The 144,179-nt window shown below is 39.2% G+C and overlaps 2 protein-coding genes across 4 annotated transcripts; one reads left to right on the top strand and one right to left on the bottom strand.

The window, feature by feature from the left end:
- Positions 1–21,587: 21,587 nt before the first annotated feature.
- TPBG (trophoblast glycoprotein) lies at positions 21,588–23,391 on the bottom strand. The gene has a single exon (XM_062608123.1). The coding sequence runs from the start codon at positions 23,192–23,194 to the stop codon at positions 22,070–22,072; it is 1,125 nt and encodes a 374-aa protein (XP_062464107.1). The 5' UTR covers positions 23,195–23,391; the 3' UTR covers positions 21,588–22,069.
- A 25,450-nt stretch (positions 23,392–48,841) lies between these two features.
- IBTK (inhibitor of Bruton tyrosine kinase) lies at positions 48,842–106,767 on the top strand. 3 transcript variants are annotated; one of them, XM_062608266.1, is made up of 29 exons: positions 48,842–49,062; positions 57,874–58,526; positions 61,523–61,619; positions 63,371–63,495; positions 64,012–64,122; positions 65,302–65,472; positions 66,379–66,496; positions 68,290–68,470; positions 69,731–69,854; positions 72,055–72,232; positions 73,764–73,938; positions 74,768–75,364; positions 76,208–76,294; positions 77,178–77,260; positions 77,363–77,400; positions 79,424–79,520; positions 79,893–79,994; positions 80,902–81,019; positions 82,882–82,942; positions 83,695–83,822; positions 84,713–84,825; positions 85,470–85,618; positions 86,270–86,433; positions 88,200–88,292; positions 89,417–89,575; positions 95,117–95,269; positions 103,317–103,385; positions 103,484–103,616; positions 105,409–106,767. In XM_062608266.1, the coding sequence occupies exons 2-29, from the start codon at positions 58,203–58,205 to the stop codon at positions 105,532–105,534; spliced, it is 4,074 nt and encodes a 1,357-aa protein (XP_062464250.1). In that variant the 5' UTR covers positions 48,842–49,062; positions 57,874–58,202; the 3' UTR covers positions 105,535–106,767. The 3 variants fall into 3 exon arrangements, with proteins under 3 accessions (XP_062464250.1, XP_062464251.1, XP_062464249.1); XM_062608267.1 differs by having other exon boundaries at positions 73,761–73,938; positions 89,420–89,575; XM_062608265.1 differs by having other exon boundaries at positions 73,761–73,938.
- Positions 106,768–144,179: the final 37,412 nt, after the last annotated feature.

The following is a 144,179-nucleotide window of genomic DNA, read 5'->3' as shown; positions in this document are numbered from 1 at the left end:
TCTCTTGGACAAAAGCTTTTAGCATTGGACATGTAGCCACAGAGAGCAACAGTTCAGGTGCTCAGAGGTACTCTCTGAAAGGGTCCATCCGTGTTGATACAATGGGAAGTCTAGAATAGCCAGCAGGTAACAAAGATGCTACAGGTGGCTGAAGAAATATTAGCTCCCACCTCCCTTCTTGGTGCACTGACTGCATAGAAAGGCAGGCAAAATCACTGCAAAAAGACTAATAGAAATGGAGTAGAAATTGTCTCTTTATTTTTCTTTACTGCCAATGGGCAATTTGTAGGCAGTTGTGCTGAATTCTCAGAATGTTCTACCTAAGGTTGTGCATTATTAAAATAATTAATCAGACAACTAAACAGCTCTTCACCATGACAGCCTGTAATACATTTCCAGTATTATAGGCACTTACCTTCTAGAAAGACAATAATATGAGCCATGGTGCCTCCAGTCACCTCTTTCCCATTTACTTGTTGTAAGAGATTAGTTATGCACATCTCCAGCAATACGTACAGTTCCTCATATGGATATTGTAGTTTCTTTGGCATGTCTGCTCTGGCCTCTCCCCTCTGTTTCTTTAGATGTTAGAAACAAGAAGACCTTATCCTTCCTCACAGTCTCAAGGCAAGCAAAAATAACTGCTGCCCTACCTTCTGGGGACTGATCTGGATACCATTATCCTAAATTTCTTCCCTTTTCTTACTTATCAGTACAAATCCCAGTACTGCTATTCCCATCTTTGAAACACAGGTAAAACACAGAAATGTTTTTCAGGACCACAAGACTGATTTTAGGCATTTCTCAATACCTGCAGAAAGAGGCACTGCGTTCAGGATTTGACATTTTCCTTAACACAGCCAGGCCTCCCGCTCTCTAGGTAGCAGTTCTCAGAGCTAGAGAGTGCTTGAAGAAGGGTACAAAGAAGAAAGGAACCAGATTCAAGGCTGAAGCTGTTGATTTCCTTTGAGTAACATCCTGACTATTAACAGGTCTGGGTAAAGCAGAGGGTCCCAGCTCTCACTGCCATTTTGCAGGAGCTCTGGCAAGACACCATGGGTCAGCCAACTGGCAGGAGCTCACCTCACTGGGCTGATGGCTCACATACAAGTCACCTGCAGTGGGGCTGGAAGAACCTGCTGAGCATTGCCCTGCTCAGCATGGTCCATTAGTGCAAAGCCTCTTAGCATTGTGGAGAAGGATGCTTGTTCCAATGCCACTCCAGCTAAAAAAATGAAACAGGATGGTATTTGCTACACGTCACCCATCTCTGAGCATGAGAGATAGAGGATATAGCCCATGTGAGTGCAGGAAAGCACTTGAAATTGAGCATGTTGTCCTAAGGCTGCTGAATCCAAACTGCTACATCCATCTCAGGCAGTTCAAACAATGAAATTCTGGGGATGACTCTGCAGGTTTCCTAGAAAATAGTCTTCCGGTCACTTCCTCAGCTGTTGTTTATCATTTACAAGAGCATATGCTCTTTTGACGAATAATTCAGCAATTACATTCATTACAGAGCATTAGGCTCCCAGGAGTTCAGATTTCCCTGCCATTCCCAGAGCAACCTGAAGAATTTCCTCAGGTTTACCCTCCTTTATCATCTTTACCCTAAAATTTAATACATGACTGACTTAAAGATTGTAGAATATTATGGCAGATGCAATAATATCTTTGAGCTTAGAAGGATCAAGTTTTTTATCCATATTATTGAATTCCGAGCAAAGTACTCTTTTTTTACTCTTGCAAGTACTCTTTTACTCTTTTACCCTATACTGCTTTATCTTTTTTTATTTGAAACAGTTATCTTTGAATCAATAGCCTGTTCATAAGACCAAAGGAAAAAGGTAGCAAGACTGTGATCCTCAGACTAAGTGAGGAGATGATGGTAAATCTGAGTTTGTGATTTTTTTCTCCTGGGTATCAAAGAAGACTAGCTTTGCTACTCTTCTTGGCTCTTCCAAGAAATACAGTACTTTGCCTCATATAAAACAATTAATATTGAAATACATTCAAAATAACCAGTTGAAGGGAACTCATCACCCAACAAACATAAAATAGTATAGTAAGTGAAGACCAGGGCTGCTCTTAAGTTCTTCTACTGCCATGACACTTTTTATTGAAGGGGATTGCAGTACCAAATCCAAGTTCGGAAACTCTGGAGAAGAGATGTACAGTTTCCAAACTCCATTTTTTTTCAGTTAGAAGCACAAGCAGGGTAAAATCCTGCTTGTTACATCTCTGCTAGATTTATTTAGTCTGAGACAGAGCAGAAGCACCACCTAATATTAAGGTGTCCTGTACCACAACCTGCTCCAGCCACCACAGCAAATCTTTCCCCAGGCTTTTCTGTCACTGGTGGGAAATGAGCAATGTCATCAGGAAGGGATGTATACCCTGTTTTTGAAGACTACTGCAATGGCCTAATTGTAGGAGATGATAATAAAACATACATTGCTTCACAGGAAAGATAAATTCCTTTTTTTCCCCTAATTTTTTTCCTGAGAAACACAATGGCCTTATGCTCTAGCAGCAGGCTCCCTTCATTCCTGCAATGAGTATAGAAGAGTGTTGGAGGGAGTAAAAGGAAAATCTATGCTACAGGGCTAATTGGCTCCATATGGTACCAAAACAGTGAGACTAATATTGTATAGACGGTCTCCCACTGTTTCACCAGCACCAGTCAGTCTCTGCTATGACAGTGGCGCTAGTGTTCCTCTGGACTAGGACCTGGTATTCTCATTGTTATCCCATCTGAGCCAAACCTGTGCTGGGATCTGCAAACTTTGGCAGCAAATTTAAGGTGGATTTCTGAGTAGAGAAGGACCCAGAATTAAAGGCTGGATGGGAAACTGTGGGTCTTCAGCCTCCAATATAGTGAGAGCAGAACTAAATCTTTCTAAATTTTTGTTGAGCTTTTTCTACCTTAAATTTCCAGCAGTATCATAGTTTGTGTGTATGAGAAGTACCCTCTATGCTATTTTTTTAAGCTGAAGCAGTTGACTGTGCAGTGCATTGGCCAATGCCACTGTCTTGTCGGGAATGTGCAGGGGGACAGTGACAGGTCACACTAAATAAATCTCTGTGGGTTTTTACCTGCTTTTTTTTTTTGTACTTGTAGTACTACATGCTCTTAGTTTCCACCACCATCTGCATCAGCAAACACATGAACTTGCTTCTTTGTACACAAACTGGACATAAATTTCTACGGCAGAGTTTACTGAACTTTCTATACAAACACTGAAAAGGAAAATGAAGCATACGAGTTCATATTTCAAAGGTGACTCACACCAGATAATGATTTATCATGGGATCTTTTGCAGGCCTCTTTTTGGTCTGCTCGCAACGCACACAACATTACTGAAGACTCCCATGTGTTCTGGCTCAGTGATGTGATATGGTGGGGATTGACCTGAAACAAGTGATTGTGCTCATTAAAAATGATTTCTGGTATGAAACAGAGACAAGAGGCAGTTAGAACATCTTGTTGTGACCCTTCTCCTCCCTGCGGAGGTAGGATGCACAAATGTGGCTCATAATAATGACAACTTGTTCTTAAAAGGAATGAGTGCAGGCCGGAGGCAGAGGAAGGATTTTTGGTTTCTGTGCTGATCAATGCCTGTGTCTACACATTTGACTTGCACAACTGAAATTGCCTGATGATACTTAAGGATTTGCATTTGAGGAACAAATACACAAGAGAAACAGCTATCAGCTAATCAGTTAAATGCAGCATTTCTGTGGGTGGAATAAAACGTAATTAAAATGAGATTTCTCTTTAAAACTATTACTTTTAAATACGTGTCTTCATATGGTAAAACTCAGCCCAAATTTAGATGGGATATGAAATTTGCTCCTCAGGATGCCAGATTAAGAGGTGGAACTAAATGAAAACAATTCAGTTTTCTATTAGTTTTTTATTATTATTTTACATTTACACTCTTATTAGATTTGATTAACTTTTCCTAGCAAAATTAAATAAAGTGGACATCCTGTCCTATGTCACAACTTTACATACCAAGTGAGAAAATTTATGCACTGTATATGTTATTTAACTGTTTAAATACAGATTTTACTGGAAAATAAATGAAAACAGATCTCATGACTACAAATTTCTAGTAGATGTTCTAACTGCTGGTTTGTATGTCACTGGGCTCTATACTTAAAATACAAGGTTTTTTCTGGTGGTTGGACTACTCAGTTTGAAACCCAGAGACAGCTGCGTATGACGAAGTTTTTAAAAATATTTTTAAACCACATATCTTCTATTCCTATTTAAACAGGAATGACTCTTTCTACATATTTCATTGTTTTGAAATATTTTAGTTTGTGGAAATGACCAAGAAAGTTGTTAACAAAAAGCCCTAAAGCTTGACAATTACTGCTAACTTTCTCTGCTTGCCCCTTTCTTCACAATGTATTTCTTTCAGCAAAGCATTCTGCACAAAATGGAAACGCTGAAACTTCCCTCTGGAATCCTTTTAAAAGGGAGGTTATAAATGTTTTATATTGCATCTCAGGGTATTATGCTGTTTCCCCAGGAGGCCGAGCCTTCCATATGCAACTTTAAAAGTGCTGTAGGTTAGTTACCTGCTTCCTCATTTACTGTCTGCATGAACATAATGTCCCTTACACTAACCATGCAGTAATGAGTGGCAAGGAGAGTAATTTCTTTGGCTGTACAAACACCTCTCTTAAAGACTATTATATTTGCAAATGAAGTGATCTTTCTGTCACTGGTATGTTTTTTACAATTTGCCACTGCTGATCAGCATGAAGAGTCTTTACAGAGAACTCCCATTTCCATCCTAAGGGTTTTTTTCTATGGCTATTGTATTTTAAATAGAAACAATTTCATAAACTAGAGAACCTCTTCTTCTCCCTGAAGGTCTGCCTTTCACCCTCTCTCTTTACAGACGCAAAAATCCTAGTAGTTTTACACCACAGTGGCCAAACACACTATGCACTGGTCACGTATTTGAAGAAAATTTTTCTTTTTTCTTATTTTTTTTTATTTTTAACATTCTACCTCTGGCTACACTGAGACTGACACCACAACTCTTTCTCCAGCAAAACCAGAACTCCAAGTGAGCATATTGAGTTTAGGAGTGATGCCCATCATGCAAGTGGAGATGCACGTGGCAGAGGACTCATGTCCTGTGTCTGCGTAATTATTCCCTCTGGAAAACCCACAGCTGCCCTTGCCTGGCTCCATGTGATCCCAATAGGCAGCTCTCCATCTCATGTGAGTCGTAACTGTGCTGCAGAGCCTCTAGAATCCATTCCGTTTCATTTTTCTGAGCAAGGCTCTGTACTATTTTTATTATAAAAAACCCCAAACCAATTACATTGTAGAGAGCAGGCAGATTTTAGCCATGATATTTACAACCTGTGGCAGTCAATAAGGAACTGAATAGTTTTAAATACATTCCAGATACAGCTGTGATCATGGTAGGGAGAAATTTCACTGCTGGGAAAGTGACAGGTAAAAAATATTTTGATATTACTGCTCAAATTTGAATAGTCTTTGTTAAACTTCAGAGTTAACATCTACAGCTTTTAATGGGACAGTTCCCGTCTCTTAGAATTACTGCTTGGAAACTCCTCTGACTGCATTTGAAGGTGACCTCTGTAACTGTAGAGGTGAGGTATTAATGAAAGCTAATTCATTAACTAATTCATGGAAACTAATTATGCAGGATCCTAAAAGGAGTTGTGGAACTACACATTGTGGTTGTATTACTCCATTAAACATTGAGCTCTGACTTGTGTAAACAGGCTTAAGTCACCAGACTACAGGCAACTCTTGTTGATGAAAAGGGATGGAGAAAGTTATTGCATTTCACAATATAATCTCTTTGCAAATGTTTGCTTTAATGAACAAACCTTGTACAAAAAAAAAATGCAGATGAGTAATAACATTCATACTTATATACATAAAAATATAGTTTTTACAGTTTCATTTAGTAAGTACTTTGCAAATGCTACCAGTGAAAAACTCAATGAGAATATACTCTAACGAAACAAGAACTGTATTTTACAGCATGAAGCTGTTTCATGTAGCTTTGTGTCATGGTTTAAGCCCAGCTGGTAACTCAGAACCATGCAGTCATTTGCTCACTCCCCCTCTTCCCTCCGCTCCCCCCACTTTGGGTGGGATGGGGAGAAGAATCAAAAGAATGTAAACCCCATAGGTTGAGATAAGAACAGTCCAATAACTGAAGTATAATATAAAACTACTGCTGCTACCACCACCAATAATAATGATAAGGAGAATAACAAGAGGGGAAAAGAAAAAAAAACAAACAAACCAATAAACCCAAGTGGTGCACAATACAACTGCTCACCACTCGCCGACCGATACCCAGCTCGACCCGAGCAGCAGCTGGGCCTTCCAGGTAACTGCCCCCAGTGTGTATACTGGGCATGACGTATGGAACACCCCTTTGGCTAGTTTGGGTCAGGTGTCCTGTCTCTGCTTCCCCTCGCTTCTTGTGCCCCTCCTTAATGGCAGAGCATGAGAAACTGCAGTCCTTGATTGGAGTAAGCATTACTTAGCAACAACTAAAACACGGGTGTGTTATCAACATTGTTCTCAGACCAAAGCCAAAACACAGCACTGCACCAGCTGATAGGAAGGAGAAAAATAACTGTTACAGCTGAAACCAGGACACTTTGTAAAAACATCTTTTCCTTAGATAAAAGAAAGAACTTAGAACTGGTGTGATCATTTCCATGAAGAAGGACAATTCTGGTGTTACCAGATAACTATACTGCAAACCATGCTTATTACCTATGTAGTCATTGGCTTCTTAACAGCATCTGTACCACTACTAATGAAATTTTTCCATACAGGTGGTAGGTACTGAAGAAGGTGAACTGATAGCTTCTGCCCATCACTTACTTCATTGCTTAAGAAAGGTTTTCACATAGTATGTTGTAACTGAAGTTGCTATTTGTTCTAGACTTCTACTCTGGGAATGCCCTGAGAGGCTGCTCTGACAGTGCAGGGTAATAAAGTACACAGATGGGCTACAGGAATGCTGGGACAGTCTTCAGTGAAGGCTTCCTATTACTGATATCCACATACTGCCATGTGTATGATCTCACTGGAACTATTGGACTGACCCAAATGCTTCCCTCTGCACAAAGAAGAGAAATTCTTACCTGAAGATACTTAGCAGAAGGGACAAGCCATGTCTTTCCAAGCCACAGGGGGCATATGGATCCACTCTGGTGATTGAGCACCATCACACTCCAACCACTACCTCACTTCATGGTTTTAACTGGCAGATCTGCAGATGGACTAGGCAAAGTCATTTGGATTCAAGCATTTAGGAAGCTGATGCCCTCACAACCTTAAAAAACTGTGAGTATTCTCTAACTGTTCCTCCCTTCACGTCTGCTCTACGAGACCCCATGGCACAGCCCTCCCATTTAAGTGTTCAGCCTCTTCCTCCAACAGACAGCAAAAAGATGTGCCTGTAGGAGTAAAATTGGGGTAAGACTTGAGTAACAGGGATGAATTTTCCAAGAGAAGAACTTGGCAAGCAGAGAGTGTAGTTACTTGAGTTTCAATTTGCCTGTTTCTTGAGCCAACAGGTAAAATTGCATTAGCTGTCCTCTAAGTCACATTGTCCTGGAATTCTTGCAGTGTAGAATTATTTCAGTCTAAAGTGGTGTGTGTGTATAATTATCTATACCTGACACACAAATTCAAAACACATACGGAAAGCAAAATTGTGTCATAATTTGAGCAAATCATATTCACCTTGGCAATGCACTTTTTAAAGATGTTTCGCTGCAGTGCAAGATGAGCCTTACGAGTTACTGGGGCCTTTGAATGATACAGAGGTGTAAAAATCTGACATAAATCACACCATTAGAGGAGTATGCTAATCTTATTTTACTAAGAAAGTACTAACAATAGGGTTTAGCAGCTCATCGTATTAAATATCTTTTCTAGTGATGAGTCGCAAGAATTATGAGACAAATTACAATATGGTCTCACAGAACAGAAAGTAATTTAAGTGAATCACCTGCTCTCTCCAAGCTTTCCTCCTTCCTCACGAATTAAGAAGTATCACTGATGCAACATGATCATGAGCAGAATGTACTTGAGCTATTTCAGGATAAATGAGCTACAGTGTCTAAAGAAAGCATGTCTAGTTGTTTTCCTTTGGAGTGGGTTCAAAATTCACAAGGCACAACACAAAAGTCTTGAGAAAACCTCCTGCTGCTCTGTGTTAAGGTTCTTTAACTTGTAAAACTAACACATTACTTTGTGCTTGTATTGCTCCAAAGTTGAGGACAAGCTTATTTTGCTGGTGTGAATATTAATAGTTTGCTCAGAGAAATCGCCTGCTTTAAGTACTGGCTATAACTTCCTGAGCTCTCAGCTACCTTCAGTTGCCTCCTGTGCAGCTCCTGCTGAAGCCTATTACAGTCCCATAAACAGAACGAGACCTTGGGAAGTTCAGCTCTTCTGAGAAGGGTAATGTAAGGTGGCCAGCTGGAAAAAAGCCCAGGAGGAATGGAGCAGCTGCACACCTGCCTCTTTCAAACGCCTGCTTGCAAGTGCTGCTGTGTACTCAAAAGTAGTTCAGCTCCTGTAGAGGATAAATATTTGTTACAGCTAACAGACATCTGTGCATAAAATTAGCACATTTGGAAGCATGTGAAAGAAAATAAATGAAAGAGTGGTGTTTACGTTACTTTGATACAAATACTTCAAAGCAAACTAGCCACAGCCCTTAAGACTTACAGGGCCAGAGCGCACCACAGAAGTTTCTGCAAAGTCTCTTGCACAGATCTTTTATCAATTTATTTATTAAAAGAAAGTTCACAACCCACTTCCCTGCTGTCTTCCTCCCTGCGGAGTTCGCTATGAGCACAGGAGCTGTGATGGCTGAAGGAAGGGCACACCTCGCTGTCCCTGGGAAAGGCGGCATGGCTGGGCTGGACTTTTGAAAGGAGCATTGGGCTGAGGCCAGGGATGTTCAAAGGACATGGACTCCAGCACAAAGCCTATTTCTGGTAGGACCTAAAGCATTTGGGATGCTTTCATCCTCTTTCACCAAAGTCTTTTCACAGCCTCATTCTTGGTTACTAAAAAGGATTTTTCTTAAAAAGGATTTTTGTACCAGAATTCTGTCCTGCATTATTTTTTCAGTATTTTCTTGAAGAACTGTTATGGCAAAAAAAACAAACCCCAAAAACAACCGCACCTTTTTGTTGTCACTCTTGAAAGAGGCATCTCCCTGACAAGTAAATTCTCCTGCAAAGAGTTTTCTATTGCCACAGCCAGGCTTCTTGTACACAAAGCAATGTATTTAAAGATATCTCTGCATTAAACTTGAGGCCTTCCCCTGGGTTTAGCATGCAGTATTTAGCTGTCTGAAGAAGAATCCTAGGCTTGTCTCAACTATCTCTGTTAAAAATCTCTTTGCTGGCAGAGCCTTATTATAGGATTGAATACTTTGTGCCTAGAAGGTGCTATTTACTTGACGCTAAGTCTTGAAGGAGGAGGTTCAGCTGTTTGGGGGATTTGTTATATGATTCCAAAAGCATTGGTGCTGTTAAAGCAATAAGTGTTACTGGGGAGCTAACAAAATGCAGCGTATTCATCTGCACAGTATTTATTTTGCAGTAGCATTTGGATGCACCTGACAGAGAACAGCAACCCAACGTGCCACGCAATGTGGAAATACATAGAATTGTAGAATGGTTTGGGTTGGAAAGGACCTTAAAGATCACCTAGTTCCAACCTCCCTGCCACAAGCAGGGACACCTCCTACACGACCAGGTTGCTCAAAGCCCCGTCCAACCCAGGGATGGGGCAGCCACAGTTTCTCTGGGAAACCACTCTTACAGGGAAGATTTTTTTTCCTAGAATCTAATCTAAATCAACCCTCTGTCAGTTTAAATACAGAAGTAGCTTTCACTACTCCCTACTCCAAAAAGTTCATAATAAAACATGATGGTATGCTTCTAAAAACATTGTTCTTAATATAACATCTACCTTTTTTCCTACTTCACTGTACTTTATTGTTGACTCATAAAAGTTATCACCTAACCTCTAAAAACTCATTTGTGCAGTATTCATAAGTTGTACCTTGTAGTACCCACTAGTTAAAACGAAGTTACAAACAAAATCCATGTGAGTATTCTATCTTTTCCCAGCCCTACCTATTACTACTTTGTGCTACAAGAAACTGGCAACTGATGGACTAAAGAGAGCTCTCATGAGTCCCTCATAAAAATGATGCCCTAGAACATTTTCCCTGTCACCACTAGAACTCTGCCTCCCTGAGCAAATCTAAATTACCTCTGCCAAGAATAAGTTATCCCCAGAGCTTGGGAAAATACCTCTCAAGCTCCTGTTCTCCTTGCAGAAGTGCCCCAGGTCACACCATGGGTCAGTCATCTTTGTATTTTGGAATGAGGATAGAGCTCTAATCCTCCTATCATCAGTCTGGGTTTGTCACTTTATCTGTATGAAACAGCCACAAAGCCAGGACAACTGCTCACAAAAGGATCCCTGTGTAGGGAGATCCTACACCATCCAAAATTGTTCTTTGGCCAACCGACAGACTGCCATGTCTCCAGATGTAGGAGGGCTAAAGAGCCATGACACGATGTCTGACTCTCTGGTGCCTCTTGAAAGTTGCAAGGTATTGGCACAATGCAGAGGCCGCTCTCCTCTACAACCCAGCAAATGGACAATCCTGGATAAAAGCAACACTGGGTCTTAAGTCCCCTTTCACAGAGGTGCCCTCACTCCCCAATTGCATTTGAAGATGGAGACCCTTTCACATTTCAGAATCAGGATGCAACACCTGAACAATGCACTAACCATACTGATACTCTCTCATAGAGCATAAACACCCACTCTCCCTTTGCCAAATTGTATTGTCTCTTGATATTTATCCTGTTGGTGTTTAGACAGGAAAATTCAAGAATATCCCAGTCCCTTGCTCTTTTTCTCTGAAGGCATGTATTCAGAGACAGAGCTACACAGATTTTAGGGAGAAAAAAAGTGTCAAAATATTGGCAGCATACTCGTGCTGAAGAAGTAATAAAAACAAAGTGAAGGCAAGGGAGTATTTTGTACTAAACTATTCACCCAAATAGGCTTCTCTGTTTTACAAGTTATGAATTTTAAAGCTACTCACAAGACTTAATAGATGCTAAAAACTTCCATGCTAACTTGCGCTATCATTCCTGTTATCAAAAGTGTTTACTGCAAAACCTACTGCAATAATTAGTTCTAATACATTAGACTCTATTTCCTTTATCTTTTAAAAAAAACAGTAACTAAAATATAAATAGCTTTTCATTAGCATTATTTGCAAAAGCCCACACGAGGTAAAACTGAAATGTTTTCAGCAAGAACTGTTTTCATACATAAATCAAATCTCTAAGAATTTTAAAATGTATTCTATAAATGTGCTTGTGTACATATATATGCATGTACATATACAAATTGAAAATGAATTCTATTTATTTGTGTCATTGAGATGAAGAACAAAAGTGTATGGGGATATTTCCCCTCGTAAAGGTAGTCAGAGCAGTTCACAAGATGACTGAGTTGTGTGCTCCTCTCCAGTTAACCTCGTAGTCCTCACAAACTTAAATCGCAAAGTTCAGATCAGCATGTGCTAAATTTTGGCTAATGCAGAAAAGACATTAAAAACAACCCTGAGGTGTAAATACTGTGTGTCCAGGAAGGTAGGAGGATGAAATTCACATTCTTTTAGCTGGATGGCGAGACACCGCAGTCAGGATAACACATTACTGCCTGCCCAGATAAACTGAAATTACAGTCAAGAATAAACCCTCTGCGTGCAATACAACTACCTGCAATGAAATGAAGCGAAGATGTAGCTGACTGGCAGTTTCAGGTTAGAGAGTTCTTGTCATCTGCACTCGGAGATAAGGATTTGGCAGGTAGGACAGGAAAGGAAGGGAGAAGAGAGAGAGGAGAAGGAGAGAGAGGAGGGAGAGGGAAAGGGAAATGGAGAGGGAAAAGGGGAAGAAGGGAGGGAGAGAGAGAGAGGGAGACAGGGAGAGGGAGGGAGAGAGAGAGAGGGAGAGAGAGGGAGCGAGGGAGAGGGAGAAGGAGAGGGAGAAGGAGAGGGAGAGGGAAAGGGAAAAGGAGAGGGAAAAGGGGAAGAGGGAGAGCTCACAGGCTATCAGGGCACTCACATTTGAGAGCTTTGCATATGGTCTGGCCTCTTGCAAATATAAATACTATAGCAGACTCACAGAACGGACCTAATACAGAATTTCAAACCTCATTTTGCTGCTGAAACACTTCGCCTGGAGAGCTGGCTATATCAATAACACCGGGGTTTCCGCTTGGGGCGTTGCTCCTGTTACTAGGAGCAGCAGGGATGTCTGCAATGGTGTAAGCTTAAGTAGGATGCTTATGGAGGGAGTTTATTCCCTGTGATGTAGTTGAAAAACTTGTTTAAAAAGTTGTAAAAACTTAATTGGTAGGATCTTTACTCCTTATTTTTCACTGCTTCTAAACAATAATTTTCCTATAGGTTTCATTACGCTACCAAATTTATGCACATCTTATGTTCAACTTCCTGAAGCAAAAGTCACTTTTGAGACTATTATATTCCTTTGGAAAGATGAACACTTAAAACTAAATTAAAGAGAAGACACCAATATTTTCTCACAAAGAAGACAAAAGGCTTTTTGCACAGGAAACAGAACTTTCTCAAAGCAGCACACTTTACAAAGGAACTTATTTGTCCTGGAATTAAGGAATATCACAAAGCTAATCAGCCTTCTCCTTTAAGTACAAGGTATTTTGCTTATGACTTCTTTCAGAATCACAAGGCAAGACAGTGCATACACTATCCCTTAGCCAGTGTACACACTTCCCTTGGGAGGGAAGGAGAGAACAAAAAGAGCTTCATGCGTTACTGGAAGTTACAGAACGCAGTGTAGAAATTATGGGAACAAAATATATAGCACATTCTGGCACTGTTATTTTCTGGTGACCTACATTAAATGTTGATGCATGAATTAGCTATGCCTCCAACAATGCAAAACCCTCAATAAACCTAAATAATCTGAAACTTCTGTATGAAATCTTACCTTCTTCTACTTCAGCATCATTAATATTGCCACATCATTCTCCAGCGATTGCAAAAAGAACTGTCATTACAGGAGATTTTTGGCTCTGTCATCTTTCTTTCTGAAACAGTTTGTTTGATCAAAGATCTTTCCTTTTCTACTTCTCCCCTGGCATGGCAGAATAATGGAAAATAAGACTGGCAGGGTCCTCAGTAGCATTTCTATACCATCTACTGGTCTCCTTGTACCTGAACGTTGCCCCTGCAAATTTCTGCTTTCGGTGTTGAATGTATAATAATGAAAAAATATGTGAGGCCAATATATTTCTGTAACCAAAATTTCTTGAATTCTCCTTGTGAGATCAACCACTATTATTATTTTCAGATGAGATTTTTGCCTATTAATTTGACTCACATTAACCAGTTGTTGTTTGCTTCAATTTTCCTTCTAAACCACAGAGCAGACATACAGTTTTCTGTGAACAATTATGCAACTCATAAACGAAAAACCTAAAATTGATGTGGTGGAGGTGGTGCTTCACACCTATATTCAAAGCCTTTTGGGTATCTTATAGTCTATATCAACTGCTAAATGATAAGGAGAGTTTATATAGCTCCCTACAGTGACTAATACTTAGTTCTTCTCCTGCCAGTTAAAAACAATGATTCTAGCAGTGTCATTTATCAAATCCTATCTGCTATCTCTGTGATTTTGATCAGAAAAAAAAAAAAATTGCTAAAACTACAAAATCTGGAGAGCTTTATTAAGAACAACAGTAACCCCTACTGGATTGTGGCTGTCTCCCTGGAAACACAGAAGATAAAACACCTTGTACTGCTATGTGAAAAAGGCATACCCGCATAACTACAATGAAGAACGAGTAATTTCTCTGCTTGCAATAAATTTCAGTGTCATCATTTCTGGATTAAATTGGAAATCCTGATGAGTTTACACTCCAGCTTGCTGAAAGACATCTGTTCCTTGCAAATTCAAATTCAGAGCTTTTTTTTTTTTGTATTTACAGATAAGTTATGAAACCAGCCATACGCCAGCTAGTTTGTTTCTGTGTTAAAAATTACAAATACTAGAACATATTTATTTATGTGCCTGAAAATAAAGGCCTTCACATACAAATAATAATGTAAACAAATTACCACAGCCTGCTGAATGCATGTCCTGAACTCAGATGAGTCCTCTTCAAGTATGTTAGGATGTGTACTGAGCTGCAGGGAGGAGAAATCGGAGCAGAGGTACTGTAAGCTATTATAACAGAAATCTCCCAGTCTTGTTACACAGCATATATATCGATATTACAAACTCAGCATTCCAGTTCTTTCCGCATATTTCTGACAAATGAAGAATATGTTAGCAGAGCTATTTTCAGTTACATTTTACTCTGCTGTCAGAAAAGTTTGAGCACTGTTTCTGCAAGCTTTTTCTAGCCTATCATTTCAAAGTAAGACCTCTTTTTACTGGGACTGGAAACTGGAATCAGAGAGTTCCTTTGGGCTACCACAGAAGCTTTCTGGTAACCTGGAAAACTAAATAGAAAGGGACAAACAGGAAAAGGGAAAACCTGAATGAAAGTCTAACATCAGATATAACCTTATTAATTAATCTGCTTAGTATTAAACATTCAAGATTTGATTTTATGCATGGCTTGCTTCATAGAAATTCTACCTTTGCTTACCAATGTGAAGTAATCAAGCTTGGTTACAATACAAAGGTGACAGAAAAAAGGCATCTGCATTAGGGATGATTAAATAAGTGAGCTGAAGGGAAATGATATTCTGAATAGATGGTGCTACAGAGATCTCAATGAATCTGAGAAATGACAGAGCAAAGATTGGGGAATTTCAAAAGCTCTTACAAGTATTTCTACTGTCTTTCAAGTATATACCACACATATGCCTTTTCACGCTGATTTTTTTTTTCACATTTAGTTCAATTCACCTTAAAACAACTTTTGAAAATCAAACCCCTTTATTTTGAAAGCAGAACCCCAAATTGTGACCACTCAGCATCAATTTGTGTTAACTTGCTGCTAATCGACACACTAGGCATGCAGCAACATGAAACATGTCTTAAGTGCTTCTCAGAGGCATACCTACTCCATTTAGCCACTCAGGTCCCCTTTGCAATGTGTGAGAAAAAACAGGCCCCTAAATTAGCCAACAGTGTACTGGAGACAAAGGTGTGCCCTGTACTCTACTCCTCTTCAGTCTCCTAGTTTTACATTATATATGTGTATATTTATATATACACACATATACACGTGTCTCTGTGTGTACAAAATGCATATAGGTACATACAAAATACAAATTCTTTTGTGTGTGTAAAATTCATATATGCACATGCAAAATATGAATTCTTTTTTTCTGATGTATAAGAGCCATCTCTTAGTCCCCTCCAGAAATACAATAGGCAAAATAAAAGCACTGGGGTAAAGCCACTGTCTTAAATGGATTCTAATTTATAACTATAGATTAAATACTGCAGAATTTGGTTACTGTTCATAAACTGTTATGGAGAATGAATGAAGACACCTGCCTGAAGAAAACTGTCAATATAGTAACTACATCTTTTTCCTTCTTCAAAACAAGCTTACATTACTCAAAGGCCCCAAAGTGGTGTCAGTTCACAACTACTTACAGTGTTCTTGCAACAAACGATATTCTTTCTTATTTGGTATTTTGCTGCTGCTTTGATGCTTACAGATTGTCAACAAAATATATATAGTATATAGTGGATTCTGTTGAAATGTCTATTTGACATTTGATAATGTCAATGTCACAAATGAGTTCTTTATTGCATAAATGCCCACAATTTCACGTAAAGCTATCCTGGGCTATGCCACAGCTAAAATTTCTACTAGAATGAATGGAATATCCAAAATAGACTGTGGACAGACGTTAAAACAAGTCAGTCTTAAGATAAAATTGATCTGCCATGTATAAAGCCAAACATCCTTCCATATAAAGCCAAACATCCTGCTGTGTTATGTATCCTAAGAATGTGAAAAAAAAAAAACCAGTAATAGGAAACAGCTTAAGACACACAACTAAGTTATCAGTTATGCTTCTAGGGCAGACCCAAAACATCACTCCTTCCTATTAAAATTTCAGACATCTGCACTACCCATTTGTGAGAAGATGAAACGTCATTCCCTTTGAATTTTTATGTGGTCACAATCTAAATAATTGCTTTTAAAAGGCTGTAGGAATAAAAGAGTTGTAGGAATAAAAGAGAATAAAAGCGTCAGAATGCTTTTTTTCTGGCTTTCACCCTTCATTCTCTGTTTCAGCAGTACTTTTCCTTAATAGTTCCATCAGTAATAACTGTGCCTCTGTATTTCACTAAATAAATACATATTTTAAGATTTCAAAACACACAGTTTGATCCAGTCATTAAAAACCTGAAAATACATTACTGTTAAATTTAGAATTTGGCACCCAACTTGAAAATCAAAACCGCACATATTAAAACCCGAAAAAGCTATCAAATTACATCCAAAATAACAAAAATTATTAAAACACAATCCCTTATATTCACTGACAAAATTTGTTTCTAAAGAAATTAATCAGGCTACCTAGAGGGAAGACGCTTTTTACCATTCTATCATGCAAATTCACAGAATAATCACCAATGTGAGCTAAAAAGAATACAATTACACCTTTAGCAAAGCTCTCAGTATCTCTAAGGATATACAGTAACAAAATCAAGGGTGAACAAATAAAATTTCTATGCGATCTGATAAATATTTTATTGTGGTTTTCTTCAAGAATAATTTTTAATTAAGAAACAAAACTTTAATCTGAAAAAGTTACAGCTGTTTCTTGCACATCTAGAACTCTACAATCGTGAAACATTCTAAAACACAAGATTTCTAACATTTTCAGCTCTGTATGTATTCGAACAACATTTCTAATTTATTCAGATGCTTTCATGCACAATTACTAGAAAACACAAATTTGTTATTCTGTTATTCTTTTCTATAAGAAAGGAAAAACTATCTAGTGAACACTGAAAAATATAAATAATTGCAAGTATTAAATTATTAACTGTAACATAATACACCATCTAAAGTACCATTTTAATTTTCTTAATAGTTGCCTTCTTCCCTCAGGCTAACACTGGGAATGCAAGGCCTGATTTCAAGCTTTGCCTACGCGACAGATGACTTCTGGCACAGCAAGGTTTTCCAAGGATATGACAACACGTAAATTGTAACACAGCTGAGAAAGCAAAAGCCCTTTTTAAGGACATACTTATACTGCAAACCTGTACTCCTAAAAGCTTGGTGTTTTTTTTCAAGCTGGGAGAAGAGAGCTATTAGGTTTATTGTGCTGGTACAAAGCACCACTTTTCTGCTTCTGCTGTATTGACTCTTGAAGCTGAGTATTTACTCCCATATCAGCAAAGGACCCTCAGCTCCCACATGGTTTATGTCTCTTTTCTAAGCACATCTGAAATATCTAATAAATGTTACACCCCCCAGACAGAATGCTGTCTTCCTTGGTGGGCCTTTGTTTGATTTCAAGACAGGGTCTTTGCAACTGGTAAGCAGCATGTCAGCAAAAAGAGAGCATTAAGTTATGGGCCTGATCTAGTCATTATTAATTCAGCAGATGCTGAATTAAATTTGATCTTCTATTATAGCCCACAAGAACCTCAGAGTGGAAACACCTGCATTACAAATAGTATAGGACGTGACACCACTTGTTAGCAAAATCTTTCTATTTATAGCAACAGGAAGAAATTAGAGCTGTATCTGTGAAAAATGACCAGATTGCAACAGACAGAATCAATCAGCAATTGCTACTGAGCAAGCAATAGTGTTGTGATTTCCAGTGCTGACCCATTACGGTTATCTCTGTTTCATTTATAAGACTTTCCCTTTCACTTTCTCTCAGAGAATATAAATGCCATTTGGAAGCTTGAAACCAAAATGTTTTTCTTACCAAATCCTATTTTCCTTCATCATATGCTGAGAATGAATGGTTCTTCTTGAACATTCAGCTGCTAAAGAGAAAAAAAAAAGTTCATATCAAATTTTCATTCTGTCCACTTTGACAAAGGCTCTTTTTCACATTAAGGCTTAGGGGGAAATGAAGATGCTGAACCTCAAAATACAGGTGCAGTCAGACCGATTTCTCCACCTGTGCAGGTTCAGGATACTCCTTTTAACAGATTTCTTAAGAAAATGAAGCAAAAAAAGGAATTATACAGATGCATAAAGAGCAGAGCATACCACAGGGAAAATGCTGGGAGAATAATGAGAGCTGGGATTATAGTGCAGTCATATTTTGAATATTTTGCCATGCCTGTCTTCAGTGACATCTCAGTCAACAACTGAATACAGGTCTGAACAGACTGTTTCGCTAGCTGGCATGTCATTGGGGGCTGTCACCAGTGCTCACAAGGTAAATTACCCTGAATGAAAAGATTCAAAGCAGTTGTGCAAAACTTTGAATCCCTTTCTGGATGTCAAAATCATTGGTAATATTATGGCTTGCTGAAATAAAAAAAAAAAAGTGTCGGATGATCTAATATAAAGCAACCTTGGATAAAGAAAGATTTAGGGAATTTTCTATTTCTCACCTGGCAACAGCTTTGCTGTACCTAAAGTATTTTAGGAAAATATATTAAAACTATGGCAATTTCTTGTGCTATTCTTCTAAGAAAATTTTAAGATTATAACTAAAACTAGTTTTAAGAAAACAGTTGAAAGTTGGGCAAACTATCCTTTCTGCTTCTTACCTGTGCAGCCTTCACTGAAGATTTGCCCACTACTTTAGGCTAGATGTTTTCTTAGAATCATCCATAACAACTGTCATGCAGAACTTCATGGGTTTATGTATACAAAACACAGTTTAGAGGCATTTAGTACTGCATGTGTTTTATTGAAGAATGAATGAATAAAACAGCCTTGCTAATAAAGCTGCTCTGGAAATAATAATCTGTTAGAACTCAGGTGTCAAAGCAGCGTAACATTATAAAATGTGCTTCAGAAGATCCCTTCAACTAATGCTATTCTAAAGGTATAGTTTTTAACCAAGATCTGAAGCACTGTGGGAGCTACTTTCTAAATTCCTGCCAAGTTCTACTGTTAACTATATTGTAAAAGGAAAGGAAATAAATTGCAAGCATTGTTTATGGAAGGGGATTTAAGATCAAATAATGCATTATACAAAACACCAAAGCATTCACTGTTGCTTAAACACTGTAGGAAAACATTATCCAACACAATACTGACACATGCTAACTGTTACATCCTAATAAATATACATATAAGCAAATGGCAAAAAAATATTTTAAAGTAGCCACCACCAGGGCTCTAATAAAATTCTATTACATTGACTTTCTACGATACAAAAATAATAACAGTCTTTATAATAATAGGTGAAGTACAACAGTTACACTTGCTCACTATACAAATACTCAGTCAATTGGTGAGACACCTCAATAAAAGTCATTGCCTGCCCTTGCACAGCTCTGTAAATGCATGGCCGTTACATTAATACATCACGAATAATTGCTTTTACTGTAGTTACTTTAAAGTACCTGTTAACAAAACCCATGAAATTGCTCAAGAAATGTCTTGCTTTGTACATATTTTATCTATTATATTACAGGAGCATCTTAAGCAAGGATGACGCTCTACTCCTCTTGGCACTGCACAAATAAGTGTAAATTGATAATCTCCAAAATGACTGAAAGCACACTGCATAGCTATTTTAAATTCTAGCTTCTTATATAAACTATCTGCCATATATGCATACAAAGTATGAACAGTTTGCATAGTTCCACAGTAATAGTTATTCACACTGGGGGGTTTACACTGTGCATAAAATACGAGCAGCCAACATTCAGACCAGCAGCCTGCTTTTTAAGAATTCACAAACTTAATTTGTATGCTGTTAACCAGATATTGCTCATACATTTAAATTACAGCAAGAGAAATAGGCTAGCACTTAACTTACATTAACTGTAGAATACACTGATTTATCAAAACAGTAATTGTAGTTCTTTTTTTTTACTTTTGAGGGCATATGTACAAAACCACTTAAAAAAAACCCAAAACCAAAACCCACTGCTACTAAATAAAGCCAATTTAAAGCAATTGAAAATTAGCCTGAACCAACTTGTGCTACTTGCTTTGTCTGAAGCTGCAAGGAGAGAAAAATGCTTTTGAGTAATACGGATGCCCAAAATGGATTACATTTCTTCTGATACTTTAAGGACTATTTTATATTTATGAGCTCTTACCAAAGGCGTGTATCTATGAAAAAAACATCACTTTGGAAAGCAAAGGAATTAACCAGTAATTCATAAAATTTCAGAGATGCTCAAGAGCTTCAAGTAACAGTGACCATGGAAAACGCTCCACAGATTTACTGATAGTTACCAACTCACATCACACTTTTACAGTTGGTGTATTTTCTTTTCATTAAGAATCTATAAATGGATTAGAAAAAGTGCATTTATTACTGGTGGCCATTGCTAACCTTTTCATATGCCATCAGAGTTGCATATTAAATGACAGGTTTTTTTTAAGTTTTTCTTTGCATGCTCTATCTGTTTACAAGGAAATGCATTCCCAAGCAAGTAATGAGTAACATACAATACTAAAATGCACCTGTTAAAATATTTAAGATAAAGTCCCACCCAAATCCTCGATGTAGATCACTACAGGACGTCAAGAGGACCCAGAGCTTAAAATGAATCAGTAAGCACTTGGATAAGTGCTGCATTGATTTATAAGCCCAAAGCTCACTGACCACATGACTGAGCTGCATTTAATTTAGTTCAAGACATGTAAGTATGGGGTTATGGGGTTTTACAATAAACAATTCCATTCAGGAAAAATTTTCTTTAGCTTACAAACTCTACAATTTAATTTGGAATTTAATTTGGTTGTTTTTTTTTTCCTTTGGTAGAAAAGATATTATAAAAATTCTATCAGCTTGTACCTTCCCAATAAGGTGGACCCTAGCATCTGTCTCCATGTTTTGCAGCTGCTTTGAGAGCAAACGAGAGGGGAGGGAGGGGTTGCGCCAAGTGAAACAGATCTCCTCATTGATCAGTGTTAATTCTCCTAGTATATTTCACAAAACTGTCAAACATGTTTCTAAGATACACATTTATATAAAACTTTATTCAGATTACTACTGCAGGGCTATTAATTCAGCGACTAGAAAGCTATCTACATTCTTAAGATGTCTATACATTTCTTATCGAACAGCAAACTTCCACACAACAGTTCTTGTAAGACTGTTTATTGAATAGTTCAGATGGAGTTTAGGTGCAGTCTGTATAAAAAAAACCCTCTCTTTTCATGTAAACTGCAATCAAAAATAACTTTACAAAATAGTAAGAGACTTACTGAGATTGTAAGTTTCCTAACATGTAAAACTACAAAGTATTTGTGCATGCTCACTATTCAATTTCCTTCTTTGTAACAAGAGTTCTCGTTAAAAGGAGCTTCTTTGTTGTTGTTTTTTTTTTTTTAAATCTTAATGTAGCCTATGAAATGAAACCATTGTCATCACAATTTGGATATACAACATCAAAATTGGCACAGAGAAACGTAACATTTTTTTTCCCCAAAAAGTTGAGACAGCTTTTGTTGAATGGTGTCTGCATCAGTGATGTTTTAATAAAACTCTGGCGGCTTTGAAGCACCAGAGAGAATCCTTTTTTCTTTGACATCTTGAAAAAGAATTTCCCACAAATATAATGGCTAAGGGGGAAAAAGAAGTAGCAGCTTCTTTTCTACGGACAGTCCAATGCCATGTGCAGCTGCCCAGCATCGCAAAACAAAAATGAACTCGACAGCACAGGAAGGCATGTCCCCCTCAGGTTACAAGCACGTCTTGAGATTTCTCTGTGGAGAGGGAACCAAGCATGAGGGTAAAGCGTAGGTCTACTTTTCATGCATAGCTACTGTGCGCTGCCCCGTGCCCTCGGCGCTTTGTCAGACATCTGAGTTGGTGCTGAGGTTTGTTAACCTGGGGTCTGCATTGATCTCGTATCTGTAGTGGTAGCCCTCCATGTGATCCCTACAGGCATCCCTGATGTTATGCATCCACTTTTTGATTCCTTTTCGGTTCAAATACAAAACCAGGAGGAAAATGGCCCCGATGAGAGCCAAGACTATCCCTAGGAAGACATACGAAGTCTGTAGCTGGGAAGGCAGGTCTATGGGCACAGAGCAGTTCAGGTCCAAGCTGCTGATCTTCAGCAGGGCTTTGCCCAGCATCTTGTCGGGATAGGCACAGGTCAGGGCTTCTTTGCCCTCCACCTGATCACTCTCCTTGAGCCAGGCCACCAGGTCCTCGATGGTGCAGTCGCAGACCCAGGCATTGCGGCCCAGGCTGATGCGCCGAAGGGCGGGCAGGCCACGGAACTGGGCCAGGGTGTCGTTCCTCAGAACGCCCAGGGAGTTGTCGCTGAGGTTGAGGCTCTGCAGCTGGCTCAGCCCCTGGAAGGAGACGTTTCCCAGGCCCACCAGGGAGTTGTTGCTGAGGTCCAGCTGCTGCAGGGCGGGCAGGGCCGTGAACATGCCGGGGGGCAGCAGAAGCAACCCGTTGTCCGCCAGCTCCAGGCGGCTGAGGTTGCGTAGGGTCCCGGACTGCAGCATGGTGGCCAGGCTGAGGAGGACGCCGTGGTCACGCAGGGCCCCACGGAGGGACAGCTCCTCCAGAGGGCTCCCGCCCTCCCCAAAGGCGTGCGGGCTGAGGGACAGCAAGGGGTTGCCGCTGAGATCCAGCTGCCGCAGGGCGGGCAGGGCAAGGGCGCCTGCCTCCACGGTCCGCAGGTGGTTGCCGCTGAGGTTGAGGGCGCTGAGGTCGGGCAGGCGCTGGGCGGGGAAGGCGCCGGGCGGCAGGCGGGCTAGGCGGTTGCCGGTGAGGAAGAGGTTGCGCACGTAGGGTGGCAGGTCGGGCGGTACCGCCGCAAGGTTCCTGTTCACGCACTTCACTGTCTTAGCCGGCTCCGAGCACTTGCAGAGGTCCGGGCAGCTGCCGGGCTGCTGCGCCGAGCCGCAGCCCAGCAGGACGTGCAGCAGCAGCCCCAGGCAGAGCGCGCCGCGCCCCGGCATCGCGCCGGCCCCGCACACAACTTTGCCCTCCGGGCGCCTTCGGCTCCGGGCGGCGCGGCGAGGCGAGACGAGGAGAGGCGGGAATCGGCTCCCGCTGGGGCGCTGCCTGCTCCTGGCAGCCCCTTGTCCGGGGACAGGCGCTTCCCCTCCGGGGCTGGCTCGGCTCCGCTCTCTCAGCGAGACCTGGCGGTAGGGGAAGAAAGGAAGAGGGCAGCGGTGGGGCGGAGTGGCTCTGCTCGTTCACCCGCCTTCCCCAGCCCCGCGCCTCAGCCCCCGGCAAGTGGCTCACCACAGCGGTCCCGGCCCCGAGGAGGAGCGGGGGATCCCGCCAAGGAATAAGTTTTCCCCCACTTCCAACGCGCGCCGCCGCCTTCCCACCTGGCCGGTGTCTCCACTGGCGAAGCACGGAGGGGAAGGAAGGGTTTAACTCGCCGCGTCCCACCACTCCTGTCCCAGGGCTCTCCCCGAGCTCCGCGCCACGACCGATGCAAACTCCCGCCCGCAAAACCCGCCAGAACACTGTGCCCCGTGCTCACCTTCCGCCCCGCGCCCGGAGCAAACTCCCCCGGAGGAAAACAACCGCCACTGACTGCCCCCAACTCCACCACCCACCCCCGCCGCGCCTGGCCCTGCCTACACTGACAGGAGAAACCAACCGCGGCCCGGCCGGGGGGAGCCGCCGGCCACGCCCCGCCAGGAGGGTCCGCTCGGCGCCCCGCTGCCTTCGCCCCCCAGTTCAGGCGGTGCTGCCAGAAGCTCACCTTGCAGCCGAGCGGAGCCGCCCCACGTGGAGAGCCCCTCGGCGCTGCGGGTGGCGCGGCGAGGCTTGCTCGAAGCGGAGCTCTGTGGAGGGAGAGCCGGCTGCGGGGACAGCCGGAGAGCCCCGCGCCCCCCTACCCGTCTTGGCAGCGCCGTACCTGTGCCCGCTCCGACTCCGTGGCAGGGGGACCGCGCCAGAGCCTGGCTGCTCGGTGCTGTGCTCTGTAGTGTCCCCACTCAGCGCGCTCCGGCCGTGCAGGACTGGGAAATCCCAAGGGATTCCCAGGGCGGGGGGCCGGGACGGCCCTGCGCGGCCCCGCCCGAAGCCCACCCTGGGCCCGGGTGCGGCGAGGGGGCTCGCCCGCCTTTCCACGGAAAGGGGGGAGTAACACCAGCAACAAAATACACGGAACGAGCTCCAAAAGTACAGGAAAAAACCCACCCACCTAATCAAACCTCCCACAAACAAACAAAACCCGAACAGCTACAGCAAAGAAATGCAAACCAACAAATAAGCACACCATCAAAACTCCCCAAAACAAACCCACCAGAATCTGTAGAGCTCTTAAATACTAATAATCATTAAAAAAAAGGGGCCACAAATTGACAGCTTAAGTCTGAGATTTAAACTTTATTGTGGTGAGGAAAAGCAGCCTAAATATCTATCTGTATGTAAAGTATTTACCTGTTCCGGTCACTATGGCTGACCCAAAACTGCCCTGGCATGCCTGAACACTATGGGTAGTACAAATGCTGTTTTGTAGATGGGTGACTTGCTTGGGTACTCCATGGACAGAGATTTGAGGAAGAGGTGAATGGTGGGAGCTGTTATGGGGGCTGTATTTGGCCGCTGGTCCTTAGGAAGTGATTGAGATAGTCAAATAATGTCGAATTAACTGGGAGACAGATCAGTATATTCAAATAAGCAGTTTTAGCAATGTGAAGCTTAGCACTTTGTGACTCATTTGGGCTTTCCTTACCCTTCTCATAACTGCTTACACAAGACTTCCTTCTCCCTGTATATCAGTTATGCTCCTTCTCTCCTGCTTTCCTAATCAACTAGCTTCCTTTTTTTTTGGTAAAGTCAGCAGAAATCTTACAGCTGTCAAAACCCACCGGGGAAATGAACAGATGAATCCAGTATGAAGTGTTAAGAAGATCAGCCTAGGAATCTGGGGATTAATAAGCTAAAATAATGATTTCTGAAGGATTGTTCTCCTCTCCCTGTCTGGGGCTGTGGTGGCAGGCAGGGGCATGAAGATTATGGAGAAAAGGAAATACGGAGTGGCTGAAGTAACAGTGATACAAGTGAGATCTTAAGACTCACAAGTTGTTCCAGAAGTTTGGGAAGTTAATGCTTTGATGTTGAGTTAGAAAAACAGTGGCGCTACACTGGAGGAGTTTTTAGTGTGTTAAAAAGTATGTGCATTCCAGATACACATGCCTTAGTATAGTGCTTAGGAAAGTGGATAGGTAAAGATATACTGCATTTTGTAAAGTCATGTTCTCCTAATCTATTAAAATTCCTTGAAAAAGGCAAAGAAAGAAGACCAACCACAAATTGGCCTACTGGACAAGTGAAATGCTGTGATCAGTAAGAGGCAGTTTCCAAAAGGAGATAGCTTTTTAAAACAGGTAACTGAAAATACTAGCAAAAAATCTGAGATAAATCATAGAAAAAATATTTATTGAACATTTGCTGAGCATCCCTATAACCATTTAACGTAATCCTGCAATTAAGAGCAATTGCACTGTTCTGCTTGTCATGCTGACCAGAGTTGTCCTGGCAGCTCCTGGCTGTCTGTGATTCTCCCATAGCTGGGTCTGTGCCTCTTGCTCTGCACACCAGGTTACCACTTGGGGCAGGGAACATGGTTTTGTTCTGTTTATGGAGTGCTCCCTGACAGGTGCTTAAATATGCCAGTAACACAAATAATAAATAACAAATATTTTCCTATTGCTTCCTATTATTCCCATAGTAAATTGCACTGGGTAAGCCTGCTTAAGCTTGCAAGAGGAAGAAAAATACTTGCAAATCTGCTCTCTTCTCGTTTAAATAAAACAATTTTCCTCAGAGGCATACTGCAAAAAGGAAATCATACTTTCTGGTGAATACACTTACACTGAATGGATCTCCTGGATGCGTTTGCAATCTGTACTAGCAAAATGGAGAAAAACACCCCTGATGTATTTTCAGGTCAGTTTTGGCTATTACAGTTGATTAATTTCTGAATTTGCATTGCACAGCTCATACAATTTCACCTTACTGGACTTTTTGCACAAAGTTGATGCAAAACTTCTGAGTTAAAACAGTATTTGAAAATCTATCATCTTGGCTAAAGGGCTCAAACTGGTACATAACTTACCATAAGGAAGCTATTCCTGTGGCTGATATTCGTATGAGTTGACTGAGAGGCTCATGTTAATTTGCGAGGATTGAGCGATGCTTCAGTCTCTCCATGGTTCTACTGGGGTCTCCAGACTGGGGCGGGGTGACATGCCGATCATGTGGAATCAGGAAGGAAACTTCTTCCCATCCTCCTCCAGGAGGTTAAAGCTTGCTTCATATGACAGTGAAGAGAACTGCTTGCTTTTGAAAATCAGTACACCAGTAATTCAGCTCCCCCAGACTGAAAATGTGACACCTGAAAGGAATGCAGAGTCATAGGGACAACCTGAGGTAACTGTACTGCTTGACAGCTTTTGAGTCTCTATAACCCTAAGGCTCTCACCTTAGCAAGAAATAAAGTGGCATTTTTAGATGCTCGTGTCACCCCACCGTCCTTTGGAAAACCCAGACGATTATTTCAGACACTGAAATTTAAGGTTATTAATGAAGTCAGTTGAGATGGGTCCCATCCTAAATAATCTTCACAAAGCCCCTTGGCCAGATACACTGGATGCCTTTTACAAGATTCTGAGTGGCCTGACTCCAGTTGATGTCCAAGAAGTTGGAATAACATGGAGTAAGACTCCATGCAGTAGCTATAATCTTTCTTTCCTTTTTTTTTTTTTTTTTTTAATATTTTATGTCTTTACTGAGAGGGAAATTTATGTTTCATCTGTGAAATATTGCTATGTTGTCTCAATATTGCATGAAGATACCCAGCACTTCATAGGAAGCAGCCTTGGAAGGGTATTTATGATGTGCTAAAGATTATACACCAAGTGAGCAATAGCACAGATACCAGAATTCTTTTCTATTACCAAAAATATCTTCCCACAAAGTGAAAGAACAAGCTGCAAGTTCCATCTGCTTCCTCATATGGCGAGATTGAGCAGGTCCCCCAAAGGACACCTTCTGCTTTCCTCGGGACTTAGCTTCATTTGAAGAAACACCATCAGAATCCTTAAAACAGTGCCATAAAAATACATAGGCAATGAAATGCTGCCTTGAATTCCTTTCTGAAAGCTTTATTCAGCATTCACATGCTCACACCCTTAAACTTTCATGTTCTGGTTTTCTTTTTAAACTTACGTGATAGTTTAAATTTTCATATAAATTAAAGCAATGCAGAAGACAATCTTCAAGTGTTGTTTTTTTTTTTTTTAACTTAGCACTTTGTTCCAGACACAGAAACATCCTGTCCAAATGATCTGCTGGTCTGTTCTGGTTTTCACTGTCTGTATGATGAATGCAGGATAAACTCTGTGATTATCTCTGTATCTACATGCAAATCATGCAGCCATTCATGGCTATACACGATAAGACCACGTTTACATTTTCTTGTATGGTGTCCAATTTTTCTTAAAATAATAAAAACCAGTCTACTATAAAGAATGTTGAATTTTAATACTGTGGAAACATATTAAATGCTCCCATTGCTAACAGAAAAAAAAATAGCTTTAAGTAACCTCTTTGGGTAGGTGTTTTAAAATATGTTAACTGGGTATCTCTAATAATGCACTGTTGTAAATTCTGGGAGCTCCTGCATGCCTTAGGTGGAGGGGTGGGAGGCAAAGCACCCCCACCTGAATATAATTAACTCTGAAAACTGGTGAAACTGTGAAGACAGACTCTTTACCTGCTCTCCATGTTTCCAGTAGTGGATTATTGTTAAAACCTGTTACTCAGATGAGGAAAAAATGGTGACAAAGCTGGCTGTGGGAGCTAGGGCTCAAGAATACACTAGGAAAAAAGACTTGGGAAGAGGACCTGCTGAATTCCAGGTGCTGCCACAGGGATGCTGTGTGTGCATCCCTGTCTGCACTTCAGCTCTGCATGCTCTGACATGTAGAGTATCTGCAACAGGAGCCAAGATGAATAACCCCTTACAGGTTTTTCACAGTATAACAGAGAATTTAGCATGCTTAAACAGGTCAAGCTAACCTTTAAATCCTGCTTTTGTTCTTTCCTTGTTCAGGAATGATGCATGTCTTTTACTTTCAATCTACCTTTGATAGATTGCTGTATGGATTTTAGAATGTTACAGTTTTTTTTTCATTATTTTAAGAATGTGAGGCTTAGTTCTATAACCTAGGCTAAGTTCCATGTCAAGTCTACTTAGAGTAAACCATTACACCTAATAAAACTCTTCCTTTTGCAAAATAAATAAGCCTTCTGATTTTAGTCCTTTCTGAAGGATCAAAATGACCTGTCTTCTGATTACTCCCTATTCCTCTAACTTTCACTGGAGGGCATTTTATATGAGCAGGCTTCAGTTGTCAAGCTTGTATATTATGTCCACTTGGGGTGTCCTGTCAAGGAACAACAATCTAGAGGTCTGATGGCAACATGGGCTATCTGTTGGATTAGCATTGCTCTGTGCCATGGTAACTTGTCTTGCTGCACACAGTTGTTCCCCGTGGATAGTGAACTCAAAATCCTGTTTTTTGGGCCAACTTGTAGTTTTGTCTTAGCTCCAGTGTATGAGGAAGACACTTGGTTGGACTGAAGTATCACATCAGCTTGTGGTTTCTAGGTGACTTTTAAAAGATGGCGTAGGTCAGGGTAGTCAACCTGGCTGCAGTGGGGAAAGGGAGAGCTGAAACACATTGCTTTCCCTCCTGGCTCCAAAAAGCAGAAACCCAGATCTGCAGGGAATCTGGGCCAATGTGTTCCTCACAATTCAGACAACAGTCCCACTTGTTCCTCACTCTGCAGGCTGTGCTGCGCTGAGGTTTCACAGCCCATTGCGGTGCCAAGGGTGTTTCCTGGTTTGCCCTGCTTCCCTGGGTAAGAGTGGCTGGCTTCAGAGAGCAGGCTGCTGGAGCTATAACCACAGAGGACTGCAAGTTGGGCGTGTTTCCATGTAAAGCCTTTTTTACGAAAACATGTCCATCTGTTGAAATGGAAAACCTTTGTAGGGAAGAGTTGATTTTGATGAATTTCCCATTTGAAAAAAAAAAAAGGCATATAAAAGGATCAGCAGATTTGAGAACATATGGAGTTTGATTCTCTACTGTCTTACACGTTATGCCGTTGTTTACAATCTGACAAAGCAGATGTAAAAAGCAACCTCACTGTCTAGTTAGAATTTGCCTCCACTTAGATTCAAGTATGATTGAATACAGAAGATTAAAAAGCCTGGAACATCACTTCCCTGCTTCTTTTCCTGCGTGATCACTGATCCTTTGTTACCAACTTTTGACCACCATGACACATGTAGGTAGGTATATATAGTCCTCCTCTACGGAATTCTTCCTCTTTTGCTTTGCCTGCCCAGCCTTCTGCTTTATCTCAAGTCTTAGCATCTTTCTGGATTACTACATCCAAAGTCTTTTGAAAGGTATGCATACTTAGAAATTGGAAGAGTGGGAGGAACAACAGACACAGTGATTTTTTTTTTTTGATTTTTTTTTTTTTTTGTGGAGGTCACACATTCTATCAGCAAAGGAGGAAAATGATACCTTCCTTCCCCATTAACACTGGTGACTACACCTGAAATACCACATTCCATTCTGTCACTTGAGGACTGGAAAGAAAAAAGGCAGGAAAGAAGAAAGAAAGAAATGAGCAGTAAAAGAGATTTGGAGGCTAGATGTACACTGACTAATGTGGAAAGACTAGATTAACTTTTAAATGTTTGGGTAGAGGCTTGCCCAGGCAAAAAGCTACACAAGATACCTCTGTTTCAAAGCAGACTGTAAAACAGAGTGAAGAGGGAGATAATTATAGTAATTCATGGTGGGTAGAGATGATGAGATAAAATACAGAAAAGAAAAATGCATGCTTGGTATAAAAAATAGGCTTGCCCACACTGTAGAACTGACTCCTTAGGATGCTGTATTAGTGGTAGTTTACCATACCTAGTTAAAGAAAGCACATCAGAATTCACAATGGGTTCCCTGTGCTGTATCAGTTGAATAGTGAAGACAGAACTCTAATACATGCTTATATTTCTGTCACACTTGAAAAGAGTCTCAAAGACCACAATGGCAGGTGGGTGTATGTAAGTCTGTAAGTATGAAGGATAAATCTTTGACTTTTCCTGACCTCTTCTGCAGCTTTGGGAATCTTGTTCCCTTAGTTCATGGCTGTGAATACTTGTAGGTTTTGTGCAGTTTCTCACTATTGCTTCAGTGCAAGAATCTCTCACTCAAGTCCAATCTTCGTATCCCTTGAAAGTCCACTATCTATCTGTAAGCCCATTATGGTGAGAGATGGAAAGGCAAAGGGAGTTAATGGACTAATTGAGAGTTTTAAGGAATTCATGTCTTTAATTTTTCCTTTCTGTTTTATGTCATGGCCAAGATTCACAGGTCCTCTACAATTATATACCTCAGCTTTCTCTGTCCAAGTTGTCCAAAATGCTAGTTTTAAGGATTTAATTCAGTAATGAAACATCATGTGTGTTATCACCAGCCATTGAAAGTTAATGTTACCGGTCTTATCAGACTATTTTAGTATCCTTTATGGGTATTAGATTCATTTTACATTATAAAGTCTGCTGTAATTATTAGCTTAATGTCATAAATGGTTTGAAGTCTGCCCCATTAGGTTTATTATTCCTGAATATAAACTGGAAAAAACTTCAGTGCCAGAAAAAGAGCCAAAGTCTTGTATGGCATTGGAGCAAAAATCACATAGCATTTTGTCTCTTATGGTGCCTAACACAGGTAGCTGAAGAAAGACATTAAATTCCATACAAACACGAACTCCCCAATATTTTTTCCCAACCTCTAGTGATTTGTAGCTGAGGGACTTTCCAAGACAGAGCTAGCAAATCTTCAGTACTATGAACATGAGCCCTGATTGATAGCTGAATTTTTTCACTTGGTTTCCCCACCAAAAGATTCTCCCTTTGTTGAAATATGCTTCTCTTTTAACCTAAAATTTCAAAACAAAATTATGCAACCTTAGTATTTTGAATGTTTTGAAGAAGGAAGTAAAACAGTTAAAAGTTTACAGCATCTCTTTTCATTCTCTGGCTCTGAGAGACTACGATCGCAGGAGGCCAATAGAATGGAAAAAATGGAAGTGGAGCAGTGCACCTTATTAAGCCAGTTTCATTCTGTGGCCAAACAGAAGGAGAGACAGGAGAATAAAGGGGCCAAAATTCAAAAATGTTAAAATTTGTAGGTTTTGAATATAAATGTTTTTGAACATTTGATTTTTTAAAATCTATTTTTAATCTATCTTCCCTACATTATCACTAACAGGTGACAACAAAATATATTTGAACTTTTTTCTGGGAGAAATTTCTTTTTCACCCATTGTAGTTATGAGATTCTCTGGTCATCTGAATATATTTATTAAAAAAAATTTATTACAAATATTTGTTAATGAATTTAAAACTTCCTACATTTCAACAAAAGTAGTAACACATGTTCTAATGCTAAAAATGTTAATTTTAGTTTTTGATACATTTGTAATGCACTTCAGAACCATAGTGTATGCTTGTTGAATAAATTCTTAGAAACACGCTTGCACAATATATGCTCTTCAAAGTCCTGCAGATAAAATTGTGTTGTGTCTTTATTAGGGCCTCCTTGTTCCATATTCACAGTGTATAAATGTCTTTAAGGGGGTAAAATGGCTTTCTGAAGCTTTTTCTTATTCCTGGGTGGAGATGACCTCCATGGAAATGTGGTAAGGACATGGAACACTTTGAAGGGTCATACTAGTTTCAGGGTGAACCATGTATACCAGCAATTTATTTCATGGGAATTGAGGAGAGAAAAAATAATTGGCAATGCTTTGGCTCACACTTGGGACAGAACAGCTACAGTCTACAGGCTTTCAGTCCGCACGTCCTTCTCCCTCCAATTCATACGCCAAAAAGATAAAAGGAAGAACAAAGGAAAAGGAATAACTGAATGAACAGCTTTCAGTTGCTGATAACCTCAAGGCAATCTGACCACACAGATAGAGAGGTTCCCATAAGTGGAAGAAATCTCATTGTACAAGTTACACACTTTTTCGAAAGACAGAATTAAAACATTTTTGTTATGTGATGCTGAAACAAACAAACAAAAAGATGCATCACTTGAAACATAGCAGAGTGAGGAAAGAGTGGCAGTGTCACAACTACCAGCCTGAGCGAGCCTCCAAGGGAAGTGATGCAAGACAACGTAACAAAGGTGTTCTTGCTGAGGCTTTCCTGCTTGAAGAGATTTATTACATTAAATTAGACCCAGCCTGGCAAAAGTTGTTTCTTTTACAACTAGGTTAAAATATTCCAAAGTTCAGGATGCTGATATCAAGTAAATAAGCATGACATTTTAAAATTAATGTGCTGCCAGGGAAAATGGCCAGAAAGTTTTAAAGATGGTTAAATCATCTTTGGGTCATACTGGGAAAAAAACCACCCCGAAACACTGAAGTTTTCAGTGGTGGATATGTTTTATTGCTTCTGATATAGATTCACTGGTAGTAGTTGTTACTGACTAAGAACTGATCACATTGGGCGTGGAGGTCTTGGGTGCATTTAAACTGGGCTAATTGATACTAGGCTGTGAGTGTTTTGTTGAATGGAAAACAGCTTCAGTATTTAATGGGAGTTTTGATGAGAAAAAGTCATTTTTTATTATTTGCAAAAATACAGGGGCATGGCTTGATACATTTAGGTATTCCAGTGAATAGGAATTGTGTAATACCTTGGCATTTTTGAGGCTGCAAGTAAAGTTTTTTCTTAAAAAAAGTTTACTATTCTACAGTGACAGAAAAGTATCTTGCTCTTTTTTTTTTTTTTTTTTTAGCATGTTCAGTATTTCATTTATTCCTTGCAGCCAATTTGTTCTTTTTGGCATTCTTAGACAAACTGCAAACTCATGTACCTTTTATAGAACTGCTGCAAGCCAGGAAGCAGAACCAGATAAGATGACTGAGGAAAAAAGGGCAGGATGCATTCATTTGTACTTCACTGTGTTTTCAATTGAAACTCAAAAAGCCTTATGAAGATAATAACCTATTGCTTTTACATAAAGTAGAGGTAGCTTTTATATATGCCATGACAGCTGAGTTTCCAGTCTGTTGGCATTTTGTCTGGCATCAGGCATCAGTTTGAAAAATGCCCTCACTTTGCCAGTCTCACGTTGCCAAGTCACAGTTCAGAGTCACAAGAGAACAAAGGCAAATTCAATAGCTGGAAAAATACATGAGAAAAAAGACTGGCCTTGGACATGATTTCATTTAATGCTGCTAGGAGCTCTAGTGCTGGCTAGAACTGTTTCAGAAGCCTATATTCTTCTGCTCTTCCTTCAGGAAATATGTTAGCATACCTCAAACCCAGTGAAGCCACCCAATGGAAAACTAATTATATAATTCACACACTGCCAGAGCCGTTCTTTGTAGCTGTGGATAGAGCACAGGTATCCCAGATAACTCTCTCTGAGATGATTCAAGTATCTCTAGGCTTACACTGAAATCTACAGTAAAGATAAAGGCTCTTCTAAGCTTTGTCTTCAGAAGTGACTGCTATGAAGAAGCCCAAGTTTCCCAGTTTCTTTTTGATGTTTTTGAAAATTGTACCCACATTCTAGCAAATCTACCAAAAAGCATGCCTGTTAGTTGGTATGTAACTTGTACAGATAGTATTGCCACTTGGGACAGTAATGCACACGCTAATATTAATGGACATTTTTAGATTCGCTGTCGCCTCTCCCCACCTCTTACTTCAAGTGTCATTAACATCAATAATGATCAACACAGACAAAATCTGTCTTTATTACAGCAAAGAGAAAAAATGTTGACCATGTCATCATGGACCTTTCTGGACAAGTCTTGTCTGGTTTTGCGGATTTGTGATGGTGATCAAATACAGCTTGCAACCCTTTGTCAGCCCCACTGACTAACTCTGAAGTTAATAGAATGTCTGAGAAGCACAGAGCTCCTTAGGCAACTTGACAACCATACTGTGGCACCCATCACTTGCATCCCCTGAAAGCCGAGTGCCTCTCAGCTTCCCACCAGCATGTTCAATTCTTCTGCTCCTTAACACACAGAGACCTGCATGGCCACAGCTGACTCCTTAGCTTGTGTGTCTGCTGTCTGACCTGTGAACATTTGTCAGATCACAGCTTCACTTGTCTTTTATCCTGTTATAGAGGTGCCTTTAATTATGTTTATCTTTCAGGCTGAGCAAAGGGTTTTTGATTTTCAAGGATGCTCTTAAAATCACACTCCTTTTCAGCGACAGCATGTTACCACCTTCTAGGAGCATAGGACGATTGCCAGGACTATTGGCCACAGTTTCATGAGTCAGAGATTTTAGTGACTTGGTAGGGAGTAACAGTTCCCCAAAATCAGATGGATCATTGAAGCTCGTGCTTTGCCTTAACTGTCAACACTTCACTCTGGTCTTCTAAATCTCTTTGAAAAACCCAAATAAACCCCAGCTGCATGGGGCTGGCTGATTGAACATTGCTTGCTTTATTTTTTATATTTGCTCTGGATGGTGTGTGATTATTTTTAAACAGTGTTGACTGCTGTAGAAAATGAGCCAGTGTAAGCAGGGAAGGTAAACATATGCTGAAAAACTCTCACAAAAGGCTAGGGCTGGCATTTTATTTAACCAAGATGTGTATGAGACAGACAATGCTGTAAAGTCATGAAAGTCTCAGCTAATGTGACACTCTGCAGATGTTTTTGTTGGGAGCAGAAACTCCATAGAAATGCTTTCATCTGATTAAACAATTACTTATGTTGCAGGCTGAGAAGTAGAACGTTTTCCCCATCAGATAGGACGAGGTAATTCCCAGCTTTTATAGTTGCCATTTACACTGGTAGAGATACAGAACTCAAAAGCTGAAACAATCATGCCAAATCTCTTTTGGCTTTCTCAGAAACATGTTAACTCTTTTCATTATTTCTTCCTCAGTTAAGGCTTTTGTTAATTTTCTTCAGTTAAATTGTTAATAGGCTAAGGAATAATCCATCAGCATGTGAATTCAGATTTCAATTCTGTGTGAAGATGAATTCCTTCATTCAGAAAAAAAAACCCAAATCCGCTTTAGCAAATGCTAACCTTGTTGTGGTTCCAGGCATTTAATTTATTCATTGTAAGTAACTAAATTCTCAAGCCTGGGCACTTGTTAGGACTTCTAATTCTTTTTTGGTTACAGAGATATTCTTGTCCGAAATACTCAGTCAGTGCCCCTAGAAGATAAATTTATACTGTTTGCAAACTCCTGACAAGTAGTATAGCACTACTTAAAAGTAAAGTATCAAGATATTGCCCTTGGGAATAGGGACAAAAAAAATGAATTAGCATTTCTTGTTGTTGCCTGAATCTCACTATTCAGTCTACAAGGCAAAAAAAAAAAAAAGAAGAAAAGGATATAGAGGGTATACATATACTTATTACATCTCCTGTCTTGCCTTGCCCAATGTAGTCTTAAAGAAGGTTTATTCCTTGTTCAGGTAATGTCTTTAGTAGTAAAACCTGAATGGGAAGAATGTATCCCACAATTACTTTTTAATGGCAGCTACATCTTGGAGAAAGAAAATAAAAGAAGTACTGTAATTATTTAATCTAGAAATAAAGATAATTTGTAGAAAACAATACCGAGTGTGTGAAAACATCAGATGTTGTGGTTCAGAATAAAAGAGCTAAATATATCTAGGCATGTGATAATTGTGTATAGCAGCGGTCTTGAGGTGGATGGGGAAGAGAGCTAGTTTTTCATTCCATTAATTAAAAATATTGCCTTAAAGCTTGGAGTAAATTTGAGCAAATCATCATTTCTTTGTTTAAATTATGGTTGCTACGGGCTGAAACTTTTTTAAGCAGAGAAGTCAAGTGAATTTTGAGAGGAGTATTTTTAGTTTGTTAAGCCTACAATTGACTCTATCTCAGTGGTTGCCTTGTTTACCTGCAGTAATAAAACATTTCTGGTTTTGGAAAATAAACCTAATATTGCCATATTGAGACAATCAGGCTTGTTTATATTTTTGCATTAGTACAAAACTACTTTCTCATAGATCTATGCCGCCCCTGTGTAAATGAGCATGGGACCATATGTATACCTCTGCCTGATGTGGAACAGAATAGATCTGTAACAGAAAGCCTTTGCATGTGCCTATCTTAGACTGTCACCACAGCCACTACACAGGTTCTTTTTTTTACTACTAACCATTTCCTCACTGGCAGTGACATTTTCTTATCTGAAACTGGTCCTGATAGAATCATAGAATCAACTAGGTTGGAAAAGACCTCTAAGATCATCAAGTCCAACCATTACTCCAGGACTTCCAAGTCCATCACTAAAGCATGTCACTGAGGGCCTCATCTTCACGGTTTTTGAACACTTCCAGGGACAGTGATTCCACCATTGCCCTGGGCAACCTGAGCATTTCTCCAGCCTCAGATAAGGCTCCTATTACAGCTACGATAGACTTAATTATAGAAAGGGAGTAACTGCTGGGTTAGAACTGATTTAAAATTGCAGAAGCTACTTGACTAAATTTCAATGCTGATTCTACAAACAACTCCGTATGTTACATTTCTGATCCTAGCTGAGTCCTGTGAAGTGAGCTGCATTCCAAACTGGGCACTATCTCTACAGGGACAGAAAGAAGATCAGCCCTGTTCTAGCATTCATATTAATTAAAATATTTCTTCTTGCCTGTGATTCAGTGTAAGAGTAACAAACATAGATCCTAGAGATAATGCAGTGCAAAACCAAAATCTGTCCTGCTTTGCTCCTTTGGAAGGCACTGATTTCCATTCAAGCAAAATTAGTACTGAGCTCTTTTGACCTATTCCTGTCCCTTAATAATTTCTCCCTTCCATTTCTGGACTTTTCTGATAGCCTGACAGCGTTACAGATTAACTCATCTGAATCAGTTTATGTTACTGCAAGTCTTTCTCACAGGATAGCTCCAAAACAGATTTTGAACAAGCTGAGAGTTACAACCTTGTGCAAAAATTATTCTTTCTTTCTTTCTTTCATTTTTATCTAAATCCTTCACAAATAGTATTGGGATTTATGTGTTTATCTTACTTTATAGAATTAAAATGTTGATATCATAGATCTAAAGGGAAACAAAGAAGTATTCCAAGGCAAAATGGCTTGTGAAGGGGTCGTAGCTGGAGTACTTTCAGTCATCCCCATTTGCTTAGCTGCGTGTAGAAAGTCTGACTAGCATTGATGTATATGATTATATTATAAGCTGTATGTATAATACTAGGTACAACCATTATAAATACCTACTGCTGCATGATTTTAGTATGCATATTGCTACGAAAGACCAATTAGACATGTTACAGAGTCACAGACCTGAACTTTTTCCAGCAGCTGTAGTCTTATGGGGAGGCTGTCATGTTCCCAGGAGGCAACAGACAGCAAAGGAACTCTCCTCTCTCCTCACGCAAGCAGCACAGGCAGCTTATGGTAGCCTGGCTTCCTTATTCAGAAGCATTAATCTTTCCAGTACTCCTCTTGCAGCATGAGAAAGGCAGTGGGAGTATTCTCTCTTGCATTGAGAGAAGAAATTACCTCCCTACCAGTTTTTCCAGTGCATGAGGCAGATGCCTAGTGTTTCAGCTATATTGCTGTGCTTTCTGTCCATAAGTAAATACTGGTGAGTGCCATCTGAGCATGCCATAGAATGAATCGCTGCTGTTTGTCAGAGTGACTGAGCACTCTGTGCTCAGTATGACATTGGTTCATATGCTTTCAGAAAAAACTCCTGAAAAAAAATTTATGGACTTTCTTTCATGACATACCTACATTTTGGGATCTGAGAAAAGCAATCCTAGATGAAGTGTCTAAGTTCATTGCAGATGTTTTTTTCTGCTTCCTTGACTGATGGGAGAATAATAGTTTTGTTTATCTTCTGCTGTCCTAGGCAGCTGGTAATTCCTATTCTCTTTTTCTCTCTAGATTTGTTTTCTGCAGGGCAGATTGGAACCACAGACCTAATTGTCTCCTACTTTATATCCCTTGCAGCCAGCTACAGGTGTGTGTATAAGTGTCACCTTACCAATATGGCAATGCTTTAAAGAGACAAAAATTAGAAGGCACAAGGAGTACAAGCAATATAAAGAGCAAGACAGGAGATAATCAACTCCCAGGGAGAGAGAGAAACTATGTTTAAGTCTCGTACCATCTGGACATGACTTTTTGTGAGTGCTTATGAGTTTAAAATATCTGTAGGTGCTGAAGCATCTCAAGGTTCAGCGGCATATGCCACTTTTATGCGAGGAGCAGCTGAGTCCCAGATCAGAGACTTACTAGCTGTTAAAGGGAGATACCCCTTAAGAGGCTGGAGCACACAGATCAAGCTCCTTACTTTTCAGAAGCTGCCTCTATGAAAGAAGTTTTCTGTTATTTTCTTCCCCTCTGGCCTGTCCTTTGCATAAACCTGTGCCAGCTTTGATGTTTGGCTGTATGTGAGGACAGGAGAAATGTGGTTGTGCAAGGATATTGCCTGTACTGGTAAAAATATAGAGCTCTTTGTTGGAAGGAGTTGAGAAAAAGCTGGCTGTAATCTGCTCAGGCTGAAAAAGGCTGAATACAAAGCTTTAAGTCTTATAAAAGCAGGCTGCACAAAGAAAAGGACCCTCAGGAAGGCTTGTAACAGCAATGTCCTATCAAGTAACCAGTGAATCATCACACTGACACCATGATATAATTAAACCCCATTTATTTGGATTGGTTTATTACAAAAATCATGTATTGTGTCTCATCATTTTCACAGCTGTGCAACACCAGTCACTCAAAAATTCCTTAATGGGTCTCTAATCTTGGAATACCACCTCTGAGTGTCTTCTGCCTCAGCCTTGTTTTCACGTGCTTCAGTGGAAGGACAGCATAATGGCACTGAGAATAAAATGTGCCTGCACTGCTAAGAACATAATAAAGGTTTTGTTGTGCTGCCATATAGCTGAGCCAAGACCTAAGACAATGCTGAGGTGAGACACTGCTGCAAACTCTTTACTGAGGCAACTAAAAGGTAGACAAAAATAATTTCTCACGGGTCAGCTCATTAAGGATGCTACTGAAGTACAGGCAGAAACAGGCTCCCAAGTTACTTTTTCCTTTCCTTTTCTTTTTTTTTTTGGGACCTGAACCAAATTTGCTTAATGAGCTTTGGCATGAAAAATGATCTTTCTTTCTTTCTTCCTACTATTGTCTATAAGAATAGAGCTGAGGGAGCAAGGTAGAGTACCTGGCAAACAAATGAGTATGTTCAGAGAGAAATGACCATTAGCAGGGAATTGAAAGTGGCAAAATAGCTCTTCCTATATTCCCCAGCACCTACCCCAAGATAAAGCAAATGTCAGGGCACAGTGAGGTTGGGAGGCCAAGTGGCAGGGTCTCCCCTAGGGCAGGCAAGGTTTTGTAGCCACGCATGTCACTGGCTCAGCCAGCAAGCAGGGCAGGCCCCTGGGGTTTTCTTAACTATGCCATTGGTGGATGAAATAATACCCAGCTTTTACAGTTGAGAGTTGCCTCCAGTCGTTCTTTTTTTTTAAACAGACAATTTCATACATTAGTTTTTCTTACCTAATCTTTTTCTGTACTACTTTGCAGGACAAGGAGTCGTACTCTTGGTAGTCCCTATTACATTTACGCTGTCATTATGTCATTTAGTGATTCTGAAGCATTTTATGATTTACCTGGAAGATGTTACATATCTCTGCTGAAACATCAATTTATGGCCTGGACAGTATTACACTAGTATTCTAGTGTTGGAAGGGTTCTGTGAGCTGTGTAACAGACTGTGGATAGTCTGCAATGCCTTCTTTGTTGGCAAAGCTGGCCCACAAAATTCTTGCCTCTCCATCATACCCTCTGCCCTAGTAAAATCATTCCTGTGTCTGTGCTGCAGTTTGGTCAATTGTGCTCAAGCAGGTTTGTGAGGCTCTGCTGAAAACAAGATCTGGTCTGGTTTAGGTTAAAAAGAGGAGTATTTTTGAAATCTGCACCACTTCAGGGTGTAGTGTAGATCTAACTATGTGGGTCTACAAAATCTTCCCTGACTTGAGCAAATACTTACTGGCTTGGTAAAAACTTAATCCAATTCTGTACGTAATCTGCCCTCACAGGTTTATCCTGTTTAAGGAAGATTTTAAAAAGCACCAAGCTGATAAGACTTTTTTAAGAAGTAGCAGCTTCGTATTCTGGAAGCAATTTACTGCTGACCAAACTCTTCAGCAGTGACAGCTAGGGAAGATGAATGCATGGTAAAAAAAAAGGACTTTTAGAAATTAAGAATAATGAACGTCTTTGCATTTTTAACATATTTCTGAATTTCAAATACTACAGGTTTTCATTTTTTGAAGAACTGAACATTCACTGAATTGCCACTTACAGGTTCTGAGAACAAATCCTTTTATTTCCCTTCCAAACAACGCCAAATTAAACAGTCTTATGTTTGCTCAAAGCAGCATCGGCATCACAGCAGTCTCACTGTTACTCAGTCAGCACTTCAGGTCAGTCTCCCTATTCTGCTAGCCTGCCTGAGCCTGGAAAGGGTCCCACTGCCTGCAGGTACCATGGCAGGAGATGAGCAATATTTAGCACAAGGATAGCTGTTCGGGTAACCACCAGACCAAACAAATGCAGGAGCGTGTGGACACATTCTGCGTCAGAAGAACTGCAGATGACGAAGGGAGGATTTCAGTTTTCAAGGTCTAGAAATAGGGTTGCAAATTTGCTGTAGTCCCAGTCAGATAGCTGGATGGAGTCATCCTTCTCCACACAATACCTTCAGGCTATTGGGGGACTTCTGAATTTCTTCTCTATTGGGAAAAGAAGGGGGAAGAATGGCCCAGCTTACAGGTTCTTTTCTTTTTCTCCTGGCTGTTGGTTATTAGCTGTCTTTCACGTGAGAAGGAATAGGCATTTCTAAACTGAGTGAGGAAAGCATATATTCCCAGACAAGAGGACTTTGGCAAAACTAGGGAAGAACTATTGTTTTCCTCTGGACAAATTAAATAGGAATCTCACACTCCACCTTCCCTCCCTAATTTTGATTTTCTAATATATGAATGAGCTTGTGATTAGATGAAATAAATTCACTCTGTCTCTAAAAGGCACTGTAACTATTTAAAACACCTAAATACAAAATGAACTCATTTACTTGCAATAGTCTGAAAAGATTTTTCCATGGTTCTACTTCAGGAAACTATACCATATTAGCTATAAACTTTAGTTTCTCCAGATGTATTTTCCCCTCACCTTTTAAGAACAAGGCTTTCCAAAATGCTATTAACAAAGGTATCTTGCCGGCTTTTTTAATTAGGTTTTCCTGACTGCCTTTGCAAAGGGGATCAAATGTGTCTCTACAGTGCCATCTAGTGGCAAAATTTGTACGAGGCCCTTGAGCGAGCAGCAGCAGCTGAGCTAGGCATCCAGCCAGCCACTTTCTTTTACACACTGATTAGTGACCGATGCTCAGATTTGTACTTTTTTGGGAGGCCTCCCTGCAGGCGACTTGAAGCAATTTCCAATCCAGGTGAGAGAATATCACTAGCAGTTTGCAGAGGAGATGAGGAAACCACCCATCTTGCTGTGGGAGAAGAAATCCATGCTTCTAGTTCAGTTGCTAAAACAGATTTGCCCTTTGCACACCTAAAAATATTGCCTGTGTAATGAAATCATGAAGGAAGGTTGGCATCTTACAAGAAAGAAGTGTTCTTTAAGCTAGCCTGACACAGAAAGTCAAACTACATGAGAAAACTACATGAGCATAAGGACTATGAATTTGTACTATGTGAGGCAGTGGTATACTGAGTGCAGAAGAATTTTGTCTCTGTTAGAAGAGGCAATGGGAAGTAGTCAACCAGTGGGATATTTTTAAAAAGACAGGGGAAAAAGATATTTATTTATTTATTTATTTATCTGTTTTCCAAATAACTTCACTTTACTTATATATGTGTTACTGTGCTCTGGTGGGCTCACCACGTTGCAGAAATGCAGCCTACCAGTCATGAAGATATGGATCATCATCTTGTTTGTCATCTGGCAGCATGAGATGTATCCTCTCATTCAGAAGGGGAGAGAGGAGCATACCTATAAACAGCACATGTGGTTGACCAGCAGCACTGAAGAGTTTAGAATGAATGTAAATATAGGAGCTAGCTTGATTCTTCAGGGAAAACTTCTATGAAAATAAGATACAACTATGAATGCAGTGAGATAGATACCCTAAAACTGTATTCTTTGGGCTCCCTTTTTTGGAGGTGTTAGTCTCAGGCCCTAGAATCAGGTCATTGAAGTTCCTGTCCATTTTGGAAAGAAAGCAGGAGAGAGCAGAGTGGGTTTTGTACTACTGATGTTCAATCCATGCTGTCTCACAGGCATTTATGATCTTTTGCCCTACTGTTCTATTAAAACCCCCTTCTCTGCCTGCAGACTTACACTGGGAGTTTACACTGCAGCAACTAGTGCTGGTAGAGGAGACAGAAGCCCACTTCAGTCTTCATACTTGGAAGAAAAAAAAATAAATCATCAGAAACAATTACATCAAACTGGGGATAATTTTATCAAACTTACAAGTTAGCAGAGTATGAAACTCATCAAGCATCGTATGTTCTTTGTGAAACCAAAACAAGCCACACAAATGATCATTTCCATCACAACTGCTAATCAACTGCTATATCTAACTGTATTTTCAAGAAGCTTTGATAGCATATGAAGATATAATTTTACATAATGGAAAAATGCTCATAAATCTTCAGTATCCTTAGAGGTTATGACCACGGCTCTATGCTGATAGGTCATAGAAAAATGGTTATTATGCCCATTAGAATGGCAGTTCACAGACAGGCTGTTCCTTGGCTTTTGCTATTAGAATCCTCAGCAGAAACTCAGACAGATGTATCAAAGTTGCTAGAATTAACTAGCAACTATTAATAACTAGTTGAAAGCTATTAATCACAAATCCCTAAAGCTTTTCTTTTTTAAAAAATATTCTATACATTTCCTGATATATTATGTCTGCAATACAGTGTATATACGTGTGATCTTTTTAAAGTGGTAAGCTTTAATGATAGCTGGGAATTACTTGAGAGAGAAAAGGATCCTTTTTAGCTTTTAAGGGTTCCCCCTCTCCCCTAATTTGGCATGTCTTTGTTTTGAAAACTATATAAAAACTACTCTACTCATGCCTTTTATTGTTTCTCTTGCATCTTCATTTGTAATTTCATCTTGAAACTAAACCAAGGCAGACTACCAATTTTTAAGTACTGATATTTCAGTACTTAAACATCCAGTATTTTAACATTTCTTACACAGCCTTTCATTCATAGGTTTCAACACACTTTTCATAGCCCTATTCCCCCCTGTTTTGCAGGGCAGTCGATGGTCAGAAACATCTTCATACAAGGGACAATTTAAAGCAGGTAAGTTAAATTCCTGTTTTCAGCATTCCTAGTAGAGGAGCTTACTCTAGTTCTGCATGGAGACAGACCACACAGGGCGCGAGGAATGACGAATATTCTCCCTGCTGCCTGAGCAGTATTCGGTGAGCCACTGGCATAGCTAAGATTAGCCCAAGACAACTACCTTGAGTCCTAAGTCTGCACTTGATAAGATCTGCATGTAAAGAAAACAGCAGTGCTAGAGTTCTTCCTGCAGAACTGCTCTGCTAAGCCTCCTTGTTCCTAACCAAACACTGTTGTGGTCGTCTGAGTGTGAGAAGTTTTTCGACTGTAGATGGCACTACAAGTTAAATGCAAAGATGCGTCTACCAGCTGTGCAGCTTTTATTCTCCTCAGTTTTATTTTTTTATTTCCCAAACACTCAGAGAACACCTAGAAGTAAAGTAAGGCCAGAGGAGGCCTGTCTGGAGGTGATGAAAGTGGAATGGCATGTACCATGCTGTCTTTGCCAACACACTATTTAATGCAGGGCTATCCCATTTTTGGAACTGACACCACCACAACAGTCGTGAGTCGCTGCAGAAATGGGCAGGAGTGGTGATTCCAGTTGCTCCTGGATCATGCAGCTGGAGCAAGACAATTCAGGCGTCACTTCAGCTGGGCCATGACCCCATGTGCGGACAGCACGCTGGTAGACTCAGAGAAACAGGCTGTGTCCCATTGTGCCCACTGCTGTGAAGGGCATCCTGACCCTCAGCACTTTGCACTGCACGCAGCTGGTAGGTGGGCGCCCTCTGCCACCCAGACTGAGTGCAGCAGGACCAACTGGCAGCAGCAACTCTAAAGCCAGTGTATCTGGTGCTCAGTGCAGAGAGATCAGATGCCTTGTTCAGGGGTAGCATGATATAGCACAAATATGTTGATCATGATCTTGCCGCTCCTGTGTCTGACTGCCACAAGCCCAGCAGTATTATCTGCAATGGCTATGGAGTCTGAGATGTGGACTGGAAAGTCCTTATGAGCCCAAGAGAATGTCCTTGATTCTCATGTCTTTCCATCCATCCTCTCCCCACCATAGGAGGCCGATGCTCTGAGGTAGTCTGCAACTTTGCTCCTTCTATTTAGGAAGATCAGGGTGGAAGATGTGCAGGACAGACAGGCCAAAAAATTAGTTTTCTTGCTGCACATATACAACAAACTTCCCAAAGAATAGGAAAACACTTTGTTTAGAATTGTACTCTTCTGCCAAATATTTCACATTGCAACAGATAACATCCACTTCACATGTACTGCAGTTTCTGCTTGTAATGAAGATTATATTCCAGTCACTGAAAGTATCTGTCCTTTTATCATTTTCCACAAATGATTGTATTTCACTACCTAGGGTATACAGAACAATTTTTATATACATTGTGCCCTTTACCACAGGTTTTGAATTTTTTATTTTTTTTTTAAATATGGCAATTCTGTACAAATGTGGGACAATGTGTTCTCATCACATATGACCTTGTATCACTGGTGACAATCCATCCTTTTTAGGTGTCTGAACTATTAAGTACCAGAAAATATACCTTGGCCTCCCAAGTTCTAAAAAGACAAGTCAAAATTTTATGAGTTAAAGAAGAGACATCAAAGTGACACTACATGGCTACATGGAAGCATTCCCCATCTTTTCAACCTAAATGATTCCATGAAGAACCGGCTTTGCTGCAGCCATGGTTTATTGAGTGAAAGCCCCTGGGTATTCACTGCATGTCCATTTCCTACTTTACCTTCACAGGAGAACTCTCCAGTAGATTGAGCAGACTTCACGGAGTCCACATATTTCATCATCCTCCTTTCCATGCTACTGGATCCTCAAGATTCTCCACACTTCTCTCACACAGTATTGGTATATGGAATTTAGTAACTCTACCTCTCTGAGTAAGAGGATAGACTTTCTTAAAGCCAGATGTACATATTTTTAATAAATTTGGAGCTACTTTACTGGTATAAAAGTTTCCTTTGAATGGTTGGCTGATAAATAAATAGTAGCCTGTTTTTTTGCAAGCCTACCCTGCTAAGATGCATTACACTGAATCTTCCTCCATTAGTTCTGTAATACAAACTTCCTAGTGTTTCATAATCTTTTTTTCAAGTTCATAAAAGAGAAAGATCATAAGGAACTTATTTAGTATCAGCAGAACGTAAGCCTGAGCTGATTAATTTTTTCTTCAGCAGCAAGTACTACTGCCGGTAAGTTATTACTCAAGGCTCCAGAGGACACTGGTAATAATTAGGGCAGCTAATGCACATAAATAGAATGTGGAGGGGGAAATCTGTCACTCAACACTCAGTATACATGAAAAAGAAAAAATTAATTCTTTTTTGTTTAGATATATGCACTGAACTTTTTGATTCCTGGCTGATAAAAGTAATTACTATCATTTTTCAACAATCAGAATCAATTTCAGAAATCTGTTATGAGGAGATTGTTACAGTGATAGCATAAAGTACAAAGTACATTTTTTCCTTACTGTTGCTTCATCTTCTCCTCTAATTCTTCCATTAGCCTAAGGCTGGTGCAGCAGACAAAGCATAGAGCTTTACCTCAATATTTCGGCAGACTACTCTGGATGGACAGAAAGGATCCATAGGTCATCAGAAAGCTGCCTAATGGGGTAATGTCCTTCCTATAGCCTAGATTTATCTCCCCTAACTTTAAATGGCTACACACATCTGGAGCACAGTCAATCTATGACTCTTCAACAGTCAGTGAACTGAGATGCATACTAAGTCAAAAAATACACTCTGCCAGCTAATTAAGACTCTCAAAATTGATGTTCCTCCTCAAATTCTGAAGATGCTATATTGGTTTTCTTTTTAAGTGCTTCTCTTCCAGTTTTTTTTTGAGTCAGAGACACATTTTTTGCCTATAATTACATGTTTATTTGTGATAATTCAAACCTTTTCATCAGAGACTGAAAAAAACATATATATGAGCAATTCTTAACTGTCAGGCACATACTGTATGCTTCAGGAACTCATAAATCTGGCTGTTGTACTACACAATTGAAAAAGACTCTTCAGTGACTTGTTACTGGCTTCTCATCACCATTGCTTGCAACTTCTTCTGAAAGGCTTAAAATAGTGTATTTTTATGCAAACAATGTCATTTTCCATCAGTAAAAAAACAAACAACAAACCTGAACAACAAAACAAACCCAATAATTTAAAGCAGATGCTCAAGTTGACATGCTTGAGCTGTTTTTTTTTTTATGTTACCTTATCACCTCATCTCTGCAAATCAAACTATATTTCCCTGCTTCTGTGAATGATATTCATTATTTTGCTGCTTTTGAACAGGCAGCATAAGATTGCATGAGTTTCTATTACTGACCTATGTGCTGGAGACAATTAGAAAAGCCTGAACAATAAACAACAGAAGAAGTATTAAGTACCCTATTTTTCCATGAAAATAGCGAAAATCCTGCAGAGGAGATCAAAACTTTTGCATAGAAACTCATTGCTAGAGCCTTTGGTTATTCTGTCAAGGCTTTTACTGACCCGTACTCCATCAGGTCCTATTCATGACCGGGTATTATTTTCCAGCTTTCCTGTGGCCCTTGCTGCAGTTTTCCATTCTTTATAGTATTATTTTGCATGAAAGACCCGAAGGGCAGTCAGCTTCTTAGAAAATATTTTTTCTCATACAGAATCTATTCATGTTGTCCTGGGCCTTGTTCTGCTTTAAGCCTCTTGCTGTTTATCTCTCCAAAGGATTCCTGTCCCAGCTATTCACTTGAATGCATTACAACAAAGCACTGTTTATGACTGGCTTCTGCTGTATTTGGGCCTCCTTATCTCCCCAGATGGTCATTACTGTTCTTAGGCCAGCTGGAAGCATACTTGGAGCAAGGCCAACTCTGAGGTAAGTTTATGACTGAAGAAAGAAGCTATCACTAGGAAAATAATGCAGAGACAAATTTCACATAGCACGCAGGGTTAGTTACAATGGTGAATGAGTGCTGGCAAACCGAACATTTATACAGTAAAATACAGAAAACAGATTGCATAATTCACATTAACTGGATCTGATGGCATGGGTGAAAATACTTGAGATCCACCTATATAAACTTCTACTCAATCTTATCCGTATTGATTTGCTGCTGAAGAACACACGTAACCTTTTTCCACTTCAAACATTTTGTGGTTTAAAAAATAGCTAGGCTATTTGAAAATCTTCTAATGCTTGCACCATGTGGGATAAAACTGTGGGTTTAAAAAAACACAGAATCTGGCCATTGGCATTAACTCTTTCATTAATGTCTTTCCGTGTTTTAGAAAAAATAACATGTCTTTTTTCTTTTACTCTGTGCGCTATGCTAGGTACTGCTTTGTACATTATGTTGGGTACTGCTTTTTTTGGTTCCCAGCTACCCACCCTAAGCCACCCCACCCTAATTCTCTTCCAGATTTAATCTGTAATCTATAGCATTTATTACATCATCCAAGACATTAATTAAAAAGCAGAAATTAACTGAGCCCTCACGGAGTTTACTTGAAACACACATTAAGTGCACCATAGGTAATTATTTTACAAGAGCATTTTTTTTTTCAAATCTTTGTGCACATGTGAAGTTTCCTTATGAGATTGCACCGTTTGCGTTAAAGCCCTCACGAAAATCAAGCCGCATCTTATCAATCGGGCCACCTGCTTTGTCAGAGAGAGAAATCACATTATTTCAAAGCAGTCTGCCTCAACGCAACCTTCTCGATACTGCCTCTCATCGGTCTATAGAGACCTGCAGGCGGATGATTCGTTTGCTTTCGAGTCCTGCTGGAAAGGCGTGGCCTGGCCAGAAACCCATCCCCCTCTTTCAGAGCTGGCCACGCCGCTTCTCTCCTGAAGGCTGACAGACAAAGGCACTGGAAACACCTCAGCCCCCTCCCCTCCACCGACTCTCTCCCCACTTCAGCCAGCCCCCTCCTCACCCCACCAACAGCCACCTCCTCTCTCCCCTTGCAGACCCCGGCACTGCCCTTCAAGACAGGCCCCGCCCACCAGACCTGCCCCTTCGACCCAGGCCCAGCCTATCAATCAACCCGGGATCAGCCACGAGGGGCGGAGTTGAGGTGGTAGTCTCAGCCAATGGACTTGCGAGGTGCGGCAAAGCCGCTACCAATCGGCGGTTTGCTTCTTTGAGGGTGCGGTGTTTGCTGTGCCTGCTCTCGGCTGTGAGGTGCTGGCACCGGCTGTCGTTGCCGCCGTTGTCACCGTCACCGCCGCCTGAGGTGTCGCGGTAGCCGCAGCAGCCTGGCCCTGCCTTTGTCCCGGTGTCACTGAGGATGAGCCCCCGCGCAGCTCAGCGCGCGTCCCGCCCTGCCCGCCCGAGTCCATTCATCTAGCGACTGGTGAGGGGCGGGCCGCGACCTGCTGATGTGTCCGGAGAGGGAGCAGGGCTGGGGGGCGTGTGTCAGTATCATGGTTGGCACTGCCGGCTGGGACGGGACAGTACTGCGGCGGTGGGGTACTGTAGCAGAGGGGAGAGCCCCGGGCAGGAGAGCCAGCCGGCCACGTATGATGATGGGAGGGGACCGGCTTCGAGGCGGAAGAAAAGTGGCTTGGCCGCCTGTTCTGATAAGTCTCTTCTGACCCTCGTCACTTCCCGGCTACGTGGACATGTGTAGTAGTAGTCAAAACGGCTACCTTCCCCCCTGCCTGCTCATGGCCTGTGGCTGGTTCTTTGAAACGCTTCAGACCTTCTCCCTGTTGACACTGGCAGCGGCCCTTGCCAGATTTCCTTAGCTGGAGATTCCCGGCAAGCCTGTCGTGTTCTGACTTTGTGGGTGATACTCGTCTGTGGCTTTTGGTAGCAGCTCTCAGTGTTGCTGTCTAAGCAGCGTAAGCACTAGAGAGCTGAAATCTGGTAGTTAGCTTAAAAGGATATTTCTGTGCAGTCTTTTGGGGGGCCAGCCACCAGACCTCTGAAATCCAGACCTTTTGTTGGTGACATGGTCAGTGCAATTGTCAGCCTTCATGGAAATTCACCGCACTTTGTGGTTTATAAAAAATAATCATCAACCAGCAACATCTGATGTGGATATTCATTAGTAATATTGTACCAGAAGTTCACAATTAATTCAAAAAAGTCAGCTTTTCCTAAGAGTTGATGTATATACTAGATATAGTTTAAGTGTGGTGAAATCCTAGAATAGATCTGTGGTTCATTGCTCTTGGCTTATCTCATGTTATCTGTTTTAATAAAAATTGTTATTGTGGAAATGCCCTCGCTATAATTTTGTCTATACCACTTTCTGTATGTTTTATTTCATTTTACAGTTATTAAATGTGAGTAGTTGTGCCTATTTCTAGGTATGCCAAGTACAGTATTTCAGTGTGTTTATTTCATACTGTTTATGTATTATGATTCCTAACTAATAAATGTGCTATGACGTGTTGCAGCTGAATTTAGGTACCAGTGGTATTTTGGTGGTTTTTTTGACAGGCGAGTCTGCCTTTAATTGGCAGTGCTTGTTAGTACTGTTAGGGGCAAATGGATCAGAGTTACTGGATCACTGAACGCCTCATCCCAGTAAGGATTATGCCATTGTCTCTGAATGCGGAAGTTGTAGAAACAGTGGAGAGAACCTCTAAAGGTCACCTGTGCCAGGGGTGTACTTGTGCCAAGTGGTGGCACGGAGGCCCAGGCCCTGTAAATGAAGCAGCTTGTATCTGCCATGGCCCAGGGGACATAGCAGGCATGTGGAACTTGGGAGTTTTTAAAGGCAGGTTGGTTTTCCTCTATAGCTTTACTTCCAGGCAGGTCATATTCACTTAAAACTTCAACAAGTTGCTTGTTGTCTAACCCATTTTGAGAGCCTCACTAGCATTCAATTTATCATTTGAAAGTTCTTCCTGACATACAAACTTAACCTCTTATGACAGTTGAACAAATGACTACTTATCCCGCTGTCAGGGGTAAAATGGACAAGATTTGGACAGGGCTTTGGGTGACATGGTCTAGTGTGAGGTGTCCCTGCCCATGGTAGGTGGGGGGTTGTAACTAGATAATTGTAAGGTCCTTTCTAACCCTAATCATTCTATGAGACTCTGTAACAGCTGTCTTATTCAAACACACTGTGTTGGCTGTAGAAACCACAGCTGAAGGAGAAATTTTTTTCAGCATGTACTCACAGGTTGTTTTGGAAACCTAGTAATTCTAGTTTCTATTTCTAAAGTTTTTTTCTAATGTACTTCTTTTAAACCTTGGTATCTCAACTAGAGGCAGCACTCTACCTGATGTGTTTGTGTATTGAGAACAGCAGAACCCTTACTTTCTGTGCCTTGTGTTGCAGTGCTTCTGTAAAAGAAAAAAAAGAATTAGCTATTTAAAAGACTCTGTGTGGGAATTTCTGACTGCCAAAATGCTCTAACCTGCTACATAGCTTGCTCTTACCCTTTTTGCATTGTATATTTAGTCACTTCTCCTCCCCCCCTCCCCCAATATATTGTGTATTCAAATAATATTGTTAAAGGGGCTGAAAAGGCTAGATTTATGCCCAGACTTAAACTAATGTGCAGGGAATTTCTGAACAGGTTAACCTATCTGTGGATAACTAATCTTCTGAAGAGAAATCAGTAGTCTAACTGTTCTGTGCTGCTTGTAGCTGAAAGCTGTATATTTATCTAGGAATTCATGTGCATTTCCTTGAGGATATGTTGCTTAGTGCCAATGCTACTTATATTACTACCCAGCTTAGATTTGCTAGTCACTTTTGTCAGACTCTAAACTACTACTTTAATATGTACTAGTAAAAGTTGCCTTGAGGTAAGACTCCAGTCAACAGAAAATCCTAGAAAACAGCAATATGATAGCAAATTCCCATGTCTTTTATTTCTATAAGTTTTAGATTTTTAAATTATTTTTTTTTTTGTTAGCTTACTAATCAAGTACTCTGCATGTTGCCTCCATAAGTTTGTTTTGAATACAGATATTTTCAGGATTTTCATGCTGTTATGGTTACAGGTCTTTTGTGATGTTATGAAACGTGTGAATGGACCAACTTGGAGAATATTATTAATTATGAGCATGCTTGTTTAAAAAACAACCCCCCCTTCCACTCCACCCTGGAAGTCTTTGAGATCTCACTTTACCCTTATAAGGATGGACTCTCTATTTAGCAACTTACTATCAAAAGGAAGAGCAAATGAATTTTGCACCTTTTGGAAAGCTATGTTATTTACCCTGTTATTGGTTTTTTGGTTTTTGTTTTTCTTTTTTCTTTTTTTTTTTTTTTTTAAAGGAGGAGTATTAGGGTTGACCAGGGAAACTCTAGGCTTCTTTTATGTGGAAAATAGAAACCATTATTTAGTTCCATTTTTAGGAGAGCCAAATACTAGGTAGTTTTTCACCAAGTGCATCCCAGGTGCAACTGGTGTTTAGCAAAAAATCAGTATCACATAAAAAAAAATCCAATAGAAAACCAGTGAAAGGAATGAGGTTATGCCAATTTAAAGATCAAGTAAGGTCTTGATAAATGCATTCTTAGTAAAGCAGCCTAGAGCTGGGTTTCAAGGCCATGACACTAATTTGACAATTAGTATTTTAATGCAGAGGACTTGGAAGATGCAAAACCAGCGATCTGTCTTCAAGTGGCACTGAGCTCTAACTAGCTGAATGTCTTGTTTTCTTTCACTTTGACACAAGACCATTGTCTCTATTAGGATGAAAACAACTACAACAGCAGCTGCTATCCACTGCCTTGGAACTGGTATCCACATCCGTATTAAACAGATTTTGCTAGATCCAATAGTGAGTAGAGGCTTTCATCAGGAAGAATTTGTAAGACCACAGATAAGAATTCTAGTATCACGTGTGCATCCCAGTCTGAATGCCAGAAATGTATATTGAAACTGCCAACCTTGTCATAGGGGTTGGTTGCTATCAACCCTTTTTCTCATAGCACTCTTGTATCTTTGAGCCAAAAGCATACAACCTCTGTGGAAATAAATTTTAGAAAAAAAGAAAATTGTGAATGTGTTGATGGGAGAATGTGATCCCACAGATGTGGAAATGAGCAGTCTAGTATCTGCCTTTACCCAGTAGCTTGTGATGTCTCTGTGCTGAACATCAGTGTTCTGTTCATCGCAAATATTTGTGCTCAGTATGCTCTGCCTTCACTGGGTTTGTCTTCTGAAAGACATTAATGAAGAAACAAATACTTAGTAGAAGGTTCTAAAGCTGCCTTGGTTTCATCATCTTCTGGGCTTAATTTTTGTGAGAATTCATATTACCAGAAAACGATTATATATATATTTATCTATTCTGGGAATCATCTTGGATAACAAAATAGGTAAGCACTAACCCACCAGAAGCCCCATGTAAGCAGCTTTGATATGCAGATATTTCTGGAACTCCACAGTGGGAAACATCTGCCAACTCGGTTCATTTTTCCCAGTGACTGAACAGAATCTTGAGGTTTCACATCTGCCTTTTGCTGTTTGCAGAAGCTGAAATCTACTACCATAATTATCCTTAGTCCTTAAGGTATTTGTTAGCTTAGTCATATGGATGTGCAGCTTTGATTTTAGACTTCTTACAAACAAGTGCCAAATATTTGCCTATTTGTAGTGACTTCTTGAAAGAAACAGATTTTTGAGACAGTTGCAGTAGGTAAAGGGGTGCTTTTTCAGCTTCAGGAGTTCTGCCTCCGTAAGGTCAGATGACACATCTGACACTCTCCTTCTTGTATGTCTGACTGCTGTGGTGCAGTGATGCTTTGCCTTTCTGAGGACCTCAGACTCCTGAACTCAGTTTCAGGAGGCAAAATACCACACACGCTTTCTTGCTATTTTGGAATTCCTTCCAAGTTGGTTGTAGTCTTTTAAACTTTCCTGAGCTGTGAACTTGTATAATAAGTAGCTCATGTCTCTAAGAGAAAATTCAGAAATCTGCTTGCTGCTGAAATAAAACATCTGTAGGATACTCTGAATACTGCTCCCATTCCTCATTTTTTGGTGACTTTTTTCTATAACGAATATGTTAATTAGGAATCAGTTTTTAGTAAGACCTTGAATTCCAAATGATGCCTGTTGTATCATACAAATATTTAAAAGATGATATTTAGCTATATATATGTCTTTTAATAATTACAGCATTAGGAAGACACTGGTATTATAACATGAATAGGATTAGTGCTGAGAAGCCTGCAGAAATACCTAATACCTGCAAATAAAAACAGATACTCAGATGGGTGCCATATTCTGGACATTTAAATTCAATGTGTGAAAAATGCTGGTGCTGTTCCTACTTTGTGCTTATTTTGGGTGCTGATTTGCAGCTGGAACTCCATATAGTAGTAAGCATTTGGACAGCACAGAGGTTTTCACCCAGACATGAGCATCAATTCACAAATTTAAAATTTCAAGGTTTCATTTAAAGACCTCCTTTGTATTTAAAAAATAGTCAGATCTGATTATTAACCTTTTTCAGATGTTGTAATAACATGATAGTGGGTGTTACTGGCATGCCAGTGTTTATTATGGAGGGGTGAAATCTTGATCTATAGCCTTCTGTCTCGAAACTCAAGGTATATGTATCAATGTACTAATATAGCTTCTAGTGTTGTAATCTTTATATTAAAGAGGGCTCGGTTAGAATGACCTGTAAATAAATAATTCAGCAGAGCCATATTTCACATAGTTGCAGTAAATGTCATCATAATGGAGTGAGTATGAGTTATGCAAGGTTATATTTCTGTCTAGTACCAGACTTTTTATTCTTTTAATGTGTAGTTTGTTGTTCACGGTATTTTATTGTTTAGACTAGAGCTCAGGTGTTTTGAAGAGGTTTTTCTCTGGCCTTTCTGTTCCTTTTTTGGAATGTCGCAAGGTTTTTTTGGAACCAGGCTTTGCTTTTTTGTGAATTGTTTTCTCGTACAATTCCGTGTCTTGAGTAGGTGTGTATCTGCACCAGGGAAGGTATAGCATGAGGCATGGCAGGGCTGCTTCCTGGGGTGGCAGTGCCATTTCATACCAGTTTATCTAACAAATGAGTCTATTTTATGGTTCCCCTGAAGAACTTTTCTTTGTCCTTTTTGTTTTTACTTTTCTTTCTTTGTAGCACTAATAGCAATGTCTTAATGATGAATTGTATTTAAGATTTGCTTTATAAGGCATATGTAAAATTAATACTTCTTCCACAGCGTAATTTTATTGCCTAGTGGCATATTGCTGAAACATGACAAATTAGTTTGAGGATAATGGCACTTCTGATGCTTTTCCGATAGCTGTCCACATATTTTTTTTTATTTTTTTTTTTAAATCATTGCTATTTAGAAGGGTGTTTGATGCACTGGTAAACTAAGTCTGCTGATACTTTTAGTCTGTCCCACTTTGATTCCTTGGAGCAGCAAGTCAGGCTGTGTTCTTGAAACTAGAGCTTTGTTTCAAGCTTGCGATGGTGATTCGCTTTACGTTATAGTCTGAGGCTTTAAAGGTGAAAGGAGAAGCATCCACACAGGTGTATATTACACTTCTTGTGTTGCTGCAGGAGTTTTTATGTTGGTTGTAAAATGTCAGTTTTGATTTGAAATATTTCTGAATGTTTCACCTGGTGAGGAATGAGGGACTAAGTTGTAGTGAATAAAAAATACTTTTTTCTTCCCCCTTTGCTCCCTGGGCTTCATTTGCCTGCTTTTCATTTGCCTGTTTGAAATTGCTTTGAAGGTATATACCAAAAAGCTTCTGATCTGCACATTCTGATTCCAGGTATTTTAATTCCTTCTGAGTGAGGTAAAAAAAGATTTTCTCATAGAATCATGGAACAGTTAGAGTTGGAAAGGACCTTAAAATCATCAAGTTCCAATCTCCCCCCCGCCATGGATAAGGACACCTTGCACTAAACGATGTCACCCAAGGCTCTGTACAAACTGGCCTTGAACACCGCCAGGGATGGAGCATTCACAGCTTCCTTGGGCAACCCATTCCAGTGCCTCACCACCCTCACAGTAAAGAACTTCTTCCTTATATCTAATCTAAACTTCCCCTGTTTAAGTTTTAACCCATTACCCCTTGTCCTGTCACTACAGTCCCTAATGAAGAGTCCCTCCAAAGAGTGCCTCCCCAGCATCCCTATAGCCCCCCTTCAGATACTGGAAAACTGCCATGAAGTCTCCACGCAGCCTTCTCTTCTCCAAGCTGAAAAGCCCTATCTTTCTCAGCCTGTCTTCATAAGGGAGGTGCTCCAGCCCCCCAGTCATCCTCATGGCCCTCCTCTGGACTTGTTCCAACAGTTCCGTGTCCTTCTTATGTTGAGGACACCCGGACCTCATGCAATAGTCCAAGTGTGGTCTCACGAGAGCATTGTAGAGGGGCAGGATCACCTCCTTCGACCTGCTGGTCACGCTCCTTTTGATGCAGCCCAGGATTTGGTTGGCTTTCTGGGCTGTGAGCACACACCGAAGCCACCTCATGTTCATTTTCTCATCAACCAACACCCCCAAGTCCTTCTGTGCAAGGATGCTATGAATCTCTTCTCTGCCCAACCTTTAGCTATGCCTGGGATTGCTCTGATCCAGGTGTAGGACCTTGCACTTGTCATGGTTAAACTTAATAAGTTTGGCATCAGCCCACCTTGCAAGCATGTCAAGGTCCCTCTGGATGGCATTCCTTTCCTTCAGCGTGTCAACCGAACCACACAGCTTGGTGTCATGAGGTGTTTAAACACTCTTAGATTAGAAATGGTTGGGTTGTTTTTTTTTTTTTCATGAAAGTTTAGATTCTGTTAGTAGTATTTGCTCTAAACAGATTGCTTTCAACTTGGTGGTCATCTTGATAATTTGTGAAACAGGAGAAGGACTGGTATTTCTATTTTCTTTTCCAAACAAAGTAATCTGTCCCTGACAGTTGTTTGTAGGTAGAGATATTAACAAAATGCTGTTATACCCTTAGTGCCTGAAAATCAAGGGAAGGTAAGCTTGACAGGCTTTTTTTAAAGGGGTGGGGACCAAGGAGTGGAGTATGCATATATACAGTTTTGTTGTGTCCTCCCTCTCCTCCCAAGGTTTTGTTAGCATTTTTTAGTTTTATTTATTCAGCTTTCATGGTGGCATTGTCTAGCTTCTTTTGGAATATTTTACTCGCAGATAAAACAACTTTAAATTACAGTTTGCATAGCAAGCAAAAACATCAAGGAGGGTTGACATACGACTGAATAGTATTTCACTCACTTTTGCAGCTTGTACTTGAAAGATTGAAGTGTGATGTTTTTTGGGACCAAGTAGCAGTTGACATTAAGTTAGGCAGTGAATCAGTGATGTATATAGTTCACTTTTTCTGTTTTAGATGGGTTTATCTGTGATTTTTATACTGCTCTCTGCACTTTGCGTGCTGTAACCCTTTTAAGTATAACTGCACACGTTTAACAGGCTAGATGACTGCATCTGTCAGGCCTTCTTTAGAGAAAGATGGATATGCTATAGGTAAGTATGCACAGATAAGCAGAAATGCTGTATGCCCCAAACTGTGAATGTATTTTAATGTAGGAGAATTTATATCTTTTCTGCCCTTCTCCTTCTTCCTCCCTTACCCCTTCCAACTTCAGCCTTTGCTTCTTCCCACCTGTTTGAGGAGCTTTAGACATTAGTCCTTCACGAGTGCTGGCAGCCTGAATTTATGTCTCCTGAAGTTGCTTTGCTTCATTCTGTTGCTATCCTTCCTGTCACCATTGCTCTGAGAGTGGTGGAGAGGAGCCTTCGTGGTGATTCTATAGAAGAGACTTAGTAGGGAGATGGGTAGTCATTCAGGCCAGGGAAGAGAAATCAGGGAGCAATCGTTTTTTGCAGTGGCTAAGGGAAACTGTGATGGGCTCTCCCTCTTTCTGCGTGTGACAAAGCTTCTGATTGATAGCCAAGGATTTGTTGGTGGGTGATTTTTGGATTATGATTTTGAATACAGTTCACGTGTATGCTTGAAGATTTATGTAAAAGGAAGGGAGGAGGTTCCTGCCCTTGGAGCCTGGGGTGGGGAATGGTCTTTTAAACTGTCTGAATGCCTGAGTATAAGCTTAGATGGTGCAGGGTAGGTCAGTTAACCCTTGCCACATTTCTGGTTTGATAGGCATTTAAATTACGTATCAAATACAGGGGAATTTGTACTATATAATATAAAATGCAGGGAATTTTTTTTTTTTAATTAATCTGTGCTATTTTTCTCTCTTCCAGGTCTCCCTTGCAATTATGGAGTGTTAGAAGAATTAAGGTAGTGTGGAGGGGGAATCCCCCTCTGCACACTTGAGGTAGTTGGAATTTTCTATGGACAAGAATATTTGTTATATAAGATGGTGAAATAAGACTTCTAAAAATATATATTTATAAATATTTATTTGGATCAAGTGCCAAACATAGCAGTACAAATATTTCTAATGGCAGCTCAATAAACTGGATTTGCATCCTTGGAATTACAAAATTTTTTAAGGCACTGTGTTGTGTACTGAATTGAGTGCCTTGATAAACTTAAGGGCTGTTCCCCTTAAGGAGAGGAGTAGGTGAAAATGAATTCTCTCATGCCAGAGTGCACTTCAAAATGTCGATCTCTACAGCATGCTTTGGATGTTATTTCTGTAGTAACCAGAGGAAGCGAAGGCCAGATCAAAGCCTTTCTCTCTTCTTACTGCTACAATGCTGCAACTCTGAAGGATGCCTTTGGTAGAAACGCTCTACATCTTGCTTCGTCATGTGGCAAAAAAGGCGTGCTAGACTGGTTGGCTGAGGCCAAAGGAGTAGATCTCTCAGTGAAAGACAAAGAGTCTGGATGGACAGCTTTGCACAGAAGTATATTTTATGGATACATTGATTGTGTTTTGTCGTTACTGAAGGTGAGTGATTTGCAGCTGTAATTTCCCTCATCTACAATTTTTAGATATGTATTGCTTATGTAAAAGGGGGGTTTTAAACTTGACTGGAAGTCTCTTGAGTGTTGTCTTACTGCTGTGTTTAGATCACAGTGTATTGATTTACTTCAACATTAACTCTGTCTTTGTAAAAGATGTCTGCCATTGCCCATGAGAAATCAGTAGTGACTAAGGATTGCTGATTAATTGTGGGCTTCCTTGAAGACTGTTTTATGTAGACGATATTATGGTCAGGATCTGAAAAGCAGAGAGTGATCAGACTAAAGATGCTATAAAAATAGACTCTTCAGTAATTATACCAGTTAGTGTTTTTAGAGAACATGAAATAATGCAAGCTTAAATGGAGTTAGAAATGAATCTAACTTTTGAGTGAGAAGCACTTTAAGATACGAAACATTTCATTAAGCAAATCTCCATTTCATTCATATTTTAATGAGGGCTTTTGCTTAGTGCCTCTCATTCCTTTCTTGCAATTGCTGTTTCTTCCCTACTACTTAACAAGCTATATATATTTTTGATTGCTTTTCCTTCTGTTCCTCCTGTCCCAAGTACAGCAAAGGGAAGATTTATATATGGCTGAGATGTCCAGGGTCCTTTTAATCATGTGAGAAAACAAAATATTTGTGGTTTAGGGTTACTTAAAAGCTGACCTTTTAAGGCAGATAATTTTCTATTTTGAGTTCAGCCTTTTTACAGTCATGGCAGTGACTAGCCATTTGTAAACAAAGCTCTCTGCTTTCAACAGGATTTTAAGCAAAATTGTTGTGGATTCAGGTTTTTGTTGTTTTTTTTTTTAGGTCTGGTAACTGTTAAGTATGTATTTAATGTGCTGTACCCTTACATAGTGAGGAAGTTTTCATTAAACTTGACAAAAGTATGTGTTTGTACAGGAATTGTTCAGAATTCTGTTCTCTAGAAAACTGGAAACTCTGTATGTGAGGTCTGAAAAAGTAATCAGTCCCCTAATGTGTGTATATCTGTATTTTTGATAGTTGCTTACAGGAGGCCTGTACAGCTTTCCCAGGTATATTTTTCTTTTCTCAGTGCATAAATGAATGACATTTTTCTGATAGCTCTGCTGATATTCTTCTAAGGAGCAGAATGACACTCATGAAGAGTGATCTGCCTCTCAGTTCCTTAACTGAAGTCTCCCTCCTGTACTATGTTATTGTCAGATGCCTCAGTCATTATTTTCATGGTCTTTTGCTGTACTTGTTTCTTTATGTCCATGTCTGTCTTGTTATGGGGAGTCCAGACCTGAATCCAGCACTCCAGCTGCAGCTTGCCAGTGCTGAGTAATGCTGTAGTGTGATGAGTACCTTCTGGCAACACTCACATGTGGCCCTGGATGCTTTCACCCTTCTTAGCTGTGAGGACGCGTTGCTGGCTTGTGGTCAACTGGTTGTCCACCAGGAGTCCCAACTGCTATTCTGCCAAGCTGCTTTCTAGCCAGTTGGCCTCAACTGTATTGGTATGATGGGTTGTTCCTCCCCAGGGCCAGTGTTTGCCTTTCCCATTGTCAAAATAATGAGATTCCTCTCAGCCCATTGCTCCAGCCTGTCAGGGACCCTGTGAATAGCATCACAACCCTCTGGCTTATCAGCCACTCCTTTTGGTCTTGTATCATCATCAGGCTTGCTGAGGGTGCACTCTTTTCTGTCATCCAGGTCATTAGTGACGATGTTGAACTGTACTGGTCCCAGAATCAACCCCAGGGTACTCAGCTAGTGCGAGTGGCATATTTCTGTTGTGGGCTGGAAGCAGTTATGATTTACTCTCAGACTGTACTTAACTACAAGTTTTGCCAATCAGCAATTAGGGCTTGTTTTTAAAAATTCAGACCATGTGGATGTCACTGCAGCCTCTGTTCTGCTTGTAATGACTTATACAGCTGCCAAAGAGAATATCCAGCTACCTGTTAAATCATAAAAATAAGTCGGTCTTTCTGTCATGCAGTGAATTAATACCAGCACTGTTGCTAGTAGGGTTGCCTTTATAATTTGGAGAATGCGTGTTTTGTTGTTCTGGCTAGTGTTTTTCCAAATGAAGTTATGGGTTAAAATCCCTCCTGCAGCTGTGGCTAGCTGTCCTTCTGTCATGCTTGAATGACTTGTACTCCCTTGATTTTTGTTTTTCATGTGTTTAGCTCTTAATCATGAGATTCTGTAAGGTTTTCCTTTTTTATTAGCTATGAGCTAGTAGGTACAGCTATATATCCCTTAGATTCTGCCTGGGGATATCTGCAGTTCTTCCCTTCAGGGGTGTGATTGATGACACTTGACTTCCTTAAAACCATTGTTGGTGTAACAGCATTTTTTTTTTTTTTTTTTTATACTAAGAAAACAGTATTCACAGAGAATATCTTCCTCTCTGAGTTCTAAAGAAATGACCTGTTTACGCTTTGTACTTCCGAAGCTTCCCTGCTGTTCCTGGTCTTATCTGGCCATTTTGTCCTCTAGCCTAGGAGCTGTGAGCCACTGTTCCCTGCTTGTTTTCAAAGAATACTTTTTTTCTTTTTAATTTTTATTTTCTCACTTCTTAACTTGCCAAAACTGATTCTGTAAACATGCCGTTATAAGAAAATGGATTGTCTGAAGCCAGTAAATGCATTTTCAGTAAATACTTGTGCTTTCTAGATGGCTTTACTTTATCTTCCTTTGTGTTTCACTGATTAATTCTTATTAATCAGGCAATATTAATAGAATTAAAATCCCAGTTAATAGGATAATACAATATATACATGGTTGAACAGGTTTGCACTGTTTCTGTGGAGTGTTTTGTTTGTTTGTTTTTTCTCTTATCAGTCTTGCTTACCATTTAGTTGAATTTGAAGATTGCCTTTTACTAGTACTAAACCTCAGTTGAAGATATGTTTAGCTTCTTAAATGTTTACCTGACTTAATTCAAGGAGTGGAGTTAAAATTAACTTATGTTCTTCTCCTCCTCTCCTTCTCTTTCAGCATGGTGTTAGTCTCTATGTTCAGGATAAAGAAGGCTTATCAGCTCTGGATCTTGTGATGAAAGATAGGCCAGTCCATGTGGTGTTCAAGAAAACTGGTAGGAAATCAAATAGCCTAAACTGTGTTTTACAAAGAGATATATCTCAACAATTAATGTATGTAATGGTGTAGACAATGTTTCCTGTTTCTAATTAGGACTGTGTAAGTTACGAGATACCTGAAGATGCGAGGTCCCTAATATCATAGGACAGCAGGTATAGAATCTTGGCAGTAGACACAGGAGGCACCTGTGTAGCAAAAATGGAGGAGTGATGACTGACTTAAAGGTTTTTAAAAAGGGTGTGTGTGGGGGAGAGAGGTTAAGAAAAAAAGCAAATGATATAATAGGTAACCTAAATTGGTTGTGGAGACTCTATCCTTGGAGATACTCAAAACGTGAGAGAAATGGACCTGGGCAACCTGCTGTAGCTGACCCTAATTGAGAAGAGGTGTTGAACTAGATACCTCCAGAGGTGCCTTTCAACCTCAGTTATTCTGTGTTTTATATATTTTTGTAATATATTTATATATTTAATATATACTGGATTTTATGTATTATTCATATATATTCTGTTATTTACATATTATAATGATAGGACAAGAGGTAATAGCTTTAAACTAGAAGAGAGTAGATTTAGATTAGGTATCAGGAAGAAATTCTTTACTGTGAGGGTATTGAAACACTGGCACAGGTTGCCCAGAGAAATTACGAGTGCTCCATCCCTGGCAGTGTTCAAGGCCAGGCTGGATGGGGCTTTGAGCAACCTGGTCTAGTGGAAGGTGTCCCTGCACATGGCAGGGGGGTTGGAATTATGTGATCTTTAAGGTCCCTTCCAACCCAAAGCATTCTATTGTTTTTCTCCTTTATCTCAATCCAAGTTGTCAGAGAGACTTTCATGTCTTTGAATTTGATAGTTTACATCACTTCTGTGTCTTTTGTGAAAAGAGAGGAAGCATGTTAATCTTCAAAATGCTTTTAGACAAGGTAGCTTGGTATAAGCTAGTTATAGTAGTTCTAAATATAATTTCTCCAAACAGAAAATGTAAGAATAACTCTGAGCACACAAGATTTTTCCTTGACAGGAGATTAGTCTTTCCAGTAGTTTTTATTTATTTTCATGCTGTTCTATACTTTTCTACTCCTTCTTTCCTCTGTTCTGCATGTTGTTCAGTCTTATGGTACTGTGAAATTTTGGTTTTTTTTTCAGCTTATTTCCAGTCTAAGTAAATTTGGTTACACTGAAGATTTGGGTATTTTAATTTCAACTTGTGAAATATGTTAAAATTCTTTAATCTTTTTAATAGCGATGAAATGTACATCGATTTGAGCTTTTACTCAGAAAACGGTGTTCAGATATCACTAACTGAGAGATTATTGAAAAAAAAACTGAAGTGTTATTTTTTGGCTACACCTGTGATTTGAAGGTGTTTATGGCTTTCATACATGACAGCATAAACTTTTCTTGGTAAAGGCTTTTTACTAAACTGAAGGAAAGCATGTGTAACCTAAGAAAGTAGTAGTTGTCTTCAGAAAACATAACAAGTAAATCTGCTGCTGAGGAATGTTTGCATTTTCTGCTGCTGGAAAATATATATAAGTAATGTTGATCATTGTATATTATTAAAATATTTTGTCGTAGTACCTTCTTATAAGAATAAATATTTTTAAATTTCAGTTCTATGTAAAAAAAAACAGCTTTGCTCATCAAATTTTAGATAAAACCGTCAGGAGCTGCTTGTCAAAGTCACCAGTATTTGCACAATACTGGTAAATTTATAAGCTGCAGAGATAATGTTTTTTCATTGCAGATCCCACAGAAGTCTACACTTGGGGAAACAATATAAATTTTACTTTGGGTCATGGTGGCCAACAGGGTAAACATCATCCTGAACTGGTGGACCTCTTTCCTCGGAATGGTGTATATATCAAACAGGTATTCTTAATGTGTTAAATAGGCATCTTTCTTGGTGAGCTTGGAGGGGTGCGTGGCGGGGGGGGGCAACAAGTATCAAAGGTGTTACCAAGTTTTCAAAGTTTTCATGTTAAAAAAAACAAAAGTTGGATCTGTGGGTTCTTTTTGTTTGTTTTGGTGTTTTATTCCTCCTCCCATCTCTTTTCCTTTCTTCTTATTTCTCAGCAAGCATTTGCCATTGATTTGGCAAGCAGCTTAAAGCAGCTAAGGAGTACTAGAGTAATAATATATTCTTGCTGCTCCCCCCACTATCGCCTTCAATTAAATCATGGTTCTCTATTTTGGTGGGGAGAATGTGTAGTACCTTTTTTTTAAATTTTAATATTAGTATCTTACTTGTATTTTCAGAAACAGATCTTTATTAAAGCTGGACTTCTTCACAAAGTAGTTTTAGCAGGTGTTTTCAGGTTGCCCAGGAAAAATGATCTGTCCTCTACTGCCTCCTTCCCACCTCTTTTTTTGTTCTTTTTCTTTCAGGTGGTACTCTGTAAATTTCATTCCGTGTTCCTTTCCCACAAAGGTCAAGTTTATACTTGTGGACATGGACAAGGAGGACGACTGGGTCATGGTGATGAGCAAACATGTCTGGTATGCCATCTCATGAAGTGTAGCATGTAGCATGATGTTTCATTTATTTCAAATAGCAAATCTAAAAAGTGAACTAGAGTTTTTGTGAGTGTACTTTCAAAATGAGTTTGCTGTTGATTTCAAGCAAAACCCCTTGCTCCCCACTAAATAACAAAAAAACCCAAAACCTCTCTAGTACTACTAGTGAAGTGGCAGAGAATAGAAGAACATGCATTTAAATATATTTCAAGATAGCTAGATACTGCGGTCACACTTCTGTATTACGACTGAGTTGTTATAAAGGGTAGCTGATTCCAGACAAGGGCTGGATTCTTAAATAGGTATGTGATACGTCAAGGCTGGCACAAAAGAAACAGCAGTACTGTAGAGCTGTAGTGACATGAAAAGTCATAGTAGGGCTGTTATTACTGGATTTGCACAGCTGTAAGTGAAAATTCACCTACTGTTTTATTTTGAACAGTACATGTTGTGATATGCAATACCAAAATATAAGAAGACTAAGATATGATGACAATACAGTTCTTAGACTTCAGTATCTTATCCTGTGCACGCTTCCTGGTAGTATTCATTTAGTTCGCAGCACAAAGATTTTTTTAATTTACAATATCAAGTTCTGCCAGAAATTTGGTATTATGTTGCTGGGTGTTACAGTGAAGAGTGGAGCCCAATTCTTAACACTTTTATTTTTTAAATTTGAATTTTATGATATTAGAATTTTTTACAAATTGCCGTTTGATATTAGCATGTTACCCAGTTGAATGAGGAGAACTCACAGTAGAGAGTGCATGAAGAATCAAAGATACAGAACTGCTTCCTTATTCTGTGGAAGTTTCTTAGGATTGTCATGTATTCTGAAGGGAGAAATCACTCATGGTAATTTATAAAGAACAAGAGAGGTAATATTAAATATTTGTCCAGTTGTCCTGAAGATATAATTTCCAGCCGAATTTCAGAGCTGTCATCCTCTCTGACAGCAAAGGATACATTTCAAATGAAAGTCTTAACTGCATTGAATTTGGTAATTATGTTATTGAGTTTGTTGTATAGTCAAATGTGTTTTCATCTGTAGTTCAGTATTTGGTTATGACTTTCTGTTGGTGTTTCTTTAGTTTCATAGATGGCCACTGGTTAATATGAAACCAGAGTTATCTGTATATCAATTTTTTTTTTCTTGTTCAGGTTCCAAGACTTGTGGAAGGCTTAGCTGGCCATCAGTGCTCCCAGATAGCGGCAGCTAAGGATCATACTGTTGTTTTAACAGAAGATGGATATGTTTACACTTTTGGTTTAAATACTTTCCATCAATTGGGTATTCTTCCTCCTCCTTCTAACTGCAGTGTTCCTAGACAGGTAAAAATAATATCAGTCAAGGCTTAGTTGTTTGCTTCTTTTAACAGAAAGTAAAAGGTAGAGATCATGGAAATAACTTTTAAACTTTTTCAGGACCATACAGTCCAATTGAATTCAGATAAAATCTTGGTTCTGTGTTACCATCATCTCTGTCTTAAATACATAACTGTGTCCTGATTGAACATCTTAGTTTGTAACCTGAACTGTACTGAAGTTGGTAGTGCCCAGTCTGATACAAGGTACAATTGCCAAAACCCTTTTCTTTCCCAAATTGTTCTGTAGCTGAAATGACATAAAAGTAATAGATATGTATTACTTGAGATTCATGCTCTTCTTTTGAATCACTGGATGATGAATCTCAGCGTTTGGTGGTTGTATTCTTTGCTGGAAGCACTGTTGATTCTGGATTGGTAACGTTTTGGGAAGAAAAGGTATGGACATCAACAATGTAATTATGTTTCTATGCTCAATCTAATTTTTTTTTTTCTATGTAAGTAAGAGTTACATTACCTTTTATTGAAGGGTGCAGTTCTGCAGTGTGTTTAGGGCATTAGGACTTACAAGCTGACACTTTTTAGCTGATGCTGTTGCAGCATCTGAGTTGTCTGTGACTGTTTTGTACATGACCTCTGCAAGTCTTGTTCAATATCATGCATATGAAGACAATGTAAGGAGATTTGGTTATAGTTCTGATTAAATAATGCACAAAGTTTACTACTTTTTGACACTAGTGCTGAGTACTCCACTTGACAAACTTCTGAAATAATTCTGACTTATTAGGCTGTATATGGATTGTTACCAATGCTTCATTCTTAGTGACTTAAGGAGTTAAATGTCAGAAATTTGTACCTGTGGAATTCACCTGTTTCTGCTTAATACTAAGATGTACTTTGGATTTGTGCTTAGGTTCAGGCAAAAAATCTGAAAGGTAGAATGGTGATTGGAGTGGCTGCAGGCAGATTCCATACAGTGCTATGGACTAAGGAAGGAGTTTATACCATGGGGCTGAATGGTGGCCAGCTAGGTAAGGTAGAAGTGTTCTGAAGGTAAACCCCAGCCATTAAAAGATGTTCATGCTAAAGCTGTCATCTACTTCTTAAAGCTTTCTCTCCTCTCCCTCTCCTTCTCTCTTTCTCTCTCCCCACACCCCCCTCCCCCCGCCCCCCCCATCTCTTTTAATTAAACCAGTCTCTTCATGCTTTTCAAGAATATTTTTCATTATTGCTGGTTACTTTCACATTTTGAGATGATGGGAGCTGGTCAGGCTTAGCTCTGTTATTTGAACTCTTTATAATTCTTTCACTGTCTATGTATCTTGTGTGGTCCTGCTACTATAGACTTTCAGGAAACAGAATATTGCTGCTTGTGTTGCAGGTCACTCCAAGGCGTGCTTGTCTCCTTCCAGCAATCTGGCTGGTATTGCCCTTGGTAAACTATAAACTAACATTCAGCTCTCCTGTCTATGTCCTCCTTTCAACACACTCTGTAAACATGCTACTAATAACTTTTCCATACTAACATTTTTAAACTGAAATTCTTGCCCATATCTAGATCTATTTTCAATAATGCCATTAACAGAATCTTTGCTTAACTCAGTATTATTCTGAATGTCAAGATATAACCTAATAAAAATATATTGGCAACTAGTGAACTTATTGATTTGTTGTCTGAATGGGCTATTTTAGTTGCTTTTGTCTTTTTTAATGAACAGGTATTGCGATATCGGTTTGGATTTGCATTTTCACAGTTCTGTATCTATGAGCAAAGAAAGTATTAGCTAGCTCTGGTACTTAGAGTTAATCTGCATCAGTTCTGGCATCAGGTTCAGAACTTTTTTTTGTGTTCCTTTTTAAGATAGCAAAGGTATGTCAGAAAGCTTTCAGAGAAGTATCTTATTAATGAATATCTTATGGGTTGTTTTTTTGTTTTGTTTTTTTTTTAATATGTACCCTTCATATAAGTTTGGGTTTTTTTTGTGTTGTTGAGATTGAGTTTATTCTGCTGTGTGTAAGGCCCAGTGCAGTACTGTGTGAAGACAATAATTAGATCATGATACAGTCGTGTCAGCTGGGCACTATGATAGACCTGTGATAATAAGATTTGACTCTTTAAAATGTTTGGGCACAGCACTACACTGTCATGTGATAGGGTTGCTTCCAGCTTTAGAAGTAGCTCTTCTGCTTACTCCTGGATATTGGTACTCTGATCCACTCTGTGGTGCAGATGTAAGTGCACACAGGGCAGGGTTATATTATGTATGAGATTCTTTGGCATAGGTTTCTTTATGCAACAGAGCAGCATTGACCTGATTTTTTTTTTTTTTTTCTTAATATGTTTTCAGAGTCATTACATTACAGCTCCAACCTTGTCCATTGTTTCATGTAACTGCCTGTTTTCATGCATGTGCACTTAATTTAAAAATAAAGTAATTTTTATGATGAGCTTCCAATGGCTGAAATAAAGCTTTAGTTATGCCAGTGTGATAGTATTTCAAGTGTCTTGAGCTGTAATATGATCTAATAAATGTTCTTTCTTTGGAATCAAAGGCAGTACCACTGCAGAGTTTAACCTCATTAAATTGCTTTCCCTGTAGAATATGCCTTATTCAATTTTTGTGTATCAAGTCTTGAATGTTTTCTGGTGTTTGTAGTGAACTAACAAGTATGGCTAGTGGGTCTCTTATCTGTGTAATTATCTAACTGCCTCAAAAATCTTTTAGAATTTAAAGGTTCTTTAAAGTAGTGTAGCAAAGTGTCCTTTAAATGCATAACGTGTGGGATGGCAAATAATGATTTTGGGTGTGTTTGTATTTTCTAGGTTATCTGCTGGATCCTAATGGAGAAAAATGTGTAACTTCACCTCGCCAGGTTTCTGCTCTACACCATAAAGATATCTCTGTGTCCTTGGTCTCTGCAAGTGATGGTGCTACAGTATGCGTTACTGAAAGAGGAGATATTTATTTACTTGCAGACTACCAATGCAAAAAGATGGCTTCAAAGTATGTGTTACTTTTCTGATTTGTCATGAAGAACAGTAAGGTGAAGATTTCACTGTAGTCTTATACTTGCAAACTATTTTAAAGATTTTTGTGCAGAAAGTAGAGATAATACAGTGCTCCCCTGGGTTTGCTTCATTTGCAGTTCTTCCATATGAACCGCAGCTGTCATTTTTGGTTTTTTTGTTGTTTTTTTGGTTTTCATATATTCTTGTTATTAGATGAGGTTAAGTTGCCATTTGTTCTTTACCAAAGACATTTTAAAAACTAAACAAACAACAAAGCATGCTAAGAGGGAGTATTTTGTGCCATAGGCTTAAAAATACTGAAACTGGTAGTTTTGGTTCCTCTGTTAACCTGAATTTGCGTAAATGCATCTTAGAGGTATTGAAGATCTGCTGTTCTGTTATGTTGTTACAATTTTGAATCAGTAATTTGAATGAATTTCTTAATTACTGTGTGGATAATAGTATATTATAAAGGGTAGTTTAGGTTGCAGGTGTAACCTTGTGACATCATTGGTACATAGGCTAAAACCTGCATATAAGACCTGTTATAAAAACTGGGCCCATGACTCATACATTTATGAAATTATTTGATACCATTCTCTCTTACTTAGTTTGTAGTAACAGATTAGAAGAGAGAATTAGCATTTTTTCCCAGTAACTCCCAGTTAGCTTTTCAGCTTCACGTCACATTCCAACAGTATTTATTGACGTGTGGTAGCTTAATACTTCATTTTCTGCATGGTTGTAAGTGAAGGTGTTGGAACTTGGAGCAACTTAATACCATGTACTGTGCTCTTAATAAGAATAAGAAGCTGAAAAAAGGTAACATGGTTTTGATCAGCTAAAAAAAAAAACCCGAAACCCACCACAAACCTGAGAAATGGTCTCCTGAGGTAGGATAGGTCTTTTAATAAAAATGGCTAAACTAAATTCACACAACTATAGTTTTGTAATGCTGAAGATTGAAGATAAATCTTATCCCAGTTTTCACTTCCAGAATTTTGTGAATAACTTATGGATATGATGTAGCTTACTTAAAAGCAAAGCAAAAATTACGATCTCCTCATAGTATTTTATTAGCAGTTATCTCAGTAATACGAGTGAAGAGAAACTCAACTTCAGTAATTTTTCAATGTCACTACCTCAACTATTTTTTTTTTTCTTCTCTGCTGCTCTGAATGAAAAGGTGACTGTTGTAAGTACAACGTAAGTACACAATGAAGAAATACTAATTTAACCTTGTGTGTTCTTTCAGACAGCTGAACCTTAAAAAAGTTCTTGTCAGTGGGGGATATTTGGAATATAAGGTAGATACCCAGCATCTTAAAGAAAATGGAGGTCAGAAGATTTGCATTCTAGCACTGGATGAAGCTGGAAGAGTAAGTTGTGTATTTGGAAATCATAACCATATAGCAAGCTACATACTGATTAATGAAACTTTAAACATAAGACAGGACAAAATCATGCATGGAAAACACCCATTTGATTTATGTATAGCTGCTGGTGATACATTTTGTTTTTTTAAAGGGCTATGGAAAGACTACTGAAGTCGTGTACAGTAGTGTATTTTTAAATCTGTGGACACCTAACAGATTTTCAGTGAAGGTGTAAATGCCTTTGCTTTTACATACATAAGTGGTTACATACCATACATGGTCTGTTTGGGATTTTTTGGGGAGGTTTGTTGTTTGGTTTTTTTTTTTGCCTTCCCTGTCTATCCTCTCAACCCACCTACCCAGTCACCTTCACACGCTCCAAAATAGTCTCTGAAGTGTTAGAGGGTTTGCTGAAAAGCAGCTACTCTGTAGATGTGATGTCCTTCAAAACCTCAGCCTTTTCTAGTTCTGCTGAGCGATATGAAACTTCAGGGCCATCTAGTGGTGTGTACAGAAAGGTTTTGTTACTGAAATTCTGCCTTAACGTTAAAAAATGAGCTTGTATATCAAAATAGGGAAAGTGGGGAGCAGTGGTTTTTGTTTTTGTGTGTGTGGCTTTTTTGGGGGGGGAGGTTATGGTTTGTGGGTTTTTGTTTTGGGGTGGTTTTTTTTTTTTTTGGTTGTGAGGGTTTTTTTGGTTTTTGTTTTTGTTTTTTTTTTTATTGCATTTGACTGAATTATGCTTTGGGATGTGTTTGTTGCATCATTAGTTTTCTCAGATATTATACACTTCCAGTTCAGTATTTGTTCATGTGAGGTTTAGCTTCTAGCATCTGTAGTATTGGTAGTGCCCCTTAAACGTCTTTGGGACACTTCTTTAACTGTAAAAAACTACCGTATCTTCCTGCATCAGGGGAAATGTGTCAATCTACATTTCAAATACTGGTAAATGCTGGGATCTTTAGTGCTCTTAGGCATTACACAGTATTGAGTAAGGAGAGAGGTGGAATCTTAATACTTCTGTTTCCTGAATTAGTGCTTCCTGGTTTGGCTTGATTGTACTCTCTTTAGGAGAGTACTGTTTAACTGGCGGAAAGAGAAGGCTTGGGAGGGGATCTTCCATCTTGAGGGGAACCTGTAAAGAAGATGAAGCCAGGCTCTTTTCAGTGGTGCCCAGTGACAGGACCAGAGGCAATGGGCACAAAATGAAACAAAAGAGACTCTGTCTGAATATCAGAAAGCATGTTTTCACTGTGAGGATGATCAAGTGCTGACACAGGTTGCCCATGGAGGTTGTGGAGTCTCTGTCCTTGGAGAGATTCTAAAGTAGTCTGCATGTGTTCCTGGGGAACTGGCTCTGAATGGCCCTACTTGAGAAGGGGGATTGAACTAGATAATCTCCAGATATCCTTTCCAGCTTCAGTGATTCTGTGGGGCTCAAGAGAGGGGAGAGTAAATAGGTTACTCAGAGTCTTCTGTCCCCTCCTTCTGTAGGTGTTAATAGATCTGTGCAGGCCCTTCAGTGGGAGAAGATGAAAGCCCAATTTCAGCATCACTAATACCATGTCTGGGCTTTACCTTGTGCGGGATTGTTTCTTTCTACTTGCTTTTTGAGCATCTACAGTACAGTCCTGCTGTGTATGCAGTTCTTCACATTTCTGTTGAATATTTCAGAGATTGTGTTTGGTCATGATCTCCATTCCAAAACCTTGTCTGGTACAGAGAAACTTGAGATCTTTGTCAAACAATTAACAGGAAATAGTGTAAACTTCCGGTGTGCTAGCTTTGAATTTTGTCTAGTTTATAAGTAAACCAGTTGGATAAATCTGTAAATTAAGAACTAGATTAAACTTATTTCTTGATTTGATGACACCTTTTGCTGTCATTATTGAAATGTCAGTAAAAACTATCCCACAGATGACTGCTATGAAGATGTTTGAATATTCAAGAGAAGCTTTTCAGATGTCCTTCATGGGCAAGTGGATTTTGATATCATAATAGGTTTTCCGTATTTTACATCTTGGTTCTTTGAAATAGGTGCTCATAACACTTGGGTTATAATTTTGATGAATGCCTGTCTCCTTTTATATGCAACTTTGAGATGGCATGTTCTTGTGTTTAAAAAAAAAAGTAATGTCTAATGTGGAACCGCTTTTATATAATATGAAGATTTACCCTTTCTCTGAAAATAAAAAAATTACAGGTGTTTTGCTGGAAGTCATCTAACAACTCCATGAAGCAGTGTCGTTGGGTGTATGGCCGGCAGGTCTTCATGTCTGATGTTGCTTTAAATGGGAATGAAATAATGTTTGTCACACAGGATGGTGAAGCCTTTTCAGGGAAGTGGCTAGACGAAGGGAAAAAATTCTCAGAAAAAAAAGGTTAGTTGTGATTTCTTAATAGTTTTTGAGTACTTCAGATCAATATAAAAGTTTAATCAAATCTGTACAGTCTTTAACAGTATTATGTGGTGGTGTTCTTTCCTCTGTGGCTGATCGTTAGTATCATCGACCACTACTGTTCTCTTTTCTGTTTAATTAAGATTTACTTACTTTGCAGCTTTCAGTTAACTTTCAGGTGGAGATTTCCAGGAAGAAATGTACTTCTGCAAAGTAATAGTAGCACAGTGGTCTACTCTAATGATGATATTACATGACCAGTCCTAAAAAAACTGGCATTGAACAAAGGAGCATGTACTTGCTTTCACTGCTAAGTCTATGAAACCTTATCATGTTTCCCAGACCCTTATCTGAGCACAATACAGGGTCCAGATCAATTTCTACCTTACTAGCTTGGCTCATATTGCCAAGAGTAGGTCCTGATGGATGGTTTTTCTGCAAGGAAGAATGGTCTACTGTAGGACAAGATTTTAATTGAAACTGTCAGCTCTGTTCATGTAGGGTCTTAACACTCTATGGTTAGAAATGGATTTACTTCCAACCTAGGATGTATTTGAACTTTATAGCTTTATATTGGAGTTCCACTTCCTTTTATATCAAGATTCCATCTATAGTTGTATCTGTCAATTTTTGCATTCTTTAACAGCAAAAATCTTTCCTCTGTTGCTCAATCCAGAGTTACTAGTTTTACTCTTTTGCTACTTTCTTTTATTCTGCGCATAACATAGTAGTTCCTTCATTACAGAGGCACCTGTGAATTCATCTCCTTTTCACTCTGTTTGTCTGGTGCTGGTATGCATCTGTAGGCACTCTCTTTATGTGTATTGCTCTTTTTTCCTTGAAAATACTAAAAGTACAAAAGCTTCAGAATCTCGACCTGCTGACTAGTTGAATGTCAGTTGATGTTCATCACTGATTTGTAATGAATGAGAGCTGCTGTCTTTTGAAAGGCTTTAATGAGTGTGACAAATGGTATGCATGTGTTTAGTTTTTTATTTATTGAGAAAACAATATTCGGAGAATATTGCATTTTTTTCAATAGTATGTTGTTAGTTTGGATATAATTTAAACAGATACAATATGAAGTCTGTAGGCAAGTGTATTATATCTGCTGTAATTGATAGGAAAAGAAAACAATTTTGCAATTCTGTACGCTGATTCAGTGCTTGTTTCATTTCACAAGAGGTGGCATTGAATGTTAGATGGAGTCTTTCCCCTTATATGAAGTGGCAAAACAGTTCCACAAGTAGTTCTGGAGAAAAACTCTACTATACATAATATTTCTCATGTTTTGGGGTTTTTTGTTTGTTTGTTTTTTTGATTGTTCATATTTTATTTTTTTCTTCATTAAAATGCCTTCCTGTATTTCAGTTTAGCAAGCTGCAATCTTCAGCACAATTTTAGCTTTATTCAGTGACTCCATCCATTGACTTGTTATATTGATTGCATTTTAGTTAGCTGGACCTTTCTGTGAGTTTTTTCAATTTTCTTTAATTTTTTTCTTTTTTAGCAGAACTTGTGTCAAGCCTTCAGAATTCTTCATGTGATGTGTCCTGTGAACATGATACAAACAGTGTGTATGAAAGAATTCGACTACAGAAGCTGACTTTTGTCCACCGAGCTGTTAGTATTGCCACCGATCCTAATGGTTGCAATTTTGCTGTTTTACAGTCAGATCCTAAAACAAGGTAAACTTAAAGTCACAACTGTAATTTTTCTCTTTTTTTGTGTGGGATTGCAATGAAATCATTCTGCTTTTCAAAGACATTGTTTTAGTCGTACAGAGCCGGAGTAAATGTGGTTATCCATACTTCTAGAGAATAGGACTTGTTTCTGAAAACGTGTGTTGAAGTTTCCCAAAGATGTCAGTTTATATAGTTGCATAATTAGTATAGATGATGTTGATGTTCTTCTATCAAGCGTTTGCAATGTATTTCTTTACTCTGAGGTCTAAATACTGTAGAAATTAACCCCTTCAGTAATCATCAATAATTAACTTTTAAATAGAAGTGAAAAGTGGATCTTTGGACAAAAGGTTTAAAGTCAAATGATTAAGTAGAATACTGAGTCATGTTGCTTGTGCTCTTATAATATATTTAATAGATTTATTTCCAGTATATCTAATAAATAAGTAAATACTGGGTTGTGTTTCCTTTTGTCTTACTGCTTTGGATTGTAATACGAAAATTAGCAAACATTTCTGTGTTTTCTTATTGGAAAAATGAGGTGAAGGTATGGTAGCTCTGGTAGTACATATTTCCTGGATAAGTTATAAAGACTAAATACGATATTTAATACCTGGAAGCTAGACAGTTCTTACATATGTGGTTTAATTGTCTAAATACCATATTAGGTTTTTTTTTCTTGTAAAGAACAGGACAAGAAATGTTCAGTAGTCCAGCAATGTAAGAAGAAAACCCAAAGGAAATTACCTCAGCCTTTTCATTAAACATACTATGTAAATTTTTATGGAGCTTGTAAAGAGAAGTTTTTTTGATGGTTTTCATTTTGTTCTAGTCTCTATGAAATTCCAAGTGTGTCATTATCAAGTTTTGGAGAGGATTTTGGCAAACTGTTAGATGAAACGGATGAAATGGACAGCATCCATGATGTGACTTTTCAGATTGGCACAAGAACTTACCCCGTGCACAAATACATCTTGGCTGTACGCTCAGACTTCTTCAGGAAGTTGTTTGTTTCCAGTGACAACCAGCTAGACACTACAGACATCTACCGTAAAGATGAAGATGCTGTTGGATGTGATCTTTATGTAGTAGAGAAAGTTCATCCAGATCTGTTTGCGTACCTTCTGCAGTTCATATACACTGATACGTGTGATCTTCTGACTCATGGTTATAAACCAAAAATCCTGCACAAAGGAAAATCAGAAGAATACCAAGATACCTTAATTTCTAACCTGAGCAAAATGAGTTTTAATGAAAATGTTAATGGAAAGTCTACATTTGAGATTTATAGAAATAATCAAGTGCAAGTTATAAATGAAAAACAGAAGACCAAATCTAAAAAATGCAAAGCTGTTGGTGAAGAAGCTAACCTCATAAAAATGTTGCAAAGTTCTGCAAAGAAGTTTGGACTCAGTAATTTAAGTGGAAGGTAGGTGAGATGAAACATATTTTTATCTAGCAAGCTCTTCACAGAGTGTCTATGTAAGCTGATCTAACTTTAGTTTTTGTTTTTTTTTTTTACTTTATAAGTATAAAAGTTTACAGCACGCACTGTGTCATCTCTTTAAAGCAGGATGTTTGTTCTGATGCTCTTGGTAAGAATAATGTCAGAAGCAGACTTTTGTAGCATGATTATGTATTTGAAGCATCATTTTTTAATAGGCTTCTATGTGATAGAAATGTGCTGTTGCCCTTTATTATGTCCTAGAATGTCTTCGATGTTTATATTTAAAACATCTGCCCTGTGTATCTGCCTTGTTTTGTCTCAGATAGAGTTAATTTTCTTCTTAGTAACTGGTATAGTGATGTGTTTAGGATGACAATAATGTTGATTTAGTTGTTGCTGAGCAGGGGTTTACACTGTGTCATTACCATCCCACTCAAAAGCCTCCTTGATGAATTAGGGTGTTCCAAGAGCCCTGTGCTGAAACATGCATCTCTTTTAAATCACTGTCTTTGCTCAGATAACTGATTGGTAGCAGTGTATATGAACTCCTAGACTTTTTTGACCCTGTGATGTTGGACTTTGGCCTTAACTATAGCACTATAGCTTTCATTTAAGGTAATAAATAGGGTAGCTAAGATGTTACATTTTACGTCTACAGTGGAGACTTCTAAGTAGCAAGTGGCCCTTCCTAGTTTTCTGTGGTGAATGATTTTGATTTTTTTTTTATATTAATAACATGAGCCCACCAAAGCACTGTTACTTTGTGAAACTGTTGTTCTTAATGGTTTGAACTGTTTTTTAATTACTAATATTAATGGTTTGCAGGTTGGATGGAGTCAGGTTAGAAAATGGAAAAATTAATGTTGTCAACAAGAAGAATGGGAATAAAATGAAGTTAAATCAGAAGAAATGGTAAACTTTACATTGAACTATCTTCTTCTTAAGTCATCTCTTTATCTGTTAAGTACAGCCTATATCAAGTCATCAACTGTATTTTAATTTCTAGTATACACTTGTCTTTTTCACAGTAACTTAAGTTTGGAAATTCTCTGTAGATGCTTATAGACTGATCTTTGAACTAGTAATCTGGGATAAATTATGTATGGTATTTTTTGCTGCTTTTTGCTGATCATTCATGTGTTCTGTGGATTAACTGTGTCAGTGTTGTTGGTAATCCAGTCAAAAGCAGTTTGACTTTTTCAAATATGCTTGCTGTGACAATAAGATTACATGGATTGGAAATAAGCAAATGTATACTATTTTATCTAGTGAAGATCTGTAGAATATCTTTAAATAGAAAAATTATTTATACTTTTATAAATTATTTTTGTTTTTTTAATTCCATTGGTGTGATTAGATTATTTATACCCAAAGGCTTGAATAGTCTGCTTACATAGTAAAAGCTACATTGCATAGAAGTAGCTTTGTCACAGAATTTACATGACTTCACTCTTGAAGTGCACTGTCAAAGCTTGTAGTAGCTACTAATGTAAAAGAACTAACATAACATAGGCCATTTAAGATTGACTAAAATTATTTGATCACAGGAGTTTTAGAACAGTAATTGAAAAGAAATATTTCAGATGGAATTGTGAGACCTTAGTTTTGGACAAAATATTTCTCTTTTTAAACTGTCATACCTGTACTTTTAGATTCATTTTGTATGATATTGTTAAACTTCAGGTGTGTTTTCTTTTAAAGGATAAATCATAGCTTGCTAAAGTAAGAATTTATTTGTAGAGTTTACAACTTGTGGCTCTTCTGAATAGTCACAGTTCTATTAAATATCTTCTAGTTCATACCTCTGCGATGTGACCCTGAAATCTTTAGATGGAAAGGAATTCCCATGTCATAAGTGTGTACTTTGTGCAAGACTTGGTATGTGTATTTTTATATATACATATATACACATATAAGTCATACTGTCTTTTTTTAGCTGAAATTTTATTGCATCTTGAACTGAAATGCCTTTCTTTTCAGATTATTTTCACAGCATGTTAAGCAGCTCATGGATTGAGGTAAGCTTGCCAGTAAACAGTTGTGGTCATATGTTTTTTTGCATCAAATAAGTGACAGTTTTTCAGTTTTTCCTAGTATAATGCATCCTAAATGTTGGGGAAATTTAAAGGCTGGATTCATGGATCCTGTATGCAAGAAAAAAAAACCTAAACAAACCCCCCTCATTTTTGGTTACTCTATATTTGTACTACTGAGATTGTGTATTAAATGAGAGTAATAAATAGCATCTGTCAAAGGAAATTAAACTATTACTTTTGTTTTAGAGGTTTATTGTGGGTTAGTTTGTGGATTTTTAAAAGGTGCTGGACTTACGGGATACTGCATTGGATGAATTTTCATTTTCTTTGTGTTAAAGTTCTTGCAGCTTAAATAGTATACCATATGGAGTAGCTTTTCATATGTAGTGAGAAAAAGATACAGCAGAATCAAGATTCAGTGTGTTGAATCTCTAGTTGATTTTTACTGTCGGTGACATAAAGGATATCAAGGACTGTAGTGGTAGGACAAGGGGTAATGGGTTAAAACTTAAACAGAGGAAGTTTAGATTAGATATAAGGAAGAAGTTCTTTACCGTGAGGGTGATGAGGCACTGGAATGGGTTGCCCAAGGAAGTTGAATGCTCCATCGCTGGCAGTGTTCAAGGCCGGGCTGGACAGAGCCTTGGGTGACATAGTTTAGTGTGAGGTGTCCCTGTCCATGGCAGGGGGGGTTGGAACTTGATGATCTTAAGGTCCTTTCCAACTCTAACTATTACATGATTCTGTGACTGTTCCACTTAGTCACCAGCTGCTGTTACAAAGGTGTAGATCTTTTGTTTGTGTTGGTTGCTATTTGCTAGCTGTGTGTCAGTGTTCTGGTTGTTCCTGGACATCGTAATCTCACTAAATTCCTCTGTTTAAGTGTCTGAATACAATTAATAATGCTTGCGTAAAGAGAGGAAAGGTGTACATGGAGAAGCATTTTTTAGAGTTTGAAAGCTGAAACAGTGTGCAAGAGTCTTCTGAACTTTCATGGTTTTTTTGGCTATATGTACATCTAAGAACCTGGCAAAGTACTGGAAGTTCTCTTCTGCTGAATGACAGAACTTCAGCTGTCCTCTAAGTTACTGTGCTGCCTTTTCCTCAGTCATCCCTGAGGAAATATATCTGAAACATGTGAGACAAATGATTGATGTATTACTGTATTTTTAAAGTGTTGAATGTCCATATGAATCATAGATTTGTGTATCAGTTATATTTAGCTTGTAAGTTATGTATTATTTTGTAAGTAAGTCTAAATCATACTGAATTCACAAGTAAATATTTTGTAAATCAAGTCTTCTAGATGTTGTATAGAAAAATCTAAACGTCTGTAAGTTTTTTAAACTTCAGATGGGAAATATATCAGTACCAGTAGCACATTCTAAAGCAGAAGAAGTTTTGTGGTATGAAGTTTGCTTCAGTGCCACCTGAAACAAAAGAAACTTGTTAAGCAGTGATGTTGCATAAGCTTGAATGCTGAGAATTACATGGTTTAATGGCTAAAGTTTGTTCATACAAAAGCATTGCCTTAATGGTTGAATTGTCCAAATGGAGAGTTTGCAGAGGACCTTGTTTTCTCAGGCATTAACAGTAATGGCCAGTTTCATTTTATTATTGCATGGGAACTTGTGGTTTCACTAGATCTTTCACCTTGAAAGTAAAGCAGTTCAGTACCTGCATAGGGGATTCCTGCAGATCTACTTTTAGGCAATTGCGGGTAAAGTAATATAATCAAGGAGAATTGTTAGAGAAGAAGCTCAGACTGATGAAACACTGAAGTATTTCATGGATATTTATTCAGGTTTAAGCAAATTTTAATTGCTTTGCTACAATCAGTTCTTAATTAAAGAACTTTGTGCAAATGCTTAAAAATTGTTTAGCTTTGAAAATGTGACCCTCAGTCTCAGTCAATTGCTAAATATAATTGTTTTCTTAATTTTCTGTTTTTTTTCCAGGTAGTCAGCTTCTTTCACTCTTTTTTTTTTCACCCTTTGCCTTTTAGGCTTCCTGTTGTTCAGCTCTGGAAATGCCAATACATTCTGACATTCTACAGATAATTGTAGATTACCTGTATACAGATGAAGCTCTTGCAATAAAAGGTGCCATTAATATATTTTCAGCTCAACTGTACCTCCTGCAATTTTTATGTTTTAGAAATAGAAACTCAATATGTTTGCAGTTTTATATAGAAAATCAATATTTTTTTGTGATTTTTTGCTTTAAATTTTGAGGTGATGCCTGTACCCCAGGCCTTTTTGTACTTCTTCTTTAGTTTGTCAAACTGCAGTTTTCCTTTTCCCTCTTGCTTCGAAAAACTGTGTGTTCTTCAAAGCTATTCCTTGTGCTGTGAAAATCCCATCAAAATTTGAGAAACCATTATGTTTGTCCCGCAGTAAAATCTCATTGAAGCTGTATATGTTATAGTTGCTTTTGACTTGGCCACACCATTTATGTGATGCTTTGTTTTCCAGATTCTCAAAATGTGGAATTCATATGTAATGTTCTTGTTGTGGCAGACCAGCTTCTTATATCCAGACTCAAAGAAATCTGTGAAGTAGCCATTGCAGAAAAATGTGAGTTCTTCAGTACAGCATTATTTGTTTTATTATTCTCTTGCTCTAATTACCTTTTGCTATTCATTGCATAGCTATTAACAGTTGCTTCTTTAGTCTGGGTGATGTTTTAGGTTAGCAGATTTTTCCTTATGCATTGTTGTCTTCATCTCATGCTCTTAAATAAAAAGAAAAAATAAAAAAAAAACAAAACCAACCAACCAAAAAAAAAACCCCAGACCCAAAACCACTAAAACAACCGAATTTTTTATAAAACCTTTATTCACTGAATTCAAACTTCTTTAAAACTTGATAAAGTAAGTTCTGTTTCTATTTCTGTTCTTGTATTTAATTTTACTAATTCTCTTGTTGTTTGTTTGACACAGAGCTGTTTCTGTTTGACTATGAAGATCTGTCCCTTTTAGAAAATGCTAAGTGTTGCTGTCCAGCTTGATACAGGAAGTCAGCATACAAGTTTTGCTGGCATTTCTTAGTTACATCCATTTTTATTTTTGTTTTTTTCTCTCTCCCTGCCCCGCTACCCCTTTTACCTCCCTTTTTTTTTCCTTCTCCCTGCTAAAGGAGAACATTTGGAGCTTAAAGAACTATTTATGCTGTACATGAAACTTGATTTTAAATTTCTTTTTCCCCTTTTTTAGACAGCTGAGTTTCAATATATTGAAACTGATACATTTGTAGGTAGTGCCTTTCTATTTCTGTGAAAAAGCCCTTGAATTCAAACTGCTACAAAGTTACATGGAGCTTGCTGTAGTTTATGTTAGTAATGTTAGAGCATTAGCATTTTTTCTGGGAATGAAGTATATTTTTCAGTAATATGTTCAATAACACTGTGCAATAGGGCTTAAAAACTGCTTCATGATGTTGTAGCACGTTATCCAGTTTAGTTTGTTGTGTTTCCTCTTTGCAGTTACTTTAAAGAATGCTGCTGAGCTGTTGGAGTTCTCTGCAATGTACAATGCTGAACAGTTAAAACTGTCGTGCTTGCAGTTCATAGTACTTAATATGGCAGCTTTGCTTGAATCGAGGTAAGTAGGAAAGCAAATGTGGTCATGTTCTAGCTGCTAAATTCAAACATGCCAAAAAGGGAAAAGGGTTGGAAGAATTCATAGGAGCAGGTAAATGTTAAAATGCAACTGAATGCTGGTAGTTCAAAGGGAGACTCATTTTTGACAAACAGAAGCTAGTTAAGTATCTGTACATACTGTACCAGTTCTATAGTACAAAACCTTATGTTGCAATCTGGCATGAAGACCCTGAATTAAAGGGATAAACCTCTCTTGAATTCAGTGGGCTTTGACATTAGGCATTAATCTTGTTCAGGTTTTTTTTGTTTTTTTTTTAATTGTTTTTGAAGATGCCTAAATTAGCAAATTACTATGCAAATTGAATCTAATTTAGGGAGGTTTATTACAGCTGCTGTATTTCCCAAAGAGAATGGGCCTACCTTCTGGTAGTTTCTTTACTGTAGCAGTATGTGGTGAAGGCTGAACAAATTATTTACCCTTGCTTTCCACAATGATTCAGCTAGGATTTTAATCAGTTGAAGGTGTGCTCTGGTTGTCTTTCTCTCAATGCTTTTGGACAGAGCTTCAAGTTGCTTTCAGATTACATGCCGTCTTCTCAGAGCAAGCCTTATGAGCACTGATTTAACTTACTTTCTTAGAAAAGATTTAAAAGAACCCACCCTAAAAGAAAAAATAGCAAAACAAAAAACCCAAGCAAAGAAAAAAAAAAACAAACCCTCATCTCTGTTATTGGTTCACTCTTCCACTCCTAGTCTTTTTGTCATGCTTCCTTTTAGCTATAGAAGCTCTTAGAGATCAGAACCAGTTCAGAATGCCAGCACTTCACTGCTGTGTCACAGAAGTGCTCTGCTTATGTCATAGGCAGAGAAATTAATTCCTGTTAGCAATTTTCCTCTTCACAACTTTATAAACATTTTAACCTTCAATTTTTGGAGAGAAGAATAAAATTTTAGTTATGTCTTATCATTCAGGTTTCTTTCATCCTAAGCCTGGAAAGGACATGCAGACGTTCATACTACAATTAGGGCTATATGCCTTCTAGTACCTGAAGGTAGCCTATCACTGTAGTGATAGGACAAGGGGTGATGGGTTCAAACTTGAAACAGGGGAAGCTTAGGTTAGATATAAGGAAGAAGTTCTTTACTGTGAGGGTGGTGAGGCACTGGAACAGGTTGCCCAAAGGAGTGATAAATGCACCATCCATGGCAGTGTTCAAGGCCAGATTGGAGAGAGTCTTGGGTGACATGGTTTAGTGGGAGGTGTCCCTGGTCATGGCAGGGGGGGTGGAACTAGATGATCTTAAGGTCCTTTCCAACTGTAACTGTTCTATGATTTTAGTGGAAAATCTGAAAATGTAGCAGCACTTTTAATCTGAGACACATAGAATTTAGTTGTGACAGTTTTGTGCAAGGAGATCTGTTCATGTGGGCAAGACAGTTCTGTTGAGTAATGTTTGTTGCTGTAGTGTTGTTGTTTGGTATAAATATCAAGGAATCTTGTAGCTGAGGTTTATAGAAGAATTCGCATTGATTTTGAATATTAGATACATGTCAGGAAGACTTGAAAGTATGCAGAAATAGGTAATATCTAGTTCATGGTAACTTGGCTGTGCAGGTCTGTATTAGCTGTGGCTGTAAGTAAAGTTGGGCTATATGGAAAGGCTGTGTGTTTAACCCTCACAACAAGAGCATTGACTACTTTTATATTTGTGTTAATTTTCTTCCTTCTGACTCTGTGACCACCACGAAAAAGTAACAATGCCTGTAGGTGAGACTCATCTAAAATGCTAACTTGATTAAAAAAAAAAAAAAAAGCTGGTGAGATTATATGTATCTATTTTTTCCTTTTTTTTTTTTTTTTAGGACTCTGGATATCTTAAGCGATGAAGTTGTAAAGGATCTTTCAGATTATTACAGGAAAACTGTAAGTTGTACAACCTGAGCGTAAGCTGGTTAGGTTTAAAATGAGAACAGAGGAGTAATAAATACAAATGTTCAGGATCTGTAGATGACAGGCTGAATGTGGAACTAGATGACAGGCTGAATGTGGAACATCTGACTCAAAAGCTAAGGTTAGCTGCTGCTGTTACCACTCATGGAGCTCATATTTCATTATTCGCTTGCCACTGCTGCAAAAGTATTGTCCTTCAAGTTAATTAATTATGCACATTAAATATATTAATGTTCTGTAATTAACAATTGCTCTTTAACAGGTTTTGTTTATGTTGTTTCATGTGACATTGGTTATGTAGGAGAAGAAAGAAAATTGTCCTTCTTCAGTGTAGAGTTCAGGGTGATCATACAGATCTTAATAGCAGTAAGAAAAATAATATGGAAGTTGAACTTCAATGAAGGGAAAGCCAAGGCACGTTATAATCCAGTGTTCTTTAACTGTATGATAGTACAAGATGAATGTTTTCAAAACCTTGAATCTTTTGTTTTGTTTTGTTTTTCTTTGTCAGGGGTTACAGGCAGCTGAAATGTGCAGTCTGAGTGTCAGTTAAAATAGTTCTGTTTTGCTTAAAGATGTAACTTAATTTTTTAAGCTGGTTAAGTAATTGACTTGATCTGTACAGGTGTTTAAATGACAGTTGAGTTGGTCCTTTTATAAGAGATCATATATTTGCTAACATACAACTTAAGAGAAACTTAATGTAACGGACTTTACAACTACAGATTCCTGCTATGGTCAGGAGAGTTATTACACCCTATCCAGATGGACCTGACATAAGTTCTTTTGAACCTGAAGATGGAGAGAACTTTGTCTTTTTAAGGGAAGAAATGAATATAGAACAAAATTCTCAGTAAGTATCTATTTTTCATCACCTTTTTAACTAGGAGAGCTGCGTATGTTATTTATCCCCCTTTGCGTGATTCCTAGCTCTCTTTTTGTTCAGAATTGAAATACTAAACAAACCCCAAGCATTGTAAGGTTACAGTATTGATTCAGGAATGAATATAAGTATGTATTTCACAAAAAATATTTCACAAAAAGCTTCTCAAATAAGGTTCTTGAAAGTTACTCTTGTTTTGATTCATGTAATTCTAAATTTCTAGAAGTTATGTTAAAATGAAAAATGCCTTTTATTTGATTCCACTCTTTCTAACATCATATATAGGAACATGTAACATTTTTGTAGCATGACCACATACCTACTTTATAGTTGTAGTAGTTATCTTGATGGTAATGGTGTTGGGGAGCGTGGAAAATGAGGCCAACTGTGGAGTTTTATTTTACTTCACTGATTTAGGAGAAATCAAGGGAAAAAAAAGTGACATAGATGTAGTTTGCTTTATGCTGGTTGCTGTGATGTGTAGCAGGTTTAATCTGACCTAGGTGGCAGTGCCAGCCTGTGCAGCTGCTGTGTCTTCTACTGTCTCAGCAGAAATCTTTGTGTAGTATACTAGACCAGAGACTAGATCTAGATTGGAAAGAATTTTTTCTTATCTTCTTGAAATGTTCCCCACCCCCCAAACATTAACTGAATAGCTGTGGCGGTGCATAAGCAGAGAGAGCAGAAACAGCTAGCAGTGGCTGGTAGGACCAGGTATTAATACTTGAAGTGTAACTGCTGCTGCTTATTGAAAAACTTGACATTGACACTGATACTTTTGAGGCTTAATTTCTTTGGCTTTAATCCATCTTGGTTTTTTTTTGTTGCTTTTTGTTTTTTTTGTTTTTTTTTTTTAATAGGGAAGCCCTTTTCAAAAAAGCAAAAAATAAAGCAAAGAAGAAGCCACGAAAACGGTCCAATAGTTCTGGAGGATATAATTTATCAGATATTATTCAGAGTCCAGCCTCCACAGGTCAGTGTGAAAGAGTTCCTTTCAGGTATAAAACCAGAACATAAAATTTAATATGCAATGCAGTACAATTTCTATACTCCAGTAAGGAAATCTTGCAATGATTATTTCTGTTCTAATGAACACTATATTTGAATTTAATACTGAATTCTTAAGAATAAATTTAGTTTGAAATGATGTTTGTCATATTAAGGTTGTGCCCCAAATTCAGATTCTGTGAAAACATGACTTTTATTAAATAAGCTTAATGGACATTTTCCCATGTGGTTTTAATACGTGGAACATTTCTGCTAACGTGTGTTGTGTTGTTTTGTTTTCTTTTTTTTCTGGAATAAAAAATATAAATTAGTCACTCTTTATTGAAAAGATGGTAGAAGACCTCATTTTCAACAGGAAAATGTCAGCCTTACTTCCTAAAACTGCAAGACAGAAACAAAATTGGGAGTAATCTTATTCTGAAAAATATATTTGATGGTCTTGTTTATACTTGTTACAGTTTAGTGTAGTGGACCTAGTAAACCGCTGGTTATTTTGTATTGATCATATGGAGTGAATAACTTTCCATTTTCTTTATTTTTTTCTCTTTAAGCATTGTTTAGTCTGGGTCTCATGATTTCATAGTTCTACTTCCTCTTTTTGTTTCTTAGGCTCTGTAAAACTGGATAAAACTAACTCTGTAGAATCACTTCCAGAACTCTTAACATCTGACTCTGAAGGCAGTTATGCAGGAGTGGGTAGCCCCAGAGACTTGCAGTCCCCGGACTTCACCAAAGGATTTCATCCAGAGAAGGCTGAGGTTAGATTTACTTGTTCCTGGCAATTTATTTGTGTTTATATAGTCCATCAAAACCAGAGTTTGTGTTTTGGAGTGCTTGTGCAGATCTGTTGTCCTTAAAATGATGTAAAAACTTTAGTTATTTTTTTATCTGATAAAGCAAATAAAACTGAGTATTCCTCATGAAATCATCTAGGGGTAATTTATTCACATGGTACTATAGTAACTTTTATATGCTGCAGCATTCAGAAAATTTCAAACGTAAAGAGCAATTATGTAAAGTTTTATATGTTTAATTTAACATGCAAAGCAAATCTAATGTTCAGAATCCAAAAAATACCAAAACCAAGTAAAAAAAACTCCAGGAAAATCATGCTGTTCTTCATCTACTGTAGTTGGACAGAAGTAATATTGAGGAAAATAGCCAAACTGGCAAAGAGAAATAAGTTTGAGAGAATTGTGCCTATGTTAAATGTTAAAACTTTAGAAGTGAACATCTCTGAGTGAATTTTCCACTGTCAAGATATGTATTTAGACTTAAATGATTCAGGGTGAAGTGTGAAGCAGACTCATCAGGCATTCACTACATTGTTGCTATTTTTGAGGTATCCTTTAAAATCTTTTCACTTACATGTGAGAATATTTTTTCATAATTTTTCTGTCTTCTTTTAGATGAAGGACAGAGCATGCAATCATGGTATGAAACCTTCTCAACCTAATAGGGATATGAAGTCATACAAGGGATCATCAGCGTTGACACAGTCTCTTCCACAGTCCATTCCCCATGCCAAAAACAACTCTGGAAGCTCTCCCAATTGGGTAGCAGCTAGTTTCAGGTGACGTAATAGTTGTAGTGCCTACCTAACTCAGTGTTCTGCACTTGGTAGTGAATATTAATAATATTCAGGCTAAAAAGCTATCTGCTGTTCAAAAGGAGCATACATTACTTGACACATAAATTAAAGATTTTGGTAGTTATATTAGACCAGTACGTATTTTTTAATTATAATTTGCAAAAAACAAACATATATATATATATACTAACTTATTTGAAGTGCTGCCAGTCTGGACATCTAATGTCTTTTTTTTAGGTCTGCTTAGTTAACACTTTGTAAAATACTTGGCAGGTTTTTTTTGAATCAGACCATGCTTGAAGCCATTAGGAACACCATTGTACTTTGACATTTTTAAGGCATACCTTTAGACTTACGAGAATCAATGCCACAGGTTTAACTGATGCAGTAATAAAACTTTAGTTTTATTTGTAGCGGTATCTGCTTATTAAAATGAGCAGTACTACTGTGACAGTCTGAAGTTCTGTCTTGCCTGGTGTCTTGTCTCTGATAGTTGTCAAATAAAGATTGAATAGAGAAGAGTTTAAGGCTTTAGGGAATCATATAGTGATAATTTCCCACAGTTTTATTAGGCTCTGCTGTTTTGTGGCTGATGGGCTTTGTTAATACAGGTGATACAGATGTAGAGATCAAAAGTTGCAGCTCTGAAGTAATAGTTTAGGAACCGGGGTCTGTTAGGAACCTGTTTTGTCTCGCTTTGTATTTGTGCAAGCCTAGTCTATGCAGAGAGGGTAATAACATCCCATAACCAGGTCTGCTTGCTCCACCTTCATCTGCTATCTTAAGAGTTCTTTTCAGATGTTTTCTGGAGGATTGCATGGAAGGGGAACTTTATTGTCATCTCACTGTGCTTTATGGGTTTCCCTTGTACTCTTTCTTCACTTTTTCTGGTATTGGTGGTGTGATGTCAGGCAAAAGCAAGCAGCACTGTTGTGTAGAATGTTTAAAGCGTTATTACCGTAGTGTATTTGCTTAAACTACTGTGGAGGAGCAGTGACAACAGGGTTTGGTATGACCTCCCAGTGGGTAATTTGCTAGTTAGTCTATGGCAGTTGGGTTTATGTAGGGAGAGACAGAGGCAGTGCTGCCTATATTTTATTTCAAAGCCCGTCCTTAAATCTAATTATAACACAGCTTAGTTTACAAATGCCTTTAAGTACACAGGTTTTAATATATAGTTTTATGTAAAGCTTGGAAATGTCTGGTTTTAATTCATGCTCATTTCTGTGGAGTTTTAAAATAAGGTCATTTATGAAAAAAGAAACTGATAGTAAAGTCTGAGAATGTTACTGCTGTTTGTAAAGAGCTCTAACTTTACAAAGAGTGTTCTGTTTGCCATGTGAAATTATTTAATGCTATTCTTCAAAGAAAGATCTTATTGAGCCTTTGTGAAAGAGTTGCAAACAATGCCTCTCTAATACTTAGCATGAGCAGTTGACTACGGAATAAGTACCCTGGATTTTGGTATCCAGTTTTTTTTTAAGTAATCATAGTTGACATCTTTTTGCTTCATAGCATAATGAGTCTTGAAAGTATTTTTATGGTGTGCTCTTAAATGTGTTTATATTTATAAAAGTTTTGTCAGAAACATTCTATTTGAGGTTTCCCATAATTGAGGAAACAGAAATGAATTATACATCCGGTTACCAATCTTATGTATGATTTAGAGGATTTCAGTGAAGGCTGGAACTGTGGAATGTAAGTAAAAATAAGTGCCTTGTAAGGTAACTTCTTTATTTTTCATTTAGCCCTGCCAGCCCTCCTGCTATGGATCTAAGAACTATCATGGAAATTGAAGAAAGTATGCAGAAATGTGGAACCATGCCAAAGGCAAATTCAGGGTTGGTAAAAAACCAAAATCTATAAAAGAAGAGTGTGATAGACCAGGCTACTATAAATTTAGTTAGTGGTTCAGGCAGTTTAGAGTTTAAAAAAAGCAGGAGAAAAGCTGTCATATTTGTTTTTAAACAGCTTTGTTTACTTCAGTTCATTATGGTGTTTTGCTGTGAGCATACAAAATTTATCCCTTTATTTTGATCTTGATAAATGCATATTTTAGCTCTTAAAATATTAAAGAGCGAGCTGGTAAGCTAGTATCTTAAATCATTGACCTGCTCTGCTGAGCTTTCTCATTGCTAATTAATTCTTGTCTATAGCACTTTGGAAATTACTTGTGGACCAGACCAGTCCTGATCCGCAAGTAATCCATCCTGAAGTTTGTTTATTGTCTCACATTCTCTGACCACCCCAGCATCCATGTGTTGATACTGACAATTCTTCCTTTTTTGCTCAGAGAAGCATCCCAAAGACACAGGGAGACAAATGTAGTTTTACAGGAAGCAGTGGTTTAAACCTAGTGTTTCCTAACTGGCAACATCTGGAAAAGAACTGGAGATGACTTTCATGAAATTTGAAGTGTAGCATTAGAGGAGAGCTAGGACAGCAGTACTGCAGCCTTGTAAAAGGTTGCTGGCTAGGTAGATTCAGAAGCTATGAACAAAACAGCCAAGACTGAAGAATTCAAATAGCTTAGAAAAAATATTATTACAAACAGAAAAAAAAATGCCTTTATGTTGTATAAGTTTTTTTTTAATGCATGAATATTTTTGGTTTAAGGGAGCTAAACTGACAGTCTCAAAAATCACAAAATTAGAAAATAGTCTTCATCTGGTGGTAGTCTGTCTCTTTTAGAGGCTTGATTCCTACTCTGCATATTTTCATCTATAGATATCTATATGAAAAATAGTTTTATGATGCTTTTATTTGTTATTCTTGATATACATTGATCCTTCTTTTGGTCTCCAGCCATCCAATCCCTCACCTCCCATATGCTCCCCTTTTGACATTCAAGACTAAATATTTTGGTCTAGAAAGGAAGCATTTCTCAGTTTAATTTGCAAGATTAAAGGTGAGTCATCTGAAAGGACACTTATCTTACATCTCTCTTTTCAATATCAATTCACAGCAGAATGGCTTCTCATGGAATCAGACTTTCTCAGAAGCAAAGGAAAATGATTGCACTTGCAGCAAAAGATAACGGATCAATAACTAGCGGCACAGAGCCTACTACATTAGTAACTGCACCACCCGCGCCTACACAAGTTGTAAAACTAGGAAATGCCTGGTATGTTCAAGTCAAATATCACTTCTTTTTCTTTGGAGTGTTTTTACTTTTAATAGTCTCGTAGAAGCATTTTCTTAAATACGGCCTAGGTTCTGTTCATTAAAAAGACTAGCATTGAGCTATTTGTACTGCATTTGGTAGTAATCTAGAAATTCAAAGGGGGCAGGGAAATGCAGTGGTTGCAGTTTAACAGTTCTTTGAAATTTTGCTACGGTGAGTCAGAAGAGTGCATCCCATCTAGTTCTTGCCTTTGTGTGATGTGGTATTTGCAGATGATGTCAAAGTGAAGCATAGAAAAAGAAGGTTGAGCACAAGCTCTGAAACTTAGTTTGTGACTAGTGGAGTCCCTCAGGGGTCGGTGCTGGGACCAGTGCTGTTTAATATTTTCATCAACGACCTGGATGAGGGAACTGAATGTACCCTCAGCAAGTTTGCTGATGATACTAAACTGGGAGGAGTGGCTGACACACCAGAGGGCTGTGTTGCCATTCAGCAAGACCTGGACAGGCTGGAGAGCTGGCCGGAGAGGAACTTGATGAAATTCAACAAGGGCAAGTGTAGAGTCTTGCATCTGGGGAAGAACAACCCCATGTACCAGTACAGGTTGGGCGTTGACCTGCTGGGCAGTAGTGAAGGGGAAAGGGACCTGGGGGTCCTGGTGGATAGGAGAATGACCATGAGCCAGCAATATGCCCTTGTGGCCAAGAAGGCCAATGGCATCCTGGGGTGTATTAGAAAGGGTGTGGTTAGTAGGTCAAGAGAGGTTCTCCTCCCCTCTACTCTGCCTTGACGAGGCCGCATCTGGATTATTGTGTCCAGTTCTGGGCCCCTCAGTTCAAGAAGGACAGGGAATTGCTTGAAAGAGTCCAGCGCAGAGCTACAAAGATGGTTAAGGGAATGGAACATCTCCCTTATGAGGAGAGGCTGAGGGAGCTGGGTCTCTTTAGCTTGGAGAAGAGGAGACTGAGGGGTGACCTCATGAATGTCTACAAATATGTAAAGGGTGAGTGTCAGGATGATGGAGCTAGGTTTTTTTCAGTGATGTCCAGTGATAGGACAAGGGGCAATGGGTGTAAACTGGAGCATAGGAGGTTCCATGTGAACATCAGGAAAAATTTCTTTACTGTGAGAGTGACAGATCACTGGAATAGGTTGCTAGATTAAAACTTTTTAAAAAAGTTATATGCCATGTATTTCTAGTGTCCCACTTACAAGCTATAGAGCTATGTTGTTACAGTAAAGTACTAAAATGAACTGCCTAAGGTGACCTGATTTTGGAATACCCAGCACACAGTATTTCAAGTAAATCTAAGAAAAAGTGAAATTCTTTCACTTTGATTTGTACAAGTAGGACTTACGAATGCGTTGACTGAATTTGTTTTCAAACATGTACCCCTAATACCAAAATTTAGGGTCTCATTTACTCCCATAGCCCCCAAAAGTTATTCTGGTACAACACTGGGCAAAGCCCATAATTTTGTCTTAAAGAAGAAATGAATTGCTTTGCGCTGAAGGATTCAGACTCTACCTGACCTCTAAACTGTAACTGGCACCTTCACAATAGGAGAAAGAACGGTTGCAAGATTTGTCTTTGGAATTCTAGTGAGTGGATGAATTTCAGAATCCTTAACACTGATCTCAAATGCCCAAAGAATATTTTATGTGCTTTACACAGGTGATACTGCAGGTCAAGCAGCAAGTTAGTTGTTTTTTTAATATCAGAACTGCTGTGGCCTGTAGGGCTAGGTTTGTGATCATCCCCCTGTACTTGCATTGGTGAGGCCTCAGATGCTGTGTTCAATTTTGGGCCCTTCACTACATCTGTGGCAATGATTTATGCAGTCTTTCATACACAAATTGCATGGGCTTATTCAGACATTAATATATGTGTTGTTACAAACCCACCACCTTTCTACCCATCAGTGACTCAGTGTGGCAGCACCATGGAAGCCATGCTTTTGTGCAGTAATTGATGGGTGACTCAAAGGGGTGTCCATGCTCATGTAGGAGAACAGCTGCAGCTGCCCAGGAGCACTGCTGATGAGGTGGACCATGGCCTGCATGAGTCAGTCCTTTTCCTCAGTGACCCAACAGAGTCAGGGGCCTTTCTGTGGTCACAGTGGGGTCTTCAAAGGAACTTCCCCACACCTGCCATTCCGTGGCTTGGGCTGATGTTAATTATCACTGTTGTAGGCATTTCATGGGTGGTTTTGACCAGTTATCCTAAATATCATCAGTTAAATTCTTTTTTTTTTTTTTTGTTGTTTTTTTGTTTTACTAGCCTTTTTCAAGCTGCAGGTCTGTATACTTGTCTCTGACAGTCTTTGGATATCACCAGAAGGGGCTATAAGAACTCCTCTGCAGGATGATGTCGTTCTCCAGCTTGGTCTTTCCCTTTTCTGCTTCATACACAACTTCCAGATATAGTAGAGCCTGAAGCAGGCTTTGGAAGACATTGCATAGCTTATCTAGTTATCTGGACTTCTTTAGAAGAGGTTTTTGTTGGTTCCTGAAGTCCTGTTTTTCAGTGCGAGATAAATGACTCTAGAAGTATTTGTACTGGTTGACTGAAGCACATGAGTTAGATGCCTCTAGTTAAATTATTTACTTCTTAATACAGAAAGTAAGATATTAGAAGAAACCCTGATTAAAAAAAAGTTTGGGGCATAACCTCCTTGATTTGAATAGTATTCGTGCTATACATCAACTTTTTGATAGATAATTTTTTGCCTATTGTTACCTAATTTAAAGTGCCAACTGCCTATGAACTGTTCCCTGCATTTAAAAAGTGTGGGCTGATTTTTTTAATATGCTTAGATAACTATCTCCAGAAGATACATTGTTCTCTTAAGGTTCTGATGAAAGAGTTTTTAAAAGTAGCTGGGCTCTACTGTGTTACACAAACCATCTTAAGTGGAAAGGCCAGGGTATGTTTCAGGAGGATGGAATCCATCTAATGCTCATGTGGTCACCAAGCATGATTCTGTACGTTCCTCTGCAGCATTCCACTGGCTGCTGATCTGGAAAATGCCAGTAGCTCAAGAGTTCAAGCAAAGAACCAGTAGGAGGTATATGAATGTTTAAAATTATGCCTAGCTGCTGGAAGAGAGCATTTGTTGAATAAATTTTTAGCTGCTCTAGGCAAGCCATCAACTATTTGATTGCCCCTCTAGTTGTATTTTTGTATGTAAGGTAAAACGGTGCTATTCATCTGCTCTTATATTGTATTTGCAAAGTTTTATATTCTGTAAATTCACAACAGACTATTAAGCATTTGGCAATATATTGAGCTTTCCACACATGCAATATAGTCAAAGCCATAGAACTTGTGTTCCAATGAAATAAGATACTCATCTTGGATGTGAAGAGAGCACACTTGCCAGAAGGGTGTGGGACCTTCTGGCTCTTTTTTGGTTGACTAAAAGACAGAGTCTGTTATTCACAATGTCCTACCTTTTCCACCAAAAAGTCTGCCAGTTTCACAGTTTTTGGGGGACTGAACCTGCCTTTCCTCCTTTGAAGAGAAATGGAAAAGAGAAGGGGGACGGGAGTCACTCTAGGAATGCTTTGAGAGTATGTAATGCAAGAAGCTAGGTGTTAACTCTGTTAGTTTTCCATATCTAAAGGGGGGGTGGGGGGGGTGGTGTTTATTTGTTTTGTTTTTTTTTTAACCTCAGGAAAGCCTATGGCTCTTCAAGAGTGGAGGCAGAAAAAAAAAATTTGGAGTGTAGCCTGAGAATTGGCAATTGTATATTTTAATGTCTAGTTTGTCAGTTTGTCCAGTTTATGCTGAAACATCAGCAGTTGTTTTGGAACCTCCTGATTTTGATGTTTTGCAGCTACAGCTTAAAGAAACTTTGTTGCATTCACTTTTTTAAAAAAGATGTATAAATTAGTTTTTCTAATGTTACAAATTAGATAGAAATGACAATGTATCAGGCAGTGCAAGGTGAAATACAGAGTTGTTGCCCTTAGGAAAATTTTTACCAGTTTAAGGTGAACCGTTTTAAGCCACCAGTAACTGTTTTGGATAGGTTCACAAGGTGAGAATGATGCAGGGTTGTTTTTCTGACAAGGGGCAGGGTAGTGTTTTGGGTATTTTCTGGGGGGAGTTTTGGTGCTGTGTTGCAAATGGATCTGATTGCAGTACAGAATTTTCATGAAAATAGGTAGGCTACTTAAACTGTTAGTAAAAAAGAAGTTTCTGTGTCAGCAGATCCCAAGGGAACTATTTGCCTTCTTGGTATAGTGTATGTTGGGTAGTTCTGGTCAAACACTTGCTTGGACTCTTGTGTACCAGCTGGTGGCAGGAATAGAGGATGTGCAAAATGACTCTGTGCAAATACGCCCCTGCATCTGGGGGTTCTCATTCTGCTTTCTGTGCCTTCTGCATTGTTTATGCAATATTAAATAAAAAAAAAAAAGAAGGAAAAACTCAACAACAGAGCCTTTCCAGACATAAGCCTGGGTGGTCGAGGAGGGGGTTCAGACACCATATATAACTTTCAGTTGCTTTTGTGGTGAGATTTCAGATACAGTGTTGCAGTGTTTTAGTTGCCTTGTTTGTTGTCTTAAATTGTGAACCACATAGATAAGAGTTTGACAGTCTTCGGCTTAAGATTCTTTGCTGCTTATGCTGGCGGCACAACAATTAGCATTGTATAGAAAGCTAGTTTTACTTCAGTAGTGTTTATAATTGATCTCATATTTGAGTAGATAATGAACAGAGCTATTCTTCCAATATGTGTTTGACAATGAGTGGGACTGCTGTGCTTAGTAAAGTTAAATGTAAGCAAATGTATGAAGAATTAATTCCAAAGCCTTGATGGGTGAGGAAGAAGCTAATGGTAACTACCTTGAATTCTGTACATAAAAACGCTTTTGGATCAGAAAATGTTCAGAATAGCTATGATACTAAATTGCTATATTTTCATACTTGTTTACTTTTGAAAGATAATATGCAGGCTCTAATTCAGTAATACTGCAGGCTATACTTTTGGCAAGTAAAAAAAAGTAAAGCATATCAGTTTTAGGAATTTGAGTGTGAATTAAGTGTTTTATATCACCTCCAGCAGATATGAGTAACTCATATCTTACAGAAAGATCATCAGCTGTACTTGACTTCCATGGTGGCAAACTAACAATATTAGAATGAAAGTACTAATTTATAAGAATATAGCTTGTCTAAGACAAGGTGTCTGTGAAAATAAAATTGAGAATGGGTTAGGTGTGGAATAGTTGGAAGGATGGGTTTGGGTATTTGTGTAAGTTGTTGGTTTTCCTTCTAATGAAAATTCCATATGACTGGCTTGTTCTGTTCTCATAAGTACTTATTATCTGATGCTTACCGATTTGACCCAAAGTGACCAATTTTGGTAAATGAGGTCTAGCAGGCATAATGATGAGTTACAAAAGCTAGGTAATATTGTATTTTTATTTTTAGTAACTGAAAAGGCCCTCTGCTGTATGAACCATGGAACAATATGGAGTCTTGGACACTGCAAGTATAAAATGAGTTGGTTTTGGGGTTGTTTTTTTTAGGTCATCTTCATTACATTCTGCTTTGCCAAAGTCATTCCGTGATCTTGTAATGGAAGAAGAAAAATGCATGAATGCAAATAATTCTCCCGGTACTGGTATCAAAAGAGCTGGATATAAAGGAACTGAGGATTCATCAGCCCAAAACACCATAAGGTAAGAGCAGGCTTTTCCAAAGCTCCTAATCATCCATTAGACAAGAACCACAATAACCTGTTTAAATTCTGCTGAAAGGATAAAATTGTCATTAAAAAAAAATAAATCCTACAAGCATTCTTTCATTGACTGTTTTGGTTTTTAATGATTTCTGTCTTTCAATGATTGTCATTGAAATCTGATTTCAATGCTTTCATAGATTTTATGAATGGAATATCCTTATGAGTAGGAGACTTAAAGACTAAAGCAGTTTAATTCCAATGCTAATATTCTGTTGGATGTTTGAAGTGTTTGTGCCTGTATATATAAATAGGTGTCTGTGTATAGATGGACACAATCATTTCAGGCTCTGGGCAAACTACGTAAGTGTGTGTACATTTGTATATGTATGTATAAAAATTAAAAATTATAAACCTGTGTTTTCTAACTTCTGTAGAAATTAGACATTCTTTAGCATTTGGATATGGCATGCATGAAGCAGAGTTTGCTTAGGAATAGTTCTTTGTAGCATCTGAGTAGATAAAATCAATTTTTGCAAACATATTTTTAGCATTTCATGATCTGAGTTTTCTTATAAGATGACGTAGTTGTTTAGATCAAATTTTTCATGGATTAAGAGGGCTTACTGAAATACTGATGCATTGGTTATGTCTGTGTATTGTAATTAATGGGTGACTACAGTTCTAAGGACACAACTTGTTCTGAGGTGCACATTAATTATGTGTCTAGTATTAGACAATATTGATCATTGGTCCAGTTGTTATAGCCATGCATCCTCTTGCTACCTCAAATAAAACCTCTTTTGGGGGTTAAAATAACTGTCTAAGCTGAGGAAAGAAATCTCAGCCATATTCTTGAAGGTCCGTATGACTGACCTTCCTGCATCTGCCTGCCTACCTGCATCTCTTCCCCTATCATCAGTAACTTTGAATGCTATGCATTTCAAATGTATTAACAATTCAGAGAGCCTGAAAATCTTACACTTTCTCAGCCACTGTCTGGAAGCAGCACAGGCCAGCTGCCCCGTGATGGCTGGGGAGCCAAGTGTCACAGCAGGCCTGGCTGGGCACTGGCCTCCTAGCAAGAGCACTGCCCCAGTGTGCTGGGGTAAAGTGAGCAGGGCGGGCTCTGTGATGGAAACCAGGGTGAGCCAGTGTCAGTGTGTGCAGACAAGTTAATTGGGATGAGGTCAAACCTACAAGTCAAGTCAGGGTCAGGAACAGCAATGCTGAGCTTGTGCATAGCTGCAGTGTAGCTCAAGAAAGGCCTAAGACTAACAGACTGAGCATAAATGCAAATCCTGAGTAAAGATGGGGAGCCCCTCTGAGCTTTTGCACAGCTCTGCATTACAGCTCAACTCTGTTCATCACAGCCTGACTCAAGTTTACGCATCTGCACTGAGGGATAAAAGTTTGCAGAGCCTGTTGGTCACAGAGAGCCCTGACACCAATTAACTCCCAGTTTTTCTTACGAAGTCTTGTTCCATCCCACTTCAAAAACTGTCTCCTCCATAAGAAAAAGAAAGTTTTGCTTGACCTGCCTCTTGGTTGGTCAGCTTGTATAAAAACTGGTGTTTCCCTAGGACAAAAGTAGCATATGTCCTATTGGTAGATAAAGAAAAAATGAGGGTAGAAATACAGGAACATTGTGCGGGACAGTGTTAGAAGAGAGAGGTAGGAGGATTTGGAGACTGTGTGTGATGGGAAGGCATTCTTCAGGAACAGAGGGATAAAGCTGAAGTTTCTGTGATGAGATGTAGGGACAAATCTCTGGAAAACCAGGTATCATTAATTTTGTTGCTAGCAAAATAATAAAGCTTTTTGTCATATGGGAGATGGCAAGAGCTGGTGATAAGGAAATTTGCACTGGATGCTGTTATTAGCTTTGTCACACTTGCTCTGTGATCTTCATAAAGTCATTTCTTTTCCTTTTGCATTGCTTTGTCTAGTCTGTGCTGTCTGGCCAGTCTGCACACTCTCAAAGTGGATTATTTGAGCTGAATCCAGGCCTAATACTTTAGCTGTCCGAAAATGATACATTAGGCTGGTGGGCGCCTAGATGACTAGATTGACTATTATCAGTTGGAAAGGACAGCACTTCCAGAGCTATTTCAGTTGTTTTGAATTGTGTCTGAAGATGCTTATTTCTCTCCATTAGGTATAAAGAGCCTAGGTGACTAGTTCATCCATCAGAAAGTTAGGAGCTGAGTTTCTAGTTTGAGGTAATTTTATTCTTTGACAGTTCCTGTCACAGTAGGCTCTGATTTCTGCCTGTGGTGTTGAAGGGCTATTTCTGTGAAGATAAATTATCCAAACCCTTCCTTTTTAAAGAAAGGAAATTACATGTGTGTAGAGTGTAAGGAATCCTCATCTGTTGATGTCAGACTCGGTGGTGAGACACTGAAGGTACTGGCATGGCTGCTGTTCCTGCTTTGTCTTTTTTCTTTGTATAAACTGTGCAGTAGTCTCTGGGTGAGGATTTTTTTTGGTGATTGCATAAAGACTTTTCCATATACTGTCACCTTCCAGTATATGCAACCCTGAAATTTTCTGTACATGAACCATGTCATGAATGTGAATATGTGAACTGGTTTCAGTTCAGAGACAGATGAGCCCAAAAGCTGGGCTGTGTGGTTGCGGCTGCATTGTTTCCAGGGACAGCTCAGCCTTGGGAGTTACACTGTGCAGCTGTGCATGTGTAACTCGTAGCCTAAGCTAAAAACATAGGCCTGACATGACTTAACTTTGTTGTGGCAGCCTGGGTTGTCTTCACTGTGTTACTCCAGGGAGCAGTGAAGAGTCTTAGTGGAAACAAGTCTTTGTGGCTTCGCGTGGGAATGGCCTAGTTCTGGCATGGCTAATAATGAGCTAATAAATAGTACATGACTCAAACGGTACATCAAAACCCAGGGGGTTCTGCAGTAGACCAGGCTTTGTGTTCCTTTTCTGAGAGCAGTCATTAGATCAGGGAGGCACTGGACCTTAACTGGCTTCAAAAGAAAAAACTCCTCAAGAAACACTGGGGAGCTGAGTGCTAGGACATGTTGGTGGCTGTGCAAGAGTCATGGCAAGTTCAGCCAGCTGAATTAATCAGGTTGCTTCAGTGCTGATGATATTTGGCTGGTTTGTTTCCATGCAGAACCACTTATGTCTCTGCATCAGTCTTTAATTTTCAAGATTTCCAGGTTTCCAAGTTCTGTATTTTTGAGGCTGCTTTTTTTTCTTTCTGTGTTTATTAGCTTCACATTTCCCGTCTGCTCCATTTCTCCTACTTATTTTGATGCCAGCTGAGAATTAATCTAGCATGTTGAAATATCTGCAGTTGATTTAATATCTGGACTGAGTGACTTGCTAGCAAGAAACACAGATGTACGTATGTACAAACAGCTTCAAAATATGTGAACTACATCCTACATTTTAGAGGCACATTTAAATTGAGGGAGATGACGTAGGTATTTAAACTTATCTTTTAATTGCTCACTAGAGTGTGCTGTGACACAGGAACTATTAATTCCATGTTTTGAAAATTTCTGTTGTGGTTTTTGGGTCATTTGGGGGGTTTCTTTAATTTGTTTGGAAGTCTTTCTCTGGAAAGAACTTTTTCTCTGTATTGAAACAAGTTTGTTAAGTATAACAGTCTACTTGGGTTCATTTATAGTAGTGCTATGAGTTCTTTGGATTGTGAGTGGGAAAGAGGGTAGGTGTCAAATGTGCAGAAAGGTGAGCGTTAGTAAAGCAGGTGTAAAAACAGGTAAAGTTGAGAGATGACACCAGAACAAAGGCATGTAGTAAGTTCTACAAACATGCTCTTAATTAACAAACAAGCAAACAAAAAACTGCTTTCATCAATTCCTCTCCTTCCTTCCTTTTCTCTGGTTCTTTCTTGCTCTTTATTGTGTTACTATCTTAAGTGCAGTAAAAGCTGGAAGCTAATGTATCTAGACTTCAGCTAAAATGTAGTCCCCGGCTGTTGAAATCATAGAATAATTTAGATTCTGTAGTTCAGCCTCTTGCTCAAAATAAGTCAAACTAGATCATGTTGCTCAGGGCCTGGTCCAGTTGCGTTGTGACTGCTTCCGAGTATGAAGATACCCCAGACATTCTGGGCAACATGTTCTCTTGTGTGATTGTCCCCATACCGGCATTTTTTGTCATTCCTTATATCCAACTAGGATTTCCTGTTTTGCAGCCTGTGATGCTGCTTCTTTATGACTGTGCACCTGTAAGAAGATTCTTGCTACATCTTTTCTCTAAACTCTGTTTAGGCAATTGAAGACAGTAATGCCCTTTGCTGACTTCCTTTAGGATTAACAAAACACAGTTCTTCCTGTGATGTGTTCCAGCCTCTAATCTTTGTAGCCCTCCACTAGACTTGTTCCAGCCTGACAGCATCCTTCTTGTATTGAGGAGCCCAAAAATGGATGTGATACTCTGTATGTAGACTAATAAATACAGCAGAGAGGGGAAGAATCGCTTCCTTTGTCTACCTGACTGCACTTTTGCTAGTACACCCCAGTATGCAGTTGGACGCCTTTGCTGCAGGGGCACATGCTGATTCATCTTCAACTTGCTGCCAGCCAGGACTCTGCAGGTCCTTCTCTGCCAGGCTGCTCTCTACTCAGTCAGTCCCTGGCCTGTATTGCTGCATGGGGCTGTTCTCTTCCAAATATGTGACTTTGCGCTTGCCTTTGAAATAAATGAGTTCTTGGTTGCCCATTTCTCCAGCCTCTTGAAGGCCTCCTGGATAGCAGCCTGGCATCCAGACTGTGGACTGCTGCACCCTCCACACCTTCTCCTCATCCATCTGTGGCTTTGCTGAGAGTATGCTCTGTTTTACCAAAGATGCTAGATAGGATTGGTCCCAGCAATACTCCCTGAGAACTGTCACTAGTATTTGGTTTCCAGTTGGACTTTGTGCAAACCTGAAGGCTTCAGTCCAGCCCATTTTCCAGCCATCTGGTAGTCCATTTACTCAGTCCGTATTTTTCAGACTGAGTATAAGCATAGGATAATAGAACATGTCAAAGACCTTGCTGAAGCCAAAGAACATGATAACCACTGCTCCCTGGTTGTCTGCAGAGTCTGTCATCCTATCACAGAAGGCGACCAGGCTGGTCAGGTAAAATTTGCCTTGTGTCATAAATACATGTCATAAATCAATGCCCAGTCCTGCATGCACTTAGAAATTACTTCCAGGTGGATTTGCTCCCCAGTCTTCCCCAGGATTGAGGTGATATTGATCAGTCTGTAGTTCCCTATATCCTCCTGGAAAATGGGTATAACATTTAGATTTTTCTAGTCATCAGGAAAACACGGTGGTTGGTTCATTGGTTTCTTCTCACTAATATAGAAGCCCTTCTTTTTGTCCTTCACCTCTCTCAGTTGTTTCAGCTCCAGCCAAGCACTGACTTTTACAACTGTGTTCCTCTACACAGAAGTAATATTTATACTTTCCTCTGGTGTAGGCTGTCTGTGTTTCCACTGTTCGTATTTGTCCTGTTTGAATTCCAAGTCCATGTAGGACTTGTTCATTCCTGCCAACCTTCTGCCATGCTAGTTGACTTAAGGCACATTGAAATGATCTGGTTTTGTGTTTGGAGGAGGCACTCTCATCCTTTTTTTTGCAATGTTGGAGATAATTCTTTGTTTTCTCTGAGGAGATGATCAGTGGAAGATTTAATATCAGTTATTCTCTGCGTAATAGAATCATAGAATATAGAACATAGAACAGTGACAATTTAGTGTTCTTCCTTGAACCTACAAGACCAAAACTAAAAGCTCATCCAAATAAGCTTTGTCCAGTGTGGGATATGTTGGTAAAAGTATTTGTTTCAAATGGAGACAATTTTTCCTCAGCCACATACTTCTGATTTGTTACTGAGATCAGTACACCCTGGATTCTCCTTTTTCTCTTCAAGCTGAAAAACTCTCAGCTTACAGCTAACTACTACAGCCTTCACTTCAGTCTTTTCTTTTGTACTTCTGAATTTCCCACTGCTGTCTTCCGTAGTCGTATTGTTCATTTTTATCCTTTGCTAAATTAATAGCATCTCTTAATATTGTTTACTGGTTTGAGCTTTTCCATTTATTGCATCCATCAGCAGTACCTTTGTTATATTTCTTTTGGTTAACTTATTGTCTAAAATAACAATAAACCTAGCTGTAATGTGAGTAAAGTAGTATTTAGGTAGCAGAGCTATGAGAAACTTGTTTAAAAAATAGTAAATTTGGTTATGTGGACCTTGACTCAGTGTTTTACAGAATTCCCATTATTTGTTTACCACCGTTATCTGTCATGACCCAAGACCTTTCTTAAATCAAATAGGATTCTCTAACCTGCCAATGGTATTCTTTTGCCAAAGATAAAAGAGGGAAAAAAAATTGCAAAGTACTGATTTTTCTCACTTTTTTTTTTCTAAGTGTTCTTCAGCACCTATGGAAAAGACATTGTGTATTAATGACATCAAAATAAAGCAACTGAAGCTGCATAAATACTCCATCTGGAGAATGGTACACCAGATTTCACCAGTCTTGGCATGCAGCTGTTGTTTCACGTGTCAGGTTCTTTAAAATCTCTGTAATAGTGGTTATCTGGAAATTTCCAGTTTGGAGAGCACCAAACACCTCTCTGGTTTCCTCTCCATACAGTGTACCACTGTCTGACCTGTCAGTGTCTGATATGATCACCAATACTGAAAAAGGAGGGGAAGGATCATCCTGACTAACATGAATGTGCTTTCCGGCAGAAACACAGAGTTCTATTCAAGGGAGTGACACTGTAGAAAGCCTCTTTTGAAATCCAGTGTTATGCCCTGGCAGCTGTTTCTGCAGATACATGTATCTTTTCCCAGAGCAATTAAGTTTGTGTTCATTCTGTTCTTTGAGTAGTTAGCTGTTTGGTGGGCAGTTATGTTTTATGACAAAAACCTGGGCATGGTTCATTTAAATGCCATTTTAATGATGGATGTTGCTTTTCAGATTTTTTTTCCTTGAGATCTTGCCATCATTGCTTAGTGGTATGAATATAGTTTTTGTTGACCTTGGAATTGTGTTGTTCTGGGGAAAATATTCCAGGCACAGAGCTTAGCAGTTACTGGAATTCTCCTAGCTTTCTATAGATTTTTCCTCCTTTCCAAGAGTTTCTGACCACTAACAGAAGATTACCAAAGCCATTAAGAAAATTGAGACATATATTGAAACACCCTCACGAGGGGTAACACCCTCACGAATTTTTTACAGTGCCATAGAATTACTTAAAGAAGGCTGCTAGCATTTCATAGTATGTTGTAACACTTCTTTAGAGTCCTGGAAGTCAGATGTTGCCAAAGGTGGATATTAAATAATGAGAACAGGTCCCTGTCTTCCTACTGAGGAGGGGGTTTTCTGACAAATACTTGTCTCTTAAAGCATACAACATACCAAGTGCAACTTCTTTTTATTGAGAGGTTAAAATTTTGCAACTGAATAAAGTATCTTCCTGTTGGGAACTCTGATATTTCATGTTTTTTTTTTTTAAATTTTTTTTTAAATCCTAGCTTTATGCTATTTGTATGAATGTGAGATGTGGTTGCAGGATGTGTACTGGATATCCATCATTTCTGAGCTTACACTTGAACAAATAAGTTACTATTGCAGCACTGTTTCTTTTGCATGAAACACTTAATTTGAAACAGGACAGTTGTTACGGTTTCTTTATATTGCAGACATCTATAGTCAGTGATGTTAGTGCGTAACTCAGTAGACTATATATGATTTTTTTACGGTTTTATTTTTTAAAAACGCCTTTGTTCAAATGTTCAAATGTTATGAAATGCCACAATTAATACCCAAGCTGAAAAACCGTTACATTCTGGTAGTCAAAAATGAGCATCATTGTCCCTTCTAGTCACTGTATCACAGTTAAGACAAATTCAGCGTTACATCCTAATGCCTTTCTTCTGGAAAAACCCTACCCATTTGTAATTGCCCATAGTAAATTTGTCCTTCACAGATGATGCAGGAAAATGCTCTGTCAGTGACTTTAAAACTCCTTTCCTATGTTTTTCCAGGAGCACCACTGGAAGTAGCCCAGCCCTAGAAGACCGTGTTCTGGATTCTCCACAGCTGGAGAGTCATAAGTATGTTTGACAGTATCTTAGATTCTGGAGCTTGTTTTCTATGTGTTGTACTGACCTTGTTCTTGATGTTGCCTCATAATGTCATTTGTTTTTTTCAGTCCTTGGTCAGCAGCATCGCCAACTAGCTCTCCTGTGATAGCACCTGTCATGTTTTCAGCTATCGTAGAAGAAGAGCTCCAGCAAGAAGCTGCCCTTATTAGGAGCAGAGAAAAACCTTTGGCTTTGATCCAGGTAATGCGCTAAGTTACTACAGCTGTGAAGTAACACAAGGAGTTTCCACTGGCTGTTTCAGAAATCATTTTGGGGGATTAATTATTGATACACTTAGTATCATTGACAAAATTATATTAAATATCATTTAATAATAACCTCAAGTTGCTATTTGATAAGGTTGCTATTTGATAAGGTATATCTATATTAAAGACTACTGAGTCCATGATAATGCATTCAGAGCATCAGAGAATAGTTGAGGTTGAGAGGAACCTCTGGAAATTGTCTAATCCAAATCCCTCCCCTACTCAGATCAGGGTTCCTTAGAGCAGGTCGCTCAAAGCTGTGTCCAGGCAGCTTTTGACATCTGCAAGGGTGGAGACTCCTTGGCCTCCCTGGGAAATGTGTTCCAGTGTCTAACAACTCTCACAGTAAATAAGGTTTTTATATTTAAATGCAACTTGCTATATGTCAGCCTGTACCCATTGCCTCTTCTCTTGTCACTGGGCACCACTGAGAAGAGTGTGGTTCAGTCATTTTTATTCTCTCCCATCAGGTATTTGTACACTTTGATAAGACCTCCCTAAGCTTTCTTTTCTCTATGCTAAACAACAGCAATGAGCTCAGCATCTCATATATCAGATACTCCAAGCGTTTAATCATTTTTGTGTCCCTTCATTGGACTGTCTCTGTTATGTCCATGTCTGTCTTGTACTGGGGAGTCCAGAAGTGGGCCCAGCACTCCATATGTCTCACCAGTGCTAAGCAGAGGGAAAGATCACCTGTCTCAATCTGCTGGCAATGCTGTCCCTCACAGAGTACAGAAGGCTGTCACTCTTCTTTGCCATACAAGCACATTGCTGCTAACCTGTGCACCAGGACCCCAGATCCTTTTCTGTTAAGCTTCGTTCCAGCCTGTTGGCCCCCAGCGTGTACTGGTGCTTAGGGTTATTCTTCACAGGTGTTGGACTTTGCATTTCCCTTTACTGAACTTCATGAGACTCCTTGTAGCCCATTTCTCCAGTATGTCTGGGTCCCTCTGGGTGGCAGTGCAACCATCCAGCAGCGTATCAGGTACTCTTTCCAATTCTGTATTGTCTGCAACCTTGCTGAGGGTGTACTCTGTCCCATCATGCAGGTAATTAATGAAGATGAACAGTACTGTTCTCAGTTTTGGTGCTGGTGACTGGCGTCTAGTTGGACTTTATGCCACTGATCAGAAACTTCTTGAGATCACCAGTTCAGCCAGTTTTCAGACTGCCTCACTGGACTTCTTTCCAGGGCCATATCCTATGGGTTTTTAACAAGCAGATCCCTGAACAGATGAATTATAGTCTTCTGTTCTGAAGTCCCAGGGTGTTATGCTATTTGTCTTGTTCCCATTGCTTGGAATACTGAGCTACACTATTTCGTGGTCACTGCAGCCAAGGCTGCCCTTGACCTTCTCATCCCTGACCAGTCCTTCTTTGTAAGTGTGAGATCCAGCAGAGTGTCACCCTTCATCAGCTATTTGGTCATCTGTGTTAGGAAGTTTTCACCAATGCATACCTCCTGGAGTGCTTGTGCCCTGTTGTGTTGCTGGGTTGTGTTGAATCAAGCCTAGCAGGGATCAGAGTGGCTCCGGTTTCCCAAGAGGACAGGGCCTGCAAACATGAGATTTCAACAAGGTTCTGAAGGAAGGGCTTATGTATACTTTTTCCTGATTAGGAGGTCTGTAGCAGGTATGCATTCCAGACTAGTAAAGCCAGTTCATAACTGCTGCTGGTTTAAATGTAGATCTGAAACTGATATACATGTTCTCTTTTCCTTCCAGATTGAGGAGTGTGCTATTCAAGATTTATTAATCCACTATGAAGCTTTTGACAACCCTGATGAATTTGTGACTGTTGAAAGGGCTCCTCAGGGACCTATAGCAGCACCTATGTGGAATAAGCACTGATTTGTACTTTTCACAGTCCACGTTGTATGTGCACTCTGAAGTTCTTGTTATAAGTAAAATGGGACTGGAAGAACAGGAATCATGTGATCTTTAACATCAGCATTAAAACACTGCACATAGTAACTAGGTATTTGTTAGAGAGAATGGAAATAATGTGCTCACGGTGTCCTTTACCCACATATATATTGTATGTATGTTTTGAGAGAATTTCCTTGACAAGACATATTATTAGTAAAGTTACATGAAACAGTAGATTGGAAATGTATTTGCTAATCTTAAATTGTGAGGGGTTTTTGTTAAATTCACAGGTGGCTGAAAAGTGAGTGCTTATTTTGTGATTTAATGTGGAATTGAATGTGCAGAATTATACATCTTCAAAGTTTGGGGCAGGAGTGGTTCTTCACAGCTTTCTGGCAAATTGGGAATATTGGATAAACTTTGTATTTGAACTTCATGTAAAAGTACAGTTTGATAATGCAGTTTTCCTTAAGTTATGTATGCAAGTACTGGTTCTCTGACTCTTGTGGCCAGTACTTTTTACTGTCATGCTCCACACTGTATCCAAGTGCCCTGCCATTGCCTGCTCTCAGTTGAGTTATGCATGTTTTTCACTGCTGTGGGACTGGCCTCTGAGCAGTCAGCCCTATTGTAAAGTAAAGCACAGTTGAATAGAATGTGGTGACCCTTAATTAGCTCATCTGTAGTCTTATTCTGGTAAATATGGTACAGGTTTTTAGAACCACTGTGTTTAAGGTACAATTCACTTGAAGTGCTGAGGAAATAAGAGCTGTGTATTTGTTACTAAAGCTATGGGGGTGAATGCTTGACTGTGGAATTTGCAAATACCTAACCTTCAAAGATTATCATAGATGGCTTTCAGTATTGTGTGTTCCAAAGTTCTCTGTGCCTGGTTTAGACAAATGTATATGCATATAAAAAAAAGGGGAAAAAAAAAGTAGCCTTACCTGAAATATTCTGTCTAGTTTGTCTGTTTGTATAGGTGTGCTTGATCTTGTACTTTTTCAGTAGTGTCAGTACTCATGAACTCTGGAGAACTGGAATTGAGCAAGCTACAGAAAATGAATGTAGAGAACTGATCACTGTGTGATAAAAGAATCTTGAAAAAAACCTATGTAGATATGTCTGACAGTTTCAAGTCAAGCTACACAAAAAAAAAAAACCAAGAAAATTGTAAACAAATGCAATAAACCATAAAATCTTGATTTACACAAAGCTAGTATACTTCTATGTGCTGGTTATATATAATCGACAATTTAGGTAAGTATAAAGTTAGCTAAAATTATTTCCTTTGTGTATGAAACAAGAACTGCAGGCATTTTGAAGCTACACAGGCAAAAGAAGATGTAGCTTTTAATTCTATTTTAAATTCTACTGGTGATTTATTCCCTGTACTGATGAGAATACATGCAGTAAGTGCTTTACTTGATGCACTGCAGGGCTGTAGGACCTGCTGAGACTATCCTGATTTAAAGGAAAGTGGGCTGTTCCAGGTGTTGAAACCATTTTGTTCTCAAATATAAAATTATTGTAAAGTTGCTAATCTGCTTTTTTGGTTGGTTTTTTTGTTTGTTTGCTTGTTTTCCTTAAAATTGATTAAGATACTGAATTGGCATGGCTCAAACTTTACAAAGAGGGAGAACTTCTTGATTTGTGATTTGTGGAAACACCATGAGTTTGTCATAAACATTAGTTTTGTGCAAGTGCTTTGTCTGGGTGGCTCTTTGGAGGGTGTTTTTGACTGGAAATACCAAGTCAAAACCAGGTCCCTTTATAGGATCAGTACTCTCACAGAGTGGGGCAACAGAGTCCAACTACAGCTATGTTTTTTGAGAGGAAAGAAGATCCAAGAATATCACATAGTCAGAGTTAAGTGACAGTTCAGAACAGATGACACTCCTTGATCTTGATTTAAGTGAGTTCTTTATTGATCTGCAGAGTTGCTTTAAAGTTAAAATAGTTTTAATGTTGAGGTCAAGTCTTCTAAATCTCGTGTGAGCTTTTCAGATAACAAAGGGAATAAGACTGTTGAAACAAAACATAGCTAAGCTTTGCATAAAGGATATTACATGCATGAAAAATGGATAAGCAAGCAAACAAAGTTTATGTAAGAGTAGGCTTACAGTCCCACTGCATTGGCTATCAAGTTACAATGTACAGCTTGGGGAAAGCTGGGATTCAGCTCTCCTCTCTAATAAAAAAGACATTGTTTTAATGAATTGTTCTCAAGTAAGAAAGTAAGCAGATAATTGATCCCAAAGCTTTTTTATCATTCTGAATTTCTTCTCTGTCCCCTTTTCCCTCCTTCTTCCCCTTCTTGTCCTTTAAAATTAGATGCGGAGAATGCAACACCTGGGCCTGGATTCTCAACTTATTTCTCACAGTTGTATTGCTTATAGATCTGTCTTCTCGTATTGAAGTGCCATTAAAGTAGAAGATGTCCATCTTCCTCATTTAGTCATTTTGTCATCCTGTAATTCTGCAGGAGTATGTCATGTAGGTTTGCCAGCCAGTGAGCCCTGACTACAAGGAAATAGCTGTCTTGTAGGTTATGTGGTTCAGGGTAGGAGGATGACAGGTGCCCTGTGCTTTAAGCACAGCAGTGGCATCAGGTATGTGAGTCTGTAATTCCTGTATGGTAGGTGGAGAGGTCATGAGAGCTGCACAGTGAACATGAGCTACCTGCTGCTGTTCAGCTGTCTCCAGTCATCGTGATTCACCAGCTGTGACCACCTTGCAGAAGCAATAGCTTCTAGGGCTATTCTTTGTATAATGTTACAGGTTTGCTCTGGAGGGGACCCTACCACTTTTAAGTGTCATAGATGGCAGCACAGTGCTTCAGGACGTGGGCTGTGCTTGTGCCGTCTGGTGATGCAACGTCTGGATCAACTGGTGGTACAGTAGCAAAAAGAAAAAAAAATAAAGAATGTAGTGAGTGTAAAGTTGTCTGGTATTTTCCTTATGTGCCTGTACAGATGTTTTTGTTTATCCTGCATTCTGTATGCTGCTTTTATTGCAATAGAATGGAAAAACATACAGGATCTTAGTCTTTCTCCCACTGTGTATTTTAAGATTTACAAGATGCGCTGCCCATGTTTGTGCGTACTGTGGAGGTGAAATCAAGCTGTAAGACTAGGTACACAGCGGGGTTTTCAGGATCACGTCTTTGTATTCCACAAATAGCTGATGGCATCTGGGCTGAAGGAGAATGTGAGTGAATGCACGTGTGCATAGCTGTAGCTTTTCATTTGACTTGTGTGTGGTTGTAGAATTGAATTATATTGCACCATTTCAGCAAACATAGTTAATGTGTTATCTCTTCTCTCCATCCATATGTACTCAGTGGTTGTGAACCTTTTCGTCTGAACTTTATCTCTGCACTTTGCAAATGTTGACAATTAAGCCCCACCATATTTGGGCGGTACAGTAACTGCAAAGTGTTATCCAGCTTCTAGGATACACACAAGTAATATGGTTAGTTTAAGGTGAAGCAGCAGAGAGAGAGGGAAATGGCAAATCAGTATGAAAAAATAAAGCAAGCATGAGCCTAACTTGATTGTCTGGGGAAGGGAGAGGTATATGATTGCTTTTCAAAGCACATTAATATTATTTAGTATGTGTGAGGTTTTGGAGCATCCCATCCAAACTGGGCAGGTGACACAAGCAGATGGGTGGAAATTGCACTCCCAGGGAATTCTCCAACTGATGGCATCCAAAGGGAGGTTTGGGTTCGAATTGTGAAAACTTTGTGTGAGTTGAAAGCTGCAATTGTTTATGCTGCCTAGTTTCCAACCTCTTTGTTCCTGGAAGCAATAAGCGTAACTTTTACTTAGTCCTGTTCTCTCTGTTCCTTTGCAGTTAAAGAAGGAGCAGCAACAACTGAAGGCATAGTATTGAATCTTTGGTGGACAAGGAGACGTGAAGATTTATGTAATACTGTGCAGTAAATACTTATTCTGTGAAGTGCTGTTGGGTATGTTAGAAACTCACCAATTGCTGCAGAAATTGTAAATAGGAGTGACGTGTGTGTTTTCAGTTTTTACTGGAGTGGACTATAAACAGCATGCAGAGATTCCTAATGTAGCCATATAAAAGTCTTCCCTTCATAGAAGTCATTAAGCCATGCATATTTTTACATTGTTCAGAATCTGAAATTACCACTTTAATTTCAGTAATGTCCAAGTTCATGTAGTTCTGAAGCTGAATTTAATTTCTCCTGGGTTGTGCTTTTATACCTCACGAAGCATAGATCACGAGCAAGTCTCCTGCTTTAATGATAAAAATTTAGCTCATTAAGGGGATGAGGTTTAAAAAATTCCCCCCAGAAGGAGCTATGTGGAGTTAAGATTCAGAATAAGTACTAAAAAGGGTTTATTAAAACACAGTAGCAAAAAAAAAAAAGGCAAGATCACAGGTACATACTGGCTCTGAGGTGTGTTTCTTCTTTGTGACAGTAGTGCTGATAGCCTTGGGCACAGCAGTGCTGGATGTTTCAGTGTTCTCTATTGACTTGTGAATATTTCAGTAGTTTTCTTCTGAAAGCTATGATGCTTTCCTACCCTGGGTATATCCCCACCACAGCTTTATAGACCTCCTTTTTTTATTCCTGTTTTTCTTCTGCCTTAAGTGTTCTGCAGTAGTGTTTGCATAATGCAACAAAGGTTTTAAGTTCATTGCAAAATAAAGGTAAGTGCTGACCCGGTGCAAGTGTTTTTACATGAAGTAACTTTTTTACAACCTGTTACATGTTTCCTTAGATACATCTTTACTAACACTTCAGCACCTTGCAGAATGCTTGCTGTTTCTCAGCCTCTGCAGAAGTAGACAGGAGCAGATTTCCCTATCTTCCCCCAAGCTTGCCAAGAGGCAGTTGTGGCAACATGGGCTGAGCACAAAAGCGATTTAAAAGTGCAGGTTACAAGAACTTTTTTCTGGGTTTGAACATAAACAAATATTTTCCTCTTGTCACTATTATCTTACTAATGAATATTTTTTTTTGTTGGTGTTTGTGTAGCACTGTGTTGCTGAATCTCAGTTGCATTATTTGCATGCATAAGCACCTGCATGCAAGCACACAGGCATGTACACACATGTGCAGACACAAAAACCCACCATGAATTTTTTAGGTGATGTCTCCGTCTGCTGTAAACTGAGCCACAATTAGAAAAGCCATTGGAGGGTAATGAGCAGCCTTAAAGCCACCACAAGTACTATCAAAATGCTATTATTTTGTCATGGTATACTGATATGATGAATGAGAATAACGAGAAGTGTAGAGAGATCTGCTCTGATTAGGCATTGTGTACTGGCATATGAAGAATCTACTCCCACTTCAGTTGAAGGAAAAAATTAGGTTAACTCAAGTAGAAGTAGGGTTGAGTTACACATTGCACTGTTATTTACACGCTTATTTTCAGCAAGGACAATGTGATCACATAAAAATTGTTGTTAGTGTCATTGTCTGTTTCATTTTTGTCAGTTCTGACATTTGGGAAGAAGCAGGAACAGTTCCATGTTTTCATTCTGGAAACATTACTAATAGTTCTTAGCAGCTGGAGGAGATGCAGTTGGTAGGGCAGGAGAATACAAACACATTACAATTGAAAGACTTATTATAGAGTAAAAGCTGATGATCTTTTATTTATTGAGAACTAGTTAATCAATGTCCATTCTGGAAGAAGGCAGTCTTTATGAATAGAAATGTAATGTTTAACTTATTAAAAGTGGCATCACTAAGCTCAGGGTTGGATATTTGCAACACTGCTTTGGACTCTGAAGCAACATGTTGACATCCAGCAGACTCACGAACTGGCTTTTTGACCCTTGTTTAAATATTTCTAACATTTTTAATAACATCTCTTTTGGGTTCCACTCCTGACAGTGTAATGATGATTAATTTCAGTGACTAGATGTTAAATTCCTTTTAGCCTTATTGGGCAGTTCTTGGGGAGAGAAGCTAAAGCTGAAGTTTTGTGAAGTTCAAGTGTGAGGCAGAGCTGGAAAATTAATCCATCAATTCCTATGTCCTTTTGAGCTGTACACAAAGAGTATTTCTCTTGTGGTTTCCCACATTCAAATCAGATATCAGTTAGCCAGCCCTACTTTCTCAAAAGTATCTGTGCCTTGACTATCTCCATAAAGTATGTCTGCTTCTTCATGTGCTCTCCTGTGGTGATGCAGCTGTGGTACAGTTCAGCAGTGTTATAGTTGTAGATACAATATGTTGAGCTCCAGCCTTTGCAACATTCCTGGTGTTCTATCAGTTCAGCACATTTTGGATCAAGGTGAGAGGGAGAAAAAAATTAAAAATCAAGTTGCACCTATTTTAATGTGTTACCCAAGATCGCCTGAAATACTGCCTTGCAGTAATAACATTACCAAGGACTGGGTTAAGGTTTACTGATATTTTGGTTGCAAGTATAAATTATATAGTACCAGAATGGTATTCAATGGCTTGAATAAAAGCAAACAAACAAAAAAATAATCCCAGAAGAATTGTTTTCTTATTAAACCATTCTTGGTCCCTTGACATGGAGGTTACAGTGTCTCTTGGGCAACTGTTTGGAGGTAAGTACAGCTAAGCATAAAAGAGCAGGATGGAGAGCTGGCTGAAACCAGGAACTGACTCCCTTCTCATGTAACTTCATACACTCACATTCATGATAGAAAATGCTTACAAATGAGTAGAGTAAATTCCAGGCAAAATTGACTCTCATCTGCGTCTAAAAGCATTTCAAACAAATACCTTATTGCACAGACTCTTTCAGTTCCCTCTTGTTCTGTGTGAGCCAGAAGTGAGACACAAGAGTGCACTGCCCGGGTCCTATTTCTTCTTGTCTTAATCAAGTAACAAGTTCTGAAAATTCTTTGCAGTTTCCTTATGTAAGATCATAGAACCCTGTACGGAGAGACTGCATAACTTGTCCTTTTGTCATGTTTATTTGGGACAGTAAATTTAAAACCTAATAATATAGCATTAGGGTAAATTAGCTGACTTTTTTTCTGTATTTGTCAATACAAAATTATCTCTAACCTGGAAGAAACACAGCACTCTCCAAACCAATGGTACTTCGCAGAAGTGCTCAGTCCTTCCACACTGAAGGGAAATTAGTAAAAAGCTCTTCATATGTATCGGTTTCTCCCACTGGGGAATACGGATGCTGACAAAGTCTTTGTATTTCCTGCAGGTGCAGATTTCCTGGGCACTTTGCAGCCACCTTTCTTCTGAATGATCAGTCTGTTCTCTCTCTCTGTAGACGTGCTGGAGCCAGTGAGCTCCATAGATAGTATATGTTAGTCTTCATGTCACATGTTGAAATAGTTTGGCATTAATGCTACTGAAGGAGGAATTCTCAACCTCAAAGTGCACTTTTTTTTTTCCATTTTGAAGCCACATTCTTTAGGATTTTAATAGGAAATTTGGTTTTCCTCCTGATGTGACAGTGAAATGGCAGCAATGTGTAATGCACATATCTCTACACACTCACTGCAAGACAACAACCAGTTTGTGATACTGTTCTGCTGAAATGCTGTTGGGTTTTCTTGTTTGGTTGGTTGGTTTGGTTTTTCGGTTGTTTTTTTTTCCCTTTCTGTAAAGATGTTTCTGGGACCAGCAATACTCTACAATCTCAATTTTTAATATTATTTCGTGCTTTGGAGAGGTAGAGCCAAGTAGTTTTGAGCAAAATCCCATTTCAGCTTTCTTTTGTAACCTGCTGCTAGTGCAGTATTTCTTTGCCACTTAGCTTGACTTCTGCAATTCTCATAACCACTTATCCAGTGTCCTGGGCTGAATTTGGCAAATCTGTCTTTTCAGAAAATGGCAATATCCTTGATGGTGGCTCTGACTTTCTTGATGTTCCACTGTGCCTTTAAAGTAATGCTTTCAAGATGGCTCACCTTGTTTCTGCAGTTCTTGCCTTTATGGGCACAGAGAAGAATAGAATAACTCTGTCCCCTGTGGTTGGTCAGTCTAACAGAATAATGAATATGAACACTTGGATACCTCTGCTTTATTTTCTTATTTTCTTCTGTGCCTGGCTTAAACACAATTAGGCGGGTGGTTGGCACTTTCCATTTGACATTATTTAGTGGTGGTCTTGGCAGTGTTAGGGTAACGGTTGGACTTGATGAGCTTAAAAGTCTTTTCCAACCTAAACAATTCTATGCTTGCAAGTTGAATGTTCTTGTTCAGTTGATGTGTTTTCATAAGCAAAGCCACTCTGCCTCAGCAGTTAGCTAGCTACCTCTCAGTCACTTTAATGAAATACCTGTTTTGGTTGTGATATTTTTTGTTAAAAACTAAGAGAAAGAAGAGGGAAAAAAAAAAAAAAGCCTCTCCTCACTGGTGAGACTTCTGTCAAGCAGACTTTAAGATGTTTTTTTCAAGTATTTCTTGACCATCTGTTGATAACGAAGCTGATGTGCAATCCAGCAGCTCACTGCATTTTGCTGGAGTGATACTTCTGCTCTGCCTGGCTGATCTCATGCTGTATGCTGATTGCCTTTTCATTCCCCACTTTATTTTTCAGGATGTGGTAGCTGGCTTCCAGCTCTTATCAACATTTCAAGTTACAGTGTGCTGAAGCAGTATCCTGTAGAAGCTTATTCCATTTGTTGTCTCAGGTGGTGAATGTACTTGGAAGTCTTTGAGAAAATATCAGATAATTTTCAATCCTAGTGATTATTGCACTGATAATGCTAAAAATGGATGTCTGCAGTAGTGCTTTTTCTTCTTTAGAGTCAGTTATAAACAAGTGTGTCAGTTAGGAACTTGTGACTGACTCATAACCATGCTGGTTTGATTCAATTATACATATACTTGTTGTATGCCTTAAGTTTAGTCCAAGTTTATGACTTTTTCTTGAAAGCTGTGACTTTTTCTCCCTATATGAAATTTCAATCTTTACATCTTCTCATGTCTCAAACTTGTTTATAATAAAGATCTTGGTCACATCTTATTGTACACTTTTAATTTGCACTATTTAGTATAGACTTTAGCATGAAAAAAAGAAAAATATGCTGATTCTTTCTCTTTGGCTTCTGATTTCCTGTTCATTTATGGCTGGTGTTTTTTTTTTCACTTGGGGCTGACAAATCTGAACTTTTTATGTTTCATCAGTGTCTTGTATGATAAATCTCAAAGTCACTGTCAAGTGAATTGTTTCTGAAACCCTTGACATAATGATTCTCTGTATAAGGTTTTTCCATTAAGTTTTCTATACAACGTTGCTGGATTTTTTTTTTCTTGTATTCTTTTTGCATCTTGTACATTTGCTGTTGACTGAGTGGGGGTTTATATTCCATGTCACTCACTTGTCCCTTTCTTGTCAGCTATTGCCTTTTTCATTTCTGTTACTGTCCACCTGCTCATCTCTGGAAACCAGGTGCTTAACAAGCCTGTCATTTATTTTGTAGCTTGGCAAAATATTATCATGTGTCTCCTTCAACTTCTTGATAATATTGTTCAGAAATACATTTCATACATGCCTCTGTGTGTGTGTGTGTGTGTATTTAAACTGCTTTTGGGGAAATCTCAAGGTTTCCCTCCCTCACCCCCTGCAATCTCCTGGCTTATTTAAATACTTTGGCATTGTGTAGCAGCATTTTAAAAGTGCTGCTCCTTGCTCTGCTTCACTTGGTTTCCTGCTCTCCTGTCCTCTTTCTCTCTTCTTACTGCAGTTTCGTAGTGTCTCTCAGTATCTAGGGAAATGTTACTTATTAAACATCTTCCCTTTAAAGTTCATCTGCTTGGAAACAAGAATATGATCTACCAACAGATTCTCATTGCATATTTTATTTATGCATCCCTTTGCAATTTTCATAATAACTGATTTCAAGACTGTTTCCATGATGTTGTATCTCAACTTGTTTCTAGCTTTGCTTCACCATGAAACCAGAATTGCCCTCCTGCTTTTTCCTAGTGTTTTTATTAGATGTTGATGCAAACAGTTGTCTTTTTTAGCCCATATTAAGTTGCTTTATATTTCTAATTCAATTTAGTAACTAAATGGATTTTTACTATCTTTTCTGTGCTTCTGCAGGGGTCTGTAAAATTGCAGTCAAACACATTTTTGGGAACAGTTTTGTGTTCCCGCAGTATTTTGCTAATCCTTAGCCAGTGCATTGATCAAAGCCATTTGGTACCCACCTGGGATTCTCCTTATCTGATACACTTTACACTGTTTCATACATATGTTTTTAGCAGTTAGTGCTAGTGTTTTAAGTAGCTTAATTAAATATCTGTGAGATCAAATTAAAATAAGTGAATGAGAGTTGAGTAAGATAAGGTAAATCAATAGCGGAACTCTGTCAGCTGAGCAAAATAAAAGTAATTCAGTTACTTCTAGCAGAAAACCACTAGTACGAAGCCTGATTCCTGAATCCTGACTTGTACAAACAGATGTAATTTTGGAGAAAGGGCATGCAGGTTTTTGTGATCATGCACCAGAGGATCATGCATAGAGCTTGCTGTGGGAAGCAAAACAGCACATTTCTGTCTTGGAAATGGTGTCCAGCTGTGCTACATGGTCAGTTCAGGGAAAGATCTCTGCTGAGTTGTCTCTTCTTGTGGCCTTTATGAGGCTTTCTCACATGCTATGTGATGCTTTAGAAGAGGTCAGAAAAGCTGCTTTGGGTGGCATGGTAGTACATTGTTCCAGTCCAGGAAGAAACAGAGAAGCACAGAGGACTGCAAAAGGTGAATGAAAGAAGCACTAGTGTAGCCTTATTGGTTGTCAGCAAGGCTCATGTTTGAGATTTTTTTGACCTATAGATAGATGGAGGCTGGTGTCAAATCCTGTAATGTTTTTGTTTCCTCTCATCCCTGTTTTTTTTTTTTAAAACTATTCTCTACCTCTTGTTTGAAACTATCCAGACTATTTTTTTTCTTTCTTCTTAAAGTCCTCTTTGAAATGCAGATATTTGGGTGCCAGCACTCCATTGAAACCATAGTAGAACCAAGCGGTGAGAAGCTTTTTCATCTAACTTGTTGACATGCACAATATCCCAGTAACCCTTCAACCTAGTTTCAAGACTGAGTGCTTATGTTTGTCTCATTGTCCCTACTTTTTCCATCATCACTGTTTTCTTGGGTAATCTCTTATGCTGATGCGTGGCTTTCATTTTTAACTCTGTATGTATGATTTCACGTAAATGTAAATATATAGAGTCAAATATTAGATGCTTACACACAGGGTGCCTGTGTTGTTCAGAGGTGACAGTGGGCTTTTGGAGCACCTCCTCCTATGTCTCTGCAGTAAAATTATACCTATGATTTGCCTTCCTGTGCAGGTTTTTTTGCTGAAATGGACACATTTTCTTTCAAGAAGCATTTCAGGTGTAGAAAATGTCATCACTGAGGAAGGCCTGGAAAGAATAAAGTTGTTCAGCCTTAAGAAAATAATAGTATGGATCTTCCAAAGCAATAGGCATATACCGCGTGGGGCAAAAATTATCACTTGTTGATGTCTGTGGTGAATAAAGAAGAAATAAACTGGACTCAGCTTAAACTCTTGAAAAATCCTTATAATAGCAAGTACGGTGATGCCTTGCCATGATCTCCCTAGGCAGTCTTAATCACTGAAGTCTAAGAATAAGATGGATGAAGGCAGGTGTAACTAATCCCAACCAAGGATAAGGTGAACTAGGTACCAATCCGAGACATTTCTTCCATTTCTCAAGCATATCCCTCCTGCTTAGTAGCTTGCCTGAAACCGTGACCAACATCCTCCTAAAAAGGAAGTACTTTTTGCTACTGCTGACATCTGTATGAAACAGAGACCTTTGTATAAAGACAGTTATTATGAGACAAGGTTCTGCATTAAGAACTGTTATTACTGCATTGAACTTTCAGTATTTTTAGTGAGTTCTTATTAACAGTTGATATTGGTGAATCATGCAGCTAAGCACTCAGACTTGCCACTTATTAACAGCAATGACAATTTTTTCAGACAAATTATTTTGGAGTAATTGATAACAACCCCAGAGAGCTATCAAATCTCAACAAGTCAATGCTTGAAGGAAAAATAATTAAAGAACTAATAGACATCAAAACATAAATGTCATGTGCTATGGCTGAATAATAAGGTTTGACTGACTATCAATTTTTACTACTCTGAAATGACATTTCTTTAAGCATAATTGGAAATTATTTCAGTGTGTTTTCAGCAAGTGGATTTTAATATGCATCTGTGTACTTGAAGTGCCATTCAGAGCAGCTAGAGCTTGCGTGTTGTCTCAATGAAAATAACATACTAATGCTACTGTGCCTTTGTGAATTTGTGTAAAACATCCATTTTTAAAAACCCATTATGTTCTTAAAAAAGGGTGATGGTGATTTGGAAATTCTAGTAACTAAAGAGAGAGCCAGATGCTTTTATCTTCGTAATCAGAAGGATAAGTGTAGCACATAAGTGCCTGGCTTTTAGTAGAGATGTACAACAGCAGTATTAATGTGCAAGTAAGTATGAAAAAGTAAAGGAGGTTGACGCAAATACCTGATTGCATCTGCTCTACTTTACGTAGTTTATAGCAACTGCATGGTCTCTTTAACCTTGATCTTCTTCATATGGTGTCCCCAACCCCCTCAGTTCCTGAACATCTATTATTGGGCACATTCTAGCACCTTCTTTTGTGTCAAATCATCTACAGAAGCAGAAATGAAGCCATTCTGTGGAAAGAGTCTGGAGTGCTGAACCTCTTAAGTACACATTATCTATGGGTTTCAGATTAATTTAATCTCCCCCAAGTAAAATAGAGGGCATGAGACTGTTTTGGTAAGAAATTGCAAGATTTTTCAGAGTTTATATTTATAGAACATAATAGTTGACTTTCTAGTGACCTTTGCATGAAAACAAGCAATAAAAGAAAAATCTGTGTTTAAAACACAGTGATCAAGTCCCAATCAGACTGTATTGCTGTATTTTTAGTTTAACTGCATTTCTTGTGGTGATGGTTTCCCGAGCTTTTTGTACTTCTTAGTAGTTATGGTCACCTCAGTCACAGCAGCTGTAGCCTGGCCAACTTTCTTTTTTTCTGTTATTTGTTTTCTTTTCTTTTTTATTTCCCTTCCTCCCTCCTCCCCCCTTTTTGGATGTCGCTGAGGAGGTAAAAAAATGGAGTCTAAGTGAAGGAAATAAATCGTCATTTCTTGAGAAAAGCAAAGCAAAGTTGAGCAGGCACTGAAGAATGCATCATTCCAGTTTGAGATTTCTTGGCCTAGACACCATCACAAGAGAGAGACAATATGCGGCACCTGAATTTAGTGCTGTAGGCTCAGCTGTTACAATATAGTATTAGCCCACTATTATATGATCAATTTGTGCTTGATCTCAAAGTGGATGTTCTTGTGAGATTTAGCAGACCTCTGAATTGGGAGACTTTACCAATGAGTCTTAGCTGTGAATTTGGAGGTAAAAAAGAATTTGGGGTTGGGGCCAGAGTAGCAGTCCTGTGAAGGGTCTGAGTCTCTGTGCCAGCACCACTGACACACATCAGTAGGACTGAGAAATCAGTTTTCTTTTAAGAAGCCCCTTTCTCTGAAGTAATGTTGTCCTGGAAGCACAGCGATTAAGCAGGGTCTTTTTTAGACCAGCAAGTGGATGACACTTGCTCCTTGTCCTCCTGGTTCACAGTGCCATGGGGCTTTTCCTCTGCTAATCATGATTACACAGCATGTTTCTTGAAGTTACACCGCTTTCAAACACAAGGAAGTAATGTGAAAAACAAGAAGGCTTAAGGCTAGATATTTCAGAAATGCCAAAGGTGAAAATCCCTGCCATAACAGAGCTGCTTTTATGGCAATTTAGCAAGTGGAAATGAGAAGGAGAGCCAAAAAGGCTTTAACAAGTTAGGTCTCCACAGACCATGAACAAACAGTGTGTTCTTGGTCTCGAAACTGAAATAGAAACTGGCTCAAACTAGCCAGTGCTGTGCTTTCCCTCATTATTTCTCCTCATGACATACACGCACACACCTTGAAAGTCACCATTGTAGTTAATGCTTGACCAGTGGTAAAAGGCGTAGGCTTAATTCATAGCCATACCCCCTAATCAACAAAGGAAAGATCCCAGACAGTCTAGTGGTTAAGATGTGGGTAGCTGTGCAAGCTGTACTGGATAAAGATTCTGTGTACTGGTATTAGGAATCGTTGGAAATAAAACTTGCATATCTTTGATCATTGTGGATGAACACGGTCTGAACACATTTGGCATCTATTTCTGGTTTAGCCTGACCATGAACATTACCCGTGCTATTTAAACCTCTCACAGTTGCTTTTCCTTTTTCTTCCTGCTGTATTTTTTCCTCTTTCCTTTCTCTTATAATTTCCTGTCATCTCATCATTGCATGAAATGCTTCTTCATTGTTTTGTTTTCCGATTGAGACAAAATAATCTGTAATATTTGAAGGTCCCTCCTAGCTTCCTCCTTGCTGCTTTTGTGCTTGCTGTATCTGATGTCTCACATCCCCAGTCTCTCCTCAGCAGGTATGTTTGAGATTGTCATGATTATTTGACATAGCCAAAGTGGTTTTACTGAATCTGAGGCAGTCATATAGAACAATAAGGATTACAACAATTTTGTGGTGTGTACAGAGACTGGTGGTAGCTGTCTGGAAAACAGCCTTTTTCTCTGCAGAGTGCCTCAGGGTATTGTGTCACAAAATGTACACCTACTCCAGAAATGTTACTCTGTAGGGCGTAGCAGCTGGAAGCCATAGCATGTTATGGCTCTTTTCCTGCTCAGGTACTCTCTGACTGGTCTATAGGTGGTGGTTTGCAGCCAGTTACCTTATCATGAAGAGCATATGGAGCAGTTTGAATGTCTGGGGGAGAAATATTCCTTCTTAGCTTTTATTGCCAAATTGAGTGACAACATTCCCTAATTATGCGTGTGGCAACTTGTCCCCAGCTGCGAGTTCAAGGTGAGCAGCAGCCTCTGCATGCACTGATGACCGTGTTCCTCAGAAACACGGAGTGGGGAGGGACAGTCCCAGGAAAGAATGAACTTGTCTTTGGTCCATCTCTGGCATGATGTACCTTGCTTGTATCTTGCCCTCATCACTTGCTCTGGGCAAGAGTGGCCACGCTTAGGTCTGAAGATAAAGTCAGATTTCTGGAATGTTTCATGTCATGTGTTGAGTTAAACCACATCAAACTGCGATTCTGAAAAGTACAGAATAAGAAAATGCTCCACAGATAAGGGCCAGGTCTGAAGTTCTGATTGGTTCCCCTGGGTTGCTGAGATGAGATGTGCATCTCTGAGTTTGTCTGTTACCTCTACCACATGAGGAACTGTTAGCTGTTTTCCAGTCCAGCTATCCTATTTACATCAACAGGGTAATATCCTATCAGTCACTTGTGTGGGCTTTTATTAAAATGAGCATTTCTGAAAAAGTCAAAATACTGAGTCATACCCACCTATAGTGGTCATGTTCATAAACTGCCTTTTTTTATTTCTTGACTGAAGTGTATTTTCTGTGCCTTATCAATTGACTGACGAAGCAAGCTCTGCAGCATAACTATTTCCTTGCTACAATATTCCATGCAAATGAGTACTGAAACAGTATTGCCTGCTTTGGAGTCAGATTAATCTTGCTGAATCTCACGCAATAGCAAGCCATCAAACTCTCTCCATGAAATCACTGTAGGATTTCTACCACTTAAAGAGAGAAGCCAGAATAGCTTCACAATTTAAGGGGAAGAATTTGTCCTCCCACATAGAAAGACTTGATTGATGTACACTTTGAGAACATTTTTTCCATATGGATATTAGCCTTACTTTAACATGAAAGGTAAGAACACTTCAGGCCATGTATTTGCAACCATTATCTCAGTTAATTACCCATCCAAATGGAAACATTTAAAGATAATTCCCATTTTGTAATCAGAGATATTAATCTTCTTCTTTTCCTGCACAACCCGCAGCTTGTAGATTACTTTAAACTTTCTTTGTAGGTTTCTGTCACACAATTTAAGAATCTTTCATTTCCATATCAGATTTGGTACTGTGTGGGAAAGTTTCTGTGTACATGGAGTGGGTGCTTTGCAGTTGCCTGAAAGCATGCAGTGATAAATTACCAATGAGTCTCAGTAATTTCAGGTCTATCTACTGTTGATAATGCTGGTGGAGTGAATACTGAAGGAAAAGTTTATCTTTCCATATAAATGAAAACTAGCATGGAGAAAGGTGTGCAATTGGCAGCCATGTGTAGATAACTTCTGCTAATCTCCTTTCCAGGTCAGTTATAGTGTTCAACACTGGGTAGTGTCACATGGAACTGGAGATATCTTTACATTCTTAGTCCCTCATCAAAGGTATCTTTATGTTCTTCTTCACCAGTCAAAGATGTCTTAAACTCCATTGTTTGATTCTATTCTGATAAAGCTGGATTTCTCTAGTGCCTTGTATTCAGATACCACCAAATAACAGTTCTTTTTATTGCATTTAAAAGGGCCTATTCAGTGTCAGTATTATTAAGTAAAACACATTGTGAAATGAGTATCATTCAATAATTACCTAACTGTCTTTTTGGTGTTTTGCTGCTTCTGCTGAAGTGCTCATTTTATACTACATTATTCACTACCTCATATCATCAGTGACTGATTCAACATGACATGATGACAGCCAATGCTTTGCTCCCTACCAGCCAGTTCTACCACTCATGAATGCTAATAGCAGAACTGTGAAGTGACTTGTGGAAGAGGGGCTTGGGTACAGCCTGCATCGCTGCAGGCATCTCTCAAGTATTCATTTTTATGAGGTTGCTTAGGAAGTGATGAATTTCAGATGCAAAAGGATGTTTTAGGGGGCATTGCTACTAAAGCGTGCTATGAGATACTCATGAATCTTTCGATTGCTTTGGGGCTGTGTCTAATATCGTGAGTCACTAACTCGAGTGTAGAATATTCTAATGGCATATTAAAATTAATGAAAAAATACTGGGAGATCAGAAGACAGCCTGAGCACACCAGTAATTCTTCCACTTGTAATTTTCGTGCAGTAATGGATAACTGGGCACTGAAGGAGTTAGTGTCAATGAGACAGTAAAATTCTCTTTCAAGGCATAAATGTTTTGATTTATTTGACCCTTCCTGTAATTTGCTTTTTTTAAAAAAATAAGTAGCTCCTATTTATTCACTCATATTATTTTGACTTTGGTTTTATTTTCATCTGAATACCTCTGAGTTCTATCAGGTTTAGTAAGTCTTTGCAGCAAAATAGAGAACATTTAATAAAAACCTATCTTATTATTAGAAAATTATTCAGACACAATTATTGGAGATATTGCAAACTATTTGTCATAGAAGATATTCAGCCTCTCACCTGAGGCCCCAAATATAGAAGACTGACCATGTTTATATCCTTAAATCAGATCATGCTGCCATTCAGTGTGACTGTGGTATGCAGGATCTCAGAGTTTACATCTCAATTCTACTACATTCCTTCTCATTTATGTGAACTTTCTTCTTATCGTGATGTTTTCAAGATGATGTCTATGTTCTACATGTCATATCCTTTAAAACTTATCCTACTTTCAAAAAATCTGTAATAAACAAGGAGTTTTTAAAGAGGTTTCTGAAATACCAAGTCTTCCTGTCAACCCAAGACCTAAAACGAGTCTATCTGAAGATAAATCAGCATAGAGAGGCAATGGCAGAGGAAGACATCATAACAAAGATGAAGAGAATCTTTATTTTGGAGGCTGGGTGGCTCTGAAACTGATATTTTCTGGGTCTTCAAAACATGTTGGCAAATCAGAATTGTCAGGTAAGAACAAACATACTAAAAATTGGCCATATCCTTTGTATAGCATCAGTTGCCTGTTTTGAAAAATAGCTGCATTTCTGAAATTTCCAAAGCACCTTTGTGGGTCCTAGTCCATATTCTGAATGCTCCTCATGGGGCATGATCTTCTAGTTGGATGCCCATTTCAAAAGATAATGTTTTAGGAAACCTTCATGTGTGTGCAGTTTTGCGTTGCAGTAACTGGTAGGTGGGATTCCTGTGAGTGACTGCTGAAAGAATAGAAAGGCTACTTAACCTACAAGAAAGAGGCTTTTTGAGAGGCTTGTTTCTTTAGATTAGTAACTACTTTTCCCTGGAGTTGAATCTGTATGCTTCTGGGCTACTTGAATCCTGAAGGAATAGATGTAGATGAGGTATTCATTTGGGGCAGAACATTCCTTTGAGCAATGCCAAAGCAGACCAGTTTTACTTATCTAAACCGAGTAAGCTACAAAGGGTAGAATCCAAGTTAACATTTCGCCTTGAAGTTACAGTTACTATAAGGCAAACTATTATTATTATTATTTTATTCTATTCTATTATTTTATTTCCTTTCCTTTCCTTTATTTTATTTATTTCTGAACTCTAAAAGATTCCATGGCAAAGGAAGAGCAGTTTGACTGCTGTTAGGCCTTGAGCATGTGAAGAATGAGGGCCATAGTTCTATGGTACTGTTCAGCATCTGTGCGTGGCTAGAGGACTTTATATTGCACACAATGTGGGCTCCCATCTCAGTCCACATTCAGCTCAAAATTCTCTGGAGACTTGCATATACAACACCTAGGACTTTCTTGTTGATGCTTGTAGAACTTTACACATTGTGCCAAAAATGCCTGGTGCTAACAAAAAAAACGCGTCAGGAATCACTGCAAGTGCCTGCAAAACGCAAGACATGCTCTGCTACCATGACTGCTGGCTGAACAGATTTAGTGAAGTTGTGAGTGTATTAGAGGCCATAACTTTTGGAGAATCAGATTTCTCTGGAGTGTTCAAAAGTTTATTGTTTCAGAAATGCTTACGGGTATTTATTTAGGTAGAATCACCTGTCCCTGCTGTTGCATCCATCTGCATCCAGGTGCATATTTTTAAAACACAAGTCAAACAATTCAGAGACTAGAAATCCAGGTCAGAGTTGACACCCGTGTAGAAGACTCCATTTGGCCTGTGAAAAATCACACATCATTTTGGTTTAATCATCAGTTTTTACTGGCATTCAAAAGCTCTGTTTGTTCTGCCTTTCCTGGTTCCACTGGTAGCAGTGGTCTTTTCGTGCCTGTAAGTCTGGGACATGAGATGATTGTGTTGATATGACACACTTCCTGGTGAAATGTAATTTGTTATGTTTTTCTAGTATTTTCTTTTTTCCTGAAGAGCTGTAATAATTGTCTATTAAATAGCCATGAACCACATCTGGTTAATATACTTTGATTTTTAATTAAGAAAGGTAATATTCCTGCAGCGGAAGAAAAGTCATCCCTGGTCCTCTGTGTTGGTCATCACTTCTGTCTGTAATTTTGTTTGTTTCTGAAGATTCTGAGCTTTAAAAAATGAGTAATGTAAAACTGTGTGCGTCTTTGTGAAGATACACGAGAAGAAGTAAATATACTTAGTATTTATTGCTGGCTGGGATCAAACATCTAAGATCATAATATGGGCAAATGTTCTCTGAAGAGCCATTTGAACAGGAATAAATTTCTTTTAAATAACAGTGCAGCCATTCATTCATAAGAAAGGTTTTAATGACCTCATAGTCTCATTAGAAAGGCTTTGTCTCTAACCGGAATGCTGAGCTCACCTAAGGTAAACATAGTTTATGATGACAAATGAACAATTTTGCTGGCAGAAATTCATGGCGTTGCAAGTACACACTAAGCAATACATATCCCAAGTGCTTTCCCTCCTCATGATATAACAGAAAAGCCATTATGGTTTTGTCACTTACAAAAGAAATAGATCATCCCACCCACACCCTGGGTGTGATGAAATTTTTACCAGTACAAAACTGGTAAAAATTTCTATGCAGACCGGGGATGATACAATTAAAGGAAAACAGCTCCATGTATAGAGGCAGGTATACTAGTAATGAAAGTACACTTTTGCCTGTGTGAGACAGGAAAAAACATATTTATACAGTTTAAAAACGTATAGGAAAGAAAAAAGGCTTCTTGATTTTCTTTTCTTTTTTTTAAGCTATAACTAAACTAGTTTGATCTATAGATAATTCTTTGGAAGCACTGACAAAGTCATGAGTATTTTTGTTGAAAGATACTTGGGATACCCATTATTTGATTTGGATTAGTGGACCATAGAGATCCTTTCAGTGTGTACCAGGCAGGATCAAACAGAGGTCATTAAGGAGTCTTTGCGCTATCCATAAACCATAGCATAATGAGGTGAAATGTGTGTGTCTATATTTATTTACCTGTGTTATATGGTTCAAAGAAAGGCCCAAATAATGTTTTCCCTAGTCTAAGAGGTAGCTTTATTGTCCTCCATTGGAAAGTTCACGTTGGTCCAGGAAGCAGGATTTGGACTTCGTTTTGTTAGAAAAACATGGTTTATTGCATTCTGAGTAATTTCCGTTGGCAAAAACTATGCTTTTGAAAGAAGGGTAAATAATGCTTTGTGGAGCTTCAGCACCTCTCAGGGGAAACCTATCTCTCTTCATTAACTTACGAAAACATAAAACTAGGAAATGTAGCTGTTGCTTATGTGTGTATTGTTGAATTATTGTGAGTACAGATGCTGGCTGTAGCTTTTAACAAGTATCATCTTATCTCTGTTATTTATGTTGATACGCCACAATGCTCTGGAGACTGAAGCACTGAGATGGGGTTTGAAGTAAACTACTATTCTGTGTGAAAACAGGAATTAGCAGATTAAAGAGGGACATCCTCGACTAGATCAGGCTGCCCAGAATCACATCCAGCCTGGCCTTGAGTTACGGACGTGTTGGTCTAATGTGTCTGCGCTGGTATCGCTGTTTGTACTAGCTCATCTTGCATTTACTGCCGCGTGCATCTGGTAGTGTTATGTAAGCACTTATGCTTGTGCTGCTTGGAAGACCTTCATTCCTCTATGCAAGGAAACAAATTGCAGGTATAATGATTGCTGCAATTTTGGACAAAGCCATGTGGCAGGACTAAGTGTGATATGTATGCATCTGAGCCTTCTGCATACCCCACACACTGTGGAATTAGTTTTTGTTTTATTTGATAGTGGGAACTGGCAGAAAGCTACAAGCACCCAAGCCCAGGAGTTTAGATTTTAGATAGGTTAGCTACTGTGAAGCATAAGTTGCTGATGACAATTTCCACTCCTGGTCAACTATTTTCTTTTAAAGTCAATGAGCAAGTCTGGCAATGGAATGATTTTCTTCCTTATTAGAAAATGTGTAAGTTCAGGAAATCGTTAGTTTTGCAGTGTTGTGCTGTTTAGGAAGCTGCATCTCTTCAATGCTTTTGGCACTATCATTTTGAGTGGATTTGTTTCTCGTGGTGAATGATGATGGTTGCTCCAGTGCACAAATTTAATGTGATACTGAAGTCTATGTCTTCTTCACAGTAAGGATCTTGTCTTCTTTTTGCTTGACTGCAGATGAACAGATACACAGTTGGAGATATCCACAGAGTTTTGTACATATGAATGGGGTTTTGAAATAAATCACATGAACAAGGAGCACCAGCGCTGCGAAGCTGCGTTTTCTTTGGCTACTCCACCAGTATCTGAAATGCAGTTTAAGCCAAATATCTATAGGGATGTTCCTGCATGCAAAATATGGGCTACTAGGACATGGGCCCTTGTTGCTGTGTCTGTCCAGCAACAGGACAAGCCAGCTGCATGATTTTGTACACTAATTGCTACTTGTCTTGGAGAACTGGGGTTAATTAGCAAGTGCACCATTACTTGGTTTTTGAGACTGTTGAGTCTTAAGACGTAAGAATGCCTTGCCTGGCAGATGATACAAATGTAGGAGCCTCATGAGATTCTGGCAGTGGATTTGTGATGCTAACAAATCACTGCACAGGGAATAAGTAAGAAAAGAACCAAAATGTTCACTAAGAAGCCATGTGCGGAAGGGCTCTATTGGACTTGATGGACCTGGTGTGCTCCCTGCTGTTTCTGTCATGCTGTGTGGCAGAATTCCTACAAAAGTCCTCTGCTTCTTAGCTCTTAAAGTGGATGTAGCACTTAAGGTATTTGTCAGTTATCAGCAGGTAGGTGATGGGCAGCGAGATGGATGGAGATCCCATAATATTCTGGGACATCTACTCTCTGCCAATGCACTGACATAAGAAGTTAAGAGTGAACATCTGAGTTGTTATAACTACTCATGTGTACTATGGACCCATGGCAAACGTAAGGCAATGTAGTGTACCTGATAGAAGAGTTTTTGGTATAATTTGCATGACTTTCAGCAGAACTACAGAAAATCCCTGGGCATGTAATAACATAAATTCTGTGTCTCAGCTGTATCATTTGGGGAAAGAGGAGGGAGTGTGTGTGTGTGACTTTTTGGTTTGGGAGAAAGAAGGTAAATAATGAAATAAAAGTGTGCACTCAGTATTACTGTCACAGACTGGGACAGCGGCGCAAAACCCAGCATCCCAAGTCTGCAGGCATTGCCAGGTATAACTCTTGCTAAAACAGGTGCCATCCTCATAGCGTTGGCTTCAGTGGAATGTTTGATGATTGCAAGACATCGAGAATCTGCTGTTTGTTCTTCCTCTGATCCACTTGGAAGTTAAATATATAAACACTTGAATGCACTCACTACCTTCAAGAGCTCTAGCCTTAGGTGTGTGCTGAGCTGGGATTACCTCTCCCATGACACTCACTATGCAGCACTGCTTGCTATCGAACTGCTTAGAGTTGTCTTGTCCTCAGGCTCCTGAATTTCAGTGCAGATGTTCAAATGAGTGTTGAGATGCATTAACGTCCAACCTGACTATTTATTTTTTGCTTAAGCTAAGGATTGCAATGCTGTGGCTACTCTGGAACTAGGAGCAAGCTCTATTTATCCTCAGCACCCTTAGTACTTATGTCTGTATTTGCAGAATGGGGATAACATCACTTCACAGCTTATGGGGATCTTGTAAGGAGACATACATTACCAGTAGCAAGCAGCCTGGATACTCCAAAAACAAGCACCATGTAAGTTTGGAAGACAGTTGAGTTTGTGCATTTAGCTCAGATTGACCAAACCACTGCATGACAAGAGCTCCCAGTAAATGAAAATGCCTGATGGACTGTGTTTACCATTGTCCTTTCTCTCCAGCTATTTCTTTCAAGGCCAAAACTGCCCAGTGTTTGACTGTCTGCAGTTTTGTCTTTCACCTCCTACTCTATCTGTACACAAGTCAGGCAATGATAGATGTGTTTTTTGAGCATGATAGGGGCCTTACAGAAAATTCAAGACTCAGACCAAAGTTCAAGGAAGTTTTTGTGTGTAAACATTTTGGACATCTTTCGGTGAGAAAGAGCAGAATCTCTACCAGCCTGTTATTGATAATGGTCTACATCTAATCCAAATCCCACTAGGGGATTTGAAGAAGAAGAAATAAGACAGTAAATGATTATGTGTGAGCAAACTAAAGGAGTCAGGATGTTGGTCATCTTCATAAAAGGAAATTTGTTTCCAGCTTGCTTTTGAGATTTTTGACTGTGTTATACTCCTGTTCATTCAGTACCTTAAAAAAACCCTACCAAACAAAACCAATCAACCAACCAAGCAATCCTCCACCAAACCAACAACAAAAACATGACGAAAAAGTGGTTGGGGGGCTCATCAGAACTCTACCATGATCATTGCCACTGGCTTGTATTTGTTTGGCTCCAGAAAACGAAGCGTGTCAAGCATTGTTCAACCAAAGGAAGGGAAAAAGAAAGTTTATGTCCAATCCTTCCTACTGTCTCACTCTGTACATACTGCCAATAGGAAAGGAGGCTCTGTTAGCTACAGAATAAAGAGATGTTGAATGTGTTGGCAAAGGAAATTCCTCATTATCGTCTCTATTCTGCTTTGGGATTGTTTCTGAGGTGAGCTCCAGAGAGATTTCTTGGAACCTTATGGTCTCTTGGATCAGAGCAAGCTGATGGCTTGCAGTTTCCAGCCCACAACTTGGATGAGAAAATTTAGGTCTGCATATCAAGCAAAAGACCTGTCTCTTATCTGTTATGCTGGAGAGGATTTATTGCCTTGGAAAAATGAGTTGCTCTCTATCCAATTCTCTTGTAATAGCAGTATTCCTAAGCTCGCCTGTTGGCACCAGCCAAATGAATACCAGGAAACGCGTAATGTTCTTAGAGGCACAAGGCTTTTGCTTTGAATTTCCTATAGAAATTCTTTAAATTCCCCCCTCCCTGTGATTTATTGATCTGAAAATTTGAAGTAATAGGCTTTATTATTATTTTTTAAGATGTACATTTTTTCTTTCAGGACAAAACATCCTTTAAACATCCTGAAAGAGGCTTTTAGCACTTTGTCTTTCCCACACTCTTTATTCTTTCCTTTTGCTCCTGGGATGCTGACAGGAAAAAAGCTGAACTATAAAATGCATTTCTGCTTCCTGCATTTCATTGTTTAGTGGAATTACAATGCTATGTGTTCCAGTTTCGGAAGCTCTCTAAAGCTCCATCTAATTCTGAGCATATATGTATCCTCATATTGCTGTATTGCAATGTACTTAGCTGTCTTGCTGAATTACAGTCAATAAGACCTTGAACGTAAGTAACCCACCCCTGCACTTTTTTCCTTCCATAACTTGGCCCACTTCTCTCAGTGTGTATTTTGAGTAAACTTGAGCAAACTGTGGAAACTATGAGAGAAATGCAAAATGACAGTGACTTCCAATCTCCAAGTCATCAACGTTTTGATGTCACCAGAGAGGCACAAGTTCGTTACCTATCTAATATGTAGAGGAATCCTTAAATAACAAGAACATAATACTGATGATTGGATCAGTAGAAGTGAAATGTATGTATGTTGCTGCCCGGATTCATTGGTCATTTGCTCTCCTGCAACCCATAAGGTTTGTATAAGATTAAGTAATTTGTTTCTCCTAGTGTGGTACCTGTCTGGGCTTGGAAAAGCGCAGTCACAAAAAAGTAAAAGTTGATGCTTGCATTTCAGTTTTCTTCAAAAGCACCCTTTGCACATCTATATGTCAGCATCTCCCTCCAAAGCTATGAGGTGAAATGAAGGGGCATACCACTAATGCAAGTTCAAAGCTGAGCATCCTCTATTCTTACTGCCTGGTGACCTGGGCTACACGTGTTAGTTTTTCAAAACATATGAAGTATATCTAGCATGTAAAACAGTGAAAAATGCAGCCAGAGAACATTCAGGATTATTCCCCAAAAGGTGCAGAGGACTTGTGTGGTCATCATTAAAGAGCTGAGAGTTGATGAGAGCTGAGGATGCCTCAGCATCTCCCCATCTGTCCTGGTTTAAACCATGACGCCCTCCTTCCTCAGAGAGCTGCCTTTCTGCTGGGCCTATTAGTCTCATCCTCGCTGGAGCTGCCCCTCATGTATGTCCACTGACCCTGACTCATGAACAGCCTTATGGCTACTGACTGGCCTGGTGACAGCCTGGTCTAGGCTGAGCCCACTGTGGCTTCATCCTGGCCCCACAGATAGGTAGAAGGTCAGTCTGCCCTTGGACTTTATGGTGGGGATGTGACTGGGTTCTACAGCTTCTTTCTTGAGCGAGCAGCCTTGTGCCATCCAGGTAAGTTAACAGGAGCCCTTCAATATGTAGTTATTTTGATGGAAGAGGCTCATAGAAGTTTCTGCTTTTGAAATTCAGGGTTTGCTTAACATATAACGTTTGTTCACTGACTAACAGACACTATCACAAAATAGAGATGTATGCATGCAAGTGTGTTCTCTGGTGCTCATGCCAAAATCCTTGGTGTGGTGTACAAGCTACTGACTTGTGGCTAGACTTGCCACTGTGTCCCCTTAGGAGGTTTCCAAACTGAGGATACTGGAACAGGCAGACCTATATTGATTTGCTTTAATTCCCTTATGGAGAACAAAATGGGAGATATTGCAGCACTCTCAGCAGAGTGACTGGATTTCTGTTTTTAGTTATTGGTTAAAGTTCAGGTAAGTGACTGTGCTCTCTTCAGATCACCACTCCCCCTCTCCAAGAGAGAAATCGTGGTGTTTCCATTTGTTTTATTCTGTTGCTGAGGGGAATTCCACATATAATGAAAAGACCAGAGGTGACCTGAGCTTCATGAGCAAAAAAACAAAACATGTTTCTGGAGGCATCAGTTGAGAGCTGCCCTACAGTTACCAGGGAGAGAAAAGCCTTCTTGGCAGGCAGAAAGGGAAGAACCAGCCAGCAAGAGGAGAAGGAATAGAGGGAGAGCTTCCCAGTAATACTTCAGTCCAAATTCCTCCCCCCTTCATCCTACCAGGCTGTTAATAGTCATCTATTGGGAATTGTTGCTTTCCCATAGGCTCTGTTGTTTCCTTTGTTGTTTTCTAGTAGCTACTTTCTAGGTTTCTCCAGACTTCCTAGGTTTCTCCTGCTTGCTCTTCAGTTTTATAGATGAGACATCTGCTGTCTGAACATCTGGGGGAGCATTAAGTCTCACCCCAGAGGAAGCTGAAGGACCTGGTGAAGTGCAGGCTTCGGGAAGCTTGGCAGAGATCAGTACAACCAGTGCCCAATCCCTGCAGCTGGGTGGAGAGACAGTTACACAGGGGCTGCTCAATTGCCCCTGGGCGATGGAAAGTGCCACACAAGAATTATGGGGTTTTCCCAGTGTGTCTCTGGAGAAAATTCTTCAACACTAAGTACAGCCCTGGAAAAGGTCCTGTTAGCTGAATACATAAAAAACAAGGTGATCCTAAGGGTCCACAGAGTCAATGGCTGTCCTTTGAGCTACTCTTCTGTGCTGGGTGGAGAGATGCTTACTGCTTGCCTGCTCCCTGCCTGACAAATGCACACACCTGGGCATTCAGATCTTGAGCTGAGGTTGCGTAACTTGAACTTGCTTTGTATCTCTTGCTTCAGAGGTGCAAACATGTGAGTTCAGGGCTTTCCTGTTCCCTGCCCAACTTGGAAATACGGGGGAAGATTCAGATTTTCAGATCCTTTTACAAAAGGGACTGCCTCGCTTGACCCCAGCTATATGGAAATTACTTGCTTTGCATAGGCAGGGACTAAAAGCCCAAATTGTACATTTAACCTCATTTGAAAGAAAGATAAACCATAAGTCATTGAGCTGCAACTTCTTTCTGCTCTGTGAGAGGGGTGGTAACTTCTCACCCACTCACAGGACCTGAAGTGGCTCAGGAGGAGCCTGAGGAAAAGAATGGTTGTACCTTTATCAGAAGTGGGGTTCTTCTTTGTCTGCTCCTGGTAGCCTCTGGCATTTCCTCTACAGGCAACACCACAATGTCTTAAGTGACCTCTTACAGTCCCACCGGGCTGGGTAGATGAAAACCAGAAAACTGAGTATTTGGTCTGCTTTATTTCTGCTGCTTAGAGTATTGCATAGCAATCTTTGAGTCAGACACTACAAAACTAAGAACTGGAAAACATCATTTTTTGCAGAAGAGAAAACTGATCCTTATATCCCTAGCGTTACCACAGGATCCTCTCCTTTTATCCTTTCCTTTTATTATTGCATCCAGGGGTTAGAGATGACTGACTGTCGGTAAGTTTATTATAAGACAGGTTTGTAGCTGTGCTTCTCCTCTTTCACAGTAAAGTCTTAAATATAGTTCTAATATAGACATGTATTTTAAGGTATTAATATATACATATTTGGTCTAATGCAATTCCTCAGTTTCACCATTTTTCTGTAAGAAACTAGATTATAAGAAAGAGTAGATGTTTCCTCTTCTGCACTCCTGTTGCTCTGCTATATGTAATGTACATCACATTAGAAACAAGCCTCTTTGCAGATGCTTGCCAATGTCATTTGTCATCCCCAAGGAAGTACAGCCCTGCCCTGTGTGTCCTATCAGGTTTGGCAAGAAAATACACTTCAATCAAAAGGTCAAGAAGGAGCAGCTGTGGCAGGCTGGTAGCCAGCTGTGATAAGAGATCAAACACAGCAAATGAACAAATGCAAACATCCAAACAGCGTGGAAGCAGCAAGTCATGGTAAATCATGTAGCAGAGACTCCTCCTGTCTTGAAAATTTACTTAATCTTGACACGAGTCTTCATTTCTTTCCCACAAATTGTCAAGTTTAAGGTTTGTCATTTTCTATAATGATCTTATGCATTTCAGAGCTGTTTCAAAAGGAATAGAAATGTAAAATTACTGTGTCAGGAGGGAGCTCAAGAATCACATGAAGGAAAAACCAAACCAACAACCAAAGAACTTCCAAACTGATCATTCCATTAAAAAAGCAGCTGTGAGTTGTGCCAAAGTTTAGTGTAGAGCTGTAAATCTCAGATATACCTTGAAAACTCCTTGCTTCCTCTGTTTGGAACATGGCCACTACATTTGCTTTGAAAGCTTTCCTTTCCTTTCAAAGCAGTTTTCAAAAAGTCACCATATGGAATGGCAGCATTTAGAAAGTGTAATGGAAATGGAAAGTTCAGTGCTGTTTTGTCTTCACAATGCTTGCCTTTCCTTTTTATTCCCACAGTAATACTAAAGGCTCAAAATTCAGAACAGAACTTATTGTTATAAGATAATGTATATAATTTCTAGAAGTAGGCTTTTTGTGTTTTCCCTCGAATATCTCAAACATCTGGTTAAAGGTGCTGGCCAGCAACCTTAGACTCATGGATGTAACCACACTGCTCCTGGCTGCACAGTTTCTCAGAAGTGGAAGCCCAAGCTTAATCTATATCCCCAAAGGGTCTTTTGGCCAAGTGCAGCTTTCTGACATGTTTTTTCCTTATAGGGTATGTACTGAGTATTATTTTATTTATTACTGAAATTTTTAAGGTGTGAACACACTGTTTTGTTTTATTAATCTCATTCCATATTAACACAACTTCTGAATTAACAAACTGGAGTCTTAAGCCAAAGCCAAGATGAAGCCTGGAGCCTCTTGAAGAGCAGACAGCAGTACGATGTAATACCTATTGATGAGTAGTGAGCAGCACCATAGCTGGTCTTCACAAGGCTTTTGTCTCATTTTTTCTGCTCGTATCTATATCAGCAGAGGAGGGAAGGGCTGGGGCACAGGTTAGAGCACTAATTTTTTATCATTTAATTGTTATTGACCAAAACTCAGGCATGGTTTAGGTCAATGGCAAATAGTGTGTGCCCAGGTAGTGCTTTGACATGGTGCAGGCACAGCATGGCCAGCGATTATTCCTCATGAGCAGTTTTGACAAGGATACTCTTTTGCGGGAGAAAAGAGAGCAGATGGGATGTGAGAGAAGGACGAAAACCACAGTATGAAATCTGAGCCAGAAAATGCAACTCCGCTGTAATTGCTTGTGTAGTTATAGCCTTTGATCACCAACCAGGTTTATGTGAAAGTATCCTGTTGGTTTTAGTGAGGGACAGGCCAGGCTCTTAGTTGTATCTTTGCTTTAAGAGGCTTCATCAAACAGCTCTGTTATTTACAACCACTTCCCTTTACCTTCTTCCAAACTTTTTGCAGAGTAGTCATTTCATGTGCCTTTTTCTCCTTGATGGTAACAGCATCACTAAAGAGCAGTAAGCTGGTTTACAAAATATACAAGGACTGTCAAAGATACATTGGGTCTGCCATATGGGCTTGTCCTCTTCTCAACAGCCATGGCAAACTGTTAACATGAGTGACAGTGTATTGGCCTACAGTGATCAACAAGCAAACTGGAATGTTTCTTAAATATAGCCACAGAGACCAAGACGTTTCACCATCCCTGCCTTAGGCTGTGATGGCCAACTTCTGTTGACATCAGTGGAAAGTTTCTTCTTTTTGAAAGAACCACTGAACTGGACCATTACTCAGAAGGAAAGGTCACACTTATTAAGTCACCCAGACCTCTGCTTATGTTTTCCTTGGAGATGTGAACTATCAGACCTTCTGTGAGCAGATCACATCTTGAGATGGTGGAAGAAGACAGCATAACCCAGTGACTGGCTTTTTGGTATACCCATCATCTCCTGCTGGTGTTGCTTAATTCTAGCCTGTAATGATGCATTAGTGCTAGCAATGCAGTTGCACATTTTTAATGTGTCAGGTCCAGTACGCAGTACTGTTTACACTTGGGCACTGTGCAGATGTAGTTTTGGGAGAGTTATAAAATTACAAATTCTTTTCCAACGATGAAGCTGCTTCTGAGGTGGCAGCTCTAATCTGCTGCCCACCTGCATCTCCAGCAATTAGTTTTCAAGTGCCAATCTGTTTTCTGGATCCCATCCAAGCACGACAGTTGTGGTAAGAACTGAGTCAGATTCTCTGGTGGCTCTGAAATTTGTCATCAGATGTGTCACAACTCTACCACAACATCCCTCACTTCTCAGAATATGCTTCTGATGGTCTCTCTCAGGGTCACATCCCTGCTTGAATCCCAGCAGTCAGGCCTCCACACATTTCTGCAACTTTAGATCTCCTGCTAGACTTCCATTATTTTCCCACAAATATAGCAGGAGGAAGGAATGAAATGTTAAGTATCTTGTTTATGCTAATAAGATGTTGTTGAAATGTTTTCTGGCTCAGTTGTGTGAACCTCCATCAGCTTTACTGAGAGATGTAGCAGAGGCAATTGGTGAAAATTGTTAAAATGCAAAGGCAAAGACAAGCCATAACCCTCTCCCTGGCACTGAGCAGCAGGGTCAGCAGCAGAGCTCTGCTTTTCTAGCCAGTTTAATTAAAAAACATAAACTACAATGGCTCACTCACTTCATCCCAAAGCCTTTGCTATAAAATCAGACAGTGCCTAGGCTTCCCAGGAGCAGCATTTTCCCCTTTGCCAGCGCTGTGTTATATAAAAGATTGTAACAGAGCAGATTTTTACTGAAGGAGGAAGAAAGCAGAAAAGCTACAGTGCAGTTTGGAAAGCCTGAATAACCTGTGCGCTATCCCTTTCTCTTCAGTTGTGCTGGCTTCCTCTAAGGGGTGTGGGGTCCTTCTGGAGTACCCAGTTGTTACTCTTCCTGCCCAAGTGAGCCCTACTTGTGGGCTTCCTGAGAGGATTTTGATAGGTGAGAAGGAATGAGGCTTTTTGGAGTCTTTACAGCTCCTTCTGAAGAGGAGTCATTGTTCTCCACTGGGGGACAAAGGTCTGTAAGTTGTTGTTGAACTGTAGTTGAATAGGAAGTGATACTCTTGCTTGTGCGGCTCTTTTCTTACCAATACAGCTAGTTGGGGCAGGTACTGCGCTGTGCTGGCACTCAAACTTGCAGTGGTATTTAGTAGGTTTCAGCTTCTTTGGATTAAAAGGAATAACAAATGGAGTCTGCAGAGCCTGTCATAGAAAGGATGCTTCCTAAACAGCTTTTTTCTTCCCCTTGGAAAAAAAAACAAATGAGGTTTGGGAAACCTCCTTTGCTCAAGGAAGTTTGTTTTTCACAACATTGATCATGTTGGCACCTACCCTTTGGGCATTTGGTGTGTTTGGGTTTCAAGCCTTTATATTTTTACTAGCTTCACAGCTTCCTCATTGGTAAAATGTAGATGGTTTTAATAGAAAAATCCTCCAATATTTGCCAAGCATAGATATAAAGCTATCACATTTAGTTTGGCCTTTGCCAGTCTGCTTTCCTTGTTTTCAACAGTGCTTTCCCCCTGCTGGGATTCTGTCTTTCTGGAGCTTTATGGAGGGATTAATCCTTTCCTTCAAGCTTTAAGTAATCAGGCTGTTCTCGTAAGGCAGTGACTGCAGCTGTTTTTAAACTTAAAAGGACAAAACCTGTGGGTCAAATATCCATGATGAATCACTACAGTCTTTAAAAAAATGAGACATGAGTGGGAGCTTTTGATTTTGGCAAGTTTGTAAAATGAGGTGCTTTTTTCATCAGTATCCCAGCTGTTACTCTTCATCTAATTGCTCTGGGATGTTCTGTGCAACAGCCCTTGCTATCTGAGAACCTGGATTGAGGTTTTTATAGCAGAAACTCTTCCAAGGGCCTATGTCATGAGATGATTTTGCAATTGCAATGAGTGTAACAGGAGAATATCTACTGAGCATGCTTTTACCTTGGGTTGAAGATATCTATCTTCACTGTATTGACTTAATTCAGTTCCCTAGTGACATACCTGAATTTTTTAAGGGACTTTCTAGCTACTTTGATAGTACCTTCACCAGCTTTTACCATTAGATAAACATTTCTGAACTATGACAATTTATGCTGATGTACTAATCATTTAAGTACCTAGAGCTGCCACCCCTACAACAAGCCGCCAATAAAAAGATGAAAAATCCCATGGAAATTTTTACTGGATGTATCTGTACGTGTACTAAATACATGTATTAGAAAAAAAGAAATACATGTATTAAATACATGTACAAATACTGCATGTATTTGTAACCAGGTGGAATTCATTTTATTGCCAGACCTTTGTTTAGCAGTAACAGGTAAAATCCAGAGAATACAGATATGGCTGTTGAAGGTGTCCCAGTGGAAGATGACTGATGGGATGGGTGCTTGATGCAACAGGCATAGGAAAAATCTACAACTAATTTGAACTAGATCTGAGTAGCCTTTTCCCACACACTGTGACAGGATTAATGACAAAGACAGTAAGACAAACAGTTCCTTGTTGTTTTTACTATTAGTGGTATGTATTAGTTGTCTGCAATAATCAATACAAATAATTATATGCGGAGCACATATGGACTAGAGAATATGTGTGTATCTGCAGGTTGAGGTGACAGCTACTTAGCAAATCTATGGCAAACGTAGGCCAGTGTCTGGAGGCCTTAGTCTGTGAGTCCTCCTGAGACAATATTCTGTACTGAATCACTACTAAAGCCTGTTGCTTCAGCAGGGTATGTCACCTCTCTCAGCTGATGCTCCATGTGGTAACAGGGGCAGAAATGCCAGAAGGAACAGATGAACTCCACAGAAGAAAGCTTTCTATTTCTGTATAAATGTCCTTTGCAATAAAGTGAAAGGAAAATACAGCAAATCTGTTGTACAGTATCAGCAAAACTGTTGCTAAATTGCATGTTTTTATGAGCAGTCAGCAGATTGCTGAGTCTCACATATTAGCCTAGTGACCGTATAACAAATTGCAGTCATAATATAAGATTCAGCTCAGTTTCATTATCTTTTGATTGTTTTAATGGCAAATAAATGCTTACTGGTTTTCAGTTTGGGTTGTTATGTTTTGGGTTTTTTTTGGGGGTGTTGGGGAGGGAATGGGAAGAAATGTGTTGGGTTTTTTTTTCCCAGTGAAGAATCGTATTTCCTTTTTCTGGCATGTAGCTATCCTAAATTTTACAGTAAATACCCTGTCAGGATTTATTATTTTGTTTGTACTCACTGTAATTTTGGGGGTCTCTGTGTGTATATAATAGCTTTAACTAATCAACACAAAAACTGATAGCTATATGTCTGAGGTCTCACGAATTTCCTACTGTCCCATTCATGTCAAAGTAAGTTCGATGAGAAACTTCCATGGGACCCAGCAGGATTGGATCAAGCCCCACACCTTTGACTAAGCTCAAATACCTTACAGGGCAGAGAATAATGTTATAGCGTGCGTTTGTTTATGAAGGCAATTACGAAGGCAAATTAAAGCAAACAGCAGAATCCTGCCTATAATGAATAAGTACAAGGTGTCTCAGATTGCAGGGGTCTGAGGAGTCTTGTGTTTATACATATTGCAAGCTCACATATATCAACTAATAGTAATAGAAATATTTCTTAGTATGGTAAAGATGGGTTGCACTGATTAAGTTTTGGGGTTCAGCTTGCTGTTTTCACTGAAAATATACTCCTAAATGTAAAATACTTGGCTAAGTTTTTCAAGTTCATGATCTAGAAGTCCAGGAAATGATATGCAGTACATGGCTGTGATTTTCTGTGATTCCCACACTCTGGTCACACCTCAAAAAGCACTGACATTTGAACAGTTGGACAGCCTCCATCTTCTCTTGCAAGGCTGCATTTCATCTGTAACATCTGGTGTAAATAAGTGAATTTCTTTTAGATGCTGAACTCTTGTACTTTTGAAATACTTTGCAAATTGTCCAAGCTTGACTTTTTTTTTTCTTGTTTGTGGCATTTGACTGCAGTTAACGAATATTTTGTGTTTGGGATAGAAATGCTCTCCTGTTTTACCTGAATGGAAATTTCTCCTGTGTGTGCTTTTTCAGCATGAGGTAGTTTTAACTAAACAGCACATTTTCATAAAGCTTCCTATTAACATTTTTGCTATTTTCCTTTTAATAAGAAAACCCTGAAGAGCACCTACAAATGTATTTAAATAGCTTTCAGCATTTAGATGAGTGGATGCGAGCTGCCAGCAGGGTTCTCGAACCCAGCTACAGTATCTTTCAGCCACTGCAACACCAACAGGGTCAAACTGTTTCAGAAACCAGCTTGGTTATTTCTGAGGTAAGAGTATATTTGAACTTAGTTTTCAACACAGGTTAGAAAAATTATGGTCTCTAGGTTTTCAACTTCCTTACTTGAGACGTTTACTGAGATTTACAGCTGAGGTGTTACTCCATGAACCTTGAGGTCTGAACAAATCATGCTGTTTGTAGGGGATGCTTATCAAAAAGCTCCGATCATCTCATCTGCCCTGCTCCCTTCTGAGCCTTGTGTACCAGCCACCCTGCAACCACCGAGGGCAGCTCTCTGGTTTCAGGGCCTGTTCCTCACATTTGTATGCTCATGTGCTTCACTGCCTTCCTTGTTCAGCGGAACAGAGAACTCCAGCCAAAAGGAGGAAAGAGACACACACAAATATTTGCACTCTCTTAAAAGTCTGGTATACAAGGAAAATTAAGGGAGAAGGCATTGGGATACATTCTCAGCAGGTGAGAAGGCAGGACTCAGATGAAGGGAAAGGTGCTTTGCTCTGCAGCAGCTGGTGGTTCGCTGCTCTATGTCCATAGGATACCGGAAATTAAATAAAAACTCAGAGTAAAAGTGAGGGCAGGTTTTTAAGGAGAGCTGTTATCTTACCCCTCTTCATTATTAGTGATAAATTTGGGGAAAATGGATTAACTTTTAGGGTACATTCAGAGAAGTGTTTTTTGTGTTTGAAAACTTATCTGTTGTCCAGTTGCTACAGTGAATCCAGTAAAAGAAAGACATTACTTCTCCTTTAGAGAATTCACTTGTTTTTTGTACGCTAAAGCAAGTTAAAAAGTGTTTGCTTTAGAAATATTGCATCAAGCACCAAAGATGAATTATCGCTTATGCATCTCCCTCTTCTACTTTAAATATGGGAACAAACTCCCAGGCAATATTAGCCCTAAATTAAAAGAAATGTAAATTGACAGGTGCAAATCAGAACTGTGTAATGTAATGCTCATTGGAGACTATACTTTTCACATAAATTTGTATGAAAACAGGTTTGGGAGCCTCAGTTCAGATTTATAATGAAGAATGAATTGCAAGTGATACTTGCTCAATTAGATAGAAATCATATTCATGGTTATTTGGCAAAGGCTGTTTGGCTTGGTTAATTGAAGTGCGTAGAGTTAATTACTGGCTGCACAGTGCAAAAGAATAGTCAGCATTTGGACTCATAATCAACATTTCCACCTCTGTTGTTAATTTGATCTGATCCTGTGAGATACTGAGCACGTGCAGTCGATGATAATGTGGTTCACAGCAGACAGCTGTACACCGTGTCGGTAGGTTGAGGATTGTATATTGGTTTTGTCTTGGTGTTTCTGAGAACAGCTTTCATCTGTTTTGACAGCTTCTTGGGTCTTGAATGCATCAAGTAGTGCTGAAGAGTAGTGATGAGTCAGGATTCTTCTGCCTCCAACAAAAATATCTTTGCAAACCTGGATGAAATGAAAAAGTACCAGCTACAGGTGTGTTGAAGGTGGTATTTTTAAAGTAAGAGAGACAATTAAGATCCTTTTGTATAATGTTTTTTCCTCGGCCACTGTGAAGCTTTCTAATAGAAGACTTTTAAAGATCCACTTATTTCTGTTGCCTTTTTGGTTTTTCATTTGTCTTTCAAATTACCACTGAGGTCTGGAGATCTGTATCTTACAGCTCTGAGGATGAAACTGCAGCCTTCAGCTGCATGTCAGGTACTGCTACCTGAAACCCAAGCTGAGGATTTATTCTTCTAGTAGTTGCTGTTGTTTTTGTTATTATTATTATTGTTATCATTATTAAGACAGTGAGTATAAATTTGAACTGACAACACTTAACTGATTTTCAAGATGATTTCTTTCACCTAATAGTCTCTCAGCAGCAACATGACATTTCCTTGTATCTTCAGAAGGGTACCTGTGGTAAATAGTAATTGCTTTCAGAACTGACCATGCCTTTTACAGTAAATAACCTCCTCCAGCCAGCAGCCAAGCACCCGCACAGACGCTCACTTCGTCTCCTTCCTATTGCTGAGGTGACACTCACTCCTTTGGGCCAGGTGAAGGGTGGTGCAGGATGTTAAGGTCAGTGCTTTTTTTTCTGGCACTCCTTGTGTTCCTTACTGTTTTCTTTCTCTGTTCCTTCCTTCTTACTTGTTTGCCTTTCTGCAGCACAGGTTGTTCCCAGGCTGCAGTTCCCTGGGGGTGTCACCAGCTCTATTGTGGAGCACCTCCTACTGGTCTGGCCCTGGAGGTCATTTTTTCCCTTTTATTTTTCCCTTGGCATTTACTGCACTTTCTTACATACACTTTCCCTGAGGCTCCACCATCGTGGGTGGCTGCTGGGCTCAGCTGTGCCCTGTGGTCGGTCCCCTGGACCCAGCTGGAACTGTGTCCGGCACAGAACATCCTCTCCTCACAGAGGCCTCCCGCTTTGCAGCTCCTGCTGCCAGCACCTTGCTGTTTATACTCACCGCATCTCCCTGCCTTTCTGGATTTTACATCCCAATTATTGACTTCAAAGGTTAGTTTTACAGAAATATTTATCTGTGCAGGAATGTGCACCAAACAAACTTGTCATCCCGGCAGGGGACATTATTTTACTCAACTTGTATCCTGTCTATTTAGATTCTGCCTAGAACTTCTAGACCTACCGTCCCGTTAAGAAATCAAAAGCAGTTGTTGTCTTTCCTGACACTTCTGGAATATAAGTCACTTGAAAAGTGGCAAGAAGTAGAGGTCAACAGGGCTGAGTTCCGCTCTCACTTTGTCTTTCTCAGTAGAGGAACACCTGCTCTTAGCTCTTCTCCAAGTCTGCAGCTTGCCAGGTGGTTCTGGGACAGACAAAGACCAGGGTTGAGGCACAGCAGATCTGCTATCTCTTACTAACTTCAGCACAGTTAGCAAGTGCCAGAGTTTGGTTTATATACGGTGTTTTTAGCAGCAGGAAGAATAGATTTTAAAGGGCTATGGCTGCAAACTAAAATTAAGACCAACATTTTCAAGCATGGCCATTGCATGTTCATGTGCTTACAGCAGATTTTCAGAAGCATTCCACATTCCATGCTCTCCAAAGAGAGAATTGCTTGTTAAATGAAACCACCCTTTTTAGCAGTCTTGTTCTGTAGCAGAAGGTGTAGCTTTTGTGCATGTATTTGTAAAGGCTAGAGTACAGGTTTAGCTGCACTAAATTCTGTAAGGATTTCCCACAGAGAGGGGAGAGCCAGAGAAAGGTCCCAACCAAGACTTCTTCATCCTTATGTCTTCATATTAAGGAGTTTGAAAACCAGATGTCTACCAGATTGTAGCAGAAATAAATCTAAAAGCTTGTAATAGTATTTGATTCTTTCAAACCCAAAGTTTACCTAGGACTGAACCACAAGACATATCACTAGAATTTAAATGAAGGAGGGAAGCAGAGGAAAAGTGTAAGTGAACTGCAGACTTTTCTGAAGGACTGCTGTGACAAGCTAAGAATGCAACAAGAATTTAAAGCCAACTCAAGGATCCTATTACTACCCAAACTTTGAACTAACTTAATGCAATAGTGAACATTACTTTAGAAAATTAACTTGTCAAATGAAAAGATTTGCAATAACATCCTTTAGTGCTCAGGTTACTGCAATGGAAGTTTCTTTCCCAGGTGAGTTTGGTTTGGTTCACAGTAAATATGAACATTAATCAGCACACTAAACCATAGCTGCTTAGAAGATTTGTTTTATTTTGTAATTGAACCTTTTCATGAAATGAAGAAAGAGGGAGCAGGAGGAGCAGTCTCTAACCAATAAATCTGAAGGTCATTCCAATACAGAATCTGCATGGCTTTGCGTCATCTGAAGTGTGTGAATATCTCCCAGACTTGGGGTTGGATTTTATTTTAAATCATTTCCCAATTCTATGAGATAAACACCTTTGCTCTCAGGTTTTCTTTTGTATTCTTCTATTTTAGTGTGTGCAGTAAATGTTAGTCCAAAGTTACCTTTAGATATGATATACCAGTTAAGAGGCTGATTTCCTGTCCAAGGTAGTAGTCATGTCTCTGACCCTGGCAAGTTGAATATACAACATCATAACAAAGGTGACCATAGTGATTCTGGTTTTGGATATAGAGGTAATTTCTTGATCAGGTAATTTCTTGATCGAGTAATTTAAGCCAATCTCTTGAACTATTTTTCACATTAGGACCTGAATTTAAACTGGACTGATTTCTGGTATGGAGCTGTTGTGGAGAAAAGAACCTTGAAAAATTACATCCATACTCACCTGGGCTTTCCAGGTAATATGATTGATTTTTGCTCTAAGTATTTCATAGAATCATAGAATAGTTAGGGTTGGAAAGGACCTAAAGATCATCTAGTTCCAACCCCCTGCCATGGACTGGGACACCTCACACTAAACCATGTCACCCAA

Source organism: Pezoporus occidentalis, unplaced genomic scaffold, assembly GCF_034315485.1.
Source record: "Pezoporus occidentalis ecotype Australia unplaced genomic scaffold, CSIRO_AGI_Poc_V1 ctg13, whole genome shotgun sequence".
NCBI classification, from domain to species: Eukaryota; Metazoa; Chordata; class Aves; order Psittaciformes; family Psittacidae; genus Pezoporus; species Pezoporus occidentalis.
The sequence above is the reverse complement of the archived record's forward strand: the minus strand, read 5'-3'. Positions and strand labels throughout refer to the sequence as shown.

What these genes read in the sequence shown, in the direction of transcription:
- TPBG (XM_062608123.1), bottom strand. Translation starts at nt 23,194, where the DNA reads ATGCCGGGGCGCGGCGCGCTCTGCCTGGGGCTGCTGCTGCACGTCCTG.
- IBTK (XM_062608265.1), top strand. Translation starts at nt 58,203, where the DNA reads ATGAATTCTCTCATGCCAGAGTGCACTTCAAAATGTCGATCTCTACAG. An exon ending in TGTGGTGTTCAAGAAAACTG is followed by an intron (nt 61,620 to 63,370) that starts GTAGGAAATCAA and finishes TTTTCATTGCAG; the next exon opens with ATCCCACAGAAGTCTACACT. An exon ending in CAGATTATTACAGGAAAACT is followed by an intron (nt 82,943 to 83,694) that starts GTAAGTTGTACA and finishes TTACAACTACAG; the next exon opens with ATTCCTGCTATGGTCAGGAG.